We start from the raw sequence: 144,179 nt of genomic DNA, 5'->3' as shown, positions 1-144,179 counted from the left end.
CGAGTTTGGCAACATTGCTAAAGACATGATTTGAGAAGATGGAAGACAAATAGGTGACTATATTGCCTTGTGAATTATGACCAATTACAAATCAGCATTAGCACCGATAAACAAACTATTAGCTAGAAATGGGCCTCCAAATAATTTGAAGATAATGAAGAACAATGTTTTGACTTCATTTGTAGTCGTTGCATGACAGCAAGATCCAAATCAAGTTCAAAATGTCTGGAAGGAACATATGGACCTCTTTGCCATGAAGACTGTGATCATTCATTTTGTTGCATCTTCCATAATTCTTCCACCCCTTGCCCAACAAGCTGAGCTTCCAAACAAACACCCGATGAATTGCCCCAGTTTCACATTTCTCCGAGGTTTGCCTTTATAATGACTTCTCTGTACTCATCTTGTTCAGGAGACCCACTTCCTTTTCTCACAACCTCAATCCTACCAAATTGCTGACCACCAAATATCCCCCACTGACCCTAATGCTAGCTGAGATTGGGAAATGGCACCTTGTAGGGAGGCAATGGTCGAGTGGTATTTTCACACAACTGTTAACCTCAAGACCCAGGTAATGTTCTGGAGTCCTGTGTTCAAATCCCGCCATGGCCAATGGTGGAATTTGAAATTGATAAACATATCAGGAATTAAGAATCTACTGATGACAACAAGTAATGTCAGGGGAAAACCTGTCCGGTTCACTCGTGCTCTTTGGGGGCCTGATCTGGCCTGCATCTCACTCCAAACCTACAGCAAAGTGGTTAACTCTGAACTGCCCTCTGGGTAATTAGGGATGGGCAATAAATGCTGTGTGGCCAGTGACACACTCATTCATTAATGAATAAAGAAAAAATTCTCATCAGATATTGTTCTGCATCCTTTCAAATTTTCAACATCACTAACATATCTATTCCTGAAAATGAACACACCACCTTCAACTCCCCATTACTCTCCAATGTCTCTGGTATGGTCTGTAGCCTCCCCAGTTTGTGTCCACATTTCCTGGCCATGTTTATAAATCTCCAATTTTATTTTTGCCACTCAGTTGAATCAAAGTTGCAGCTGACATTCATTGTACCTGTAATGTGGTAATCTATATTTTTTTGACATGGCCGCTAACTTCACTCCTACCAAATTGCTGACCACCAAATATCCCCCACTGACCCTAATGCTAGCTGAGATTGGGAAATGGCACATTGTAGGGAGGCAATGGTCGAGTGGTATTTTCAGTATTACAGTATTTATTACAGTAAGCCACACTATTGTGTCCAGATGTTTCCTTTGTTGGCCATTTTAATGGGGCTGAGTTTGCCTGACTCAATTTTGCATGTCTCCAGTTATAATTGAAGAATTCTACAATTAATTTTCTTTCTGCCCTAACACCATTAATTGTGCATGGAAAATAATGTCTCACTAACTTAATTCAGTCTTTTGAAGAAGTAATGAAAAGGGTCGATGAAAGTAGACTAGTGGATGTGATCTAAATGGGCTTCAGTTAGGCATTTGTCAAAGTCCTACATAGTAGACTGGTTAGCAAAATTAAATCACACGCACTACAAGGAGAACTAGCCATTTGGATACAACACTAGCTTCACGGTAAGAGACAGATGGTGATTGTGGAGGTTTGCTTTTCAAACTGGAGGCCAGTGACCAGCATTGTGCCACAAGGATTGGTGCTGGGGTCGATTGCTTTTCGTTATTTTTATAAATGATTTGGATGTAAACTTGGGAGGCATGGTTAGTAAATTTGCAGATGGCACCAAAACTGGAGGGGAAATGGATAGCGAAGAAAACTACCTCAGAGTACAACAGGATCTTGATCAGATGGGCCAATGGGCTGAGGAGTGGCAGATGGAATTTAATTTAGATAAATGTGAGGTGCTGTATTTTGGAAAGAAATTTCAGGGCAGGACTTATACTCTCAATGGTAAGGTCCTAGGGAGTATTACTGAACAAAGAGACTTTGGAATGCAGTTGCATAGTTTCTTGAGTGTAGAGAGTGAGGACAGTGAAGAAGTCATTTGGTATGTTTGCCTTTATTGGTCAGTGCATTGAGTTCAGAGTATTGCATTCATCTCCCTGCTATAGAAAAGATGTTGTGAAACTTGAAAAGTTCAGAAAAGATTTACAAGAATGTTGCCAGGGTTGGAGAGTTTGAGCTATAGTGAGAGCTAAATAGCTTGGGCCTATTTTCTCTGGAGCATCAGAAGCTGAGGCGTGACCTTATAGAGTTTATAAAATCATGAGGGGCAATAATAGGGTAAATAGCCAGGGTTATTTTTCCCAGGGTTGGGAAGTCCAAAACTAGAAGGCATAGGTTTAAGGTGCGGGGAAGAGTTTTACAAAGGACCTAAGGGGCAACTTCTTCACACAGAGGGTGATACATGCATGGAGCAAGCTGCCATAAGAAATGGTGGAGACTGGTACATTTACAGCATTTAAAAAGCATCTGGATGGCTACATGACTAGGAAAGGTTTAGAGGAATATGGGCCAAAAGCTAACAAAAAGGACTAGATTAATTTACCATGTCTGGTCGGCATGAATGAATTAAACCAAAGGGTCTGTTTCCAATCTCTACATCTTTATGATTCTATGGCCTCTGAAATCCACAATGGCCTAGCCTTGGCCCCTGTTTATTTCCTATCGATATATTGCCCATTTTCAGAGCCAGTGCCATGTTCCACCAGGGTGCTAACAACCCTTAGTTCCTCAATACCAACAGAACCTCTCCCAACTCATGGTTGTTTGACCAACACAAGTGCCAATATAACACAGTGTGGAGCTAGAGGAACGCAGCAGTCCAGGCAACATCAGAGGAGCAGGAAAGCTGATGTTTCAAGTCAGGGCCCTTCTTCAGAAAGAAATAAATAACCTTATTTCAAACAATAGTCCTAAAAATCCTTATGTTGCAAACTGGGTTGATGCATTTGGATGCTGTTCACTAATGTGCTTCAGCCTGCTGTTGCCTGAGCAGTTGAAGGTGTAAGGTTTTCAAGGGATTGACTTGTGCCTGCATCAGTATAGGCACATCTCAGGTCCTTGTCAGTGCAGCTCCCAACAGAAGCTTTGGTGTTAGGCTACAATAGGCCTGTAGTTCCTGATAAAGCCTCCTGACCATCACACTTCACTGAATATTCTGCAAGCTTAGTATCTAGCAAATCTGGCCTGAAAAGTTGCTTTGTATCCATCTCCATCCCTATGACTGTGTTAGTTAACCTCTACTTTACGGAATCCTTGAATTAGAACAATTCCAGAACTTAATTTATATTGCGTGACCTCAGTGTCTCCATTGCATCAACTTTTGTGTAAATTCATTGGTGTAAGCATTGCTGGAGAGGCCAGCAATTATTTCCCAACACTAATTCTCTAGAGGACATAAAGAGCCAAATGAGTTGCTGTGAGACTGGAGTCACATATAGGCCAGCTCAGGTAAGGATGGTAGATTTCCTTCACTAAAACACATTTTTGAACCAAATTTTTAGAACAGCAATTAACAATGGTTGTATATTTGCCATTGGGTTAACTTTTCTTTTTTATTCTAGCTTTTTATTGAATTTACTTTCTGCCATAGTGGGATTCAAATTCATGTCTCTAGAACATTAGTCAAAGGTTGTAGATTACGCATTAATATAGTAACATTACCGTTATGCTACAATTGCCATCTCAGTTTGAGGTGGAAATTTTGCTCACTTAACTAACTGGTTGTGTGCTGTCTGGTTCTAGCAGACAATGTAAGAGTGCAAAAACTTTCTGAGCGAAAAACAATGAAGAGAAATATATGTAATCATTAAAATGACTTGCCAGTGTGTTTTTCACACTGCAGGCAGATGTACAGGTTACATTCATTACATGAAACAGTTACTAATTAAATTTATACTTCCTAGCATGCTGTTGCATTTGGAGACAAATCTATATTGTTGTTATTCATCATTGTTTTATATACAATATCATATAATCCTGGTCTTCTGATACAATACAAGCCTTGATAAGTCCAGATCGCACCGGGAATATTGTGTACACATTGCTCTCCTTATTTGAAGAAAGATGGTGTGGCCTCTCAATGTCTGCAATAGAAAGGTTTACGAGGCTGATTCCTGGGATGACAGGGCTGATGTATGAATGAAAGATCGGATCAGTTAAGACTATACACACTGGAGTTAGAAGAACAAGGGTTGGGGGAGAATCTCATAGATACTTGTAAAGTTTTAACAGGTCTAAACATGGTGAACACACAGAAGAATGTCCCTCGTGAAATGGGAGTTCAGAAGCATGGGTCACAGTTTAAGAAGGTTCAAGAAGACAGCTCACCACCACCTTCTCAAGGGCAACTGTGTACAGGCAATAAAAAGTATTTGCCAGCCAGAAATGCCCTTGTCCCACACATGAATAAAAGAAAATAATACAGATAGGCCGTTTAGGACTAAGATGAGGAGAAATTTCTTCATCCAAAGAGTGCTGAGCCAGTAAAATTCTCTGCCAGAAAAAAAACAACTGACACCAAAACATTGAATGTTTTCAAGATGGAGTTAGATATTGTTCTTTTGGACAAAAGTGATCAAAGAAGGTGGGAAGAAAACAGGAACAGTGTACTGAGTTGAAAGATCAACCATGATCATATTGAATGATAGAGTAGGCTCAAAGGCCCTACTCCTGCTTCTATTTTTTTATGTTTCTATGATCCAGTTTAACAATAAATTAGAGTTTAACACATTATTTTATCAGGTTAAGAACTTCGTTTGAAAAGCCAATGGGATGTAACTTCTGCATATACAGTCAAAAACACTGATGCAAAAACAGATAAATAACTATAATTTAGTATTATTGTATCATTTTATGATTTTTAAAATTACTGTAAAATGTGCCACTTAGCCATTCCCACTAACTACAAATTTTCAAAACTCTACTTTGATAAATTCCAGAAATACAGTTTATAGAAACTCATATTTCCATTTTTTTCCCAATAATTGGATGTTTGGTTATATTTAATCCCACTAAAGCATAGCAATAAAGATTTATGCATTTTTTTCACTATGTTGCAATAATATTAAATCTGATCAAAGTTCTTTGGCTGGGTGTATAGACAATTTCCTTCCTTTGACACTGTAATGTAATTGTGGGAATATTAACTCCCATAAACTCCACCCTGAGCTATAGCAAGAGGAACCAGAACAATTGTATCCACTCCTGTTAAATAAATAACACTTTTCAGAAATGCCTGGCAAACTGTGAAAATGTCATGTAATTTAACTGTGAAACACCACAAATGGCTTTATTGTGAAATCACATTGCACATAAATTCTGTAAAATTTACTAAATTGATTCAGTACTAAGGCTTTGTTGTTCTCTTTTGAGCAGGGAAATTTAAGAGAGGATTTAATGGGTGCTAGAAATCATTAAAGGTTTGCTCTTGTAAAGAAGACAAAGTTATTTCCAGTGGTCATGAGATGGGTTGTCAGAGGCCAAAGATTTAAAGATATTGGCATTTCTTGATTAGAGGTAAGAAGTTGAAGTTCTAATTTTAGTTTGTGACAAAGGTACCACCAGTGGTGAGAGCAAACAGCTTTCAAAATGAAATTAGACAAACATTTGTAGAGCAATGTGGAACAGATAACAGAATGGGACTAATCAGTTAGTTCTTTCAAAGATTGGGAATAAAAGATAAGCCAAATGGTCATCTTTTGTGTGAAATGCTCATTGATCCTATGGTTTAACGTTATTCTCACTCCAATCTCTGTGAGATGACACATTCAGCACAACACCATTGGGGGACGAATGGACAATAACTGGTAACAAGTGTCATCACTTTATCAAAAACTGACTGTACCAGCTACAAATTTGAAACACAAACAGAAAAAGCTGGACACAGTCAAGGTCAGGTAGTATCTGTGGAGAGAGAAACAGAGTTAATAAATTATATCAATGACTTGTATCAGAACTGGAAGGAACTAAGCAATGGTTGAGGACTTTGGGTTTGCAATCATTGAGTTTAAAAGGATGGGGGTGATGGGATCGTATTGTAACCTGCAGAATACTGAGAGGCATGGGCAGAATGGACACGGAGAAGTTGCTTCCACTAATAGGAGAAAATAGGATTCAAGGGCACAGCCTCATAGTCAAAGGACTAACCCTTTATAACTGAGATAGGGAGGAATTTCTTCAGCCAAAGGTTTTTTTCAATCCAATTTGATTTGTTATTGTCACTTGTACCAAGATACAGTGAAAAGTATTGTCTTGTGTGCTATCCAGGCAAATCAGACCATACACAATTTCATTAAGGTAATGCAGAATAAAGTGTTACAGCTACAGAGAAACTGTGGAGAAAGATCAACTCTAATATATGAGAGGCCCATGCACAAGTCTGACAACAGCGGGAACAAGCTGCTCTTGAATCTGTTGGTATATGTTTTCAAACTTTTGCATCTTCTGCTCAATGGAAGTGGGTGGAAGAGATAATTACCAGGTTGTCAAGGGTCTTTAATTATGTTGGCTGCTTTCCCAAGACTCTATAGATAGAGTCAATAGAAGGAAGACTAGTTTGCATGATGGACTGTGCTGCATTCACAACAATGTAATTTCTTGCAGTCTTTGTCAGAGTAGTTGCCATACTGAGCTGAAATGCATCCAAATAGGAAAATTTGGAAAGACTCATAGTGGTGAATCTGTGGAACTCACTGCTACAGAAGGCTGTAGAGGCCAAGTCATTGAGTGTCTTTAAGACAGAGATAGGGATGTTTTTGATTCCTTAAGGGGTCAAGAGTTATAGGGAGAAGACAGGAGACTGGGATTGAGAATCATATCAGCCATGGTTGAATGGCAGAGCAGACTTAATGAGCCTAATGGTCTAATTCTATCTTATATCCTATGGTCTTATGGTAACAATTATAAGAAAGTACAAATCTAGCCAGGGAAAAGTGTGTTGAGGCATAAGAAAAAGGAAATGATTTGTAGTAGGGTAGAGACAGAAAAGAATAAATAACTAACAGAAACAGTAATGGAGGGAATCCAATAGAACAATTGATAAAAGTGAGATACAATATATTACATAACAATAAAAGATTTCATAAGTCACAGAAAAATCCTGAACCTTGTTGAAATGGTAGTTATGTTGGGTTAAATACACTACTGCTGTTGCAAACAAGGGAAATGTTTATGATCCATTACAAGTTGTGGTTCTTTTTCCTGCAATGTAGGCCTTGGTGGCTCATTGCCCATCAGAAAGTGGTGGTGAGTTGCCTGCTTAGTAGATATCATGTAGCTCATGAGTTTGAAATCTTCAAAAATAAATGTTCTGAGAATGTGAGACCTCTAAGTGCAATAAAGATAGATTGAGATGAGAACACAATGAAATAAAGTGCTCAATGGTGAGTTCTGAAGTTGCCATCCAAGGCTTGAGGGGAAGTTGGAAACTTGTCTTTTGTTGTTGAGATCCTGATTTTTATCATTATGATTGTACTTTTCCACCTTCCTCGCCAGGTCAGGGAGGAGAACATTCAACCCTGTCACATCAAATAGTGACATGTCCTCAAATTATTTTCACCGGTAGCCGGGGTAAAAAAAATGCTTTGTTGATCTCTTAGCATATCTTTGCAAAACCTTCCAGAATTAAATTCCCATTGGAGGCCAAACACTAGTTGAACCTAAATAAAATCTACGTGGTGAAGACGGAAGTAGCCAAATTAGAAATAAAGAAACAAGCTTTCTCAGAGTTTATGGCCTTAAGATTTTTCCCTACACCAACTCCTTTTGCACACCAGTCAAAGTACTAAGACCTCAGTTTAGTGGGAAGAAAGTGCCATGTATTTAAAACAAGAAATGCTGTGAAGAATAAGGTAAGAAGAAAAACTCCACATCATGCCTGATGCAAGTATTTGTTCATTTGAAGTAAGTTAAAGCAAGGAGTTCCTTCTCCAAGATTAGTTTGCCTTGAAGTATCCAGCACCAGCCCTGAATAAGCAGAAGGAAACCAAAGGTAGGGACTGCCTGCTAGGCTGTACATGAATAGACAGACTGCAGTAACAGAATTGCTTCTTTGGACCCCACATTAAAAGAAGCAGTCATGGCTGTTCACCTTTCTTACATCACTGCCACTTCCTCACCTGACCATCATTGCTGCTTCTGGCCCTTTATCTTCCCATCCAGAGTCTCAGTCATTAGGAACCCCATTCCCAAAGCTGACCATGTGACTTTTCACAACTATTCTTTAGTTAGTTGTTTTGCCTCAGCAATTCCATTATAATAAGGCCCAAGGCCCAAAACCTTAGGGAGTTTGTAATTTAGGCTTTGGGAAATGAATTATTTCCTCATGTACCTTGAGCCACCTTGCTATCAAATGCCTGCACTCCCTCTGGTCATTAACCCATGCCCAGAAACTCACCTCCCCACAATAAGGCACTTACCTGACACCTTGCTTCTTCTAATCATAGTTGTCCTTGATTCTAAACTACACTATTGGAAGAGAATATGCATAGACAGCTGATGAAAATGGAAGATTCCAGCCTACCTGTTTGCTTACATATGAAAAGTTGAACAGCAATTCCATTGGTTTATTGCAGTAAATTCTGAACACTACATTTTACAAAAGTACCCAGGCCTTGGTGGAGATCAGAAAGTTCAATAATGTGCAGAGACTAGAGAAACCGAGATCGTCCTTGATAGCAGTGAAAAGGGGAGATTGAACAGAGGTGTTCAAAGTTACAATCAATTTGATAGAGTAAATGGGGATGAATTTGTTTTCACTTGCAGAATGGTCAGTAATGAAAGGATTCAAGTTACACACAACTGGCCAAACATCCATGGGAGAAATGAGGAGAATCTTTTTTACGCAATGATTTGGAATGTGTTGCCTAACAAATGGTAGAAACAGATTTAAGAGAAATATCCAAAATACAGTTAGATAAATGCATGAACAGGAGAAATTTACAGGCCCATGGGGGAAGATCAGGAGAGTGGACTAATTGGACAGCTCTTTCAAAGTTTTGGCACAGCCACAACAAGGCCAATGGTTTCCTTCTGCACTGAATGATTCTATGAGCTTCTGAAGAACCGGGTTAAGGTTACTTTGGATTAGAATGACCTTATGAGGATGTCTGAAATTGAAGATTCTTTTCACAAACATGATGACATGGGAAGAACCCTTTCCTTTGGCAGAATAAATGGAAACATAAAACAGCTGCTGTGTATAACTCAGAAAAGAAAACTGGGCCAGTGTCCAGGATCCTGCAGACTATTCATTGTCACATAAATCTCACATGGTATAGAATCCTTTTCATAATCTTAGCATCAAAGAGCCCCTGGTCTTTTCAATTTGCTGTTGCAGATAGCACTCGTGCTAATTTGAATCTCAATCCCCTCACCAGCCATGAGCCATTAAATTGTTGTGGAAAATAGCCAACCCCTCAACACAGTTGCCCTCGTACTTACTTAATTGTCGCTATTTCCCTTCCAGCTACAGAGAAAGTTGTCTCTCTCCAACTCGGAAAGCTGGGTTTGACAACGTTTACTGAAGCCAAACAGAACAGCCAGCATTGCTGCTGGCTGCTCCCAGTTAAATTCTGCATTTGTAACTTAGAAATAAGAAAGCAAATCTTACTGAGAACCTAAAGGCTTTCTGCAAATGCATTACCAGTAACAGGATTGTCAGAGGAGGATTGTAGCAGATTAGGGATCAAAGTAGAGACCACATTGGAGGCTTCTCTGAAACATTAAATGAAGATTTTGCCAAGGAAAATGACTTAATTGCCAAAGTTAGCACGAACAAGGAGGTTGCTGAGATATTGGATATGATTAAAAATAGATAAAGTGGAGGTATGGGAGTCAGTGCAGAACTGAAAAGTGGATAGGCCACTCCATCCAGATGGAATCTATCTGAAATTGCCAAGAGGCATTTGAATAGTAATACGGGGAGGTGCTGTCTGCCGTCTTTCCAGTGTCCTTAAGATGGACGAGTGGTATCAGATGCCTGAAGGTATGCAATGGGCTCAGCCCTAGTTTAAGGGAAGAGAGGAGAAAATTACAAGTACTGGCCAGAGAGTTTAATGGCTCTGAGAAAGTCTTCAGAATGAATAATCCAGGAATGAATCAAAAATCACTTAAATAAACAAAGATTAATAACAAAGCTTCAGCATGGATTATTTCATGGCCGATCATGTTTGGCTAATTTTGACAAGAGCTATTTTAATGAGGTAACCCCTCCAAGAGGCTAAATAAGGACAGTGGATATTTGCACATATCTGCAGTTGATAAATTACCAGATATTTTTCAATAATCCTGATGCATCTGAAAGTATTTCATTAAAGACGGGTTATGCTGCTGCAGTGAACTCTATCTTCTTTTAATTCATTCACAGGATGTGGGTGTCACTGATTGAACATAAGAACTTAAGAACTAGGAGCAGAAATAGGCCATCCGGCCCCTCAAGCCTGTCCCGCCATTTAATAAGATCATGGCTGAGACTCAGCTCCACTTACCCACCCGCTCACCATAACCATGGCCAGTATGTTTTCGTTCATCCCTAATTGCCCACCAGGCAGTTAAGAGTTTACCACACTCTTGTGGATCTGGAGCCGCATGTAGATTAGGCCAGGTAAGGATGGCAGTTTCTTTCCTTGGGTTTTCCAACATTTGTTGCATGATCATCATTAGACTCTGAATTCTACATTTTTATTACATTCAAATTTCACCATCTGTTGTGGTGGGATTTGAACACAGGTCACCAGAACGTTCCCTGGGGCTCTGGAGTAGCAGTGCATCCTGAAAATGCCACTAGACTATCGCCTTTCCCTCAACCCCATGCTCTTTGATACATTCATAGATCATCCCACAAATTCAATGCCTTTTACACCGTCCATCCCTGTAAACCTGCATGCCCCAGTAGTCAGATAACAATCAATCATTACCTCAAACACACTCCTCAACTGAGCCTCCACTGACCTCTGCAGTACAGAATTCCAAATGTTTACAAAGCTCTGAGTAAAATATTTCCTCCTCATCTCAGACTTAAGTGACATTTCCCTCAACATTATAGACTCCTCAACCAGTGATGAATTGATTTATTATTTATTGCTCATTTCCATCTTATGGTGAATAATACTGCAAAATACAGTGGAAAGCTTCAACAGTTGCCAAAATCTGGTGCCATTTTGAATAGTTTAAGAATAAAAAGGTTAAGAAATGTAACTGAAAGGGAGCCCTGAGCCGGGCTCACCAATGACACCTGTGCTGCCACATGTCTCCCACCGCCTTGCCGCTCCCTGCATTGGACCAAGTAGGAGTCGCCAGTCTTTAGGCACCATTTCTTCGCCAATGGGCCCACCTCGCTGATGCCAGGTCCTGTGCTGAACTCATGCTCACCCAGCACTCAGGAGTCCCAGCTCTGGTGCTACCTTTCCAAAGTCAGGAATTCCTGCTTTGGACCTAATGCAACCATGAGCCTCGGCCTCTGCTTTCAGACTAGATCGTTGTCGTCATCCTGCAAACAGTTCTGCCACGGCCACTCCCCAACACCGCTCCCCCCCGACCCGAGATGACGCCATGCCTGTACCTCCATCTTAAAAATCCAGCTGTCACTGCCGTCTCTGTTCACTGGAAGAGTTTTGTTGCTGCTGCCACCATTGCCTCCGCCAGCTCTGAACGCTGGGAGGACATCCCATACTGCTGCTGCCACCATTGCCTCCAGTCACCGTGAGGACACCACCTTTGATGGTGGGGAGGAGCCACCATTCTGCGCACGGCCTGTTCTAGATGCCATGCCAATTCCACTGACTAGCCCACCGCAAAAGGCTCAAATGAAAACAAAAACTAAAGATTAAAAGAAAGCAAAAAAAAAAGGCATAAGTAAAAAGAAAGGAATAAAAGAAGGGAGTGGATAAGGGCCCACACACAGCCCTGGTAATCCACTAACATCTTCTCAGGAACAGGGAAAATATCTTTCCTGCCTCTTCGCTTATATCCTTTGAAGTATTTTATCAGTATTATTAAACAGGAATGCTGGAAGCCCTGTCATGAATATGGAAAGTAAAATGGACAAAGATAGGGTAGGATTATGATATTGAAGCAGGTCTCACTCTTCCCCCCTTCCCAACCACCACACCGCCCCTTAATTGAGGCTATTTTCTCTTATCCATTTTTACCCTATTCTGTTCTCATGTCTTTCAGGGGAAATGTTAAACCCAGGCCCCATCTGCCTTTATGTGTGGATGAAAATGATGACAGTAGCTTGAAACAGGGCATGGGAGTTATCTCTGGCTGGAAGGAGGCTGTAGGTGCAGAATTTGAGATGATGGAGGAGGGTAAGGTTCTTTTGCAGTGTGATGCTGGTAGTGAGAAAAGTATCGGAGTTTTTGGCGCTATTAAAAGTGGACAAACACCCTAGTGCAAATGAGTTTTCTCCCTGGCTATTGTAGGAGATGCAGGAGGAAATCTCAGGAGCCTTGTCCCATATTCTTAATTCTTTTCTGGCCACAGGGAAGGTGGCAGAGGACTGGAGGACATCTAATGTGGTCCCACATTTTAAGAAAGGTGGAACAGATGGAAGTACTTTTGAGTTTCACATCAGCAGTAGGGAAACCTCTGGAGAGAATTCTGAGTGAATTAATTTTGATTTAGAAAGGCAAGGTTTAATCTGGGGTTGTCTACATGGCTTTGTCAGATGGAGGTCATGCTTAACAATTTTTATTAAATTTTTTGAAGAGGTGATCAAGGGTATAGATGAGGGTAGTGCAGTTGATATAGTTTATGTGGATTTCAATACGCCCTTCAACGGCATCCCACATAGGACACTGCTGAAGAAGGTACAAGCACTTGGGATCCAATGGGACGTGGCAAGTTGGATCCAAAATTGGCTTAGTGGTAGGAGATAGGGTGAAGTGGTGCAAGGCTGTTTGTGACACTGTGAGACTGGAGCCCAATGTGGCATAACACAGGGCTCAGTGCTGGGTCCCTTATGGTTTGTGATATTCATAAATGACATAGATGAGAACGTGATGGGGGGGATGATATGTAAGACTGTGGATCCCACAAAGATTACTGGGTGGTTGAAAGTGAGGAGGAAGGTGTTAGGTTACAGGGGGACATAAATGGATTGGTAAGATAGTCAAATCAGTGGCAGATGGAATTTAAACCTGATAAGTGTGAAGTTATGTTCTTTGGAAAAGTAATAAGACAAGGGAGTACTTAATGAATGCCAGGAACAGAGAGATCTCGCGATTCTCGTCCACTGATCCCTGAATGTGGCAGGACAGGTTAATAGAATGGTTGAGAAGGCATGCAGGAAACTTGCTTTTACCAGTCAAGGTATAGATTATAAGAGCAGGGAAGTTACATTGGAGCTGTACAGGACTTTGACTAAGCCAAAGATGGAGTGCTGAGTGCAGTCTAGTCACTGTAGCCTAGGATGGAACATCTTAGCTGTGAAGAAAAGGTGGATATGTTCAGGTTGTTTTCTTTGGAGCAAAGAAGGCAGAGGAGAGAGCTGATAGAGATGCTTAAGATTATGAGGGGCATAGACAAGGGAGATAGAAAGCGCCAGAAATAATGGGAACTGCAGATGCTGGAGAATCCAAGATAACAAAGTGTGAAGCTGGATGAACACAGCAGGCCAAGCAACATCTCAGGAGTACAAAAGCTGACGTTTCGGGCCTAGACCCTTCATCAGAGAGCGCTCTGATGAAGGGTCTACGCCCGAAACGTCTGCTTTTGTGCTCCTGAGATGCTGCTTGGCCTGCTGTGTTCATCCAGCTTCACACCTTGTTATCTTAGATAGACAGCACCAGTTCGCTTCAGTTGAAGGGTCAATAAACAAGGGGCCGCACTTTTAAGGTGAAAGGCTGGGGACTTAGAGGGAACTTGAGGAAAAATATTTTCACCCAAAGGGTGTTAGGGCTCTGGGATGTGCTGTCTGGGAGGGTAGTTGAGGGGGGAGCCTTGAAAAAGATCCCTGGATAAGCACTCGAAATGTGATAACATTCAAGGCTATGGGTCTAGTGCTGGAACATGGGTCTAGAGCAGATTTAACGGGCTGAAAGCTCTTTTTGGTGCTGTACTATTCCATGAATATTTATCCCACATCACAGTAAAGCAACTTTTCTGGTCATCAACATATAGGTGCTTTTGAAAGTTTGCTGGGTGGAAAATGGCTGCAGTGTTGGCTTAAGAGCACTTTGAGATAGTGGTGCGTCATCAGCTTGTATGTGCAGTCCCATAGTAGTGTGCTAGAGTCCAGGTGCAAACATAGTTACCTATAACTGAAAGCCTGAGCTGTTAAATAAGACCATATGAGATCTTCAAGTCAACTAAATACATGCAACTTAATCTGTATTACGTATCGATAAGACCAGCAATATGAAAACTCTCTCACCAATTTTAACTTCCACTCATGTCTCATAATTCCTAATGGTTTGAGTGAGTCAAGGCTAGGGGTGTGACTGGGAGTTAAAATCTGGATCTTGCAATACAATGTTCATGGGGAGTTAAAGCGTTTTACACTGGCTTCAGTATAACTTATGTTATTAGTTAAAACCAACCCATATTTGACTGAAAACCTTCCCTTCCTGATTGCACTTGGCCTGACGTAAGCAATGATGCCCAATAGCAGGCAAACCTTAACTGCACATCACTTCCTGAACATGGACATTAATTTTCCACATGGCTGCATCCACAACTAGATGCCAGGAACCAATGTGGATCCAAACAGGCACACCCTGACCATGATGAACCTGTAGGACATCGGTTCCATCTTTCTATACAGTACCGCTACAGAATGTTATAGGTGTTGAGAACACAAATGATTTTCATTTCCTCTTCTGTAGCTTTGTTTTTAAAAAGCTCTTCTCAAAGGACACAGTACACTCATATCAGCCAAACAGTGCTGCACCCAACTGCAGCTGGTTCAGGGCTGAAGCCAGCTTTTAGGGAGGTACTGTCCGAAAACAAAGAGGAGAAATCCTGAAGCGATTAGCAGTTAATTAGCTCATACAAGTTTGGCATTTGCTAAAGATGATAATTTTGAAATGCAGATGGAGGCCATTCATCCCATAATGAGTGTGTTAGCTCTTGGCAGTCACTACTTAACCTGTCTCCTGCTCCTTCCCCATCTGTCTTTCATATGTGTCAAACTGATAAAGGAAAGTAACTTATTGTTGGAATATCAGAGATTGCAAGAACTGCAGATGCTGGAGACAGAGATAACACAGTGTGGAGCTGAAGGAATACAGCAGGCCAGGCAGCATCAGAGAAGCAGGAAAGTTGATGTTTCAGGTTGGGACTCTTCTTCAGAAATGGAGTCTGAAGAAGGGTCCCAACCTAAAACGTTAACTTCCCCGCTTCTCCAATTGTTGGAATATGCCTGTTTTACTTTAATATTGGAATTTTGAACAGATTGACAATATTTATCGTCAATTCCCAGAGAATCTTTAGAAGGTAATCCTGAAATGTGTTACTGGAGATACACATAGGCCAAAGTAGGAGTGGCAGATTCCTTTATTTAAAGGACTTTAGTGAACCAGCTGGGATTTTAGGTGATCTCCAGATAGGCTATTGCACTCAATTTCAAAATTAGGTATGATGAATTGTGAATTCACAGATTGGCTTATAATGACTAGGCTACCGTAACCTGGCTAACACGAACGCAGAGCGTATCATTGTCCTGATGTTGCTTACAACCTATAGATGGAAATCTGTAGGAATGCTCCTGGAGCGTGCACGCTCTCGAAAATCACCCAGTTACATCTCACAAATGAGTGCATTCTTTGACATTCTGGTGTTGTTTTACCAAAGCTTAAGAAAGAGACATGGCATTGGGTTTTCACTTGTTGGATGATTAGTTGCATTAGCATTGGGTTTTCACTCCTGTTGGATGATTAGTTGCGTTAGCATTGGGTTTTCACTCCTGTTGGATGATTAGTTGCGTTAGCATTGGGTTTTCACTCCTGTTGGATGATTAGTTGCGTTAGCATTGGGTTTTCACTCCTGTTGGATGATTAGTTGCGTTAGCATTGGCACATACACCATATACTTCCTTGTTTGCCTATGATTCCGTAAATATTTACTTTCACCCCTAAAACTATGCAATTTTAAGTAATTTGAAGTTGATACAGTTTTTAATTCCTAATGAAGTGCTTTTACTTCAAAGGGATAAAATACAAACCCCCTGACACACTGAAGAGTTCTTTTCCAGATTCCTTAGGTTATCTTACTTTTAAGATCTCTCGGCTGATTTTTGCATTTTCACAATGATTTTGTTTCTTCTATTCCCAATTTAATTGATGCATCGATATTGTTTCACAGAAGGGGGCCTTTCAGCCCATTCTGCAGGAGTTCCTGGCTCAATTGAAACTATGCACATGAATCCTGTTTTCTCTGTTTGCCAAATTATTCATTTGTATATGCTTGTCTAACTCACTTTTAAATGATGCTGTCGAGTGGAATTTCCAGTACCCACTGGTACTGAGGTTGTATGTGGAGGAGCATATAATTAGATGGGATGGTGTCCTGAAAGCTGTGTCTTCCCATTGCTGCCAGAGATGGCTCTGGGAAGGCCCAGAATTAACCTAGTTATCCACTACCAAATGAGACCTTTGAGTAGCGAATTAATGGTCATTTAAACACCTCATTCCAGCGGTATTAGCCCTGTAGTGCTTGAGTCTGTAACCCATAGAGTACATGATAGCTTTACCCATCCAAACAACTTAGCACCTCCTGAGGTGTGGAGGTTGCCCTTGGTGCCTGAGAGCCACACCCTTGCCATCCTGCCAAGAACAGTGCATCTTCCTGTAACTCTGTCCCCCAGCACTTCCTCACCCGGAGCCTGATTAGGTCCACAATCTTAAGCTTCTGTTAGGTGTTTATCCTGTGGCAGCCACAATATCCCCTGTGGCACTACTGAGTACAAGAACTGCCAGCCTCTGATTGGTCAGCAGCTCTCAGTAGACAAGGCTCCCGATCCTTTGGTATTGAACCCAGAGGAATCTCTGTAGGTGGTCTCAATTGCACCGGATTGGTTTATTATTTGATTGGCCTTCCTAGCTGGAGACAGCACAGGTCTTTCCTTTGATACCCCAACAAGATTTTACTCCAAATCTCTGTTTCAATTTCCTACCAGATTTCTAAGTATCCAGATTTTAGTGAGCCAGTCTGTTTGAAGGATCTAACTTAGATCAACCACTTGTAGTGAAGAACTCCACTCACATTGTCTCGAGTCTTTTTTACTGCTTTTCTTTCAGCTACTTTAAGATATTGCTTTCCACTGATGAGAGCAGTATGACTGACTTTGCGGTCCAGGCTAAACTTAGGTTGGAATGCATAGTTGTTGAGCCAAATGCGCTGTGAGCTAACTGCCTGCAATTTAGTTGAGGTCAGCTTATTTAGATAATTGTTCATAGCTGCCTGTTTATGTTTTGCCTTGTGCAGGGGACAATGAGGAATCGCAAATGCACACTTTAGCAACTTATTGGGAACGACCATGTAGCAGAGTGTCACTTGTTGACACAATCAGACCTTGGTGTAGGTTAACACATCACCATCATTGTCCTTGTGAAGAAAATCTTAAACCATAGAATCCCTACAGAGTGGAAACAGGCCCTTCAACCCAACAAGTCCACACTGACCCTCAGAGCATCCCAACCAGACCCATCCCCCTATAACCCAACCAACCTACACACCCCTGAACACTATGGGCAATTTAGCATGGCCAATCCACTTACCCTGCGCATCTTTGGATTGTGGAAGGAAACCAGAGCATCCAGAGGAAACCCACGCAGACACGGGGAGAATGTACAAACTCCACACAGACGGTCGCCTGAGTCTGGAATCAAACCCCGGTCCCTGGCGCTGTGAGGCAGCAGTGCTAACCACTGAGCCACTGTGCTGCCCCCATGATCTTCACAATCTCAGGGTGTCCCAAAAACTTCCCAAATAATTAAATACTTTTGAAATGTAATTACTGTCGTGGATTAAAAAATCGAACAGGCAATTTGCAAGCTCCTAGAACGGGCAATATGATATTAACCAGTTCATCCATTTTAGTGATTTGGTTGAGGAATACATCATGACAAGGAGCCCTTCTCTTACACAATAACACTATTGGATTTTTTTACTTCTACTTGAGAGGGAAGAGAGTCTTAATTTCATGTTTTATCCTAAAAGAAATTGTTCCAGTAATGCAGTACCAAGGGAGTGTATGCATATTATTCCACAAGTTACATCTGCAGAATTGTGTTCCTGTTCATTTAGCAAGGTGCTCCATAATTAAAGAGCATAGTCTGTAGAAAGCTCACTTGTGAAGCTAGTGAGGCAAAAGCAAGTCACAGCAGCATGCCAGGGTAATGCTGCTGGAGTCTGTGCTCTCATGATTCGCTAACCATTCCGCAGTTCAGTTCAACCTTAGACTGAGGTGGACCTCCTTCAAATCACTCCTCCACAATACCTCTCCAACCTTGATCATCTTAAAGATCAATGCCAATTTTAACAAGGTCTGCTAATTGGGACTTTCGGATCCCTTTTCACTCACAAATAATTAATACCATTTTATGGTGGGATCTTTGGGAAGGTCAGTATATGTTGCCGAACCAAACTGCCCTTGAACTGAATGGCTTGTGTTTTATTCGGGGATAGTCTCCAGAACAGATACGCCTCTACATTTAACATAACTGTGTGACATAAGGCGTATGACTTTTCAGTATAAAGGTACCCAACTCACTTGCAGCCACTCTGTCTGTGTAAAAGAGTCAATGCAGTTAGTCAAAACAACTCTGGTCACCCTGGCACAGTAAGGATGTTATTAAACTGGAAAGGGTGCCAAAAAGATTTACCAAGGATGTTACCAAGGTTGGACGGCTTGAATTATAAGGAGTGGCTGGATACTCTGGAGTCTCGGAAGTTGAGGGATAACCTTACATAAAATCATGAAAGGCATATATAAGGTGAATTTCTGAGGTCTTTTCCCTAGGGTAGGGGTGTCCAAAACAAAGGGGCATAGGTTTAAGGAGAGAGAGGACAACCTTTTCACACAGAGGTTGGTGCATATATAGAATGAGCGACCAGGGGAAATGGTGGAGGTGGGTACACTCACAAATGTAAAAGACGTTTGGACATTTACATGAATAGGAAAGGCTCAAAGGGATATGGGCCAAAAACAGGCAATGGAATTAGTTTAGTTTGGGAAACATGGTCGGCATGGACAAGTTGGACTGAAGGACCTGCTTCCATACTGTAAGATTCTGTTACTCTGACTCCAAAAGAAGGGTCACTGGATGCGAAACGTTAACTCTGCTTTCTCTCCAATGGCGTTATCAAACTAGCTGAGTTTGTACAGCAAATCCTGTTTTTGTTTGTTTTAGATCTCCAACATCTACAGCTCCTTCTTTTATTAAGAAAAGTATTTGTCCTAACAGGTCATCGATCTGTCCGATTTCAGAGCTAAAGTTACAATTACAACTAAGAAAGATGTATTCCAACCAACTAAAGGCTACACTGAAGGCAGTGAGAACTCTACCACATTCCCGCTTAACAAAAATAAAAATGAGCTACTGCAGCCTAATTATAATGACTGAAAGGATCCTGGCAAGCTTTTCCTTATATTCAGATCAACTTAAAGTTCAAAGCAAGAAGCTACACTGCAAGTCATAACTATACTAGCTAGATTTGGTCATGTAACGGCTCTTCCAATTTGTCTGAGTATACATAGGCAATTACATGTATGTACAGTGTTGAGTTCATGTTATTACAGACAGGCCATTCAACTAATTCATAGGCAGATGTTGATGTAAAAGTGCAGAATATGATTCTGCTGAAGCCAATATAGCTGAAAGACCGATGGAACTTGTTATCACCTCCTCAACAATAAACATTTAGACAAACCAACAGACGCACGACTTAAAGAAGCATGAAAGTTCCAAGCAACAAGCAGGCCAGCAGCATCCATGTCCTTGGATAGTTTTTGTAGCTGTCAACAACTTTGAGTGGAACATCCAGGTCTTCTGTGTGGTAAGGTTAATCTCTTTTATCAAGACAGTGCAAAGCATTTCATGGCATATTCTAATTATGTCAACCAGAAGACATTGGGCCAAAATGTGAATGAAATGCATTCAGCCAGAAAAACCTAAAGTACAATCTACAATGTTATGTGAAGAAGAGCAGAAAAGGAACAGGCCAACATAGTATCTAAAGTTACATGGCATCTAAGAAGGTCAAAAATGTCTGAGAGCTAACTGTAATGTTACAGTTTATAGACTTCAATCAGATAGTACATACAGTAAACTTGGCATTCGACGTGGACACCAGAAGATAAGTTGAAAACTTTATGTCCATGCAAGTAATGGACAACACTTTGGTGGCACAAACACCATCACTTTAACCATATTACAAAAGATGTACTCAGGAAACTGGTGCTAATGTTACACAAAGCAAGCCAATTCCTCTCTGATGAAGGGTCTAGGCCCAAAATGTCAGCTTTTGTGCTCCTGAGATGCTGCTTGGCTTGCTGTGTTCATCCAGCTTCACACTTTGTTATCTTGCGTACAACAAGCACCTGGTTCCATACATTGACATTATCCACCTTAAATGCCATTACGAATCCTCAGGATGGACACCTGAAGTGTTTTTCTTCTTTAAAGGAAAGCAAGTTGTAATTTGGTAAACCTTACGCGAAGACATTCGAGAACGTATCTACATAGGTCACATGGGAGCAAAAAAAAGTTAAGACCTTCCTGCATGAACTATATGTTTTCCCAGCGTTCACAAAGACATGGATCAGCAAATTAAATTGTGAAAACATGTCAATTCTATCAATTTGCACAATCGAGAAAACGTCTCCTTCCACAAGAGATTTCTTCTGAGGCATGGTGCCAGACTGTGACTGATATTTTCCATATCCAAAAACACAGTTACAGTCTGGTGACTGACTATTTCACCAAATTCCCTTTCATATGACAAAATAAAGACTCCACAAATCCAAAATATTTACAACACAATGATGCATTGACTGTCATATTTTTGGTGTGTTCAGTAGTCCTTAACAAACTGTGTCCAACGATGGACCAAAGTACCTTAGTGTAGGAAATAGGGTATTCCACAAGCTGCCTTTTGTCCTTACCAATCTCCATTGAGCAGTCTCACACAATGCATAGCTTGTACTGGAAAACCCATGGTCATGAAACTGAAAGTTACTTGCCAAGATTTTTGGATAGCTATGCTAAATTGAAGCAACGGCTCACCCTCACCAACAGTTCTCATGACCGGAAGACAGACCCAAACAGCTTTTTCCCTCCGTATTCATCACCTAAACACATATGTGTGACACATTGTTGGAAAGAAGGGAGAAAATAGTAGAAGAACATGATCAGTAAGCATGCTTACTGTTTTCCCACTTGACAGTCCATTTGAGTTTGAGATTTTCACACAAGCACATGGATTAATGGAAAGGTGTTATGTTATTGTCTCTTACCTAGGTCATATGATGTTGTGATGATCAATGGCCCAGTGAAGAAATAGGTGACTTATCTGAACTTCATATCAGCAACCAGCCATCGTAGAGGATGAAGACTTGAAGTCTGATGATATCAGGCCAAAAAACAACCACATAGCAACAACAAACGTTACACATCCATCATGATGACAGATGGCACACCACAGTGTGAAACTATACTGCCAGTCATAACTATACTAGCCAGAGATAGTAGGAACTGCAGATGCTGGAGAATCTGAGATAACAAGGTGTGGAGCTGGATGAACACAGCAGGCCAAGCAGCATCAGAGGAGCAGGAAGTCTGATGTTTCGGGCCTAGACCCTTCTTCAGAAATATTTCTGCAGAATCATTTCTGAAGAAGGGTCTAGGCCAGAAACGTCGGCTTTGCTGCTCCTCTGGTGCTGTTTGGCCAGCTGTGTTGATCCAGCTCCACACCTTGTTATCTCACTATACTAGCTAGATTTGGTTATGTCGTATCTCCTCCCATCTGTCTAATGTACATAGACAATTACATGGATAGCCTCGTAAATGGTATCAGACAAGGAAAAGGTGGTTGTTATATTATGGTATAGAATACAGACCGGATAAGAGCTGTACCTTTAAGATGGTTACATGGCAACACAACATATAACATTTTAGCACAAAAGTACCTGGATCTCCTGAAGCCAAACAGTCTGTGTATGGTGCCAGGGTAGTCATTCAGTCATGTGTGCACAATGTACATTAATATCAGTAACCATTAAACTCACGCTATGTGTATGTCAGTGATATTGTTGTGTCATAAACACACCTCAAGATTTCTGACACAACAGAGCCTAAAGATCAGTGGTATGTATTCCTTGGCCTAGGTAAAGTTGTCAAAGTCCTACAAGACCATAGGGCTGCTCTTTCATTACAGGGAGAGAGAGCGCTGGTGGTGCTTTAGCATGAGGATCACCATGCCTCGGGTGAGGAGAGAGGTTAAGAAGAAGAATCCTCCACAGTAACCTGAGCCAACGTGGGAGTTGAACCTAAACTGTCAGTGTCACTCTGCATCACAAGCCAGCTTTCAAGTGGTGCAGAGAAATCTACAAATAGAGATCTACAAATCTACAAATGAGAAATCAAGCACATTATGTGGATTTGGCGTTATATATAAGTTCCTGGCCTGTTAGCAAACCAGATGTTTTAAAATAAAAATTGGTGATAGCTTCTGTTGTGACTGTAACGAGGTCGGCCAGGTGGATCCATAGAATATGAATTCCTTGTTTGGTGCTGTTAAGCTGGTCCAATCAGTGAGCCCTGGCTGGCAGATAGAAGCAGGAGTGTCAGAGATTCTGTTCACTCTGAGTGCTGGCTCTGCAGGGAGCTGGATCAATGTCAAGGACTCTCTGTGTGTAAGTAAAGGTGATTTGGTGACGGGAAGCTGTCTTCAGTGGAGTTATTTCAGTTTCATGGGCACCATTATGATGATTAGCTCTCAGTTCCATTTTATATTCATTTGAATTCCACCACAATAGAATTTGAACCTTTGACCACATAATATTTACTATTATTCCAGGATCAGTAGGTGCATTACTAAAATAAGTGAAAAAGCATCGCAAAGAGGAATTTACGTTTAAAGAACACACGTATTAAATGCCTTACCAAGAGACTATAAAACATGTTTTTGGTGTTTCAAAAATATATTTGGTATTTGGAAAGGCGACCAAAAGCTTGAACAAAGGGATAGGCTTTAAAGAGCTTCTTAAAAAGAGGCAGATGTTCAAGGAAAGAATTCACTACAATCAAATGAAAGAACTGTGATTAACATTCAATCATCAATTGCACTCACATAAGTAATGAGAGATGATGGGAACTGCAGATGCTGGAGAATTCCAAGATAATAAAATGTGAGGCTGGATGAACACAGCAGGCCAAGCATCTAAGCTTTTGTGCTCCTGAGATGCTGCTTGGCCTGCTGTGTTCATCCAGCCTCACATTTTATTAACATCACATAAGTAATGAGTCACCTTTCCACAAAAGTATTAGGTTTCTCTGGTGAACTGGGAACTCTTGAAGTCAAGTATTCAAAGTATTCTCTGACATTCCTGAGCCTCAGTCTTGTTATTAAGTGTTTGCATGATAGTTTATCAAATGCTTTCTTCACTTCCATATAGACAGCATTCAATCCAATGATTTCTGAAAAAGGGTCTCGACCCAAAACATCAGCTTTCCTGCTCCTCTTATGCTGCTTGGCCTGCTGTGTTCATCCAGCTCCACACTGTGTTATGTCAAATTCTCCTGCATTGCTGGGTTCTGAATGAAACATACATTTCTGTTCAGACCCCCAATTCAATTCAGAGACATGCAGATTGCAGAGCACTAAAAAAGCCACAATCACAGAAGGATCTTATGAACAAACGTATACATACAAAATGAACACTAGTGCAGATAAATTTGAAGTGTGTTATTTTAAACTCTCACAACTACAGTGTTATTATAAATTAGTCAATGGCAACTTCACAAATGTAGGTAATCCAAAACATGAAACGAAAAGATAGACAGAGTGAAATAATTAGCTGATCTTGTACAAAAAAAATCACAGCAAGTTTTACATTTCAGAAATTTGCAGTGCTTGACAAAAAAAGTCAAACTGGTTTTGGAATTAATAGGCTCTTGTGACATTTTTGAAGAATAAGATCAATAAAATAATCATAGGGTCTTTGAATAGCAAACCTGGACCTTGCTTACAATGGGGCAGACAATGGTGGAGTGGCACTATCAGTGGACTAGAATACAGAAGCTCAGACTGATGCTCTGGTAAACATGAGTTCAAATCCCACCATAACAGATGGATAAAAAGGATAAGGAGCTGAAAGCTTGTCAATAGTTGCACAAGCTATCCAGTTTGCTCCAAGAAAGGAAAATCTGCCATCCTTCCCTGGTCTGGCTTATAGCTGTCTCTGGGCCTATAGAAATGTGGTTGACTCCTAACTCTGCTCTCCAGAAGAGCCAAGCTTTTCATGGGCAACAAGTCTTATGAAAGGAAACAAAAGATTGGTGTTGCCTAATTTCTTTTAGAATCTTCTGGCACAGTGATGGGGTCACTACTTCTGCACCAGAACTTTCATGTTCATCATTATTTAAGACAATTTGCTGTGACACCCCTTCAGGGTAGATGAGACTTGAATCCAGATCTCTAGTCCAGATGTAGGGATACTACCATTGTGCTACATGACTCTCTTGGGGGAACAATGTCATAACATGTTTGAACAGGTTGATTAAAATAACCATGAGGACAGAGAAGGAAGCATCAGCTAGTTTATTACATATTTTCCTTTCAGCTAATGCAATGCTACAATTCAACACAATCCTCTACCCCCAACCCTCTATCAACCGTGCATCCTAGTCACTTGATCTCCTATGGCTTATGGTTTATCTGTATAACTGCCTGGATGATGTGGTGCTCTTGCATTATGTGGAGACATTGTTTTCTTGTGACAGACTTTTGTTACACTTCAGTGCACTCTGATGACATTGTTTTTGCAACTAATTGAATTCTTTGCTGACGTCATTGATTTGTAATCCAACATTTCACTGCGTAGGAGAGAATTATTTATTCATTTTTGTAATCACGATTTACTGTATCTCCTCTCCATTACTTTTGACACATTGTGCACCATTCTATTTCCCTCCCAGTCCATTTTATGGCACACATTTTGATTCCATTCAAAGTTATGCTAGCAATGTCATTACTTGTCTGCAAGCAAGTTATTTTTCTGTACCCTCACAGATATTTATCCAGTGCCTTAAATTACAATTTTTAGGTGTTTATTATCCATTACTTGTGTATTTCTTCTTTGTGATATTATCTGCAAGCATGTGGCTAGTACATATGTTGAGCGGCCTCAGCCATACCTGACTGCTTCTACCATCAACGGCAAGTCTATTGCTATTCTAATAAGGATGGATTTTTCTCAGTTTCTCTTAGAATCAACAATGATATCAGGACTAGGACAGTGTGAGGAAACTGAAGGATTCCTGGCATGCTATTTGACATGTTTGTATTCATGTGCTCAGCGATATGAAGCACTATATCGGAACATGATTGCTCTCATCACTGAAACTGATTGGTTCGACCTACTCCTGCTGAAGACTTTTGCACATACAGTTAAATCAAGTCTACACTTCACCATGTGGTAGGCTTGGTATAATTCTATCTATGATTCTATGATTCTATATGGTAGGTTTGGTGTTACCATCCTCTTTAAACATATAGGGCCTAATGGTTTAACTGCAGAGACTCTTGTATCAAGCAAAATGTAGCTTATAGCACATTAGCAACTATTTATGGGTTACATTGATGTGATAGGCATCGTGATAGTTACTGTGAGTCACATCTAGATGGTCAGTCTTGCTCCTTCAAATCATAAAAAATTCTGTCACCCAGAGGTTTATAAAATTGTGAGAGTCATGGAGAGGGTGAATAGCCAAAGGTTTTCTCCCTGGGTAGGGGAATCCAAAGATAGAGGGCATAGGTTTAAGGTGAGAGGGAAATGATTTAAAAAGGACCTGAGGGGTAACTTTAGCACGCAGAATCTGGTGTGCATATGGAATGAGTTTCCGGAGGAAGTGGGAGAAGTGGAAGTAATTACAACATTTAAAAGGCATCTGGGTGGGTATATGAATAGGAAGGGTTTAGAGGGAAACAGGCCAAATGCTTGTAAATGGGACTAGATCAGATTGGGACATCTGGTTGGCATGAATGAGGTGGACCGAAGGGTCTGTTTCCATGCTGAATAACTCTATGGCTCTAAGTCCATTCAACACTATTGTAGTGGGTAGTCCTTTAGATACATCTCCGCATTAAACCTTTCAGATCTTTAAGCTCTTATACAATATTTTTCCCTGATGTTTTTGTTGCTCTGTTATTAATGCAATGAGTTGATAATTAATATAATTACATTTACCACTGCCCCATGTTATCTTGAGTGCCTGACTTCACAAGTTCAGATGATCTGAAAGTTTCACTATTCTCCCAAATGCATTCTCTTCAAACTTAGTGGATTGGAAGATCTCATAGTGGAAGACAATTGACTTGGCTTGTTTTGCTGACAATGTGATGGCTGGAAGTTCCATTCATTGCAATATTTCTTAAAAGGATTGTTCCAATCATGCAATGGTGGATGACGGCTGACGGCGTGATGTAGTTCCTTTAGATAACTCCTCCTGTAGCATGAACAATTCACGCAACTACTCAATAAAAACTGAAAGAACTGCAGATGCTATAAATCAGGAACAAAAATAAAGTTGCTGGAAAAGCTCAGCAGGTCCGGTAGCATCTGTAAAGGAGGAAACAGACTTAACATTTCGGGTCCGGTGACCCTTCCACAGTTCTCCGGCAACTTATTCCACATGCACACCAGCTTCTGCGTGCTAAAGTTACCCCTCAGGTCTTTTTTAAATCATTTCCCTCTGACTTTAACCTATGCTCTCTTGCTTTGGATTCCCCTACCCTGGGAGAAAGACTTTGGTGATTCACCCTATCCATCTCCTTCACAGGTGTTGCCAGACCTACTGAGCTTCTCCAGCAACTTCTTGTTCATGTTCATGCAACTACTCGACGGCTTTGCCTTTTCTGTTGAGATATCTCAGCCATCTTGCATGGTTATGACCATTGAAATGTGTAGCTTGCTGCATATAGTATAACTGCTCCTTTATACATCTTTGTAATTCCATGGGTGTAAATATGAAGTTAACTTCTTCAATAGGATATATCAGATCCTCAACAAGTTGTCTCAAGGGTCCTGTAGTAGTCACTAAGTGAGCCAGAAGTTTTACCACTAGTCTACCATCCCTAAAAATCTTTTTAAGATCATGGAGTGCATCCTTAATGACCTTGGTCTTCTGTGGATCCACCATTATACCATCACTGACTATTGTTTTCAAAGAAATAGTTAGATTCTTTGGAGAAGTCATATCTGTTATTTAGAGTGAGCCCTTCCGTTTGTGTAAGTGCTTTAGGACTCTATGCACTCTATGATTGTGCTCCTTGACTGTTTTCTTGTGCTTCAATATGTCAACCATGTGGTGTATGATTCCTGGAAGATCCTGTGCAACATTGAACACGCACATGCCTTTGGCAACATCCTGTGTTAAATCAAAAGTAATTCTGCGAGTTCAGAGCCTTGTTGATTTGATTGAATGCTTTTGATCACATACCAAGTCTTCATGACTTTCATGATTCATTTCTCAGCCTACCCCTGCCTTTACCCTTCACACATATCAGCAAATACAACATGTTGACACTCAGTGATCCAATGTCTCAAATGGCTATCACTCCCTTGAATCACAAAAAAAAATGGTTTATAGGTGCAGCAGGTGATTAAGAAGGCAAATGGAATATTGTCCTTCATTGCTAGAGGGATGGAATTTAAAAATATGGAGGTTATGCTACAGCTGTGTAGGGTTCTGGTAAGGCCACCCCAGGAGTACTGCAGTTTTGGTCTCCTTACTTAAGAAGGAATGTAATGGCACCGGAGGGATGCAGAGTAGGTTCACAAGGTTGATTCTACACTAGGAATTGAGAGGGTTGGCTTATGAGGAAAATTTGATTGGACTGAGCCTATACGTATTGGAATTTAGAAGAATATTATAGAAACATATAATATTACATAGGGAATAGAAGCAGGGAGGTTGTTTCCACCGGTGGAAGAAATTAGAACTAGGGGGCATAGCCTCAAAATAAGGGGAGGCAGATTTATGAGTGAGCTGAGGAGGAACATCTTCACCCAAAAGGTTATGAGTCTGTGGAATTCCCTGCCCAATAAAGCAGGTGAGTCTTCCTTGGTGAATGTTTTAAGACAAAGATCGATAGATTTTTAAACAGTAAAAGAATTAAGGGTTATGGTGAGTAGGCGGAAGTGAAACTGAGTCCACGAACAGGTCAGCCGTGGTCTTATTGAATGGCCCATGTATGTTATCCAATTGTCTACCAAGTCTTCATCTTCAGGTTCCTGCAATGCCTCATACAATTCAACTTCAATAGTCCTGTTCCAACCAAGTATCCCACATGGGCCTATTATGTCTGGATTAATGCTCACTACTAATCTCATCTATTTCATTTATGGTAAATTTTTCAGTTCTTCCCATATCTATTTAATCTTCTTAGGCTTTTTAAAAATGTAATATCCTCTTAGACCATTATGGATTCTAAGCATTAATGGTTAGGGATATGGTTGAGAAAGTAGAAAGTTTCTTAATTGAAATATTACTTACTTGGAAATTCCTGTCTGCCTAAAGGTCTTGATTTATGGGCAGAAGGATGGCTATTGCTATTGATAGCTCATTGAAAGATAACAAATAGGTCTGGAACAATGTCATAAACAGAGTCACCTTCCTTTGCATTTCAACGGTTTGTGTTTATTAAGCATCTTGAATAGAGGAAAAAAAGGTACTCAAACAAAAATAGGCACTAAACCACATTAGGAGACATAAAGTTAAGGACTTGGGGAGGACATTTAGGATCAAAGGGCTAGGTTTTAAAACAAGGAACTGTGAATGCTGGAGATCTAAGGATTAGATTCCCTACAGTATGGAAGCAGGCCCTTCGGCCCAACAAGTCCACACCACCCCTTGAAGCATCCAACCCAGACCCAGACCTACCCTCTTATAACCCACACACCCCTGAACAGTACAGGCAATTTAGCATGGCCAATCCACCTAGCCTGTACATCTTTGGACTGTGGGAGGAAACCGGAGCACATGGTGGAAACCCACGTAGACACGGGGAGAATGTGCAAACTCCACACAGACAGTTGCCTGAGGCTGGAATTGAACCTGGGTCCTTGGTGCTGTGAGGCTGCAGTGCTCACCACTGAGCCACCGTGCTGCCCTAAAACATGCAATCACAAAGACTGCTGGAAGAACTGAACAGGTCTGGCAGCATTTGTGGAGAAAAAACAAAGCTAACGTTTTGAGCCCACTGACCGACAGCAAAGAAAAGGTGATATTTATGCTGATGACAGTAAGTGGGGCGGAAAAGGAGTGAGTGGTTAAGCGCAGAGCCCATAGAGAGTAAAGAAAACAAAATATTAGGCAGGTAAAGAGATTGAGATAGCAAGAAAGAAAAGAAGCTTGATAACAGACAGTGGGTGCTGTGAGTCGGAGAAAATGTATTGGCTATACAGAAAACAGCCCATGTCATTACAGGCCACCAACTGTGAGATGATGGGGAGAATTCACAAACTGGGGAGGGGATCAAGAATATTTTGGAAGGATGAAAAGTTGGAAGAGAATAGACATAAAGAGCGGCAAGTTCATGAAGATACTTAGGCACAAATATGAGAAATAAGGGAATTTTTCTGTTCTTAAGTAAATATTGCAGTTTGCCAGTATTTTAATATTCTTCTAGAGCAGCCAACAAGGTTATTTGGCACATTGCCCCTTTATCTAGGCAACACTGACAATCTGTCACAAGCTGTGTATCCAACTGTTAAACATTAATGCATCAATACACATTGGAGGAACTCACATAAATGGATGCTACTTCGAATTGGAGGCATTCAGACACTTATTACTGCAGACTTTGCATATTGCATTTGCTGAAGGTAGCATCCTCTATTGATTAATGTTGTACAGGGCAGATTTTACTTGCTTTGCATTTGAGGCACACTCATTCATTTGAAATATCATTCATTATTTTGTATTCTGCTCACTTTGTATCAATAACAAAAACATTAAGGTGAAGAATGAGTTGAGCAAAAGTGTAGAAATTAGTTCAGAAATTACCTTTGCTTTGTCAACATTGCAATTCATTCAGGATGCAAAGGAGTAAATGTCACCATTTAAAACTTCTAGGATGGTTCTTTACAGAACAAGAGCATGTATTGAAAGTTTAGCTGTGGAAGCAAGTGTACCTGGATCAAGGTCTGTGCAATCTGGAGGATTAGGTGGACAAGCCTGATGTGTGACCTTAATATATAATGTTACAAACTGGGAAGTCACAAAATTTAACTCAATTAACTGCAGCAGTTGAATTATAGACAAAACCATCGAGGGGCCAGGTTTTGTGTTGTGACAAAATCTACAATTAATCCATCCCATACCTCCAAGCAGAAGCCTTGCATGCAGCAATTTATTTGATTGCAGCCCTTGGACATAGTGCAAACATCAGTGAATATTCTCCTTTCTCATCTTTTGGTCATTCATGAATCAACTGAAGATGTCTGAACCTCAGAACTTATCTAGAGAAATCCCTTCAGTGTTCTCCCAGGCACGAGATAATTAACCTCAAAAGAACACAACCAAATTGACAATTTTCATTCAGAACGTGATTAGTGATAAAAAATGAAACCATTTTCACTGGGGCACTTGAAAGTGTACATTGTAAGCAGATGATTGGAAGGTTTCCTGAATTTGTATGTGTTCAATGGTTGTCCCTCAACCAATATCACTAAGTGACCTGGTCATTATCATATTGTTGTTTGTGGAATCATGCAGTCCACCAATTAGTTGTGCATACTTATATCACAACAGTGACGACTTCATCAGCCGTAGTGAGGTCCTGACTGGCACCATGCAAATGCAAGTCTGTCTCTTTTTAAAATGTGTGACGCTGACAACAAATACTAAAATCCGAAATTCCCCCATTTCCAAATCACAGCATGTACATTTCCCACAGACTTAGAAATGCAAAGGTCAGAAATGACAATAAAACCTCTGAAAATAAGTAGCATGACTATCAGTCTTTGAAAGAGATTTATGCTTAGGATGAATGAACTTGATCAGAACCCTGACTGAGAGAGGCCAGACCAATTTTGACAGTATTTCTAGGGAACAAATCATATCCACAGTGGTGAATTTGGACTTTTTCTTGAAGTGCTGCCAGCACTGGCTTTGAAAGAGTCATTGGTACGGCTGATGATGGATGGTACCAAAGGCAGAACACGCACCAGTGCTAGAAAATTCAAAACAAATAGACCTCAATAAGTGGTTAAGGTGCTCCTTCCAATGATTTTTAACCATCAAATAACTCTTTCTCTGGGAAGAAATGGGAGGATAGCTGTTTGAAAACTCACACCCTTGTTCAGAGTGCCTTCTGAGCAGTAAGGTGGAGATGGGCAGGTGTCAACGGAAGTAAAGTTCAAAAGTACTGGTGTAGTTCATCACATAATGGAGAGAATGCAGAGTATTTTTCTACTTCTGTATTTTTCTACTTCTTTTCTCCTCAGACGACATATTCACGCTTGACAGAATCAGCATTTGACTGACCCCCAGATGCCGTCAGTATTTGATCTCTGGAGGAGGTAAATAAAAGTTAGATTCTTCTGATTTCCTGCCTCCATCAAATAATATGACTGAACTTGGAAAGTTATACCAGGACACATGCAGAACCTGATCACTTTATTCTTTCGGTCAAGTTATTTTATGTGTCCTTTCAAAATTTTCAGAGAAATTAACATTTCTATTTAAGAGAGATGCTTTGACTCAATAAACAATGTAATTCCTGTATTCTGATTAACAGACTTATTTTATGGCTCACTGTTTCTATATTGTTTCTTGCTGAAGTTTAATAATTACCCCACAGTTTGAGGTCAGTCATCAAATGGCGTCAATGACAAACTGCAAGATGAGAACAATGGATAAGTAAGCATTAGCAAACAGTGTGAGATGAGGCAATAGGGAGTTGCTGTTAACAAAATTCATAAGATGAATAATAAGCTGCAATGGGACATTCAATTGAAAACATGAGATAGGAGCAAGAGTGTTAAAGACAAACTGGAAAACAATTACCAGCATATAGATTCCCAGCATAGTACAAAATTGTATCTTTTAACTTGAGGTAAATTTTGTCATGTAGCCATGACCTAAAAGTGCTTGAAATTATCAGCAGCTTTTGTTTTGCTTTGAGATACTGCTAGGGAAGAAGTCAGAGACCATAATGAGATAATCAGAGAAAAATGCAGAAGAAAATTATCCCTATGAAATGTGAGAAGGAGAGCACAAGACAGACATAATACTGGTTGCAAAACCTGCGATAAGAATGTATGTAGTAACAACATACTGGCATTCAAAAATTACAAACATGAGCTAGACATCGAAAACAAGGATTACTGAAGTTACAAAGAACAGCTCAGAAGTGCCCAATTTGCTGTTTCTATTTCTCTCTCTGAAGGAAACTCTCTAACTTCCATGCCATCCTCAAATATCCAATTTTCCTAATGGAAAAATCCTTTTACAGAGGATTATTATATCATGGTAGATTTTACAATTTGGTGACTCAAGCTAGCTGTATAATCGTTTGAATGGGGATAATGAATGAAGTTATGGGAAAAGAATGGGGAAATGGGGTTAGATTAAATATCTCCATTTACATAGTCCTGGCATAATAGACTAAATGACATCTGTATGTGCTGTAATTTATATATTTTGTGATTCTAAGCAAGGATTCCAGACCACAGCAGAATCTTACCCCAATGGATAAAGCAAGTAATTGTGGTTAGAATGGGAATGGAAGGAGTGTGCTAAGAATTTCAATTCTTGCTTTCCAAACACAGGCTGTGTATGAGCACCATTTTAAGACAAATTCTGCTCCATCATTTGATCATAGAATCCCTTCAATGTGGAAGCAGGTTGTTCAGCCCATCAGGTCCACACAATCTCTCCGAAAAGCATCCCACCAAGATCCACCCCCTAGCCTATCCCTGCATTTCCATGGCTAACCAAGCTAGCCTGAACATCCCTGGATACTATGGGCAATTTAGCATGGCCAGTCCACTTAACTTGCACATTGTTGAACTGTGGGAAGATACCAGAGCATCGGGACGAAACCATCACAGGGAGAATGTGCAAATTCCACACAGACAGTCGCCCGAGTGTGGAATCGAACCCAACTTCCTGTAACTGAGAGGCAGCAGTGCTAAACACTGAGCCCTGAAAGTTATCAAAGTGGTATTCTGAATCCAGTTACCATGGCTGAAATTCAAGCATGAAACTGAAAAGAACAGTTTCCATTCTTAATAGCATGTTTCCTGACAGTATTAGATAGATGTGGATCATTCCTGGCACATTCACTTTTAATAGCAAAGCATAAGATTATCTGTGCTCTCTGCAAGAATGTAATCATAAACAAGATGCTGTGGAAATGCCATTCAACTCCTCCCTTATCCGGTTGTCATTATAAAACTGCCTTTTGGCTTTGAAGATAACACTACTGGACTGTGCACTCTCCCAATGCAGAAAAGCAGAGAATCCGGGAAAAGATATTTTTCAACTTTATTTAACTTTTATCATATATGAAAATAATTGTGCGGAAATATTTAATATTTCTTATTTTGTGGCAAGGAACTAAATGAACAGTCTTCATCTACATAGAGGGTTAAATAATTCCTCATTGTATTAAAATATACTCAACAATGAAATAATCTCATTAATTTGTGCATGTTCAGTTTGTATATTTCAAAGAGAGGAAAAAGAGTAAAACTAAGCATTTTTTAAAGTTATAGCTGTCAGCTGTCTTGAGCATTTTTGCGTCAAATATGTCTTTATACCAAATGCAAGACAAACGTTTCACCCTGCTGTCTCAAAGTGTACTTCAGCTGTATTGCAATGCAATGCAAATAAATGTAAAACACCATATTTAACAAAGAGAGGAATTATGCCTTGAATAGAAATATTAAAAGAGCAAAAGAAAATAAATTTTGATGTTTTGACTTTAGCTTGTTTACTCTTTATTTTCAGTGCAATTTGCTCATAATTGGCCAAATGAAAACAAAAGGATTGAAGAACTTCAAATGCAAGTTGGGTCAGTTGCCAGTGTCTTGAAATAGTTTAATGACGTTCCACCAGAAACTATGCACCCCCACCTCATACACCCTACCCCCAGCAAAATTGGCCATCCAAGCAGAGATATCACCCTTTCAAATTTATGCTTGGCTTTCAAGGAGGTCCAGAATTCAAATCGATTTTAAGGTGCAAGTGCTCCAATGGACCTAATTTAAAAATTCATAATGTTAATCAGAAACAAAATACTATGGATCAATATCTGCAGTAAATTGCTTTGTATAACCATTATGGAGTTATTTCCAGGTATTTGAAACTAGGTTTCTCACAGACTGGAACTCTTAACAAAAGTTATTATTTATTGGAAAACCTCATCTTCGACTGTATAAATAAAACTGCATCATGTAATGACTGAAATCTATCAAGGAATATTTTTAGGACAAGAATATGTCTTTGTAAAATGATGCTCCAAAGCCTTATCAAATGATATTAGCTCGTGGTGGATTTCGTCTTCAACAATACACAGATGATTATGAGAGGACACCTACGTAAAAAGGAAATACGTCTGAAAACTCAGCTATTTGAGTGCAAATTGTGCCTCTATTGTCAATTGCGGCTATAGCAGAAACTGTTGGCTTAATAGTGACTTAAAGGTGACAAAGTAAGCAGAAATAATGCATTAAAAAGGCAATTGAGTTTCCAGTTTTATATTAGTAATAATGTGTGGCCAGTCTGAAATCAGCCATTTTACGCCACTGCTGAAAGTTAAAATGACCCCCAAGGAAATGTTCTGAACATTTTACAAGCGCATTTTAAATGTTTACAATCAAACTACATCTTGTAGCTCTGTTACTTTTATTTACGGGTAACAGGCTTTTGACAGTGCTTATAAGAGTCACTCAGCTGGATGCATTTCTGTTCTTGTATTCCAGGCTACTATTCACATCAGGCTCCAGATGATAATGCAGTATTTCTAGTTAATGTTTATATCACTACTATGAAAGAATTATGGCACTTACTGTTACCATGCTGCTCAGTTCCCTAATTGTGCAAGCAATGTTACTCATGATGTTTCCAGGCACCAGTAAAATCACAAAACAGCTTCATTAATGTTACAAGTTTTCCCTTCACCATTCTAGTATTACCAAGTGTTCTTTATTAAAATTTAATGCAGTGGCAGTAAGCTTATTAAAACCAAAGATTGAATTGGAGTAGGTACAATATTCTGAGACACTGCATTGTCTGGCTCTGCTTCACAAAAGTATAGGAATTCCTGTGAGAAATTTATCACTGTGTAATCAGCTTTAGCCATCTTGGAAACCTTTATAAAATACATTCCATAAGGAGTATGGCAAAAGGGTGGGTGGCGTACAGGGAGAAATGTTCACATTTCTCCACATCTGTTCTTAACCTTGTTCATAGTATGAAAAGGAGCTGCCAAATGGAAGCCTGTGAATTCCTCAGAGAGAGCAAAGGAAAAGGAACTGGGGGAGGGGTCAATCAGCAAGGCTTCTTTTACATACCCTATAATGTTCAGATGATGAGCAGAGTGGAGTTTTCATGGCTGTCTGTCATTCTACCTAATGAATGGGGCATAACAAAGAGACAGTCGGAAAAAAAAGGAGTGAATGCAATACAGTAAATCACATTGAATCAGGATGCTTCTAACTACGTCTTCAAATTCATTTCTAATTTTAAATGAGTTTTGCAAGCATTTTATCTTAATTCAGCCACTAATAGTAAAGATCGCTTGAAGATTATAAAGTTGACTTGTAAATCTGTTCCTCTTCAACAGTTAAACCGCGTACTGAGGCATGGCAAATCCACAGAAACTCTCTTAATGTCCGCTGTAACAAACTAACGGAATCCATCCCAATCTCTGGAGTAAATGTATAGATTTAATGCCAGCTCAAATTGCATTAGTCATATGCTCTGTCATACCTTGGTGCAAAGATGCCAGCCCATCTCACGGAATAACAGACTGAATTTCACCTTATTTTGTCTATATATGAGGGCCTAAGTAACCACATTACCATTCAAACTACAGCCAGGAAATTGAAATGTAAATAATAGGAGACCAAGGAATATTTATATACTAGGAAAAATAATAAATTGGTACATACAGTCCTTGAGAAAGATTGACAGGGAAAAGGCTGAAATGGCAAATACAAACCATAATGTCCTAAGTGTGTTTAAAGGAGCTATATATGGGATATCTGAATACCAATTATACATATCTTCATTCTTGGCACAGAGCCCAAAGAAGAGGGACAAACACTGAGAAATTGTCAACACATGGGGCTAGTTTATTTCAAGTCAGCAGAGCCAGGTTTGGAACTGAGCTTGATTACAATTTCTCACTACTGGTTAATGACATTCCAGTCTGTCGTTATATTCCCACCTTTGGCCTATTTTCAAGGAGTAGTTTTGGAGAATGATGTCTGCCCACCACCAGCTGTGGGTCACCTATTTGCTTGGTTCAGAGGTCAATTGAAATCCCTTGTTACACTTTATCTGAAGTTTTTCTCATACGGCAGCAGCTCATGGCTGGATGACTGGCCATCCCAGTGGCACGCTAGGCAGGGGGTATTAGTCATCATGAATACATGCTCCAAAACAGCCAAAATGAAGCTTCAGAACTGATGGTGCCACAGCCATAGGCTTCCCCTCTGAAATGTTGGCCTAGCAGCTCCGACATCTCAGTTTATTTTGTTGAATGTTCACCTGTTCAGACGGTTCCTCCACAATGAGGTGCCCCTGTGACATCAAACCTGCCTCAATGAGGTTGCCTCAGCCTCAGAGCTACTAGCCTCTGATTGGACCTGCAACATTGAGAGCCCACCCACCAGCTTTAATAGCTGACTGCTGAAAACTCACTGAGACTGCCTCACTAACACTTGATGTAAATATCAAGACCCTGAAGGCTATTGGAAAATATAGCCAGGGCTTTCAAACATTAAACAGGATCCACACCTGCAATTTGGCAAAACATGTTCTTGGTAAGCTGGGTCTTCATATGATGAGGTTCATCCTCAGACACTTTCTGGTGATCCTTACCAGAAAAAGTTTGGAAATTATCATTAATTCCAATTAGAATGAGCTCAATGGTTGAAGCCTTGTTAACTATTCCATGGGAAGTAATTTTAGCAACATAGCTAATCCTTAGCCTTGAAAATCTAATGTTAAGAAGTGTACAAGTCATTAAATGGAACAGGCAGTGACAAATTTAAACTCTCGTTGTTCTGAAAAAAATATAAAAATTTAAAACCTTGGAAGTCAAATAGCAGAGCCGTCTGTAAACCACTAAGTGCCAGATCAAGAAGGAACCCTATAAGCTGGCAGGGAGGCTGCCCAATATTACTAACATTAAGTGTTCATATTATGACCTCAAGAGCCATAAGGATGGGTAAGACACCCACCCTCTACACTGACATTGATAGAACACTGCCAGATGGGGTTAGGCGAGAGGTCTGATATGCCCTGCCACAAAAACTCCGGGCAAAACTTTATGCACCCTTCTGTCCCCATCCCCCATTTCTCAGACCACTCCCTGAGGTTGTGGAGGGGTGATTTAAAATTCAAACTTCCATTGCTTTTTGAGGGACTTTGCAGTGCTGAGATTGGTTGCTGCGTTTCCTAGTTTGTTACAGAAATTAAACCTCAAAAGGAAATGTGTTGAGGGACGTCTTGTAGTTTTAAGAGGTATAATATGGATGCACATTGTTCCATGTATAATACCTGTATTATGATAACATCTTGTTTTTTATAAACTCTGACAGTTCACACACTGAGCGCATTATTCATTAAACTGAGAATTAATGCTCATCTAGAGTTTTCAAACACCCATTAACCAAGGGTCAGCTATTGGTTTCATTTAAAAAATACGCATTTGTTAATATGCTTCTGAATACTGGTTTTGCTTGCTAAAAGGAAATACCTGCTATGGAATCAGATTGCCCACTTTTTATTCTGTTGCCTTGCCTAGAAATTGACCTTTCTAAAGTTGCCCGCTCCATTATTAGTTTCTTTAAATATCACAGCCATGAGTAGCTATAAACATATGCTTCCACAATTGTAACAGATCCTGAGAAGGAATGTCTCTTCCTTCTTTGAAGCTGTTTCTTCTCATAGATGAATCTTCAAAACGGCAAAGATAAGTTCCTTTAAAAGAAATTTTTCTCTTCAGATAAATTTTCGAGACTCTCTTCCTTCAAAAAACCAGTAATTTTACAAAACCCAAGCCAGTTACAATTCACTACAGACCTAACCTCAAAACAGCTGAGTTGAGTCAAACCTCTCCTGTAAGATTAAAGAGAACAAGACTGACCCCACTCAACTAATGTGACAATTCTTTCACAATTACGTAAATCAACTCTTTCATAATCATTATACAAGTATCTTGAAGAGGAAAGTGACACGTCATACTTAATTTTCTAGATAATTGCACAGAGACTTTCTTCCTACATTTTATGATAACAAGCTGACTGTTCAAGTCAACTTAGCAGAAATGTTTTACATGGAATTGCAAATTGGGAATACTCTGCAAGGCTATTAGTCCTAATTCATCAAGGGGCTGAAAAGTAACAATTTCTGACGATGTAGCAATTATGGTGAAACACCCTTCTGTTTAACATTGCGAGGTTTTTTAAAAAATGTTGTAAAGCAATAACTAAGTAAGAGTCATCTGTAGACAATTAGCCTGTTAAAGAGATAGCACTCACATCGCTGCCAAGCAGTGGCTGTCTCATTGATATGGAGAAGTCCTGCAGAGCATGGAGAAATTGTTGCCACTTGCTGACTTGTGTAGGACAGGCGTAGGACTATGTGTGATTAGACACCTATTTAACACCTAATGCTGAATTCATATGGATTTATGAACTGAAAAATTCATTGCACATACTTACGGTTTTGGAATCTCAAATATTTTGTGGACTTTTCTTCCTGTTTTGGACATTCCTATTTGATTTCCACGGTAAAATAACCTACTATTTTTGTCATTGAAATTCTGAAGCTGGTGGCACTTTTACATCTCACTAACTTGCCAATTTGCCAAATGACTCATACTGACATATGCTTTCAATGCACTTTGTGAAACAGTTGTGTCTTGTTCTTTTCATATCTGAAGACATTCCGACACCAGTGAAGTGGCAAAGAGTGCTCACAGATGTTGCTGTTTCTCATTATTGGGATTACACAGCTTCATCTTTTCAGTTCTCTCCTTAGCAACTCAAAAAGTTGTCTCTTTGTTGGTACCAGACAAGCGTTGGAAGCTGAAGCAACATAACAATGGAAGCAGGTCCTGCAAGACCATACTACTCTATAAACTTGACTTCTCGGAGTTTTTTTAATTCATTCATGGGATGTCAGTATCGCCAGGTAGGTCAGTATTTGTTGCCCATCTTTAAATGCCCAGAAGAATTTGCCACATTGCTGTGGGTCTGGTGTCACACATAGGTCAGACAGGGTAAGGATGGCAGATTTCCATCCATAAAGAACAATAGTGAACCTGGTGAGTTTTACCCAACAACAGACAATGAGTTCATGGGTATCATTAGACTCTAAATTCTAAACATTTTCACTGACCTTTTTATATTCAGTTTAAATTCCACCAGCTGCCATGGATTCAAATCTGAGTCCACAGAACATTACCTGGGTCTCTAAATTAATAGTTTAGCAATTATACCACAAGGCCATTACCTCCACAAAGAGTGTGGTTGCTTGGTAAGGGCTCAGTTGATCTCATGGCTTGTAAGAGAACAGGAAGCATGGTGCAAATTCAGTGTTGGAAGACCTGAGCCAGGGAATTATTGATGGTATCAAGCAAGAAACAACATTTTGTCTTGGAATTGACACCTGACATGTGAATGCCACAAAAGAACATGACACAATTGGGCTTGACTAAAAAATAATAATAATGGAATATAAGAAACAGACAAGCAGCAGGTATATTTTTTTGAAGATTGGTGCAGCTGCATAACCTTTTTGATGGCTGTCTTTTCACTTGGTGGTTTGAAGCCATCCTTCCTCTAATAGGAAGTAATATTGCACACTTAAATAATGGTCATTTGTCAATATTGCAGAGGCTTGTTTAACTGCATGATGTTCGTGGATGCTGCAGCAATGCTTCATTTTCTGGAAACAATCTTTGATAATTTGTTGATTAATTTCTCATGCTTCTGCCGAACAATTCACCTGTGCCAATCCCGCTTTCTTCTGGGCTCCTTGTGATGCTGAAAAATTGATGGATCAAGCCTTTTCCTTCACCATCTCCTACATTTGGAAGTTTTAATCCCTGCCTCAATATAAAGTTATTGAACATATAGTATGTTATTGAAACTGTAACTGAGCTCTATAGCAAGATCTTTTACAATTTATCCAGAGAACAAAAGTTGCCTTGCAGACTATTCATAGTCTGAAGTTGCAGGCTTCTTACAAATCTACACTGTACTTGTTGTTGGCATCTGCTGAAGATGGAGTGATGCCATGGTTAGATTAAGTAACCCTATTCCTTTGCTCCAAACAATTATCACATCATGTCTCAAAAATGCAAACATTTTTGATTATTACAGGACAGACGAATTTCCAGGATATCATCCAGCATGTTGACTCAGTGATTGGCATTGCTGCCTCACAGCAGTGGGGACTCTTGCATTGTACATTTTCCCTGTGTCTGTGTGGTTTTCTTCAGGTGCTGCGGATTCCCCCGACAGTCCAAAGACGTGCAGACCAAGTGGATTGGCCAGGGGAAATGCAGCGTTACAGGGATAGGATGGGGAGGTGGGGTGGGTCTGGGAGTGTTGGTGTGGGCTAGATGGGCTGAATGGCCTGCTTCCATACTGTAGGGATTCTATGATGCTATGCATTCGTACCCATGTGAATATAAGGAGGAGGAGTGAGTCATTGAGCCTCCAAGCTTGGCCTGCCTTCCAATAAGATCATGGTCAATTTGATTGTAACTTCAAATCCACATTCCTGCTACCCCCAATATCCTTTCATATCACCGGTTGACAAGAATTTATCTACATTGCTTTAAAAATATTTAAGAACTCTGTTTTCCAAAATACTTAATCTCTTTTTAAAATGTTTTATATACAGTGACCCCTAGTTCTAGGTTCTCCTGACGGGAAACATCCTCTTCACATTTACCCTATCATTACCCAGTCAAGATTTTAGATGTTTCAAACGAGTGACCTCTTACTCTTCCAAATTCCTGCAGATATGTGCCTAGTCTGTCCAATATTTCCTCATAAGGCTGCCTGGCCAGTTCACATATGTGCCCAGAAAATCTTATAAGACATTATAACTAGGAAATGAGATATTCACCAGAGATATTCATTTGCCTGGCTCATCTTGTATACGTCAAAATGGAGTTATGGTACAAATAATATGTTGTATTTCCACTATGACTGTTTTTACTGCTTTATCCCTCTGGGTTGCAATGTGATATGTGTGTCAACAATCAAATCTATACTTACATAAAAGGTAAATCCTTTTGTTTGACTAAATTTAGGGTGTATTCAGATTAATTCAAATTTAGTGACAGATAGGTGCCATTAATGAGACTCCAAATTTGACATTTGACGAAATTTGAATGTTCTCCAACTCTGCTGAATGAATCCATACAGAAGTGTGTAAAATCTAATGCTTGCTTGAACACAGCCTCCAACATTTGTTTAGTGTGGTCTACTATTGATAGACTCATGGAATTTCAGTGCCCTGGAAGTGCATGACAGCATTACAATTCACAACTGCTGCTACCTCTGCAGCCAGCAAACCTGTGTGTCTGGTAGAAAAAAAACCTGCAGGTTATGTGCCAACTCACATGCTCCATTTAGAGGAAACCCCAGTCTTTTTCCACACTGCATGTGGGAAAGGTCTATGGGTAACTATGCACTTGGTGTTCATGGACTGACTATTACCTGAAGACAGAGTCTTTTGAATTCTACCTTACTTCAAGCTTGTTTTGTTGATCAAACTGGGGGCACAAAAGACTTTCAAGGGATATTACTATTGTCCTATGTTTCATGGTGTAGCCCTGCCTTATCTAACCTATTACTTCCATCATCTTGATGTTTTCCCTTAGATCCTATCTATACCTGTTAGAGAGGCCCCAATCTGATAGATTTTTATTCTAATAACTTTCTGAGTAATTGTTTGGTTCTGTTTTCCTTTCTTGGAATTTCCACTGACTTTGGTTTATATTTTATTCCTACTTAATTTGCTTCCTTCAACATTTCAGCTTTTCTTTTGACTGATCAATTGCTTATTGAATCCAGGAAGGGTGGATCTATTTAGATTCACAGCATTGGAATGACTTCACTTTTTAACTTCTACCCTTTTAGCTTCTAAGTCACTCCTATGATTTTCAAATGCATAAGTTCAGGTACTGTATCTGTATCATTCAATTTCCTGAATGCACGTTCATTGTGGTTATTCCCCAACTTACTATACTGCTCTATCATGTGCTAACACAGCCCAACAAACACAGTTTAGAGATTCAGTTTCCTTCAAATTGCTTTCCATTGGATATCCTAAAATCTAAAATCCTAAGACTGGAGCTCAATGAAAATTCCATTCTATAATTGGAGAATTAGAATGTTATACTGTATAGTTAAGACTAGTAATTAGTCCTGATCTGTATCCCCAGCCTATCCTCCTCTGACCTCTCATTGACTATTCTTTCATCCATACATTAAACATTTGTCCTTTAAAATTTCCCTCTTCTCAAGGCTACCAGACTGCTGCCTTGCTAATCTCAAGTGGGGCCAGGCTGACCTCCAAAAGTATTGGCAACAGAACATTCCATTTGGGTTTAAACAATGACAGCTTCTAATGGACCTTTACAACACAGTGGTTTTTTTGTTGGTGGATGATGTTGGATTGTGTGTGGTAATTAGGAGTGAATATGGGTTGCATCCAGTGCTGAAAGGCTTCAATTTGCCAGCTTCTCATCCAGAAGCTGTCTGCTTTTTACAGTCTGCTTTTCATTTTGGGGTCTATTTACTTGAAATTTGTTCTTTAAGAGTTAATTTTTTGAGAACAGGCTGGGAGTGGGAAACTTAACTCATGCATCATAAAATTGTGAGTAGTGATTTCTCTACTCCTAGCACATACTTGTAAAATAACCTCAGCATTTATTCTCATCTCTGAGCCAGAACATTGTGGATACAAGTCCCATTCCAGAGATTTGAACACAAGATCTAGGTGCTGCACTGTCAAAGACATTGTACTTTGGATGAGATGCTAAACAGAAGCCCACATCTATATTCCAGTGGATACAAGCAAATCCCACAGAACTGTTTCACAGAAGAACTGAGAGATTCTCTCTAGCGTCATGTTCAATATTTATCATTCAACTGGTACGAGTAAAAAGAAAATCACATTTTCTAGGCATTGTCATATTTTAATTATTCGGCTCTGGCTGTCCATGTATTGGCTGCAAATTCTGCCACAATAGTGACTACACTTGGGAAGTACATCATTGGTTATAGAGTGTTTTGGGATGGCATGAGATTGGGAAAGGCATTGAGAATCTTGTCTTTTAAACAACTGTTATTTTTTGAACTTTTCTTGCATGTTGGGCCAACAAATGCCCACTGTAACCAGTGGATCATGACTGATATTAAATACACAATGTTGCTTCTTACATCCACAGGAAATCATACAGCTGCCTCCCAATACTAGGTGCTCAGTACCAAGGACGTGGGTTCGATTCCAAACGCGGGCAACTCCTTGTGTGGAGTTTGCATGCTACCCCCGTGTCTACAAGGGTTGCCTCCAAGTGTTTCCACCCACACCTCAAAAACGCGCAGGTTGGGTCGATTAATCATGCTAAGTTGCCCACAGTGTCCAGGGGTGCACAGGATACATGCATTAGGGTAGCGATAGGGTAAGAGGGTGGGTCTGGGTGGGATGTTGTTCAGAGGGACGGTGTGACTCAATGGGCTGAATGCCCTGCTTTCATGCTGTAGGGATTCTGTCCTATGAAACATAAGCTAAAGGCAAGAGAAATATAACAATCCTTCTGGCAACTGTCCTTCTGTTCAATTCTGTTTTATTCTTGATGATGGAAGCACTCCTTTTAATAAAATCACTTAGGGGCAAAATATTTGAAAAGAAGTCTGCTTCATAAGGAAATTATACTTTACTTTTCTGATTATGCTTTCCTTCAGATCAGTTTTCTGCTTAGTTTAATTCATTTTCTTTGTGCAATATCCTACTCCATCTCCATGAGATATAAACATTTTTTTTACATAAGTTGCTTTGACACTTTTAATGTTACTGAAACCAACACAGTTGTACATCATTGATTTGCGTGACTGACTACTAGCTCCTGATTAAGCTGTGCACTGGCAGAGGGGTATCAATGCAACCTCCAGTCCATGAAGAAATCAGCACTGACAGGCTAACCTGTTTGGGGCTGTATCTTTGAGTGTCCTAGTGCTAGTGACATGTCTTGATATTCACAAAGAACCGTTGTGATTCTTAAGTCAGTATAATGGAACATAGAATCATAGAGTTATACAGCATGGAAACAGATCTTTTGGTCCAACCAGTCCATGCCAACCATAATTGCAAACTAAACTAGTCTCACCCGCCTGCACTTGGCCCATGTCCCTCGGAACATTTCTTATTCATGCACTTATCCAAATGTATTTTAAACATTGTAACTATACCCGCATCCATCATTTCCTCTGGAAATTCATTCTATAAACAAACCCCTCTCTGTGTGAAAGAAAATGTCCTCATGTCTTTTTTAAATCTTTCTCCTCTCACCTTACAAATATTTCCCCAATCTTGAAATCCCCACCCTCGGAAAAAGACATCTACTGTTCACCCTATCTATACCCCTCATGATTTTATAAACCTCTGTAAGGTCATCTGTCAACCTCCTACTCTATGAGAAAAATCTCAGCTTATCCAATCCCTTCTTATAACTCAAACCTTCCTGGCAACAAGGAAAAACATGCACAAAGAGATCAAACTATTCATTCAGATTGCAATGTTTCAGAAATGAAGAAGGGTCTAGGTCCGAAATGTCAGCCTTCCTGCTCCTCTGATGCTGCTTGGCCTGCTGTGTCCATCCAGCTCTACACCTTGTTATCTGAGATTCTGCAGCATCTGCAGTTCCTACTATCTCCTTTTAATTAGAAATCCTGCTTTTGCCCTTTTGGCTATATCATTTCACTCACCGTCCCTAACAGGCATGATTCAAATGCCATAGCTCAGTTAAAGAATCATGTCTAACGCTGCCCATTAGGAAATCAGGGTTATGCTGTTCAGGGACAATGTTCAGAAGATTCTGCCCATTGTTTAATTAATACAATGGCCAAACAGCATAGTTTCCATTGTCTGTATGCTGCCTTTGAATGCATGGGTTGTGCAATAGAGTCATCAGGCATGTCATCAAAGAGTAGGCCAGTCACGCAGTAAGATGCCTCTGCTGTTTCTTGCAGCTCAAATGCAGTTGGCATAGTGGACCACCACACCATGACTGCTGCCATCCTCATGTGTTTCAAATAGTCACAAAGTAACTGCGTGCTAAGGGAGCAGGATTCATCTTTGTTGCTGCACACTTCAAGGTTGACATATGTAATGGTGAAACTTACAGTACTCATGAAGTTTGCTTTGCCTATTGCTCTCTGGCAAGACAGAAAAAAATGTCTTCGACTTATTGACAACACAAAACCTCAGTGGCTGCTGTCATGGAACAGTGAAAGCAAAACCACTGCAAATAACAGATTCAGCAGAAAGCAAAACGCTTAAAGTAAATTAGTTGCAACAGCAGAGAACTGCAATAGAAAAAAAAGGTTTTCTCCACTGGCACATGAGTAACATGAAGAAAAAGAACACGTCAATCATTTTAATACCAAATTTCATCTAAAACTGGTACATTTGGTAACTTTTAGAAATTACTTTCCTTACACTTTATCATAAGAGCCTCCCTTCAGCCTAGAAAGAGCCAGGCACAAATGTTCAGGACCACCACCACCTTTACAGGCAGATGGCAGTGCTTTCCTTACCCTCTTCCAAGGTGAAAGATATGGTTGTAGGCATATGACAGAGTCAGTAAAAGACATGAACGGTGACGCAGAAACTAGTTCCCACTGTATGATTGAATTCCTCCTTGCACATTGCAGATGGACACAATTTCCTCCAAGAGGCCTTCTTTCCTTTTCTAGTATCTTGTCCTGCTGTATGCTTCCTCTGTTTAATTTCCTATTATTCTTCCTCTAGTGCTTTCATCCAAGGGGTCTTATACAATGGCCCCATGCCTGGCAGCAAGTGGTTTGTGCAGAATCCTTGAAGTCAGAACAAAGTCCATCAAATGAGGCATTGCATTCCCTATAGATTTTGACAACTTTGAAAATAACTTTTAAAAAAAACCACTTCTACAACGGCAGCCACAGACAGGCAAAATCAATCAGCAGCTACCTCATGAGTGATGCCCTTATATTGTGTTGAAGCGGTTTCATTCCTAGTGCTGAGCTATCCAATTTTAAGAGAGGACAATATCTGGATCGAGTTCCACTGTCTTCACCGTGGACACACCCTGGTAAAACAGCACTCTAAAATGAATGCCTTGGAATAGAAATTCATGGACTTTGCATTTAAATCGCACCTTCCACATCTTGATGACACCATAATGTGTCATCTTTCGCACTTAATTCTTTACCTTTGGAATGGCTGCAAACTGGGGAACATGGAAACCAAATTATGCAGTGTATCCCACTCCTATCAAGTGACCAATTTCCATACTATCTGCCTTTGCAATGTTGGTCGAGGGATAAATATTGGCCAGGAGACAGACACTTTAGACCATTCTCTTCTGATATTGCAGGTATTCATTATGTATTCCGGGTAGGACAGATGTGGTCTTGACTTGGACACACGTTTAGACCTAACAACAAAATGATACATCCTCAACATTCACGACAATGCAAGTCGTTAAGTTAAATTCAGTTTCTATTGCAAAATGAGGGATGAATTTCCACGCTCCCCGCTCCTCCACAGCATATTTGGTGAAATTGTCAAGTATACCCATGGAACTTCAGCACGAGTATCTTGGAAGCTTATTTTGGGGATGTGTGTGTGTGTGTGTGTGTGTGTGTGTGTGTGTGTGTGTGTGTGTGTGTGTGTGTGTGTGTGTGTGTGTGTGTGTGTGTGTGTGTGTGTGTGTGTGTGTGTGTGGTGCCTACTGTTTCTCCATCAGAATTCAAACAAATATAGAAGCCAGCCCCATCCCACCCCGCAAATATCTCTTGAGGGGTTTTTCAATGCTGTTATTAAGAATATTTTCTGCAATATTCTACACCGTTCACATGAAAATGAGAAAGCCAATGTCTTCTCCTTATGCTGTTAATTTCTTATGAACCACTGATAAAACTCTGTTTCTTTTTCACACTGTGCTGTGGGAACCATAATCCAGTCACATTTCTGCGGCAAACAGTTGCCTTTTCAATGACATTATTATTTTAAGTGTTATTTCCCATGCTATTTCCCATATTTAAGTACAGAATGCAGTCAGCGATTGCCTTGGGCCATGTGCATTAGAGAGTAAAGGGCACGGTTTTCATGCTTTTCCCATCAGTGGGAGCCAACTTCACCTTCTCCCAAAATAATATATGGGATATTTTCTTAATTTGGTGCTGCGAGTAAAGAGCTGAATAGTTCTCGTACCATTGCACAGATCAGAAATGGAAAAGAGGGGCACCACCATTTGGATAGATATCATAATTGGTCAATTTATTGGGAAACAACCATGTAAAAGGTTTACAGATTTATTACATCTGATATTGCACAGCTTTGGCAATACTCCACCATTGCAGATTTCTGCTAACTAATATTTGGTGATCTGTAAGAATGGTATGCGACCTGATCCTGCACCTTTTGCACTGGATGAGTTTCTAAATTGCCTCAGAGTGCCAGGGACACCAGTTTGATTCCAGCCTCAGGTGATTGTCTGTGTGGAGTTTGCACATTCTCCCCATGTCTGTGTGTCCTTCCTCCTTGTGCTCTTGTTTCCTCCCACAGTCCAAAGATGAGCATGTTAGGTGGGTTGGCATTGCTAAATGGTCCATAGTGTCTAGGAATGCGCAGGCTAGGTGGGTTAGCCATGGGAAATGCAGGGTTGCTGGGGAAGGTAGAGGGGTTGATCTGGGAGGAATGCTCTTCAGAGGGACGATGTGGACTTGATGGGCTGTATGGCCTGCTTTCAGGATTTTACAAATTTCCTGATCTGCATTTGCACAGAGGTAAAGTTTCTGAATTTGCTTTGCCTGAATGGACCTTTGCCAAATGAGAGGAGGCGGTTACAGGTGTCGGAAGTCAGAACACTGTGATTCACTGCCTGCAAGACCTGCCATCTATTAAAGTCAAAACTGGAAGCTTGTATACTGCAATCTGCATTTGAAGTGATAGGTGAGGCAAGAAGTGGGAGTGCTGATTCATACAGTTCATCAGAGCACACTTACATCATTGTTCGGAATTCACGTATGATTTCTGATGCCCAGATTGCAATGGAATCTGAGCAGGATGAAATTAAATGTATCAAAAAGATTGTGGAATTTTAAGCACAAGTGAGTTGTACTGAGAAACATTTTGTACTCCCATATCTCTGATCTTTTAAGTTGTTCAGAGAGCCCACTCGCAAAAATGCATAGGAGGCCAGGGCAGAATGATGGGTACCTGCCAAATGCACCACTTCTGAAATGGTCAACACAGCACAGAGAAATTCAGGCTGCCTTGTTCACATTAATTCATGAGCATTACTTTCAAATATGTCCTTGGTATTTAATACTTATAACCAGTAGTGAATGAAAACCAATTACGGCCAAAGAACATTAAATCAGTCAACTTAGGAATAGATCATTACAGTTTGCAAAACTGTGTTTGATAAGTATATTCAGGACTAGAGAATAACCAGGAAAAGCGTAGTGTCCATTACGGACCAAGGTGGCAATCTGTGTGAAACCTGAAGACAGAGCTGAAGTTTCAATTGAGAACTTTGCATCTGTATTCAATGTAGAGAAGGATGCTATAGATCTAAAAATCAGGGAGATGGAATGTGATAAAACTGAGAAAATTAGCATTGAGAGGGAAGATGTATTGATGATTTTAGCAAACTTCAAATTAGATTAAAGCCAAAGTCCTTCCCCAGGATAGGGGAGTCCAAAACTAGACAGCATAGATTTAGGGTGAGAGATTAAATAATTAGAAGAGACTTAAGGTGCATCTTTGGACAGCTACATGGATAGGAAAGATTTAGAGGGCTAAAACGCAGAGAAATGGGACTGGTTCAGTTTAAGAAACCTGGTCAGCATGGACCAGTAAGGCCGAAGGGCCTGTTTCCACGCTGTGTGGGTCTATGATGCTATAAATCCCCAGGACCAAATAAGATGCATCATTGGCTTCTATGGGAAGCAAAGAAGGAGGTTGCAGGGGCTCTGTTACTAATTTTCAAATCATCTCTGGCTGCAGGAGGACAACTAGTGTAACACCATTATTCAAGAAGGGCGATAGGGATAAACCAGGAAACTGCACCCCAGTCAGTGTTACACCTGCGATGGGGAAACTATTGGAAAAAAGTCTGAGGGACAGAAGTAATCTCCATTTGGAGAGGCAATTATTAATCAAGAATAGTCAGCAAGACTTTGTAAGGGGTGTAGGGATTTTGGTTTGCGATCAGTAATCTGCTGATCTTTAGGTGGTTCGAATCACCTCCAGATCCCTGGTTCTGACACAGGACTTAATTTAGGAATGCGCAGGGAAGAAGACAGTAGACAGGTGTTTCAAGGCAAAGAATCTCTGCGTTTATTAAATGCAAAGGTGAGCACATATCACAAGAAAAAAAAGTCAAATGTAATGTATAGATAGATTACACAAAGGGGAATAAATTACAAGAGATAAAAAGGAAAATTCAAAACAGTGAAACTGACACTACTATTAGAAACTATGGAATAGCTTCAAACACAGTCTCATTAATTAGACCTCCCCTGACCTGGGGTGCTCTGCACTGTTACCAACTTACCTTCTCCTCCCTGCCAGCTAGGTTCGATCCTTTGGGTCTCCAGTAAATAGGCTCACCACTGGGGATAAGTATGATTTTGAAATACAGTTGGCCATTCCCATTTGCCGTAGCCGGTGCTTTGCTGAAGACTTTGGACAGTGTAGGCCCTCAATCCGGTTTGAGAACTTGGGTTTTCTTACTTTGTGGTGGTTTTATGAGCCAGCTTTCAGCTCAGGAGGCCTTGTCCGTCATGCCGGTGGTTTTCAGAGGTTGTCGGTCGTCAGATCTGCTGGTCGTGGTCAGCTGTCATTGGATCCCTTAGTAGGGAATGGACTTGGGTCGGTAGGTTTTAGGGAGATAGCTGTGCAGTTAGTTCTTGGGGACAGTAGCTGTCTGGGATCTCTCTTCTGGAGATAGCTGTGGGGATGGCTCTCTCTCTCTCTCTCTTAGATCAGGCTTAGCATTTTTACAAACTGTGTGCTCTGTTATCACCTCACAAATCTGTGTTACCTATTGTGTTTCTCCGTTCCTCTTTGAGGTGAATTGGCTTCCCGATTGTGTACAGCAGATCAAGTGGAATGTCCAGCATTTCTGCGGATGAATATTAATTGAAGTTGAATATCTTGGTATCTGTAAACGTTCCATAATGTCTGGGTCAAAACTTGTTTTCTTAGGTCTGGTTAATTGTTCTTTTAGAGTAGCTATGTGAATTGGATTTTCAGGCTGAACAATGCTTCCAAGAGGTTGCCTCTGTCTGTGTAGGTTTCACAGAGCACAGCCCAGCTGCCTTTTTTTAAAACTGTTAAAAATTATTTCCAAAGGCCAGGATTTTAATTCAGTATTTCAGATATTTGCTCAATCCTACAGTGGATCACCATATCTAACAAAGTTCATGTACACACAATAGTAGTCTATTGACTGCTGCATATGGTAAGGGAATTTGGCTGTCATGCCTGTACAGTAAGATTCCACAAACAAGTGACTAAGTTATTCTACATTTTGGTGACTTCAATTGACAAAAAAAGTGATGTTAGCTCTTCACAGGTACTTTAATAAATGGAAATGTTCAGTAGCCAGGCTCTCCATCTCTCCTGGTCAGCAATCAATTTGGACAATGTATACCTTTAAGCAGAGATAATGGGAACTGCAGATGCTGGAGAATCCGAGATAACAAAGTGCAGAGCTGGATGAACACAGCAGGCCAAGCAGCCTCTTAGGAGCACAAAATTTGATGTTTCGGGCCTTTCAGCTTTCCTATATGCTTACTTATGCAGACAATCCGGCCAGAGGGGACGCTGATATGAATTGATTCCTCAGTAACTGGCTTCAAACATCTAATTCTGAAAACAGAATTAAAGATCTTGAAAGTATAATTTGACTTCAGAAAATCTATCAGACTGAGCCATTAAATATGATTTTAAAAAGTCAAATCTGCCTTTCTTCTTTCCAGCAGTGATAAATCTCTTGTGCAACTTTCACTTTTTTTTGTTATTTTGTTTTGGACACATACAAATCGTGAGCCAATGATCATTTAGATAGTGACACCGAGAGAATGCTGGGATTGCATAGGGAAACGACTGCACAAGTCAATACTTGTGGACCTGCTAGGAAGCTCTCAAACCTGGCTAATCACTTCACATCTGAGTCACAAGGAATGTTCCTGACCTTTATCTGGAAATCTACAGCATCATAGTCCCAAATATGCTGGGAAAATAGCTGTTTATATCTGTAGCTTGAATTCACTTTAAACCTACAGGCATTATCACTTAACAGGAAGACTTTAAGAGTATTTTTCAATCTTCAACATTTAATATTCTTGGAATGAATTATTTGTTAAAAGATTAGCAGATCCAGGGGGCACAGTTAAATTTGCCGGCGTTTTCATGTTATTTGTTAGCAGAAATACAAACTCTCAAATGAATGTGGAATGGAAAATTAGTCTCATTAACATGAGCATGAAACTATCCTTGATTGTCATAGAAACCCATAAGGTTCACATTAGGGCAGGGAATCTACCATCCTTACCTGGTCAGGTCAACATATAAATGCAGACTTAGAACAGTATTTTAGAATATCTACAGCGTGGAAGCAGGCCATTTGGCATATCGAATCCACAATGTCCCTCTGTATAGTATCTTATCCAGACCCACCCCTCTAAACTACCCCTGTAACCATGCTTTTCCCATGGCTAAGTAACTTAGCCTGCGCATCCCTGGACACTATAGGCAATTTAGTATGGCCTATTCACCTAACCTGCACATCTTTAGATTATATTTGGATATCTTTGAATACAGTTTAGTAGTAATGACTCTTTGAAATGATCTAGCAAACCATTTAGTCATACCAAGCAGCGATAGAAGTTTCAAAAGGAATAAAACGAGACAGACCACCTCACACAATTTAAACACCACAAACAATATCACAACAATCTACACAGACCTCACTGCAAAATCCTCTTTACTAACATCCAGGGACTTGGGCTAAATGTAGGAAAGCTGTCCCAGAAGCTAGTCAAACAACATAATAATAAAAAGCAAAAAAAACTGTAGATGCCAGAGATATGAAACAAACCAAAACAGAAAATGTTGGAGAAACACAGCAGGTCTGGCAAAGAGAAAACAATTTACTTTTCATGTTCAGTGATGCTTCTTTGGAACTTCAGTTCTCAAAACTGTTCTGAAGAACTGCTCCTGGACTCAAAAACTTAATACTGTTTTTCTCTTCTCAGATGTTGCCAGAACTGCTGAGTTTCTCCAGCAATTTCTACATTTGTTTATTTCTAGTTAACAACAGCCTGATATAATCACTCAGAGGTTCATGACTTACAGATAATGTACCACTATCAGAACAGACCTGGAAGAGATCATTGCACGGGGGAATTCAGTCAGCATGGTGTTGCCCTGGATTTTTCAACAATGACTCTGACCCCACTTGAAATTTCAAACTATCAGGTCAAATATGGGCAAAGAAACTGCCTACAGATTACCACGAAGCACTCTCAGTTGATGAATTAATTTCCCGCAATGTTGAAAACGACTTGGAGGAAGCACAGTGTGGCAAAGGGTACAGACCGTACTCTGGGTGAAGGAGTTAATATCTGTGCAATGTGGATCAGTAATAGCACTAGGGCTGAGCTAGCAGAGTCCTGAAGGATTCCGTTAGCCTGCACCAGATGACGTTAGAAGCAACAAGATGGAAAAATCTTGTTCCCACCAATCTTATCACAGAATCCCTACAGTGTGGAAGCAGACCCTTTAGCCCAATAAGTCCACACTGGCCCTCAGAACATCCCAACCAGACCCAGAGCCCTATAACCCACCTAATCTACACATCCCTGAACACTTCAGGCAATTTAGCATGGCCAATCCCCTCTGCCTGCACATTTTTGGACTGTGGGAGGAAACCGGAGTACCCGGAGGAAACCCATGCAGACACGGCGAGAATATGCAAACTCCACACAGGCTATTGCCCAAGGGTGAAATTGAACTCGAGTCCCTGGCACTGTGAGGCAGCAGCGCTAACCACTAAGCCACTGTTTCGGCCAATCCCGATCTTTACCTTTTATAGTTGCACCTGTCCATAACAGTATAGATGAGTGACCACTGCACACTTGATATAAAAATGGATCCTGATTTCGTACTGAGCACAACCTTCGCTGTGCTGTGTGGCACCATCACAGTGCTCAATAGAATAGATTCAAAAGAGGACTAAAAGCTTCAATCTGATTATCCATGAGGTGCTGTTGGCTATCAGCAGCAGCAGAATTGCAGGCAATTACAATCTGTAACTGCATGGCTAACAGGCCAAGTCTCAGAATCAAGCGAAGGGATCAAACTTAGCTCCATGAAGAGTATAGGATGGCATGCCGGAAGCAGCAGCAGGTACACTGAAAAATGAAGTCTGGACATTAGGAAATTATGACACGTATGCTAAATGGTAGAAGCAACATGTGATTGATAGGGTTAAGCAATTCCACAACCAACAAATCAGTAATCCACTCGGTCACCTTGCAATACCCTGTTGTAAATGGTGGTGGACAAATTAATAATGAGCAAGTGGAGGAAAGTCCACCAGCATCCTCATTCTCAACGAAGCTATCCATGTCCAAATGCAGAATCCCCTGGACATCACAGTGATTCAGTACACTGTGCATTCAGTGGAACACAGAAAACAAGGAACCTGGAACGACACATTATTTTCTTTGTCAGTTGGGTACAATGCATTATTATTCCCAATCTCTAAAAGGCTGGCTGGGTGCTCCACCTGGTGGATGAACACTTACAGCAACAAGCAAATTAAATTGTGAGATATATTTGGGGAGGAGCAAGTAATAGCAGTTTGGAAGATAGCGAGAAAAATCTCCTCCCTTTTATTTACTAAATCAATTCAAGTGAAAGTCCAAAACTAACAGTAATCCAATCTTGTTGCAATGGTCAGTCAGATTACATTTAATGGCGCTTTTTGTCCCATTGGTTAAGGCTTCAACCTTGTTTCAAGCGTTCCTCCATCAATTTTTAAAAAATTCTCTAGATATAACAATACATTGCTCTCATCCTTATTTTTCTGAATTCTGAGCTTGATTTTCCCAATAATCTTCCCTACCAGCTTCTTGAGTTAGGGTCTTAAGAAAACACTCAGACGTCTGCTGTTGTATCCAAACATGGATTAAATCCTACATTTCAGTGAATTTTGACCCAACCTAATGCTTTTTTGAAAAGTTGGCAATTCAATTTTCATTCAGGCACTTCCTCACCACTCTTCCTCTTCAAATATTTCCAGATCTATCACCTAATCCTCTCATTTGGCCTATTGTCTTTTAGCCATTACATCAACTTGATTGCAAGTCTTCTCTCTGACTGTGTAACCATTTTTAAAATGATGATTCTTGACCCACTTATGTCTCTCTTTTTAGAAACCTGTTTTCTCAACTTTAACACCTACATTCGGTTCACACTAAACAACTGCACCTCCCAGTCGCGAACCATTTCAACGCCCCCTCCCATTCCTTAGACGACATGTCCTTCCTGGGCCTCCTGCAGTGCCACAACGATGCCACCCGAAGGGTGCAAGAACAGCAACTCATATTCCGCTTGGGAACCCTGCAGCCCAATGGTATCAATGTGGATTTCACAAGCTTCAAAATCTCCCCTCCCCCTACTGCACCCCAAAACCAGCCCAGCTCATCCCTGCCTCCCTAACCTGTTCTTCCTCTCACCTATCCCCTCCTCCCACCTCAAGCCTCACCCCCATCTCCTACCTACTAACCTCATCCTGACCCCTTGACCTGTCCGTCCTCCCCGGACTGACCTATCCCCTCCCTACCTGTCCACCTACACTCACCTCTTTAACTTGTCTGTCTCCTCTCCACCTACCTTCTCCTCTATCCATCTTCGATCCGTCTCCCCCTTTCTCACTATTTTTTTCAGATCTCTCTCCCCCTCCCCCTTTTCTGATGAAGGGTCTAGGCCCGAACGTCAGCATTTGTGCTCCTAAGATGCTGCTTGGCCTGCTGTATTCATCCAGTTCCACACTTTGTTATCACCTGTAACCTTGCTCTCCATATTCAAAAGCCTCACTGCCTATTGAGCTGTACCTTTGCTCACCTTCCATAACTTTTTGTCTACATCCTACTAAACTATCCTTAAGTAAAGCACCTGAAAATAGATCATGAACGTACTATTTAAGTGGTATGAGTTGATCCTATTATTGCAAAGTTTAAGGTGACCTTAAATACATTTTTTTCTGTTCATGGAATGTGGGTGTCACTGACAAGACTAGTATTTATTTTCATTCCTTAATTTCCCTCAAGAAAGTGGTGGTACTATTAAACATCCTTGTTGACTTGAAGTATTCATTTCACCCAATTCCGGTCTATTGTAATCTACGATTAGACTAGTAAAATTAAAATAAAGCTATTGTTTGTGTCCTACCTTGAAAAGCTTGATGCAACTACAGATAACAGGTTTAGAGTTCAATTATACAGTTGTGAAACACAAAATTGTTTCAATTTGGTTTTAAACACGACAAGGGAAGTTTACTGTTAAAATGACTGGGACGTGCTTTTTAAGGTGAGAGGAGAAGGATTTAAAAGGAAACTGAGGGGCAGCTTTTTTCATGCAGAATGTAGCTGGCATGTAGATTGAACTGCCAGCGGAAGTAATAGACAAAGGTACAGTTAAAACATTTAAAAGACATTTGGATAGGTATATGAATGGGATAGGTTTAGAGGGATAGGGGCCAAACACAGGAAAGTGGGATAACAAAGCGTGGAGCTGGATGAACACAGCAGGCCAAGCAGCCGAAGTGTCAGCTTTTATGCTCCTAAGATGCTGCTTTGCCTGCTGTGTTCATACAGCTCCACGCTTTGTTATCTCAGATTCTCTAGCAGGTCCCACTATCACAGGAAAGTGGGGCTAGTTTTTTTGGAAAACTTGGTCAGTGTGAATGAACTGGACAGAAGAGTCTGTTTCCATGCTGTACAAATCTACAACTATGGCTCTAATATAGAATTATGTTATAGAAAAGAAATGGCTTTTGAAAAATTGGAGATTAACTGCCTCAAGACATTCCAACAAATCTTTCAGGGTCATCAAAATAGGACCTAACCTTGGGACTATAAAGCTTAGTTAATAATTCAAACTTTTTTTTTGAAATATTTTATCTTGACAGGTGAACAACGCTGATGAGTTCTGATTGCCCAGGGAAAGTGGTGAAAGGTCTTTTTAAGCAAATAACCAACTGAATGGCTTAGATTTACCTCAGGGGGCATTAAGGGTCCAGTATATAGTAGTAACTAGCTACATGCTGTTTAAGTCAGGTATGTGGCTGGTTCCCTTCCCTGCTGCAAGCTTCTTTAAAACCTCAAAAGTTTGTGACCATTACTACTTTATCACTTTCCACCAATTCTGTCGGAATGAAGGACAGTCAAATGCAGTGAGCTTTCCAAAGCAAAAAGAACATAGAAAATAGGAACATGAGTAGAATAGGAACATGTGGCCCTTTGAGCCTGCTTTGCCATTGAATATGATCATGGCCGATCATCCAACTCTGTTCCCTGGTGCTGCTTTAGCCCTAAGGAATTACATCCATTCCCTTCTTGAAAACATTCAATATTGTGGCCTCAACTGCTTTCTGTGGCAGAAAAATTCAAAACTCACCAAGAATAATACCAAACTGCATGCAATATTCCGAGTGTGGTCTCACCAAGGCCATGTACATTTGCAGCAAGACGTCCCAGATCCTGTACTCATAACCTCTTGGAATATAGGCCAACATATAATTTGCCTTCTTTACCATCTGTTGCAGCTGCAGGGCTTACTTTCAGTGACTGGTCTCGTTGCACCTCCCCCCCATCTCAATATATTGCCATTCAGATAATAATTGCCTTCTTTTTTTGTTGTTAAGGTAATAGTCTCACAATTATCCGCATTATACTTCATCTGCCATGCATGTTCACTCCTTAATTTGGTCCAAATCACACTGAAGCATCTTTTCATCATCCCAGCAGCATTCCTTCTAATTCTCTTGCCAGCTGTGCAGACCTCCAAAGCTTTCAGAATCAGAAGTCATTGCTACAATTGGTGCAAAGCATTGAAGGAGCTGCAAAGTTTAGAGGGAACATTGTCTTCCCACCCAGCTTTGTGTTGTCTGCAAGATTGGAGATATTGCATTTAGTTCCCTCCTCTAAATAATTAATATACCTTGTAAATAACTGGCATTCAAGTATTTGTCCCTGCATTACCCCAGTAGACACTGGCTGCCACTTGGAAAACTACCATTGCAAATCCATGCTGATTCTGCCCAACCTTTCCACCATTTTCCAAAAGCCCTGCTGTTAAATCTTGTATGATGGATATTAGCATTTGCCCCACTATCAATGTCGCAAAAACTCATCAGTAATTCCTTGTTTTCCTTCTACCTCCTTTTTGAGACAGTAGAGTTACATTAGCTACCTTCCAAAGTACAAGAACTGATCCAGGATGTACAGAATTCTGAAAGATGACTATTTTCCAATTCTAGGGCCACTTTCTTAAGCATTTTGGGATGTAGTTTATCGGGCCCTATGGATTTTTTGACCATTAATCCCAACAAACACCATTTCCCTACTGTAATACTGATTTCCTTCAGTTCCTCTCTCTCACTGGGCCTCTTTTCTCCAACTTTTTTTTGTATCATTATTTATGCCCTCATTTGAGAAGACAGAACCAAAATATGAAACATAAACAGAAATTGCTGAAAAATTTCAGCAGGTTTGAATGTATCTGCAGAGAGAAATCAGAGTTAATGTTTCAGCCAGCAATCCTTCTGCAGAACTGTTAGTAACTAGGGGAAAAAAGGAACAAAAGTAAAGTTGATGGAAAAGATCAGCTGGTCTGACAGCATCTGTGAAGTAAAAAAAATCAGAGATGACAAAGTGTGGAGCTGGATGAACACAGCAGGCCAAGCAGCATCTCAGGAGCACAAAAGCTGACGTTTCGGGCCTAGACCCTTCATCTCTGATTCTCTTGGATATCTTGGATTCTCCAGCATCTGCAGTTCCCATTATCACTAAAAAAAAGTCAGAGTTAACATTTCGGGTCCGGTGACACTTCTTAGAACATAACTAGGACAAAGTTCGTTTTTATGCAGAAAATAGGGTTGGGGCAGGGGTAAGAAGTAAACAATAGGTGGAGATAGACCCCAGTGAAAGACAGCAGTTGGACAAAGGAGTGAATAACAATCAGTCTAGGAAGATGAATAGCTACTAATATAGACTATTAGTGGCTAACAATGGGTTGCATGTAATAGCAGACCGTGTGATAACAAGGCCTGGTGTGTGCAGGTTGGGGTAACTTAATGGACTTTATATTGTGTCCAGAAGGCTGTAGTGTTTCCGAGTGGAAAACGAGATGTTGTTCTTCCAGCTTGCACTGAGCTTTGCTGGAAAACTGCAACAAGCCTGAGACAGATGTTTTGAAACGTCAGCTTTTGTGCTCCTGAGATGCTGCTTGGCCTGCTGTGTTCATCCAGCTCCACACTTTGTTGTCTGAGACAGATGTTTGCTAGGACACAAGGTGGTGTGCTGATGTGGCAGGCAAATGGGCTTTTTAGGGCTTGAGGCACCTCAACTCATTGTTAGCCACTAATCTGGAATTACTAATGTAACGATGACAATTGTTGAGAGTCAGAAAGCCGTCTGGTTCACTAATATCCTTTAGGGAAGGAAACTCCATCCTTACCTGGCCCACTGCAATGTGGGTGACTCATAACTGCCCTCTGGGCAATTAGGTACGGGCAATAAATGCTGGCCTAGCCAGTGATGCCCTTTCCCATGAATGAATAAAAAAAAACTCTAATGAATTAAATGACTAGTCATCATGGTAAACAAATAGATTAGATTAGATTACCTACAGCGTGGAAATAGGCCCTTTGTCCCAACAAGTCCACACCACCCTTGAAGCATCCCACCCAGACCCATCCCCCTGTAACCCCCACACCCCTGAACACTATGGGCAATTTAGCATGGCTGATCCACCTAACCTACATATCTTTGGACTGTGGGAGGAAACCAGAGCACCCGGAGGAAACCCACACAGACAAGGAGAGAATGTGCAAACTCCACGCAGACAGTTGCCTGAGGCTGGAATCGAACCCGGGCCCCTGGCGCTGTGAGGCTGCAGTGCTAACCAGTGAGCCACCGTGCCACCTCAAATAGCAAAGATAAAATTTACAGTCTATCTGACCAGGTCTCACTTTGGGATCTAATTTGTGCAATATTACCATCAGCTAAGATCATTTCTGTGCCTTTTTGTAAATGTTAATTTATGTGCAGGCAGCTCTTGTCTCGTAGATAATGGGAACTGCAGATGCTGGAGAATTCCAAGATAATAAGATGTGAGGCTGGATGAACACAGCAGGCCAAGCAGCATCTCAGGAGCACAGAAGCTGACGTTTCGGGCCTGGACCCTTCATCGGAGAGGGGGATGGGGAGAGGGAACTGGAATAAATAGGGAGAGAGGGGGAGGCGGATCGAAGATGGAGAGTAAAGAAGATAGGTGGAGAGAGTATAGGTGGGGAGGTAGGGAGGGGATAGGTCAGTCCAGGGAAGACGGACAGGTCAAGGAGGTGGGATGAGGTTAGTAGGTAGATGGGGGTGCAGCTTGGGTGGGAGGAAGGGATGGGTGAGAGAAAGAACCGGTTAGGGAGGCAGAGACTGGTTGGACTGGTTTTGGGATGCAGTGGGTGGGGGGCAAGAGCTGGGCTGGTTGTGTGGTGCAGTGGGGGCAGGGGACGAACCAGCCCAGTTCGTCCCCTGCCCCCACTGCACCACACAACCAGCCCAGCTCTTGCCCCCCACCCACTGCATCCCAAAACCAGTCCAACCTGTCTCTGCGTCCCTAACCGGTTCTTCCTCTCACCCATCCCTTCCTCCCACCCCAAGCCGCACCCCCATCTACCTACTAACCTCATCCCACCTCCTTGACCTGTCCGTCTTCCCTGGACTGACCTATCCCCTCCCTACCTCCGCACCTATACTCTCTCCACCTATCTTCTTTACTCTCCATCTTCGATCCGCCTCCCCCTCTCTCCCTATTTATTCCAGTTCCCTCTCCCCATCCCCCTCTCTGATGAAGGGTCCAGGCCCGAAGCGTCAGCTTCTGTGCTCCTGAGATGCTGCTTGGCCTGCTGTGTTCATCCAGCCTCACATCTTATTAACCTAGCTCTTGTCTCATGTTGGTTTCATCAATTGGTCATGAAATCATCACAGTCTGTGGTCATATGATTGCTACAGCCATTTTAGGTCATCAGTAGAATAAATAGAAGTGAGGGGAGGCAGACAATAGATAGTAAGAAATTTGGTGTCATTTTATGTAGTAACAACATTTATACTTGTGAGATAAGGCCATTATTTCTTATTAGAAAAGACAGGGAACTGTTATGTTCTATTGTTTGGGGTTTAAATAATGTAACAAAAGCCCTACCTTTACTATAGGCATGAAAAACTTTACATGTGGTAGTGGTCTTCTTGCCCTGTGTAAAGATTTGTCAATCCCACTATTGTACACTAACCAAACATGGAGCAATATTCAATTAGTTCACAGGTAGCTCATCTAGATCATCCTATAAACTGACTTTCTAGTCTTGAGTTAATATTGTTGTTCCAAATAAACAATCTTTAAAGTTATATCTTTAACTACTCACACTGAAACTCATATCATTACAGTCTGTACAATCATCCTGTGATGGTGTCAAAGCACAGAATTATTTCGTAAAGACTTTTGAACAATTCCCATTGTAGCCAAAATGGACGAGTATTAATAATGCCAATCCCCCCATCCAAGCTATAAACCTGAAATATAGTGAATTAAAATCAACTGATCTATTTTAATGCACTAATTAAATTTTTACAATGATCTGCAGTCAGACAAACAGGCAGAGAGCTAGCCGCCAGGATACATGAACATCAACTAGCCACAAAACGACATGACCCACTATCACTCGTATCCTTACATACAGATGAGGAAAGACACCACTTTGATTGGGACAACACATCCATCCGAGGACAAGCCAAACTGAGACACACACGAGAATTCCTAGAAGCATGGCATTCCAACCGGAACTCCATCAACAAACACATTGGCTCCAAATCAATCTACCATCCCGTGAGAAAAAGAACAGAAAATGACATCGCCAACGCAGGAAATGACATCACCAACCCAAGGAAACCTAAACATATAAATAGAAAGCGGGACATAACACCAGCGCTTCGTCGGAGGCTCGCTGATGATGTTACCTAGAATGGTGATAAAACGTCTGAAAACTAACCTTCCAGCTCAGTGAGCAAACTCACATCCAGAACCTGAACCTGAGCTACAAATCTTCTCAAAACTTGCTAGTCAGTTTTAATGCTAATGTACACAATTAAATTATGCAATCCTGGTCAGAGAGTATGTTTAATTAGTTACCATTAAAGTGAAGAGGTTTGCAAGACTGCCTTCACTGTAGCAAACAATAGTACAACTGAAGTGCTGGACTTGTTAATCAGATATATTGCAAAGTTAAAGTGATTAGTGTCACTGAATGAAGATTGGTCCTGGTTGAAACATACCAGTGGTGGCAGATTAAGTTCCTCGAATACCAGTACTCAGGAATTTACAATTATCATGAAACATGCCTCAGTGTTGATTGATCTGGAGTGGAAACAGACTGGCTTTATTCTCCTGTTGTCCATTTCCAAAGAGTTATACTGTTGGATTAGCTTTGATGATGCTCACTTTGAAGATTCCAAACCAAGTTTGGGGAAAGGAATGCCTGACATGACCAAGAACAAGTATGTTAGACTCCACTTCCAATCTTGGTGAGTTATGGATAAGAAAGCTTTCACATGGAGGGAGATCACAGGCAGTGGTTTTGATGGTATGTGGCCTTTGTGCTGTCATGAAAATTAACTGTTTCTTCACTTTTATTTTATGAGTAAACCTTAATATGTAATTTTTCCCCATAATTTTTCATTAGCTTTTGTCAGCATTATTTTTATTACCACAATTAACTTTGACTGGTTCAAATGTAAATGTGCAAATCAGAACCCAAGAATCAGGGAGCATGATTTAAAATGATACCGCACAGGTGGAGTCCACACAGTGTGGTGCTAGAGGGACACAGTGGGTCAGGCAGCATCAGAAGAGTAGGAAAGTTGACATTTCAGGTTTGTACCCTTCATCAGGACTGCACAGGAGGCGGTCACTAAATTAACCCAACTATCTTGCCCTTTCCCCATAGACATGCAAATACTTTTCAAGTATTTGTTGAATTTGCTTCCAACAGATTTAGTCAGTATCTTCCAGATCATAACCTAATGCATAATTCTTTTTGCTTCATTCACCAATGTGAGGAGAGGCAATTACCTTAATTCCACATCTTCTAGTTACCAACCATTCTGTTACTGGGAACAGTTTCTCCTTAATTGACAGTGAAGTAAGCATCACTACTTCTAACATCTAAAGGCATTTGATCTGTGTGAGATACCAAGGAGCCCTTGTAAAACTGAGGGATCTGTGGGAAGTTTAGGCAGACAAGTGGAAATTAACAATTTTGTCTCAAAAGTGCCAGGCAATAACCATGTGACCACAACACAGTGTCTAACCAAATCCCCTTAATACTCAAAGGCAACACTATAACTAAAATCTCCCATCTATCTCCTGAAGGGCTCTTCATTAACAAAACGCTCAAATGGATCAAATACAAAAATGACATGGCTACTAGAGATGGCCAGTGGCAATAAAAGCAGTTATAAGTGGATCATTTTCTGACTTCCCAAAGCTTCTCTACTCCCTGTATGAGACAAGTGTGTGATAGAACATTTTCCATTGGCTCAAATGGGTGTGGCCACAGCAACAGGCAAAGCCCAACACCATCCTGGACAAAGGAGCTTGCTTGATTGGCATCCAATAAATATTCACACACTTCACCATCAACTCAAGATGACTATACGGTCTTCTATCAATGGGATGCACTGCAGAAAGTTACCAAGGTTTTGAGATTATCTTGAATCCCTTTACCTTTGCCTCCTGCAAGGATAAGGCAGTAGATATGTCAGGACATCATCTGTGTGTTTCAAGTCACAGGCCATGTCAATTTAGACCATTAGCCCCTGTGCTTCATATTCACTGAGTCAAGATCTGGAACTTCTCTCTGACAACATTGTGGGAGTACCTTCAACACAAGGACTTCAACAATCCAAAGCAACAGCTCACCATCTTGATCAATGGCAATTAGGGGTGGACAGTAAGTGTCGGCCTTGCCAGTAACGCACAAATCTGCAGGATAGTTAAAAATTGAATTGGTTATATAAATTTCTGATTTAAACATTTAATAGGTTCCAAATAGGCTCATCGCAATGAAAAGTCAATACTACCTAGAATTCTCATTACGTGTTTCAAATAGTGAAAAAGGTAACTGGCTCAATCCAAAGGCAACATTTAGACTTTAAATCATGAAAACTGTTCCATAAACATACACAATTTTAATGGTAAAAGTTAGTGATAAATGTCTACTACATCACAACCAACCTAAGTTTTAATACTGCACTAGTCACAGCAAACACTCATGCTCTTAAAAAGTCATACCAGACTTGAAAGAGAAACCATAAAAATCCATGATATCTGATTTTCAAAATTTACACCAGCCTTTTTGTGCTCACTCAGATAAATTGGCAATTTTGAGATGTGTTTGTTGAAATAGAATGATTTCCCTCACTCTGTCTCCTCTCTAGGCAGAAAGAACAAGTAAAGCATGCCCAATTAAAAGATAGTCAAAAAGGTACTAATTTAGTTGCTTCTTCATTTAATTTATGAAGCAAAGACAGAGTTATTGTAGAAGAGTTTATAACAAAGTAAAACATTCTCATAATAAAACATTGTGATCTGGATTAATGTCTAATCAACTTGAATAGCAGAAAGATGATTGTTTTTGGTGACATAATCTGTAATTTAGCTTCAAGTGATGAACAATGGTGTTGACAATTTTGCATCTGTATAGCTTGAGGCACTAAACCTTCTCCATGAATTTATGACGGAGGGATCAATTTGCTCAATATAATCTACCAAGCTATAGCTATTTTTCTGATTAAAAATCCATATTAGAGAGACATTCTATAGTCAAGTGACCAGACAGGGTTCTAAACATTAGAAAGAGGAGTAAGCTATACATCCCCTACAGTCAACATCTTTGACTTCAATTCTACATTTTCACCGATCCCCATATCCCTGATTTCTCAAAAGCTGAAACAGATACTATCTCAGCCTTGAAAATACTCAATGACTATGTATTCACTGCTGTTTGAGGTACAGGACTGCAAAGATTTAAGATCCTTAGAGAAGAAATGTCTCGTCAACGCTGTCTTAAACGATCAGAAAAAATAAGGGTGAATTTGGCAATTCCAATGCTGCATCATGCTCAAAGGAGCAAGATGTGGGTCAAAATATCATAATAGCTTGCTTTAGTCTAAACCATTAGGCTTCTCATTCAAAGCTTGGTTGAATTTAGCAGTTAACCTTCGGCATTTAGAATAAGCATGCCTGAAGAATTTTCAAATTTACTTTCTTTGCGCATTTAACCAATGGAGATATAATAAAAGATTTCATCAGATGAATGCAGAATTATAATAAATACAAGAAAAATACAATTAGATATTTTTATTACACATGCCAAACTGTAATAAACTATTTTGGTGCTATTCTCCACAATCAGGAAGTAGGCTAATCATTTTCAATATTTTTGCATATAATACTAACAAATATAATGAATGACAAAGTAATAACTTAAATATCATACTCAGATTGAATGTTCTGAATGGTATCCACAAAACATACTGAAGACAACAGCAATATGGACTTGAAGTAAACTGAACGGTTTTGATAATACTGCCAACATACTCATATCTACCAAATACCAAAAGAAATTCATGTAAACAAATGATAGTTATTCACACCTTGTTAGAATTGCAAATTTATATTCATTCTCAGAAGATGGACATCCTGGCAGGGATGACATTTATTGTCTATCTCTAAAAACCCTTAAAAGGATCTTCTTGGACCACTTTAGTATAGTTTCTGGTTCTATTCCCATTTTTTGTAGTAGTTAGATTCAATTGTTACATTTGCCAGGCCACTTCAGAAGCATTTACATAGGGGCCTGATAAGGGAAGAATGGCAGATTTCCATCCCTCAAAGACATTGGTGAATCAATTGGATCTTTAATATCAATCCAAGAGGTTTAATTGTCACTTTTACTGATTATTGGTCTGATTTTTGTGTAAACGGCATTTTAAATACTCAAACTGCCACTGTCAGATTTTAACGGTAACTCACTGGATTATTTATCCAATTATGTATCAAATCGATTGTATTCAATTTTTATTTTACTTTTATTCAGTAGACATGATATGGACATTTCATAAAATAAATGAAATTTCAACAAAAAGGGCACCTTGGAGCTTGTGTCCCTGCAATACAATTCAATTGACAGTAAAATACACACAGTCTTCCATTGTTTTCCATTGGTGATTTGAAGCACGTTATAATTGCACTGCTATCCATTGGCTTGTTCTTCAATCTTCATGGACTGAAGTCTGATTTATATCTCTGTCCCAAAATACTAAGTACTTGCTGGTTATAGTTCAGCAGGCATGAATGGCCTTCGAGTTCTTCATCCAAGTGCTCAATGAACTTGAATCATTCTTTACAAGCCTTGCGATGAACATGCAAAAACAAGACAATGTAACATGGGTTGCTAAATGGTGTGTGTCTGAGTGTGCCCACTATAACTACCTCTATCAAGAAGGGTTAGCTTAGCATAAATGAAGTAACAAAACCAAAGACTATCCTGATCTGTATAGATCAGTAGTTCAACAGATAAACTTCACCAAAACATAGGTGCTGGAAACACAGGAGGTATGAATACTTATATTTAGGATTTTAAGCCTTCACCAATTTAACTATAATAATACAACAGGATAAAGAAAATTGTTATTTTCTATTTTTAACCATTTGAGAAGTTTCTTAAAACACAAAAATGTCTACAATTTCATAAAACCAAAACAAATTGATATTGTAAACTCCAAAATGTAAAATGTTGTGGTGCTATTTATGCTACAGACTACAGTAATATTCTCTCACACTTCAAGGTATTATTTCTTCAAGATTTCTACAGAACCAACTACTGAGTATTCCCTATTCAAACCACATAACGGTCACTTGTTTTTCCAATGAATTTGGATTGAGGCTGTTGGAATCAGATTTCAAATAATTCAATTTCAATAGCTATTAATATACAATTAAAATCTTAAGAGGCAAGGCTTTTTGAAATTGCTTTACCTTCTTCAATAATCAAATGTGGCACACAACTATATAAAAAGTTTAGATAATGTTATGTCTTATTTATCAGTAAAGTCTTCTGGGAAATCTTAAAATGTTTTGTTACTTTCAGGCTTCCTACAAGAACCATAACTCTTTACTGAATACTTATTATTTTATTATCTGTCTCTGTCTTTTCTAAATCAATTATTTGAACCTTATTAGGTCAAAAAAATCTTTACAATTTCCCTGAACAAGAATAGGGTAAAACTAGGGTAAAACTAATTTTAGCAAGTACAATTTATCTTGATAATAAATGATGTGCTAAGGTCATTTGAAAAATGAATTACATAATAGATAAGGCTCAGATTTTGCTCTTTTGACATACAAACCAGGGTTTTGTCAGGCACAGGGGCATGTCTCCAATGTTTCCAAGGCCCAATGGAATCAATTAACCTTTTGGGGTTAATTGGCTGCTATCAGTCCTTCCCTATAATGCAGATATAAGTGGTGCAAATCTCAGCTGCCAAGGACCACACCTCCTGCATACCTGAACGAACATAGTTGGCCTCTCACAGCTTAAATGACAAATTATGGTCAGCATCTTTAATTTTGCCTTGTAAATTTTACTTAAAATAATCCTTGGCACAATAGCAAAACTATCTTCCTGTGTACAAAAACATATACAGTTCTACCTTTTAAAATAAATTAGCCTTATTAAGGCATCGGTGCAAAGCAGCAAATAAAAGTTCAATATATTTCACGAGTGCCAAACCTAGGACATGCTCACCAACTACAGCAAATCTACACAGAATGTTCCAAACAAAATAAACTTCCACTCCAAATAGTTTTTAAATGTTTTCTAATTGCATCTCCCTTCCAAAGTCAATAAACAAGAGTTAATTGGCAGAAACAGGTACATTCTTTCCTGGAGCAGTTGCCTTGCCCTGATCCTCCACCTTTTTGATTGCTGCCTGGATGTCCTCCTGATTGCCTAAAAATCGATGTGGTCTAACTGGGTGAAGGTTTTCATCCAATTCCAGAAGAACTGGCACCCCAGTTGGCAAGGTCACATTAACTATTTCATCATCTGGGATACCTGGGGAGGGAAAAATCAAGAGAGAGTTAATTCAAAGTACAAACTGGAAGGCAGAGAGGATCCTGAAGATTATTTGATGAGGCAAGTTTACAAATATTACAATAAGGAAACCATTAGGATATCTATAGCAATGGTATATACTCTTGGTAACCACAGTACCACAAAAGGCAAATGATCCAAATGGTCATGTTTTCAGTGGTACCTCAAGGAACTTGGCACTAAAAAATCTCCATGGGGTTTTACATGATTCATGTCTGCAATTAAAGAAAATGCTCCAACAATGATCTTATATTTCAGAATTTAGGGACTAGGCAATTGAAAGCATGGCTATGAAAAGGTGTGGAGTTTAAATTAGGGGATGCTTGAAAAGCTTGAATTGGAGAAGCACTGCAAATCTCAGAGTTGTCTACCTAGAAGAAGTTATTTAAAAAGGGCTGGGGAAGGCTTTGAATGGGTCAGAAAGCAGCTTTGAGAATTTTAAAATTAAGTTATTACTGTACCAGGAGCCAACATAGATTGATGAGCACAGAGCTAAACGGTGAAAAGAACTTGGTTACAAGTTAGGAGAGGGTAAGTAGATTTTTAGATGAGCTCAACAACAGAGGACGGAAAATGGGTTGTCAACTGGGAAAACATTGGAACATTCAAGTCTGGACGTAATAAAATGCATAGAGGAGGGGAGACGTAAGTAAGGATAAAACTGGTTGATATAAATAACAGACATAAGTGATCTTCAAAGACACTGAAATACACAGTTGGAAGGTCATGTGGAAGTCAAATATGGAAAAGCTGCATGAGGGTGCATCAGCCTCAGACGATTGCCAGAGGCAGGTCATGTGATGAAGTCAGTGGCTAGTGAATAGATTTTCTCATGGAATCCATACATGATACTCCTAGTCTTTTCAGTAAAATGATAACCATGTACACTCTAATTGAGAAAAATAATTTTTAAAGGTTAACTTATACTAATCTAGTCAAGACTGGAAACACTATCTTAAAACTTGTGTACCCAAATATTTTGTTTCCATTAGCTCTGTAGTTACACATAACTGCAGCCACCAAGGCAGCATAATCAAACAAACAGAGGTACATGCTGAGTGTGGGGTTAAGGGTTTATTCATTATGATCTTTATAAATAAGCACATAGTTCAAAGAGGACAAATACACAACAAATAAGAACTACAGATGTTACTGACTGAATTACCCTTCCAGAAGTTGGACAACAGCAGAATCTCACTGAGTTAAGATATGTCCATTTCAAGGCTTTTTTTTTGGAAAAAAGGATGACAAGTCTTTAATGACACCAGATACCTCTCTAGCACTGAAAATTAACTTTACAGATGTGAAATATCAATTCTCCATAAGACCATAAAACACAGGAGTTTAATTAAGCCATTTGGCCCATTGAGTCTGCTCTACCATTGGACCATGGCTGATATGTTCCTCAACCCCATTTTGCTACCAATTCAGATATTAAGTATTGCACTCTTGGCTGAATTTTACTTTCTTTTTGGATAAGTGAGAGTCATGTTGAGTTTATTGGAGGGATGAGTGAAGTATTTCGCTGTATCTTACCACACTTGCTGCATTAAGTAACATGCATGCCACAGGCTTTACTTGGCATTCACATCTCCAACAAGTGAGAATCTAATCATTTTGAAAGAAGGTACAATATATCAGTGACTTAATTAGGATAAGAATTTAATCAGCTAATTTCTATTTATGAAGCTGATGAAGGCAATTTTTTTTAAATTAAGAAAAATAAAGTTCCCTATTATTCAATACCTTTATGCAATTTTTGGAATTGCAACAAACATATTTTTTGTATTCAAAGATACAGAAAATGGACACCTGAAAGGTTTAAAAATTGTGTAATGTGAATTTCATAGATATGCATATCAATCAAACATACATGCCTTAAATGCCATATTTTATTAAACTGTCCATCAGTGTTAAGCCTGCCAGAACAAACCAACTGTTGCAAAACCATATAAAGGTATTTAAAAATAGCCCGTAAACTTAATTTCAAGCTTTTGCTTGTTCTTGATTAAATATAAAACACTAATGTTGAAAGAATGGCTTAAATTTCATCATCTGATACTACTCTATAAAACACACTAGACATTATTAGAACACACTAAATATCACAACTTTTCTCTGCAGAATGATTAAAAATTTTCAGTGACAGGACAATTTAAAATTAAAGCTACAACAAAGCGTCAGTGCTTAAAATACAGGCTGTGTGATAATACCAAATAACCAATGTAATATACCAATGCAACTCTCCTGTTTATAAATATAAAACAGGAAGTACATATAATTCAGAAAAAAGAAAATGTCAAGTATACTATACTGAAAAGCTCCAAGAGTTTAATAGCAATAACTGTCTATCTCACAGAATAGTATAGAAAGGTGACAGAGGAGTAGAAACTGAGAACAATAATGGCAAGTGATATATGTTTATAAATCTAGAAGTTACATTTTCAAGCACAAAATTAAAATGCTCTATTTAAAGACACATCTGACTGATTATCGAACTAATTTGGAGGTGGAGAGAGTCTTCAGTGACTGAAAAAGGAGTGTTTCTTACTAGCAGAGTCAGGCTAAGGAGTTAACACACTATGCATTGACCATATTCCCTCTAGTAGTAGGAAGTGAAGGTTGCGCTTCTTTGGCAATCTCTAATTCTCCTGACACACACAGGTCTACTGCAGGTCAGGCTGATGACATTTTCACCCCTAACTTTGTACTTAATTAAAATAGTGAATGGGCACAACAACATCTCACAAACAAAACAATGAAAAAATAAAATTCAGGATAATGTAGCAACTTTTCAAATAGTTGGTACATCTATATTTCCTTTCTACTGACTAGAAAAAGACAAACGGAACGAGGAATATTCTAATGTTTGACCAACTATTTGAATCCCATACTCTATAACATAAACTAAGGTTAAATACTGCAAATCAGCAGTGGATTTGTTTATATTAATTTAATGAACATCTCTTGCTTCAGGACTAGCAGTTGAAGTTGACGGGATTAAAAGTGGCAGTAGTGCTATGGATGTAACATTTTCTATGAAGCAGAAAGCAGTGGCTCACAACTTTTTGATCAGTCAGGAATGAATTATACAGTGGTGTCCCATAGGGGTCATTATTAGAACTCCTGCCCTCTTAGATTCATGGACTTGGCTCTCGAGGGCATAACTTCAAATACTGGGGATGACAAATAACATGGATATTTAATAAACAGTGTATAGGATAGTAGCAGACGTCAAGAGGGCAGATGTGATAGATGAAATTTAATGCAGAGAAACAATAATTGATACAAAATTAACAGTCTGTTGGATAGTGTAAATTAATTAAGGAAAGAAAAGCACATTAACTCAAGATTTTTTTGAAGAAATAACAGACAGGGTCAATTTTTTAAACATTTATTCACAGGATATGGGTGTCACTGGCTAGGCAGCATTTATTGCCCAGAGGGCAGTGAAGAGTCAACCACATTGCTTTGGGTCTGAAGTCACATGTAGGCTAGACCAGGTACAGATGGCAGTTTCCTTCCCTAAAGGATGCTAATGAACCAAAATTTATTTTCCAACAATCGACAATGGATTCATGATAATTGTTAGATTTTTAGTTCTGGATTTTTTTTAAAATTCAAATTTCTCTATCTGCAGTGGCAGGATTCGAATCTTGATCCCCAGAACATTACCTAGGTCTCTTGACTAACAGTCCAGCAATAATACTACTCAGCCATTGCCTCCCCTGCAGTCATAATGTTCTTGTAGTGTATGTGAACTTTCAAAAAAAATTTAATATAGTGTTACATAATAGGCTTGTCAGTAATTTGAAACACATTGAATAAAAGGCAACAGCAAGGATATCAAGTAAAAATGTAAAAAAGGTGTAAAAAGGTAACAGAGGGAGATATATTGTAGGGCTTCTTAAAGGGCTTTTCTAGGGTTGGTAACGGGACCACTACGTATGTGATCTGGACGAATGACCAAGAATTTGGAGTAGAGGGTGCAGTTCCATAAATGAGAGAGACAACAACCTCGTGTATTATCAAAGGACTGTTAATCCAGAGACCCCATCATATTCTGGGGACCCAGGTTCAAATCGTGCCATGGCAGATGGTGGAGTTTGAATTTATTAAAAATCTGGAATTAAGAGTCTAATGATTACCACAAAACCATTGTCTTTTGTTAGGAAAACCCCATCTAGTTCAGAAATGCCCTCTAGGGGAGGAAACTGCCATCCTCACCTGGTCTGGCCACGTGACTCCAGACTCTCAGCAATGTAGTTGACTCTTGACTGCTCACAGGGAAATTAGGGAGAGGTAGTAAGTGCTGGCTTAGCCAGTGATGCCCTCATCCCATGAATGAATGAATAAACAAAAAGAAATTGCAGGTGACAATGTTCCAACAGCTCAGTTGGCTGGATAGCTAGTTTAGGAAGCAGAGGAACACCAACAGCGCAGTTTCAATTCCTGAACTAGCTGAGGCTGCCATGAAGGTATTGTTTTCTTAACCTTGGCCTTTGACCCTTGGGTTCAAACTTCTAATGAGAGAGCAGCCCTACCTTACAAGACTATGGGTCAAGTGCTGGAAAATGGCATTACAATAGGTGGCTGTTTTTGACTGGTGCAGATTTGATGGGCTGAAGGGCCTCTTTCTATGCTGTAGAGTTCTATGACTCAATGGCACAAAATGTAGAAGTTCTATTAAGCTCGAAGAGAAGTCAACAAGCTGGTGGAATGTCAGATGAGTGACAGATGAAATTTAATGCAGTGAAGCAAGAAGTTATTTACTTTGTTTGGAAGACTGAGACAATGTAAAACAAAGGGTATAATTCTAAAGTGATTCTCAGTGCAAAGTGACATGGGGACACACGCGCAATAATCACTGAAGGTGGCCAGGGAGGTTACGAAAGTGGCTGGCAAGGTTTACAAGATCACAGATTTTATAAATGGGGAAACAAGGTATAAAAATGAGCAGGTATGAAGAACCTGTATAAAATCACTAGTCCAGCCCCAACTTGAATATTGAGTCCAATTGTAGGCATCACTATTATAGAAGATGTGAAGGCATTAGTTGATGTTACAGCAAAGATTTAAGAGAATGGTTCAGGGAAGTGTAACTTAACCAATGTGAACAGACTGGAGAAGCTGGGACTTTTCAACTGGAAGAAACGAATATGAGGAGAGGATCACTTGATCATTTAAAATCATTAGATGTCAGGACAGGGTAGGTAGGGGAAAATTATTTCCATTAACAGAAGGCTCAACAATCAGAAGACACCAATTTAAGAGGTTGAGCAAAAGAAGCAAAATAAGAAGCAATGGTAACATGAGAATTTCTTTCTCAAACAGCAAAGTGTTGGGATTTGGAATGCTCCGCTTGACAGTGTATATGTTTGAGATTCAATTAAAACCTTCAAAAGAGAATTGGATAATTATCTGAAATTACAAAAATTACAGGGAACCAGCAAGCAAGCTGTTCTTGCAGAAAGCTGACATTTACACAATGGGTGGGATGGACTCTTTCTAGACTGCAATAATTCCATGAATGTTATAAAATATAAATTTCATAAATGATGTATTTTGGAAGCAAGGCTAAAGATAAATAATAACAATGGTATCGTTTTGAACGGAAGGACTAGCATTTACATATCATCTTGTTTGAGCACCAGAAGGCTCAAACCACTTTACATGCAATGTCTTCTCTGTAATGCAATTACTGCTTTAATGTTAGGAAACAAGGCAACCAATTTCGGTAGGAACCCCACAAAATAATGTTGGGATAATTCCCCTTTCATCTCTGACAAAGTCGAATTGGTAAGATATCACTACCACAACATTACATCCTAAATACTTTACTGGAATGTCAGTTTAGATTTCTAAGCTTCTAAATCTTGACACGGGACTCAAATCCGCAACCTCTTGACTCAGAGTCAAGAGTGCTACAAATGAGCATCAGTTGACACCGACACACTTTAAAGAAGCACAGTGCGGCCTGAGGAAAATCAGGAAAGTCTTGTACATTATAATACAAGCTGATAAAATCCTAGTCTACTAGATACTTGGCACAGCATCTTTCACTGCATGCTATGTCTTGATTTGCATGAAGAGAGTTTCTTGGAGGATACCTTGCAGCCCAAGGATGGAAGGCCTGCAGATCTTCCTTTAATCAAGCAGGTGAATGGGTTTGGCAGGAATCTCTGCTAGAATTAGGATCTGGCAGCAGGAATGTCTGCCCACACAGAGTTACCAGCCAGAGGTACATAGCTCCAGAGGTCTGCAGTGTCAAGCCAGAATACCATTTCACTGAAGCCTAGGACAGAGGATCATTGCAATAAAAGTAGGTAATGTTTGGGGTGAGGAAGATTTTTGGGATTGGAGGCTGTGCAGAAAGGAGTACAAGAAGGTTGGAAGCAAACGAAAAGGGGGATTGTCTCTTCGCACTCTGCCCCATGCATGGGTCCAGTTCCATAGTCTTACATAAATTATGCAGACTGAGGAAACAACTTCTTTCCCCTTCCCTCACCATCCTATCTCCAAACTGACAGTCTGTCCACACTGGTTTACCAGTTGAGCAGGTTGACTTCCTTATCCACCAGGGGCTGTAGTACATGCAGCACATCGCAGGCGGGATGAGGCTTTTAAATGCCTCAGTTGATTGTAGTATGAGACAGGATAGGATGGTTAAGCTTTAGCCTTCTCACTCAGTTTCCTGTGGTGGCAGGAAAGCAGTGGGTAACTCCTGAATCCCAATTATAGTCCCTTCCTACCACTTTCCTCACCACTCTTCAGGAGGCGCAGATTCTGTACAATGTGTCAAATTCTAAGTAACACGTGGATGAATGTAAAGGACTTGGAAAGGGTGCAGAGTGAGGAATAATAGCGAGGAAATGCAGCTATTAAGCAGACAGCTAATGAGGTCCTCAAGACTTTGAAGGGTTTTAATAGAGTAAATTTTAATAGAATAAGTTAAAAACCATTTGGCTTGAAGAGGGTCACAGTAATCAGGGACATGGATTGAAGATAACTGTCAAAAAAAAAAGGAGATGCAAAGAAATAAAAGCAAAATACCGTTGATGCGAGAAATCCGAATTAAAAAAACAAAATTCTGGAGAAACTGAATAGGTTTGGTAGTATCTGTGAAGAGGAACAACGTTAACCTTTCAGGTGTGATACGACTTCTTCAGGAGAAATGGTTTGAGTTAATAGAATGTGTAGCTGAGTTAACAGAATGATAAAGTTGCCTATCTTTGAAGTGAGTCCATGTCAGCTTAAGTTTGTCCACACTTAATTTTCCTGTCTCTCACACAATGAATGAACACAATCAAATCAATCTCAACAACGGCATTACATCTATTTGCTGAAGACATTTCAATAATTTAAAGACATGTTCCAAATTGTTTCCTTTTCTCCTCTCAAGTATGAGACAGAATGTGCAAGAACCCTCCAGAAAACAGAAGTATTTCAAGAACCACATTATCAATGAGTTTTGAACAACTTTGTTCATAAGGCTGTATGACGTTGTGACTCTAGCAGAAGTGCTGTTAATCTAGCCCCATTACTCACAAACCATACCAAGCACGCAAATGTTTTATTTTATCAACAAAATGGTCAGTTTATTTTGCTTCAATACTGTTGTCTAGAAGAAGAGATTTTGCCAGGTTTCTTCAACAAACTCAATAATAATTTTTCATTGAGAACAAATTTATTCTTTAAACAGAGATAACAAGAACTGCAGATGCTGCAGAATCCGAGATATCAAAGTGTACAGCTGGATGAACACAGCAGGGCAAGCAGCTTCTTAGGACTAGAAAAGCTGATGTTTCGGGCCCAGACCCTTCATCAGAAATGGGGGAGGGGGAAGACGGTTCTGAAATGAATAGGGTGAGAGGGGGAGGCAGATCAAAGATGGATAGAGGAGAAGATAGGTAGAGAGGAGACAGACAAGTTAAAGAGGCGGCCTCATCCTGCCCCCTTGACCTGTCCATCCTCCCCGGACTGACCTATCCCCTCCCTACCTCTCCACCTACACATCTTTACTGGCTCCATCCCCGCCTCTAACTTTTTTTGTCTTCTCTCCACCTATCTTCTCCTCGATCCATCTTCGATCCGCCTCCCCCCTTTCCCCATTTATTTCAGAACCCTCTCCCCCACCCCCCATTTCTAATGAAAAGTCCAGGCCCGAAATATCAGGTTTTCTGCTCGGCTTGGCCTGTTGTGTTCACCCAGCTTTACACTTTGTTATCTCTTATTCTTAAAACAAGTGACTAAAGATACAATGCAGACAGAAAATATATTCCCTTAATACCACACGTACAAATTTGTACACAGACAAGATGAGAACTCTGCAGCAGTATTATGGAGTTGAAAGAAAAAGACAAAAGAAGGAACCCTGTAGGCCAAAGGCTTGAATTCAGAAGTTAGAATGGGTTGACTTCTTCTAGTTCCTTTTATTTCCTGTTGATGACATTCGATTGTTGATAGTTACAGGATGACATCAGGTCTTGAAACCAGATTTTGGATTTGGATAGGAAACCAGAATTCTAATGTTTGAAATTTTTTCAGGAGTAAAGAACATTTTGACCCATTTTGCTTTAAGATTATTCCTTTATGGCTGAGGGAGATAGCATGTTGGTTCTCCTTTTAACTTGTCATTTCCAAGAAATCACAGGATAAATTCCCTTTCAACCTAGATAATATTGAAACTGTTCCCTATTCTAAATTCTCAAAATCCATAGATGTGTGTTCCTAACACTGCATAATTTCCAATCATCTAAGTCACAAAGTGCTTCAAATTTATTGCTGCATGTTGCACAACCTCCAAAATGTATAACTTACAAAAGGTGACGCAATCCCTTATTTCTGTATCTATTGAAGGGACTTATCTCCGCCCTTGGTGAGATATTTCCTCTTTCTCCTTCATCTGTTATTGCTCACTTGTGCTCAATGTTTCATCCAGTCTGCTAATTCTGTGAACTCTTTAGGGTGGATAGCTACATGCTGATGTTTTCTTTAGTGAAATGCACTGCTAAGTGCATTGATGAGATACTTTCTGCCTACTGGAGAGTGCTTGTTGCAGATTCTGCCCTATTCATGGATAAAATAATAGGTTCTGCCACTATCATTTGACCTTGATACTGATGCTTCTAAATGGGGTTATCTGAAGGTGCAACATTTTATACTGCTGTCTCCACAGTTAGGGACATAGCAACCTTTCTTAGGTTATCTTAATTTTGTTTCTGAAGCTTCATGTGTCAATGCTACGTTCAATACACCAGTGCCTTTTCACTTCCTCCAACGCCTGTTAAAAATGTTCTAGTCTTTCATGGGATGTGGAAATTGCCAACTGGGCCGATGCTTGTTACTCACCCCCAAATTCCCTTCAGAACAGCTATAGTCCATTCAAAATTATCATCAGGAAGGGGTTTTCAGAATTTGGATCTAGCTGCAGTGAAGGAACGGTAATATATTTCCAATCAGGGTGGTTTAGAGCTTGGAGTAGAATTTGCTGGTGGTGGCATTCCCATATATCTGCTGTTCTTAAATAGGTAGTAAAGGTCATGGGTTTAGAAGGTATGTTTGAAGAATTCTAGTTGAGTTGCTGCGGTGCATCTTGCATATGGTACACATTGCTGGGGGAAGGGTGTGAACAGGGTGTTTATGATGGTGAATAGGGCACTAATCAATGATGCTGGCCAGACCAGTGTTGGTATGCAAAAGATTGAAGATCCAGAAATCTACTGCAAATTTTTCAGTACTAAAAAAGGCATCATACTGTACATTTTAGTATAATGATATCTTGCCAGTTTAACAAGTACACATTAAAACAAACTGTATGAATGGCTGATATGAAAAATAGATATTCCATTCTTATTTTGCTGTAATTCCTGCAATGTTTCATCTAGGTATCGTATATGTTTAGTAAGCTGTATGGAGTTAACAATTATTCTGATGCTCATTGAGGAAGATTTAAAATAAAAATTTATAGTGCTTCATAACCTTCTCAGGATGGTCCAAACTAATATTTTTACCAAACAAGAATTTGAAGTTATTTAAACAAACACTGCAACCAATATTTGCAAATCAGATCAGAAATTAATCAGCAGATATGCCCTACTATATTTTCAAGTGAGAGTGGAATAAATTAAGCTACATTCAGAAAAGTCCAGTGTTTTTCCAAAATTGCTATGCAATTTGTTTCTCAAGATTCATCGAAGCAGGAAATCCAGACTTTAGTTTAATGACTAATACTGTAGTTCTGTCCAGAATGTCAGATAAGGTCACATTCATTTTGAGACATTTGTTAGAACTTTAAGACAAAAGAGGGGATAGTGCTGCTGAAGTGGCACTAGGGATAATCAGCTTAGTGTTTTTGATAAATTATACATGTTAAAGAATTCTGTTTTTAAAAGATATTTAATAATAAGCACTGCAGTTTATCCTGATAGAACAGAGGATTAGATTTATGGGCTTATCTCATATCGACAGGTTAACTGCAGTCTGCCTACACTCCTGCAAACTGCTATTAATAAAGCAAGGAGTTGCAAGTATGGCCTTGGATGTTCTTCCATTTCTAAATGTCACAAAGTTCATTTCAATCTATCTGTAACACATGCTCTATGGCATATCCTTTGTACAATGTATTTTTTAACAGATCAGAGCTTAGAAAAACACATTTTAAGATAAGGATTCCAGCAAACCAGTCAACCTTTATAAACCAGAAAATAAATTATGCAATACAAAGTTGGGCATGACAAAAGTTGGCCTTATGTACTGCAATGGTACTGCAATTGCTTTATGTCTCCAAACCAGAGAGCGAAAAGAAAATCAAATAGATCCAGTGACACTAGTGGAATGTACATGTTCAGCACTGCAGGTCTAGGCTAAGCCTTTTACCTGATGACTGACGAACTTGCAATAAGCTGTGGGGCTTATACATTAAGCAAAGACTTCATGGGTGATGCTGGCAACTGTGGGATTGTGTTCTGGTGTTGAACAAGAAAGAAATTAGGAGAGGAGTACAACTGTGTTTTGATTTTCATTACTGTGACCCAGTAATATTCCTACTTGATTTGTTTTGTTCAGCTTTATCCCAAGCCTCATTAACTAACCCCGTCCGCATAATATTCTACTTTTTTTCTCTCATACATCTAGCTATCACTTAGATGCATCTTACACAAATCTCAACCACTCCTAACCAGAGTCCAATATTTTTAAACACAGAATAGTTAGGATAAAGTTTCTTCTGATTTCCTTGCTTGGGTTTATTAGTAACTACTTGACAATTATGGCCCTGGAGTTGGTATTAAAAGTGGAAACCTCTTCTATGTTATCAAGCCCATTCAAATTCTTGAGGAGATCTACAGGACATCCCTCAACCTTCTCTTTCTAGAGAACAGCCCTAGCAACTATGATAGTTACAACCTTTCAAATGTTGTATCATTCTTGTAAATCTTATTGGCACATCTGCCAGAATCTCTTGTTAGATTTTTATAATGTGAAGATTAGAACTGTAGACAAGTATGGTATACAACTTACAGAACATATCCAGGTTTTAATTATTTTCCTCTAGAAATGAGTCTTTTTCTTTCAATAGCCTTAACTGACCATTGCTATTTTGAACAACTTGTGTATTTGAATCCTAGATCTTCTTGTTCCTCTGCCCCATTTAGGCTTTTAGGGGTAGAATAACATCTCAGGTAATGGTGCAAAAAAAGGATTTAAATCAGGCAGATCACCGAAAATCAAACAAACAGTGATTTTAAGTGGTAGGCAATCCAATATATTTTGTACCGCTGTTAGGACATAAACTAATCCCTGTTTTCCAAGAAGAATTCTCTTCCCATTAAAATGTACCACCTCACATTTACCTTATTGGAATTATGCATCTATTCTGTAATTTTACAAGTGTCTTATATTTTATTACAGCCACCCTCGGTAACAGTTGTATCTGTAATTTGGTGTCAGATTTGAAAATCTGCATCTGAATTTAAATTACTTTTGTAAATGGTGAACAACAATGGGCAATGCTTGTGGACCGTTTAAGTAGCAACCCTTACCTTGTGGCCACTTGCCATCCAATATGCAACACAATCCCTGATTCCACATTCTCTGCATTGCGACAAGTTAACCAAGTGGTACTTCATTGAAGGTCTTTTGAAAATGCAAGTGTATTACATCCATCGCATTACCAAGTGTCTACTCTTACTACTTCAAAGATTTCAATGAAGTCGATCAAGTATTCTCTTTTGAAGTCCAGGCTAATTACTCCTTATTATAGTTTTAATTCCTGCATATTTTTCTGTTATATCTTTGAGTTAATATTCCTTGGTCTTTCCTACCCAATAATATTTGAAAAACTTCAGGCAATATGACATTTCACATTTGATAAGCAAGATTCATGTCACTTGATGCTCATAACAGGATCAAGTCGCATGTTTTTAAATTCAGCAAATTATAAATCAAACAAGCAAGCGTTGCTTGAATAAAATGGGAGGAATTGTATCAGGTAGACTTTCAAAGAAAGCAAACAAATCTCAATGTTGAGTCCAGCGAATCTGCCAATAAATAATTTGGGGAAGGGAAAGTTGTGCCAAACAAATGCCTAAGGCAATTTTTGAAAGAATTTTCAGCCACCATTTTGTTCCCCTTCAACTACTTGTGCACTTTTCTCTCCCCTGATGATGGCCCTTACTAAATTATAGAAGCCAAACAGTTGTGGACAAAGGGAGACCTCTTCCAACAACAGTATTCTCAAAGCCCATTTAGGGAATTGTACCCGCACAGGGTGTCTGCACAAATGTGATGAAAATCACCGCATTAAAAACTTTAAAAGAATTCCTACTCAATCTATTTTATAGCTTTTCTGGCTTTATCATGGGCATGGGATTTCCCAAATTGCTCAGCAAAATCAGTGACTTATCTAATTCATTTCTTTCTTTCCCATATGCTCCTCTGGGTCCTATACAGCTGCTGTGAAAGAACACACCTGTCTACTCTATCACACAAAAAAGACCCAGTTGAAATGGAGGTCAAGAATTTAACTGTCCATTTCAACATTTCATGGCAAAACACAACACTTTACAACAACATTAAAACTGTGATGCAAGGAAATAAAAAAAACATTCCATAGATATGTTGTTTTACCTTCCAGATGTTTAAGAAGAGCCCTGGCACTGTTTCCATGTGCTGATATTAGAATGCATTTCCCTTTCTTTATTTCCGGCACAATTACATCATACCAATATGGCAGTAGTCTATCAAGAACCTCCTTCAAACTCTCAGCTTTGGGTAGCTTGTCTTTTGCAACATCACAATAATTGTATCTTCGATCATTGTAAATTTCATCGAAATATGAATGTGATTCATCAATAGGAGGTGGAGTGATATCATAACTTCTTCTCCAAAGCTTAACTTTCTCTTCTCCATGAATTGAAGCCAACTCTGCTCGGTTAAGACCAATTAGTGCTCCATAATGGCGCTCATTAAGTCGCCAAGAGCTCTCAGTTTGCACCCATTCTTGCCCCATCTCCTGCAGAACTAGCCATGAGGTTTCAATGGAGCGGCTCAAAATAGAGGTAAACACAAGATCAAATTCAAGTCCGGCTTCTTTCAGTACCTTTCCACACGTTTGGGCTTCTTTTATACCATTGGGAGTCAACCTTTGATCAACCCAACTGCAAAATCGATTTTCTTTGTTCCATGCACCTTCACCATGTCTTAGCAACACCAGCTTGAATGTCATATTGATCGAATGTGGCTAACTTATAAGCACAGCATCAAAGAATTCTGCAAAACAAAATAAATCATTTGTTGAGAGTTACGCAGTTGCGTATTCACTACAGAATGGATACATCACCATCTAACATAGTAAAAGCATTTCAAAAGAACAGTAATTATCAAATTTCATAAAGATAGGAGCATGATCCACATAGTTATTCTAACATATGATCAATACTACTGCTGACTTAATAAATTTAACCATTCCAGATCAAATCAAAATGGTTAAAACACTTGCTGCTACTTGTTCATCTAAAGTTATACTTGTTAGCAGGTAACAAGCAAATAATCCATATTAACAGAATGCACTATAGCAAAATCTAAAAATCAAACTTTCAAATCAGACCTCTCTTGTCTAATGCAGGGTATTTCCTTTTTCCAATCAGGTCTTAACCCAACTTATCAGAAACAGCAGTGTCAAACAGGGATGTGTACTGCCAACTTCTATTCAAATACATGATCAAATGATGTCGCACAACCAATAAAAGAAAGTATCTGAAGTCTAACTCGATATAAAACATTTCAAATTTCATGGTTACCTGAAAGCCTTGACAGAGGAACAAAATTAGTTTCTAACAAAGATAATATTTTCTTCAATCATGTTCATGACAGCAAATTATTTTGAAATAAAGCTCATCAATTACTCAAATCCAAGAAATCTTGATCACAATTTTTAGGGATATTTGAAAAGAGATGCAGCAATTTGAACCTTTTGGTTTACTATGCATTCTCAAGCAAACAATTCAAGCCAGATTCAGGCACTGTAATCACAGTGATTAATTTCTGAATAGTCAAATGAAAAGGTATATAAACAATATGTACAAACATGTTGATGCTCTGCAGAGAAATCCAGTCAATTGAGTCCTGAAGAAGGGTAATACTCAAAGCGTTGACTTCTCCTTTCCTCCAGATGCTGCATGACTTGCTACGTTCTTCCAGCCTCCTGTTCACCTACCTTGGATTCCAGCATCTGCAGTCTTTTTGTTTCTAAACCAATTTCATTTCTATGTCATATTCCCACTACTCCCTAAGTTTGTTTCCTTCAAGAATCCATCCAATTTTGCTCCAAATCCCCAATTAACTCTGCTCTAACCCCTGGCAGGGCGGCAAGTTTCCTCAGGGTTAATACTGCTCACTCACATATTCACTTGTTTATCTGTTAAATTTATTACATTAAATAATAAGACAACATTAATCAATTATTGATGGTAAAGACAACGTTGACTGACAGAGATAATGACATTATATAATTGTAATTTTAATTTTAAAGGGAGAAGTGTGAGTCCATGACGAGTGTTTTAAGCATAAATGACAGAATCAAGACAGAGCTGGATAAAGTGAACAAGGAAGATAGGTTAAACAGTGGTGCAGTTGAGTTGCAATAGCACACTTTTAAGGAGACTGGTGAGTGGAGGTCTGGTGTAACCCCTCAGTGATGACAGTAAAAGAAAAGAGTACTAGCAAGCATGCAAGGCTAATCATTTTTCCCTTGTAGAGAAGCCAAGTCTCAAACTTGAGTCATTTCACCCATGTTCAAAGTTTAAAAGAAATGCAAAGATTTAAATGTGTCACAGGCAATGAAGCCACCATTGACTTGGACCTCATGATGTATGTTTGGCTAACGACCAAACTCTGGGAAGCCATGGCATAGGGTGTAACATATTTGCAAACTGTCACAGGTACAGCGCCAAGTGATGAGTGGGTCTTCAACTATTTATGAAGGGAATGAATGTGTGGTAGCAAAGTTTTCCAAAAACACAAAGATAGGTGGTAAAATATGTTATGAAGAGGAGGTAAGGTCTACAAAAGGACATAGGCCTGTTAAGTAAATCAGTAAATATCCAGCAAATAGAACGTAACATGGATAAATGTGAATATTTGGATCCACATGGCTTCATCGTGGGAGATCATGCCTGACAAATCTATTGGAATTCTTTGAGGTGGTAATGAGTATGTTAGTCAAAGGAGAGCTAGTGGATGCGATCCACTGTATTTGGATTTCCAGAAGGCCTCTGACAAGATGCTACACAGGAGGCTGCTAAATAAGACCTTATGGTGTTAGGGGTAAGCTACTGGCATGGATAGAGAATTAGTGGACTGGCATTTGGCAGAGAGTGGGGATAAAGAAGTCCTTTTTCAGAAATCACATCCAGTCACTAGTAGAGTTCCAAAGGGATCATTGTTGGGACCACAACAATTCAAATCATACATTTACAGATGACACAAAGACAGATGGAGGGAGAGATACTGCTAAGGAGGTGGGGGGACTACAGAATAAAGGCCACAACAATGGACAAAAAAGTGGCAGATGGAATATGATGTGGGAAAGTGAAGTTATGCATTTTGGTAGGAAGAATGGAGGTCTGGACAATTTTCTAAATAGAAAAAGCCTTCAGAAATCTGAGGTACAAATGGGCTTAGTTCAGAATTTCCTAAAGCTAACATGCAGGTTCAGTTGGTTGTTAGGAAGGTAAATGCAATATTAGCATTCAACTTGAGATGGCTAGAATACAAGTGCATGGGTGTACTACTGAGGCTGTAAATGACTCTCGACAGACCACATTTGGAAGATCGAGAGCAGTTTTGGGATCCATATCTAAAGAGTATTATGGTGGCTTCGGAGGGGTGCAGAGAAGGTTTACAAGAATAATCCCCGGGACAAAGGGCACATCATGAGGTGCAACGAGGACTCTGGGCCAGTACTCAGAATTAGAACGAGGGGTGGAGTAATCTCATTGAAATTTACAGAATACTGAGGTAGAGTAGATGTGGAGATGTTTCCACTAGAAGTGAGTAGAGCAGTCTCAGAGTGAAGAGGTGATTCTTTAGAACTGAAAAGAGCAGGAATATCTTCTGGCAAAGGATGGTGAACCTATGGAATTTATTGCTGAAGAAGGCGGTGGAGGCTAAGTCATTGAGTATATTTAAGACAGTGATAGATAGTTACTTGATTAGCAAAGGGATCAAAAGTTATGGGGAGAAGGCAGGAGATTGAGGTTCAGAAACTTAAAAACCACTATCTAACAGCGGAGCCAACATTATATTCCAAATTACCTAATCCTGCTCCAATGTTTTATGATCTTAAAGGTTTTTATGTCCGTTTTGGCAGGAACATTAGAAAAGCCATACATGATTTAAGCGTATGGAACCTGGAGGTACAGAGGGATCCGGTGTCCAGGTACATGAATAAAAAAAAAAGTTAGACTGCACGTTCAGAAAGTGATTAAGAAGGCAAATGGAATATTGCTGTTTATTGCAAGGGGAATGGAATCTAAAAGTAGCAAAGTTTGACTTTTGCAGGCGAGGCCATATTTGAAGTATGCACATTTTTAGTCTCCTTATTTAGAAAAGCAATTTGCTTTATAAGAATTACACGGAAGGCTCACACAGCTCATTCCTGGGATAAAAAGGGTTGAATTATGAAGTTATGTTTAAAAGTTTAGGTCTATACCCATTGACATTGAGAAGAATAAGGGATGATCTTAATGACAGGTACAACATCTTGAGAGGACTGGATGAGGTGAATAAAAAGAGGATGTTTCCTCTTGTGGGCAAGACTGAAAACAGGGGACACATTTTTAAGATAAAAAAATGGCAAATAGAACTTGTTGTCTCTGAGTTAGAGTCAAAGAGTCACACACACGGAAACACATCCTTCAGTCTAATTCGTCCATGTTGATCAGGCATCCCAATCTGACCTACTCCCATTTGCTAGTATTTGGCCCATATCCCTCTTAAACACCTACTATTTATATACTCATCCAGATGCCTTTTAATTGCACCTGCCTCTATCACTTCCTCTTACAGCTCATTCCACACGTGGGCCACTCTCTGGTTGAAAATGTTAGCCCTCAAGTCTTTGTAAACTTTTCCCCTCTCACTTTAAAACTATGCCCTCTAGTTTTGGACACTCCACACCACCGTAACACCATCCCACCACCACCCGCCACCCCGCCACCCTAGGAAAAAAAACTCGGCTATTCATGATTTTATAAACCTATACAAGGTCGCCCCTCAGCCTCTGATGTTCCGGGGAAAATAAAACCTAGCCTATTCAGCCTCTTCCCGCAACTTAAACCCTCCAGTCTTGGTAACATCTTCGTAAATCTTTTCTGCACTCTTTCAAGTTTAACATCTTTCCCACAAAAAGGGAAAAGAATTTTATGCAGTATTCCAAAAGTGGCTTCACCAATGTCCTGTACTGCCATATCATGACTTCCCAACTTCTATACTCAATGCACTGACCAATAAAGGCAAACGTACCAAATGTCTTCTTCACTATCCTGTCTACCGGCAGCTCCACTTTCAAGGAACTACGCACATGCACCCGTCTCCTTGTTCAGCAACAGTCCCCAGAGTCCTACTATTAACTGTATGAGTCCTGTCCTGGTTTTGCATACCAAAATGCCTAACATTTATTTAAAGTAAACTCTATCTGCCACTCCTTGCCCACTGTCCCAACTGATCTAGGTCCTGTTGTGCTCTCAGATAGCCTGCTGCACTGTCCATACACCACCAACTTTGGTCAGTAAACCCAGCACCAATCTTTGTCGTACACTGTTGGTCAAAGGCCTCCAGTCCGAAAAGCAACTGTCTACTATCACCCTATGCTCCTACCTTCAAACCAATTTTGTATCCAATTGGCTAGCTCTCCCTGGATCCCATGTGATCTAACCTTACTAACCAGTCTGCCATGCGGAATCTTGTTGAATGCCTTGCTGAAGTCCACTTGCACGACGTCTACCGCCCTGCCTTCACCAATCTTCTTTGTCACCTCTTCAAAAAACTCAATCAATAGTGAGACACCATTTCCCATGCACAAAGCCATGTCGACTATCCCTAATCAGTCTTTGCTTTACCAAATGTATTTCCCTCAGAATCGCCTCCAACAACTTAGTCACCACTGACATAAGACTTACTGGTCTATAGTTGTCTGACTTTTCCTTACAGTCTTTTTAAAATAATGGCACTATATTAGCCACTTTCCAGTCTTCCAGCAGCTCACCCATGGCTGTCAATGATACAAATATCTCAGCAAGGGGGCTAGCAATCGCTTCCCTGGCTTCGCACTAAGTTCTGGAAAACTCTCGATCAGGGACATTGTCAGGATGCAGAGCTGGGCAAAGTAGTGGCAGATGGAATTCAACCCAGAAAAGTGTGAAGTGATTCATTGTGGAAATTCAAATTGTGATGCAGAATACAGGGTTAATGGCAGGATTCTTGGCAGTATGGAGGAACAGAGGGATGTTGGGGTCCATGTCCATAGATCCCCCAAAGTTGCTACCCGAGTTGATAGGGTTGTTAAGAAGGCATATCGTGTGTTGGCTTTCATTAGCAGGGGAATTGAGTTTAAGAGCCGTGAGGTTTTGCTGCAGCTCTATAGAACCTTGCATTCAGTTCTGGTCGCCTCATTATAGGAAAGATGTGGAAGCTTTAGATAGGGTGCAGAGGAGATTTACCAGGATGCTGTCTGGACTGGAGGGCAGGTCTCATGAGGAAAGGTTGAGGGAGCTAGAGTTTTTTTTCACTGGAGCCAAGAAGGATGACAGGTGACTTGATTGAGGTTTACAAGATGATGAGATGCATAGAGTGGATAGTTACAGACTTTTTCCCAGAGCGGAAATTACTATTTTGAGGGGGCACAGTTTTAAGGTGATTGCAGAAAGGTATGGGGAGACGTCAGAGGTAGGTTCTTCACACAGAGTGGTGGGTGTGTGGAATGTGTCACTGCTGACAGTGGTAGTGGAGTCAGATACATTAGGGACATTTAAGTTACTCTTGGGTAGGCACATGGATGATGGTAAAATGTAGAGTGTTGCAGGGTAGATCAGACAGAGTAGGGTGCTAGGTCGGCACAACACTGTGGGCCAAAAGACCTGTACTGTTCTAGGTTCTAGGTCTAGGTCCCCAGGGATTTATCTACCTTTATGTATTTCAAGACTTCCAGCAGCACCACCTCTTCTGTTAATATGAACTCTTTTCAGGACATAACTATTTGTTTCCCCAAGTTCCCAAGCTTCCATGTCCTTCCAATATTGACGGAAAATATTTGTTTAGTACCTTACCGATCTCCTGTGGTTCCACACATTTTGGATTTAGATTTTATTTATTTATCACATGTACTAAGTGTAGATTTTAAGTACAGCAAAAAGCGCACAGTTGCCATTCACGTGCACCCACTTGGTTACAAAAACCAGAATTAAAAGATTTAACGGAACCAAAAGGTAAGCAAGAGAAAAAGAAAAGTCCAGATCTCAAGGGTCCCAAGTCCCATCTCTGCAATGATACAGGGGCTCCTCCAATCGCTAGGGCACCCAGGAGGCTATTACCATGAGGCTACTACCACTTTCATCACTGCTGCTGCCTCACCGGCTCGATCTCCTATTGATCTTTCGGGGCCTACTTTCTCCCTAGTTACTCTTTTGCCCTTAATGTACTTATAGGTTCTCTTTAGATTCTCTTCAACTCTATTTGCCAAAGTCATCTCATGTCCCCTTTTTGCTGTCCTAATTTCCCTTTTAGTTATTTTCCTACTGCCCTTATACTCCGAAAGATTCACTCGATCTCAGCTATCTATACCGGATATATTTCTCCTCGTTCTTGAGCCAGAGCCTTATTTTCTCTAGTTATTCAGATATGAGAACTTCTTACATATTTGTTTCTCAATTTCCTGGTGGTTATTGGGGGGTGGGGGGGTGCTATAATATGATCCTGAGGTGATCATTCTTTTCTAATTTTTCAGTTCCACCCCTATAACTTCATGGGACAATCTCCCAGGAATATCCTCACTAAATAGTCATAATGTTATCCCTAACCAAAAACACCAACCTCCACTTCTCTCTTATCTGCCTTTCTTTCCTTCCTAAAGCATCGATACCCTAGAACATTAAAGTGCCAGTCCTGTCCATCCCTGAAACATGTTTCTGTAACAGCTATGATATCCCAGGCCCAGGTTCCCAACCATGCCCCAAGATCATCTGCCTTACCTGTCAGTCCTGTTGCATTGATGGAAATGCAGTTTAAGTTCTGCCAAGCTCTGGTCGGCCTTAACAATTTCATTTGCTCCCCTTATCTACTGTAGAGTCCTAGAGTGTCGAATTTCCTTCTCAACAAAGTAGTACTGGCTGAGTTTTTCAGTTTAGTTAAGGTTAAATGAATTTTTGTTAGATAAAAGAGTCAAGGCATGGGGTGCTGACGGGAAAGTGGAACTGAGGCTACAATTAACCTGTCATGATTTTAATTAAAAGATGAAACAGACTCAAAGGGCCAACATAACCCATTCCTGTTCCTCTGTTCCTAAGACTCTGGGCCATTCCACTGGCTCAATAAACAGGAGTTGGTCTGTTCTCTTGACCCAGCTGGCACCAAGTTTTTCTGTCCTCGCTAACTAACCCAGTTCCCAGTACCTCAAATTTAAATCTCTTTATGCTTTTGCTCCTCACCATCTCTAATCTTCTCTAGCCTAATAACCACTGTATTCCCATGCCACTAGCTCATTCTTCCAATGCTGAGCACTCTCACACACATTTTCTCTCTCTCTCTCTCTCTCGTTTTCCACTCACCTACCAGACACCTCTGTATCTCCCTGTCCTTAAGATATTCCTCAAGACAAAGGCATGTAAATGGATATATGAATAGGAAGGATTTAGAGGGATTTTAGCCAAATGCTAGTAAACGGGAGTAGATTAATTAAGGATATCTGATCAGCATGAAAGATTTAGATCCATGGGTCTGTTTCCATACTGTACAGCTCTATGACTTCAAAGGTCAGAAAATTTACAGTGAGGTTTGAAAATATCACAAGGAAAAATCAGTATTCTTCTGATATTTGTAGGTCCATACTGCCATAATATAAAACTGCAAATAGTACCCCACTCTTTCAGATTAGCGTCCCTTATCAATATCACATCTCACTTTCATCATGAATAGCCAGTTACCAGTCCATGTTTGGACAGTTACACCAGATTGCATCTGGCTGTGTAACACACTTGACTCCAGCTGCCACGAATTAAAATACAAATCACAGAAATTTGAAGACACAATATCAACGATGTTAGAATTTTTTTGGAACAGGCTAATCTCTTAAATGGATTAATGAAAAGAACCATTTAAAAGAGACAAGCAGTATAGGAGATATACTGAATATCTCCAACTCAACTCAGAAGTTAAATGAAACAACTAGACAGACAAGTCCCTTAGAAAACCAAACTATGTTAACTTTATGCACAGTGATATGCAATTGGAATAATTATGTATTTAAGTTGGCTGTACTTACCTGGAAGATTGCATTCTATACAGTTTGTGCTAGACAACTGAATAAAGTCTGAGCACTGGCCTTTAACCAAGCATATCAATCACACAGGAAAGGTCATTGCAGAGTCATGACTCAAATTCCTACATGCACTGGAGCTGTAATTTCATCTGTAGCAAAAAATTCATATTTTTTCTTTTTAAAACCGGTGCTACATGGTTCAAGCCTTCTAATTTTCTGCTTTATAGTTCAGCTCTGCAAACTCTGGAAATATTATGCTTCGTTCTTCAACATTCAATGTATTTAGGGTAGATTGTCTGAAATATTCTAAATCCAGTCTCAAATTTATCAATTCAGGGGTAATGTTGTGACTTAACTGGGAACAGTGCACCAATAATAATGCTCCACTGTTCCAAAAGCCTCCCAAGTTGTATAAAATCACAATGAACTTATAAAAACCAGGGATGTACAAGAGGCTATAATAGGAGGAGTCCACATAACTCGCATTAATGTAGGGCTAGAGGAACTTACAAAGATAAGGACCAGTAAGACGATGGAGGAATTTCAAAATACACATTAGAATGTTAACATCAAAAAGCTGGTTGCTTAACTGGGACCAAAAGTAGTCACTGAGCACAAGGGAGGACAAAAATATTAAAGCTTTGAGTAGTGGGACAGTAGTTTTGAAGGTCAGAGGTACAGTACCTAACGAGTGAACACCAACAGCTAACATGGGAGCTACAAGGAAGTTGAGCAGACAACAATTTAACAGGAAACAAAGACAGAATGCCAGAGAAACTTGAAACATTAACTCTGTTTCTCGTTCCACAAATGCAGCCAGACTTGCTGAGTTTCTCTAGCATTCTCTACGTTTGTTTCAGATTTCAAGCATCAGCAGTTTAGTGAGAAAAGGCTCAAGGAGGCTGGAGGCAAGTTTCTTGGACAGCAGCCTGACAGGAGCAAAATGCAAGAAAAGAGAGAAGCTACAGAAGAGTGAGAGTTCAGAGATATGGCTGGGTACAACACCACTGGATGGATGGACAGGTTGGCTAGGAGAAGACAGATTGCAGGAATTGCTGATCCAATGGTCTCAAGTTTAATGGCTAAGAAGTTGATGTTTGTTCTTTTCCATTGAAGTGTGAGCAGAAAAATCAGTGTTAAAGGCAGTTTGCCGTAGACAAAAGAGGCCAAGGATTTATCTTTATCTTGCTGGAGGATCCTAGAAGTGAGAGCAGTTTTAGAAGACAACAACAAGACTTAATAGAGCTTTATGTGGTTCAGACAGATTCAGGAATGAATGGCTAAGTGGTCAGCATTATCCATTCAAGTCTGAGGTCATTCCAGGATGAATAGCCACAGTGAGAAAGGAATGATTTTAGTGGAGTTTAGAACAAAGGAAATGTGATTGTGGTTGGTCAACTTACCAGCCGTAAAAATATTTCATCACTTAGATAGCATGAGAAGAGAGTGCTGATCATTGGGCCTTCAAGAAGGCATTTAGCATGTTGGCTTTCATCAGTCAAGACACTGAGTATACAACTTGGGACTTTATGTTACAGTTCTAATTGTCATTGATGAGGCCTCACTTAGAGTATTGTATACAGTCTTGATCACCATGTTTTAGGACAGACATAATTAAACTGGAAAGTGTGCAAAGAAGATTTATGAGGATATTGCCAGGACTAGTAGGCCTGAGTTATAGGGAAAAGATGGTCAGGATAGGACGTTATTCCTTGCAACGCAAGGACCTTATTGAGGTGTATAAAATCATGAGGGGCACAGATAGCATAGAACATAGAACATACAACATAACAGCACTGTACAAGCCCTTCGGCCCTCAATGTTGCACCGACCTGTGAAACCAATCTGAAGCCCGTCTAACCTACAGTATTCCATTATCATCCATGTGTTTATCCAATGGCCATTTAAATGCCCTTAAACTTGGCAAGTCTACTACTGTTGCAGGCAGGACATTCCATGCCATTACCACTCTCTGAGTAAAGAACCTACCTCTGACATCTGTCCTATATCTGTCACCCTTCAATTTAAAGCTATGCCCCCTTGTGCTAACCATCACCATCCATAAGACCATTAGACATAGGAGTGGAAGTAAGGCCATTTGGCCCATTGAGTCCACTCTGCCATTTAAATCATGGCTGACGGGCATTTCAACTCCACTTCCCTGCACTCTCCCCGGAACCCTTGATTCCTTGTGAGATCAAGAATTTGTCAATCTCTGCCTTGAAGGCATCTAACGTTCCGGCCTCCACTGCACTCCGTGGCAATGAATTCCACAAGCCCACCACTCTCTGGCTGAAGAAATGTCTCCTTATTTCCGTTTTAAATTTACCCCCTTAGAGGAAAAATGCTCTCACTATCCACCCTATCTAATCCTCTGATCATCCTATAAAAGCATCAATGCATTTAGTCTTTTTCCCAGGAATGGGATTTAAGAAGGACCTGAGAGGCAACTTCGTCGCTGAGAGTGGTGAGTATATGGAGTGGGCTGCCGGAGAAAATGGTTGAGGCAGGTACAGTGGCAACATTTAAAAAACATTTGGACAGGTACATGGATGTGAAGGGACTAGAGGCATATGGACCAAATGTGGGCAATTGGAACTAGCTGAGTGGGCACCATGTTCAGCATAGACCAGTTTGGGCTGAAGGGCCTGTTTCCATGCTGCATTACTCTAGGAGCATGGAGATGCAACAGAAACAGTTACCTGCAAATCTTAAATTCTCAAATCAGGCAGGTAGATTTTTGATTAGTCAGGGTGTTTAGGGTCAGGTTAATCCGAAAGAAACAAAAGTGGAAATGATAAAGATAGACTGCTAGAACTGTCCTACTGTGTCAAGAACTTTGCAAAACACACTACTTCTGCGATAAATATTATGACTCTAGTGGAATTTCTTAGGTACATGTTGCTAAGGTTAATCTTATAGTGTATCAATACACATCAATGCATTCAGACAGACAATAGATTCATGTGGGTATTTTTCTTTTAAGTATCCCTCAAGCACTTTGAGATGTATTTCCTAAGTTAAAGGTGCTATATAAATACAAAGTTCTTTCATCATTAAACTCAATAACTGTAATATGAGCTATACAAATGTTTATGGATATATGTTTATGTGAATTTCATTCAAAATGGAATGAGATTCCCTGTAATTGCAAGAGAATAATCCTCCCAACATGTTCAACTAACATGAATCTCAAATAGGAAAACAATTTTTAAATTGTACCGGTTCACACTGAAATTTTTGGTTCAATTTATCTTTCATATTTATGAATGCTACAAATAACAATGAGTAGTAAAATTATTGCAAACCAGATTTTATAATATTGGGATGAAAGGTATTTGCATATCGTTCGCTTTAGATGAAGTCTTGTCTACTTTTTGATCAAAGTGGCCCTATCAACATAAATGTGGAAAATCAAAACTGGATCAAATCATTTTATTAAAAACAACTGCTGAGCAGTAGAAGGTCGCAATTTTCTGCCCCATTATCTCCAAAACTACTTACATTATCAACGGTAAACCATCATTTTTCATGGTAGCCCAAGAATAGTGCTGACTTTGGGAAAATGCACTCTGGCACACCACTATCAGTTTTCTTGATCAGCTCATAAATATCTTCACTATATCTTTAGTGTTACAATTTTGTTACTAGTTTCAGCTTACCCTGCTTCAGAGCACCTTCACAAATGTTAAAATATGTCAAATCTTCAAAGTTACAGAAATTTAGGGAATTTAAGGAAAATGCTAGTTCTCCTCCTACTCTTCTCACAACACTCAGTTTTCCTCAATAAGACACAATCTGCATTTTACGAACAAAACCTGACCTTTATCAATTTGCAAATTGGCTAGCAACCTTTGGCAAGAAAAAGTTACCCAGAGAATTTAAAACTGTCACAAACTGCTGGCAAGAAGGGCAGCTCACATCTGATCTTTGTGACTTTCACTGAGTTGTTCTATTTTCACACTAACCAAACTCACCACTGAAGTTTTCTTCTAAATATAATGCAAATACTCTTAACATGTTAATTTCATGACTACTAATCAACCCCTTTACATAACACAAACTATACAATTACAGCAAATCTTTTTTAATTGGTAATCTCACTAAACCAGCAAAAATGATACGCTTGAAACAGAAGTTTACTGTCTTGCTGCAATCTCCGTGATGTCTGAGTAGTCAGTTGAGAGTGCACGTGAAATGGTTCTCTGTCGATAAGTTTTATTTAAGATAATGTTTTCTTATTATGCTGTTAATAAAGTACAATAGTGACAAGCGTACCCCTGCATTTCATTTCTATTTCATAGTGTGAGATCAATTGGAACATGTGATCATTCAGTACACTCCTGGTCAATAAAAAGTTAATGTACACGTGTGGAGGCTTGTGCTTTCAGTTCATTAATTATTTGTAATTCTAGAAGTTGTAACATTTGAAATTAACAAGTTTTCTAACTTTTCTTTTGTGTTATCTCATTTGAGGCAGCCTTAAATCTGGAAAAATGTGGATAAAGATACAATAAACTATTAATATGAATTCAAACCAGTAAACATTGCCCAAATTTCCTTATTTTGTATATGCAGAAACCAAAATGTCACAAAAGGGGGTAATATTCCATTAGTTTAGCTAATCATAAAATTGTCACAGTTAGGCTTCTGCTATTTGGCACAACCATAAGATGCAGAAGCAGACTATTCAGCCCATCAAGTCTGTTTTGCCATTCAAAAGAGATTATAGTTGATCGATAATTCTTGTCACCACTTTCCTGCCTTTTCTCCACAATTCTTCAATTACCTTAATGATTAGAAATCTGTCTATTTTAGATTTGAACAAATATACTCAATGGCCAAGACTCAACAGACCTCTGGAATAAAGACTTAAACAGACCATAGAATCCTATAATATGGAAAGAGACTATACAGCCCATTAAATCCATGTCAGCACTCCGAAGAGCATCCCACCAAGACTCAGCCCTTACCCTATCATCAAATCAAAATATTTCCCATAGCCAATCCACTTAAACGGCACACCTTGGGACTGGGGAAGGAAACCAAAGCACCAAGCTGAAGCTCAAGCAGACACTATGCAAACTCCACACAGACCGTCACCCTAGTCTGGAATCAATCCTAGGTGCTGGCAAGTTTTGAGAAGATTTGTAGCTCAGGTTGAGGTTCTGGATGTGAGTTTGCTCGCTGAGCTGGCAGGTTCATTTTCAGATGTCTCATCACCTTTTTTTTTTATTTGAAAAAATATACTTTATTCATAGAATGTACAAAAAATAAAACATTTATACACCTACCCAGTCATGCAAGCCACTCCGGGTTACCCGGGGGTACGTACACCAACTAAAGGGAAAAAAAAAACAAAACAGAGAAAAAAGAAAACAAAGCAAAGAAACCGCCCCGGCAGTCGTCACCTCGCACAGTCCCAGTTGGCCCCCTGACCAGTTGGGGAAGGCGCCAGCTGGGCCCAGTTACCAGATAGGATTCTTTTCCCTTTTCTGGACGAGGGGGCTCATACGGTGGTCTTTCCCCACCGCGCCTTGGCGGCGGCTGCCCCAAGCTTTAGCGCGTCCCTCAGCACGTAGCCCTGGACCTTGGAGTGCGCCAGTCTGCAACACTCGGTCGGGGTCAGTTCTTTCAGCTGGCAGACCAGCAAGTTGCGGGCAGACCAAAGAGCGTCTTTCACCGCATTGATGGTCCTCCAGGCGCAGTTGATGTTGGTCTCGGTGTGCGTCCCCGGAAACAGCCCGTAGAGCACGGAGTCCCGCGTCACGGAGCTGCTCGGGACGAACCTCGACAAATACCACTGCATCCCCCTCCAGACCTCCTGCGCATAGGCACACTCCAGTAGGAGGTGATCGACAGTCTCGTCCCCCCCGCAGCCACCTCGAGGGCAGCGTGCGGTGGTGCAGAGATTCCGGGCATGCATAAAGGATCTCACTGGCAGAGCCCCTCTCACCGCCAGCCAAGCAATGTCCTTGTGCTTGTTTGAAAGTTCTGGCGATGAGGCATTCTGCCAAACGACTTTGGCAGTCTGCATGGGGAACCACACGACGGGATCCACCCTCTCCTTTTCCCGAAGGGTCCTGAGGATACTACGTGCTGACCACTGCCTGACGGCCTTGTGGTCAAAGGTGTTTCCTTTCAAAAATTTCTCCACGAAGGACAGGTGGTACGGAACGGTCCAACTACTCGGAGCGTTCCGCGGCAACGAGGCCAGGCCCATCCTTCGCAACACCGGGGACAGGTAGAACCTCAGTAAGTAGTGACACTTGGTGTTTGCGTACTGAGGATCTACGCACAGCTTGATGCAGCCACACACAAAGGTAGCCGTCAGGGTGAGGGTGGCGTTCGGTACGCCCTTTCCCCCATTTCCCAGGTCTTTGTACATGGTATCTCTGCGGACCCGGTCCATCCTCGACCCCCAAATGAAGTGGAAGATGGCCCGCGTGACCGCAGCGGCGCAGGTCCAGGTAATAGGCCAGGCCTGCGCCACATACAACAGTACCGAAAGCCCCTCGCACCTGACAACCAGGTTCTTACCCGCGATGGAGAGGGACCGGAGCGTCCACCTGCCCAGCTTCTGCTTAAATTTGGAGATACGCTCCTCCCAAGTCTTAGTGCATGCCCCAGCTCCACCAAACCAAACACCCAGCACCTTCAGGTAGTCTGTCCTGACGGTGAAGGGGATGAAGGAGCGGTCGTCCCAGTTCCCGAAGAACATGACCTCGCTCTTACCCCTATTGACTTTGGCACCCGAGGCCAGTTCAAACTGGCCGCAGATGTCCAACAGCCTACTCACCGACCGACGATCGGTGCAGAAGACGGCGACATCATCCATGTACAGGGAGGTCTTGACCTGAAGGCCTCCGCTGCCTGGGATAGTCACGCCCTTCAGGCTCACGTTCTTCCTGATGGAGGCGGCGAAGGGCTCCACACAGCACACGAACAAGGCAGGAGAGAGTGGGCAGCCCTGCCTGACTCCAGATCTAACAGGAAAACTGTCTGATTCCCACCCGTTGATCGAGACTGCGCTAACGATGTTGGCGTAGAGCAGCCGGATCCAATTGCGGATGCCCTCCCCGAACCCCAATTTGGAGAGGACGTCCCTCATGTAAGCATGAGAGACCCTGTCGAAGGCCTTCTCCTGGTCCAGGCTGACGAGGCAGGTGTCCACCCGCCTGTCCTGCACGTAGGCGATCGTATCCCTGATGAGCGCGAGGCTCTCAGCGATCTTCCTGCCTGGCACAGCACAGGTTTGGTCAGGGTGAATCACCGACTCCAGGACAGACCTGACCCGGTTGGCAATGACCTTGGCCAGGATTTTGTAGTCCACGTTCAAAAGTGAAATGGGACGCCAATTCTGAATTTCTTCCCTCTCCCCCTTCCTCTTATAAATGAGGGTGATGATGCCCTTCCTCATGGACTTGCACATTTCCCCTGCCCGAAGCGCACTATCGTACACCTCCAGCAGGTCCTGGCCGACCAGGCCCCACAGAGCAGAATACAGCTCGACCGGTAAGCCATCACTTCCGGGAGTCCTATTCCTCTGCAAGGACATGAGGGCTCTGGCCAGCTCGTCCAGGGATATCGGCCGGTCCAGCCACTCCCTCGTGCCGTCGTCTAAGACCTCCATGATAGACGACAGGAACGACTCGGAGGCCGTGCTGTCCGTGGGCTTCGTGTCGTACAGTCCGGCATAGAAGGATCTGCTGATCCTCAAAACGTTGGGCCGAGACGACGTCACCGAGCCGTCGTCCTCCTTCAGCCGGCTAAGCACAGAGCTCTCTTTGTGCACCTTCTGAAAGAAGAAACGCGAGCACGTCTCGTCCTGCTCCACAGAGCGGACCCTGGACCGGAAGATTATCCTGGAGGCCTCCGCGGTGAAGAGCGAGGCTTGCTGGCCCCTCACCTCGCGGAGGTCCTCCGTGACATCGACCCCCAACAACTGCAGAAGGAGCAGGTTCTGCACCCTTTTCTGGAGTCGCGACAGCTTACCCCGCCTCTCTCTTGCCTTCTGAACACCCTTGAGGACAAAGAACCTCTTGATGTTCTCCTTCACCGTCTCCCACCAGTCGCCTGGAGACTCAAAGAGGGGTTTCACGGTTCTCCAACCGGTGTACTCCCTCTTAAGCTCCTCGACGTTCTCTGGGGTCAACAGAGTCGTGTTGAGCTTCCACGTCCCCTTGCCGGCCGGCTGGTCGTCCTGTAAGTGACAGTCGGCCAACAGGAGGCAGTGGTCAGAGAAGAACACCGGCTCGACACCAGTGGATCTGACCGAGAACGTCCGTGACACAAACAGGAAGTCTATCCTTGAGCGGATAGACCCGTCTGGCCGAGACCAGGTGTACCTCTGCTGCGCTCCGTCTGCAGGGGTGCTGAAGACGTCGAGCAGCTTGGCGTCCTTCACCGTGCCCATCAGGAATCTGGACGTGACGTCCAATTGACCCCCCCCACCCGCTGTCCCCACGCCGGATCTTCCATCTGCATCAATGATGCAGTTGAAGTCTCCGCCTAGGATGACCGGCCTGGACGTAGCCAGCAGGGGTGGAAGCCGCTGCAGGACGTCCAACCGCTCACTCCGTACCACTGGGGCGTACACGTTGATCAGCCTCAGGGGAGCATTCCTGTAGGTGATGTCAGCCACTAGGAGGCGCCCCCCCACCACCTCCTGAACTTGAGAGATGGTGAAGTTGTGCCCCCGCAGCAGAATAGCCAGGCCCGAGGAGCGACAGTCGTTACCCCCCGACCAGATCAAAGGCCCACAGGTCCAGGCGCCGGACCATTTCCCGTACCTGCCGAGGTGCGGTATCCCGCACTCCTGCAGAAACAGGAGGTCCGCCTTGATGGTGGTCAGGTAGGCCAACGTGGACACACATCTCGCGGTTGACTTGACGCTGCGCACATTAATGCTAGCAATTCGTACCCCCATTGTGGGCAGTGACCGCAGTACCCTCCCCAAGTCCAAGGTCCAGCCCCTCCATCTCTCCCTTCATGCCCATTGCCCGGGCTAACTGCTGGACGCTCTCTGGGCTCAGGAAACCGTCTGTGCTGCCTTCCGGGTGGCATCCCCCCGCCAGGGGTGCGGAGGCAGGAGGGTCCGGCTCCGGATCAGGCTGGGGACGTGCTGTTTCCTCCTTCCCGCCTGGAAGTTCCGGGGGACCCTCCAGTGCTCCAGCGGCACTTGACTGGGTGTCGGAGTGAGCCTCAGGACGCCTCCCGTCACCTGGAAGCGGGGTGCTGCTTTCCTTCCCCCTCGAGACCTTTAACTTCTGCTTCGGGTGGGCCCTCTCCGAATCCTCCTCGTCAGAGGAGCTCTTGTAGCCCCCCTGTAGCTGCCTCTTCCCTCCTGATTGTTGCGGTTCCTGGGCCCGTCGACGCACCTTCCTCCTCGCTTTCCGGACTGTAGTCCACTCCCCTGGGTCGCCTGTCGCCGCCTCCATTGGCTCCGGGTTGTCGGGGGGGATCGGAGCCTGCAGGGGTGCTTTGCTGGCCTCGGGCCCATCCTGCAGGGCTGGGCCCTCCTGCACGGCCTGGCCCTCCTGCACATTAGTGGGGTCCTTGCTGGGCCCTGGTGCCTTCCTCTCCTCCGGGGGGGCTGGCCCCGCATTTCCCCTGCCGGCGACCTGGGCGTAGGTGGTACCCCGCCGCGGGCATGCCCTATAGAAGTGGCCCGCTTCCCCGCAAAGGTTGCAGCTTCTCTCTCGTGGGCAATCCTTTGCAAGGTGTCCCTCCTCCCTGCAGATGGTGACTTTGCAGTCGGCCGCCATGTGACCTGATCTACCACAGGCATGGCAGACTTTAGGTTGCCCTGCATAGGTCAGGTAGCCCCTGCTCCCGCCGATCGCGAAGCTGGACGGTGGGTGTGCGACATTCCCGTCTGCGCCCATCCTCAGCGTCACCTTGACCTGCCTCTTACTCGTCCAGATGCCAAAGGGGTCCACGATGTCAGTTAGGTCCCCTTCCACCTTCACATACCTTCCGAGGAAGGTCAGGACATCAACTGCTGGCACATGCGGGTTGTACATGTGTACAGTCACCATACGGCTCCTCTGTGCTGGCATCACAAACAGTGGGACAGCAGTCAATACAGAGAGGGGGCCCTCACCTCCTTTCTCCTTGAAAACCTCCAGGAAGCGCTCGCAAAGCTTGGCACTCCGGAAGGTCACATCGTAAAAACCCCCTCCGGGGAAATCCTGCAGGCAGTAAATGTCCGCAGCAGCAAACTCACAACAGTCCAACAGGACCCTCTTCACGAAGAAGGTGCGGTCCACAGGTGCACCTTCATCCACCTTCTTTACAGAAACACGGATGGTGTTCCGGACCCCCTGACCTGGGGCACGAGCACTTGCCGCAGCCATCGTTGCAGGTTGGCTGCTCCCCTGAACCAGCGTTAGGCCGAAGCCAGCATTATGATCCACTGGTCGCAAGGGTGCACAGCCAACCCGACGTCCTCCTTTCACCTCCAAGACAGCACTCTCGTCCTCTCAGTCCACAAGAGAGTGGGTCTTTATTGTGTTTGAGATGTAAGCTGGTTCACTGAGCTGTAAGGTTTGTCCCCAGATGTCTCATCACCATTCTAGGTAACATCATCAGTGAGCCTCCAACAAAGCACCGGTGTTATGTCCCACTTTCTATTTATCTGGTTAGGTTTCCTTGGGTTGGTGATGTCATTTCCTGTGTTGGTGATGTCATTTCCTGTTCTTTTTCTCAGGGGATGGTAGATTGGCTCCAAATCAATGTGTTTGTTGATGGAGTTCCGGTTAGAATGCCACGCTTCTAGGAATTCTCGTGCGTGTCTCTGTTTGGCTTGTCCTCGGATGGATGTGTTGTCCCAATCAAAGTGGTGTCCTTCTTTATCTGTATGTAAGGATACGAGTGATAGTGGGTCATGTCGTTTTGCGGCTAGTTGATGTTCATGTATCCTGGTGGTTAGCTTTCTGCCAGTTTGTCCGATGTAGTGTTTGTCACAGTTCTTGCAAGGTATTTTGTAGATGACGTTTGTTTTATTTGTTGTCTGTATAGGGTCTTTTAAGTTCATTTAAGTTCAAATGAACTTAAAAGGCCCTATACAGACAACAAATAAAACAAACGTCATCTACAAAATACCTTGCAAGAACTGTGACAAACACTACATCGGACAAACTGGCAGAAAGCTAGCCACCAGGATACATGAACATCAACTAGCCACAAAACGACATGACCCACTATCACTCGTATCCTTACATACAGATAAAGAAGGACACCACTTTGATTGGGACAACACATCCATCCGAGGACAAGCCAAACAGAGACACGCACGAGAATTCCTAGAAGCGTGGCATTCCAACCGGAACTCCATCAACAAACACATTGATTTGGAGCCAATCTACCATCCCCTGAGAAAAAGAACAGGAAATGACATCACCAACCCAAGGAAACCTAACCAGATAAATAGAAAGCGGGACATAACACCAGTGCTTTGTTGGAGGCTCACTGATGATGCTACCTAGAATGGTGACAAAACGTCTGAAAACGAACCTTCCAGCTCAGCAAGCAAACTCACATCCATCAATCCTAGGTCTCTGGTGCTATGAGGCAGCAGTGCTAACCACTGTACCACCCTCCTTCCGAGAGGGGATTAAAAAATTCCTTGCTTCAAGTTGCTCCACAAAATTTTCAAGCAACCTCTCTAGTCTCCATGCACCTCCTCTTTAGGGGTTCTTGTGGGGCAATGGTAATGTCACTACCTCTGAGCCAGAAAAGCCAGGTTCAAGTCCCACTTATTAAATAATAAAAAAAACTGAATGAACTGCAGATGTTGGAAATTAACAACAGAACAGAAACTGCTGGAAAATCTCCCCAGGTTTGGTAGCATATGGGGTGAGAAATCAGAGTTAACATTTTAGGTCAGAAGGATTCTGAACGGTCACTGGACCCGAAACATTAACTCTAATTTCTCACCACAGACACCGCCAGACCTGCTGAAATTTTCCAGCAATTTCTGTTTTTATTTATGTATAATAACATAAGATCTTCTCCCCGGGATAGGGCAGTCCAAATCTTAAAGCTGTGACCTCTAGTTAAGAGTGGAAAGATTTAAAAGGGACCTAAGGGGCAACTTTTTCCACACAGAGGGTGGTGCGTATATGGAATGAACAGCTGGAGGAAATGGTGGAGCCGAGCACAATCACAACAGTTAAATCGCATCTGGATGGGTACGTGAATAAGAAGGGTTTAGAGGGGCACGGACTAAATGCGGGTAAATAAGAACTAGATTAATTTAAGATAAAAGCTGGAGAAGTGTGGAGGGGACAGCACTCATGGAATAGTTGGGGAGGGGTAAGTGGGGGTGGTGGGGTGTAGGGTGCTGGTGGAGAAAAGATGTTGATTGTTCAGAGTGTGAGACTGACACTTGAAGAAGGAGTGAGACTCCAAAAGCTTGTGTCTTCCAATAAACCTGTTGCACTCAGTGTCGTGTGATTTTTGGTCTCCCTTTCCTTGACTTGTGTTTCCATTTTGAGAAATAAACTGTCACTGACTGCCAAAGCTACTTTCATTACAGCTCGTCACACCCGTTCTGCAAGTATTCCATCCCATTCTCCACTGTCTTCGCGTACATTGCATCTGTTTGCATGATGTTACTTTCCAAAACAGCACTGTTGTCATGGCTTCCTTCTTTTAGGACTATGGTTTCCCACCCACTGTGGTTGACAGGCCCTCAACTGTATCCAACCTATCACACATGCTTCTGCCCTTCTCCCTTCCCGTCACTCACAACAGCATGATCAGGCTCCTTTGTCCTCACTTTTTATCGCATCAGTTCCTGCATTCAAAAGATCATATCTGACAACTCCAGCAGAACATCACCACCAAGCACATCTTCCCATCACTTCCACTGTCTGCATTTTGCAGGCATCGTTCCTTCCAGTACACCCTAGACCATTCGACGACCACCAGCACCACTCCCCCTCCCCACAGCACTTTCCCATGTAACTGCAGAAGGTGCAACACCTACCCCTTCATCCACTCCTTGCTCACCATCCAAAGGCCTAAACAGTCTTTCCAGGTGGAGCAGCATTTCAACTGTACCTCCTCCAATCTTGTGTATTGTATTCACTGGACCCAATAGGGCCTACTGTAAATTGGAGAAACCAAACACAGACTGGGTGACTGTTTTGTGGATTACCTGCCATCTGTGCACAAGCAAGACTCTGACCATAGCCGTTCGTTTTAACACAGCGTCATGCTTGTATGCCCACGTGTCTGTCTTCGGCATGCCTCAGTGTTCCAGTGAATCACAATGCAAACTGAAGTAACAACATCTCGTCTTCAGGCTAGGCACTTTACAGCCTTCTGGACTTAATATTGAATTTAACACCTTCAAATTGTGAGCCAAGTCCCATTCCTTCCCTTGCTTTTAGCCTTATTTGTTACATTCTCTATTATCATGTCCTCTACCTCTACCCCTCCCCCAACACCCATGGGTCTATCTGGTCTTTCAAGTCTGGTAGTCTGCCTCCATGCCTTCTTCTTCGATAAAGAAGTTCTGTACCCACAAGTGGAGCTCTTCTTCCGCTGCCGCCGCCTCCATGCCTTCTTCATTGAGAAAGCCTCTCAACCACTCTCCAGAGACCTCTTCTCCTGCCTCCAACCTTCCTCCTCCTCTTGGAGGCCCCCTGGCAGCCTCTTACCCACCATAGACCACTTCATTTCTAACTGCCAACACAACGTTGACAGCCTTGATTTCTCCACCCCTTCACCCACTACAACCTCTCCTGCTTCAAACATGCAGCGCTCCACTCTCTTCGCACCAATCCACATTTCACTATCAAACCCACTGACAAAGGCAGGGCAGTGGTGGTCTGGGGGATGGCCACCAACATCACATCCTATTTCCGCCTTGACCACAAACCCACCGTGGCCCAAGCCACCATCTCCCATACTGCTCAATACTTCAACACTTCCGGTGATCACCCCTCCACTGCCTCCAGCCTTACAGTACCCCACTGCCCGGTTCTAGCTGCTCCCCAAGGTCCCTTATTCCAAATGCCTGCCAGACTGTTGTGTTCTTCCAGCCTCCTGTTCGTCTCCCTTGGATTCTAGCATCTGCAGCATTTTTAACTCTTAAATAATACACACCATTATTCTGCCATTCTCAGATTCCGATCACTTAACCTGAACTGTCAACATTCTTTCTCCCCCAGCACTCTAACCCACTCCCACCTACTGCATAAATAAATGCTCTCCCCCCCCCCCCCCCATTTCACTTTAGTGCTGATGAAGGATCATCTAATCTGGAAGCGTTAGTTTGCTCTCTCTCCATGAATACTGCCTGTACACCATCTCCGTGATCTCCTGCATTTGTTCATTTTAGCAGCGATTGCCAGCATCTGCATTAATTTGACCCTAACATGGTCAGCATTGGACTGAAGGGCCTGTTTCCAACTGTGCGTTTCTATAACGTCCCTGAACAGGCTGATTCGGAAATGCCTCAGGGTTATGGAGTGATATTTGACAGTTCGGAATACACAGGGGGAAAAAAGGCTGCTCTTTTGTTAAAGTGGGATTTGATTCTGACAGCTCAGTCCCTTCAGAACCAGCCCGAAGTTGCAATCACCCTCGAAATGCCCGCACCCGGCAATGTCTGAGCATCTCCCACACCACACCCCACCCCATCCCATCCCCGGTCCGGGGAAATCGGAGCGGGATGGTGGGGTGTGAGGAAGGAACCGTTACAACCCGCGCCCCGCCCCCAAATTCACTCACTCACCCCCCCCCGGTGCAGCTCCCACTGCCCAGCCCAGGCCCTTCACTCCGCTCCGTGTCGAGGCCCCACCATCTCTCGGCAACCGCCCCCGGACCAATCAGCGACCGCCTCTCTCCCACAGTGGGTGGAGGTCGGACCAATCGCTGCGCAGCTAACAAACGGGTGATTGGCGGCTGGTGACTTTTAGGCGGGGGGATGGAGAGAAATTTCTGGAAATGCCAAAGGCGACAGGATCTGAACGAAAGGGAAAGGCGGTCAGTGAGATTATAAATAAACTGCTGATAGAGATGGAGGTTAGTGCTGAGCGGGTTACTGCTTCATAATACTGTTGATCGATGACCCCCTTCTGCCACTTTACTGCTGACCCAGAGCGGACTGAAGCAGCTGGAATTGAGCACGAAGAGAAAACAAAACAACTGTGGCTTCTGTAAATCAGGAACATAAGCTAAAATTGCTGGGAAAACTCATTTCAGAAAACAGCATCTCCGGAGAGAAAGCACTGTTAACTCTTAGGTCCAGTGACCCACCTTCAGAACTGGGGTAAAACCCAAAAGAACTGCGGGTGCTGTAAATCAGGAACAGAAACAAAGTTGTGATCAGAGATAATGGGAACTGCAGATGCTGGAGAATCCGACATAACAAAGTGGAGCTGGATGAACACAGCAGGCCAAGCAGCATCTTAGGAGCACAAAAGCTGACGTTTTGGGCCTAGACCCTTCATCAGAGAGGGGGGATGGGGAGAAGGTTCTGAAATAAATAGGGAGAGAGGGGGAGGTGGATCGAGGATGGATAGAGAAGAAGATAGGTGCAGAGGAGAGTATAGGTAGGGAAGGGATAGGTCAGTCCGGGGAGGTGGGGTGTGGGGAAGGAACTGTTACAACTCGTGCCTCTCCCCAAGATCCACTCACTCATCCCCGCCCCGGAGCAGCTCCCACTGCCCGGCCCAGGCCCTTCACTCTGCTCCGTGTCTAGGCCCCACCATCACCTGGCAACCGCCCCCAGACCTCCCCTCCTCCCTGGACTGACCTATCCCCCTCCCTATCTCCCGATCTATACTCTGCTGTCCACCTATCTCTTCCTCTATCCATCCTTGGTCCACCTCCCCCTCTCTCCCTATTTATTTCAGAACCCTCTCCCCATCCCCCTCTCTGATGAAGGGTCCAGGCCCGAAATGTCAGCTTTTGTGCTCCTAAGATGCTGCTTGGCTTGCTGTGTTCATCCAGCTTCACACTTTGTTATTCAGAAACAAAGCTGCTGGAAAAGCTCAGCAGGTCTGGCAGCATCTGTTGAGGAGAAAACAGACTAAACGTTTCTGAGGAAGGATCACTGGAGCTGAAACATTAACTCTTTTCTCTTCCACAGATGCTGCCAGACCTGCTGAGCTTTTCCAGCAATTTTGTTTTTGCTCAGAAGTGGATGGCTAAGTGGTTGGCACTGCTGGCTCACAGCACTAGGGTCCCAGGTTCGATCACAGCTTAGGGTGACTGCCTGTATGGACATTCCCCCCCAGCTCTCTGTGTGCGATGGCTTCCTCGTGCAGTCCCAAAGATGTACAGGTTGAGTGGATTGGCTGCGCTAAATGCCCATAGTGGCTAGGTGGATTCGCGATGGGACATGCACAGTTACAGGGATAGGGTATTGGGTCTGGATGCTCTTCAGAGGATGAGTGAGGAGCCGATGGGGCGTTTGGCCTGCTCCCACACTGTTCAGTTTTTGTTTGTGAACTTCATTAATCAAACTAGTTGGATTTGTCCTGCTTTTTGTGTACAAGACATTTCTTGGCAATATTCCACATTGATCCTGGATGTTGCAACAATACAGGAACAACTTGCCTGGGGTGTCTCAAATTCTAGACTGCACATCTTCAACACTATTAACAAATTTGTCAGGGCTTTTTCAATATCCTGTGTCGCTATTTATTCATATCACCCTGGGTGAATTGATGGGGCTGAAGACGATATCTGCGATCTCTAGATGAGGTCAAGTTGAGTCATCCAGTCAGTACTTCTGACTGAAGACTGTTGCCAATTTTTTGCCTCATATATTGGAGTCTACTATCTTTAAGGTGGATATTTGTGGATTCTGCTTCCCCAGTTCTTTAATTGGCAGAACTGCAGAGCTTGAATTTGATTTGTTCATTGTGGTTTCACTTGTCTATCACATGCTGGTGATGCCGTTTGCCATGTAACTGGTCTTCTTTTGTAACTGCTCCTGGGCCTGCCCTGCTGCATTCTTCATTGAACGAGGGTTGATTATCTTGGCTTGACGGTAATGAAAGAATGGGGATATGCCGGGCCGTATGCAGACTGTCAAAGTACATTTTGGCTGATGCTTATGGTACACCGTGTCTTGTGGGTGCCCAGTCTTGAGTTGTTAGATGTACTCAAACTCTATTCCCTTGAGCACAGTGATGGTGCCACACAAAATGATGCAGCATACTCTCAGTGTGAAGGTGGGATTTTGTGTCCACAAAGACAATGGGGTCATCGCTTCTACTGATACTGTCATTGATGCATCTACAGAGGGCAGATTGTTTCATGTTAGATTCCCTATAGTGTGGAAACAGGCCCTTTTGGCCCAACAAGTCCGCACCGCCCCTTGGAGCATCCCACCCAGACCCGTCCCCCATAATACACACACCCGTGAACACTACGGGCAATTTAGCATGGCTGATCCACCTACCCTGCACATCTTTGGACTGTGGGGGGAAACTGGAGCACCCGGAGGAAACCCATGCAGACACGGGGACAATATGCAAACTCCACACAGTCACCTGAGGCTGGAATCGAACCTGGGTTCCTGGCGCTGTGAGGCTGCAGTGCTAACCACTGATCCACCGTGCCGCCCCAAGATGGTTCAGATGGCATCAAGTATATTTTTCCATCTGGCTCCCTCACCACCTGCTGTGGACTCAGTTATGTCCTTTAGGACAGCTTGATCAGTAGTGGTGCAGCTAAACTACTTATGCTTTTGAACACTGTAGTCCCTAATCCAGGGCATCTCCTGCTCACAGCCAACCTCAATTGTTCATCTAAGTCGTGTTCAAATAGATGGGTGCTGATTTATCAGCAGTGTGTGATAATCAACATGAGGTTGCCTTGCCCGCATTTGACCTGATGTCATGAAACCTTGTTACTGCAAGTTGTTAACCTCATTAACTATTTACAATTTCTGCTCAATTCAGCCCCTACTCCCCAGGTTTCTCTTGCCTGAGATGTCAATCTCCAGCAGTTTTCTTGGATTTCTTGGAGCACAAGTAGGATATATGTGATTTCTTAATATTTCCTTAGAAGACACATTGGTGAGTGAGATGGTAGCTTCTCATGACACTTGCGATGACATGAATGTAATGGCAGTGAAAACCAACGAAGAAAAAAACTGATTCAAAAGGTAAATCTCCAACCCCTGGAAGGCAAAGATGATGACCGTACAATCTGTATTCTTTGCTATGTGTACGTTGCACATGGGGCAATATTAACAGTTGAATAAATGAAACACCTTCAGCTCATAAAGAAAAACCACAGTTGTGCCCTCTGCAGCGGCTGTGACAACAAAGGAATCGTTTAATGCTTTTCCACTGACAAATATAGTAGACAATAAAAGAACAAAGACAATTCTAGAGATGAGGAAACAAGAACTTCCCTAATTAACCTAGAATAGGAATTTCTCTTTCTGTAGGTAGTGGTATCATTTTTACCTTTGATTCAGGTTGATGTTGCTTCGCTGCAAATAATGACAGTTCAGGATCTCCATCTGAAAGTAGGACTGTACCATCAATGACAGAATTAATTTGAAGGTTCAAGGAAATGAGACCCTTCTGGACACCTGGATCAGGATTAGGATATCTAGGAAGCTCCTGAGCCCTACTCCAATGTATTTTCCTGAAAGCTCAACATCAGCATTGCCTATCACAGAATCCCTACAGTGTGAAAGTAGCAATTTGGCCCATTGTGTCCACGTTGACCTTCCGAACAGTATCCCATCCAGACCCATCCATCCCTGCAACTCTGCATTTTCCATGGCTAGTGTACCTAGCCAGCACATCCCTGGACACCATGGACAATTTAGCATGGTCCATCCACCTAACCTATATATCTTTGGTCGGTGTGGAAGAAACTGGAGCACCTGGAGGATGCCCACATAGAAATGGGAAGAATGTGCAAACTCCACACAAACAGTTGCCCAAGGCTGGAATCAAATCTGGGTCCCTGGCGCTAACCAATGTGCCACCATACCACCCAAATATAGGGTCATGGAATTGTACAGCATGGAAACAGACCCTTTGGTCCAATTTATCTATGCTGACCAGATATTCTAAATTAATTTCCACAAGAACCTCACCGTCAATAGGAAGGGCAGTCAGCCTTGGGGCTTCCTCAGATTGTTGCTGTGCAGCCACCACATTTGTCTGATAGTCTTGTTATATCTTTAAGTGTAGTATAGCATTTTTACACTCTCTTTACTGCAACATGTTCACATTCTTGTGTGGGTCATTTTGTAATGTGTGAATCACTTCCTATGGTATGAAGGCGGTGTGTGATTACTAATCGTTAGAATTTAGGTTTAGCAGTCTCTTTTAGATAGTTAGATGTCTCCAACTGTTGCTTAATTTTAATAAGTTCAAGAGCCATTTGATGGGTGGCTTTAAACTTTTCTAAGATGATTTTCAGCTCATGAAGCTCTGTAAGTTTTACTGAAAGAACTTTAGTTGCCATTTGTACAGGTTAATGACTTCCAATCTTTCAATGTATGCTTGATTTAATTTGGCCTCAAGCATATCCTTTTCCTTGGATAACTTCTCAGTAGTTTCCACTAGGAACGGTGAGGGTACCATCTGCCCAGTCTGAAGCTTCAGTGCTCGTTAACCTGTTTCAAAGCTCTGAGCTTTCCATGGTCAAAAATTCCATTCTAACTCTGTAATTTGAGACTCCTTTAAATATTGTGGCCATCCTCTTGCCTATAGAAAATTTTGAAGCTTCAGTCGCGTTCATAAATGACAACTCCTCTTCAACTGCAGTCTATTTAATTGTTAGAATGTCTAGCCTTTGTGGTTGTTCAGTGCAACAATGGCAACTCTTTCAGTTTGGCTGAGTGTCCTGCAGCATTGCCATAGCTCCATCCATCTTTAAAGGGCAGTGAGGTGTAACTGACAGCAGCTGAGATTTCAGGATATTGGGGTCTTTCTCGTTCCCTGCAGTGTTCTGATCTTCATCGCAGGAAAACATTTCTGCATCTAATTATGCTGCTGTTGTCTGTTGGCAGCACCCTCTTGAGTACCACATACACATCTCCTGCCCCACTGAAGGGCCATGCATCCCCAACCACTGCTACACATCCATAAAAGACACCTCTTGCTCTATCCTGTGCCCACACTTTGGAAAATCGGATCACAGCACTGTGTTCCACCTCCCAGCTTAGGAGCAGAAGCTGAAACGAGAGGGTCCTTCACAAAAAGAAGTACAATGCAGGCAGTGCAATCCAAGGCAGTGGAAGACCGTCTCCAGGACTGCTTGGGATTGGTTGACTGAACCATATTCAAGCTCTCAGTGGAAAACCTAGACGAGTACACCATGACCATCATATGCAGCTTTATAGAACTTTAGTCAGGCCACACTTGGAATAGTGTATACGGTTCTGGTCACCACACAATCAATAGGGCGTAGCTGCTTTGGAGAGGGTACAGGAAGGGTTTACCAGGATATTGGTTTCGATAAAATGAACTGGAGGAGCACAGCAGGTCAGACAACATCTGAGGAGCAGAAAAGTCGACATTTCAGGTCAGGGCCCTTCTTCAGGACTGGGGAGGGGGATGGGAGCTCAAACAAGTGTAGGGAGAGGGGTGGGGCTGGGAAAAGGTAGGTGGAATGGTGATAGGTGGATGGAGGTGGAGGGGTGTAGATATTGGTTAATGGGAAGGGTGGAGCGGACAGGTAAGAAGGAAAATGGACAAGCTGTATCTGTCAAGGAGGCCCACATGAGAGGAAGGACTGGACATAGGGTGAGGCCGGGGTGGGGAGATTTTTGAAGCCAGTGAATTCTATGTTGAAGCCATTGGGCTGTAGCTCCTGAGGTGTAATATAAGGTGTAGTTCCTTCAGTTTGTACGTGGCCACATGGTGACAGTGAAGGAGGCATGTCACCAAGGGAATGGGAGGGGGAGTTGAAATGGCTGGCAACAGGAAGAAGGTGTTGATTGGAGCATACAGAGTGTGGATTCTCCACGAATTGGTCACTGAGTCTGGACTTAATCTCTCCGATGTAGAGGAGTCCACATTTCAATTAATGGATACCATAGACCAGTTGGAAGACATACAGGTGAATTCCTGTTGGATTTGGAATGATTGGGGCCTTGGACGGAGGTGAGAGGGGAGATGCAGTGGCAGATGCACCATTTCCTGTGGTTGCAGGGAAAGGTGCTGGGTATGATGGAAGTGTTGATGTGGAGTGGACGAGGGAGTCCACTCGAGTGGGCATTCATACGGAAAACAGATAGGGATGGGAAGGAAGTATCTCCTTGGTTGTCGGGTCTGGTTGCATTCTGCAAAAATCACAAAGGATGATGCGTTGGATTTGGAGATTGGTAGTCTCCTGTATATCGCAGACTCGGTAACCAATTGGCAGAACATCTGCCCTCTGAACGCTTCAGTCAGTGCCACCTTCCAATTGCCAGCCATGTCAACTCCTCCTCCTACTCCCTTGATCATGAAGTGCTTCGGGACATTGGTCATGGCCCACATCAACTGTAGTCTCCCAGCTTGCCTCTGAATTTAGCATGTCCACAGCGGATGCCGTTTCCCTAGCCCTACACCCTGAACATCTGGACACCAAGGACACCTACATCAGACACCTGCACGTTGACTGCAGCTCCGCCTTCAATACCATTATCCCCTCTGGACTGTTCTCAAAACCGTGAGATCTAGGTCTCGACTCTACTCTTGGAGCTGGATCCTCAGCTTTCTGACCCACAGACTGCAATCAGTGAACATAGACAACTGCACCTGCTCCCCAATAACACTCAGCCCTGGAACACACCCCAAGGATGCGTTTTCAGCCCCCTGTTGTATACCCATGATTATGTTGCCAAATTCCAAACTAGCACCGTCTACAGTTTGGAGGAAGCGTCACTGGACGTGAAATGTTTACTCTAATTTTTTCTTCACAGATAATGCCAGACTCGCTGAGCTTTTCCAGCAGCTTCTGTTTTTGAGTGCCATCTACAAGTTTGCTTATAACATCATGTAGTAAGATGAATATCAAACAATGACAAGTCAGGATACAGAAAGGAGATAGAGGGCTTGTTGATGTGGTGCAATGATAACAAACTCTGTCTCAGTATTGGCAAAACTAAAGAACTGATTATTGATTTCAGAAATAAGGGAGGAGAACACCCCCCTATCTACATTAACGGAGCTGAGGTTGAGAGGGTGGAGAGCATCAAGTTCCAAGGTGTAACAGTAATGATAACTTGCCTTGGACTTTTCACATAGATGCAACAGTAAAAAGACACAACAGTGCCTTTTCTTTTTCGAGTGGTTCAGGAAATTTGGCGTGTCCATAAGGTCCCTTGCCAACTTTTACAGATGCACTGTTGAAAGCATATTGTCTAGGTGCATAATGGCAACTGCTCTGCCCAAGCTTATAAAAAACTGCAGAAGGTTGTGTGCACAGCCCAGAACATCACAGAAGCCAGCCTTCCATCTATGGACTCCACTTACATGGCCCATTGCCACAGAAAGGCTACTAACATTTTCAAAGACCCATCACACACTGGCAATGCTTTCCTACAACCTCTTCCGTCAGGTAGAAGGTATAGAAGCTTGAACACTTGCAGCAGGAGGCTAAGGAGAGCCAAAATCCCATTGTAGGTCTCTTATATCCCCCAAGAAGAATTCTTCCAGCTTTTCAGCATCCTCAAATCCTTGGACATTTACAGTCCAACTTCTAGCCATCCCTCTCCCAAAGCTGTGTCTCCTATATACTTGCAAGACTTACCTGTCTCTCCAGTCATTAACAAAAATTGAAATGTCTTTCATTGGCAAGCTGGAGATGTCTGCTCAGGATTCTTAATTAGCGTGCTGGTCTCAAATAAATCAGAATTGAAACCCTGTATCAGGTGAAACTTGTGTCTACCTTTCCCATGGGGATATATCCGTAAACTGCAGCAATCCGTTGACTAGTTTGGTCATGAGTTTATTTGCCATTTTTTGTTGCTAGACTGGAGTCAAGGTGATTTCATAGCTTTCCTGATTTCCCTCCTCTTCATACTACTAGTTCCCATGACAAAAAAAAGTTTTTGCCTACTTGATAACCTCTATTTGTTCACTTTTGTCCTTGTAACAATTAATCTCTTTGCATTCACACTTACATCAATAACTCAGTTTCACGCATAATTTTGTGGACTTGCAAACCACAAAATGTGCAATGAGTCAGTTCATTGTAACCCTGTGGCATTCATTTAATAAAGTTCTTTTTTTAAATTACAATGATCATATCTATTATATTTACACTTTTATTAAAACTGCGCAATTTTATATTTTTAAAATAAATATTTCATTTACCAGTTGCCATTATTGAGATCTTGACAATCTAACAATAACATTTAGCTTTTATAGCTGACTTCTGAATCATTATACTAAAATATCACCAATATATAGATTGTTAATCAAATTCAAACTGTGGGCATTTGAATATTTTATAAACATTTGAACTTCTTCTAAAAGACCAAAGCAGTTGTTAATCCATATTAATTATGTCATTTTGCAGTTTGTGAAGCACAAATTTCAAAATATTTCCAGGAATTTTTTTTAAACTACGTTGTCTCTGCATACTTTTCTAACATTACTTTAGTACATTCCTCAATGTAAAGCTACATGAGTTCATTTCTATGAAAGGAAAATATATACTTATTTGGGATTTGGTTATTTGCATTGAGAGAGTTAATACCATCTGTTTTCCATCTTCATCACTGTTTCTTAAATTCATACACTGAAGACTCATCCAGTGGCTTATTATTCTTATTGAACATACCATTCAGCCTTGAAGTGAGGCTCCACATCTCAGTTGGAATACTGTCTTTCAGATATACTTTCCTTTTACGGAGCATGTAACATCCACTTTCTAAAATGATATTTAATTTTGAAAATGTTGCCTTTCTGAGATTTATTATGATAAATTGCGAATGACAACTGACTGCTTTCCAAGTTCTCATCAGTGGATCTGGTGGAATAAATATGAAGAAACTATTAATGTTTGCCAGCTAAGACTGGCGCCACTTCAGGTTTAAGAAACAACCAGTTGCTTTTTACACAGCTGTGATCCATATTTAGAAACAGCCGCTGTGAATACATAAAGATATTTTTAGGTTAATGTAGGACCCTGATGAAAAGGCATTGACACATTTGCAAAGCGTTTGCTCGTACTTTGCAGTTCATTTCACCCGTTTTTCTGCAAGTGACAATTTTTGGTAGCATTTAGCTGTTTGTAGAATATAACATTTTAGCTAATGCTTTTGAATAGGTGTGTGAGCTGAATTAAGATCAATTGACTATATCTTAGCAATCTTACTACAGTGAAATTCAAAGCAGACTTTCAATGTGCTTCCTTAGATTGCTCCCATGTGGTGAAGCCTGCAATGTACCCATTATTTGTTTTTTAAAGAAATTGAGGACATTTAGTAGCTCCTTTATGACCTCACTGTTTCCAGATCCTAATTGAAAAAATATACATTTATGGAAGATAGTGATTACAAACTGAATAAATTTCACCATATAGTATATAATTTTTTCTCAAATTAACTAAAAATAGGCATATAATGATGTACAAATATAACTATTCAAACAAAACAATGATTCTGTATCTGCAAGTGTATCAGTGGAAAAAAATCAGAAAAGTTATGTTATTTCTAATGTAAAATAAAACACACAGAATTAGACAGATTAAATTTAGTCTTATAGTTAAGATGTAGTAGTGCCTGGGAAAGAAAAAGTGTGAAAAGAGCCATGTTCTGCCAGTAGAGATGTGATATTAAGGTAACATCTAAGAAATGAACAGAATTGTGCCTCACCAGCACATTCTCTTTTGTGTTGTGCCTTGTACATTTCAATTTGTTACATGGGAGGGAACATTGTTATACAATGAGATTTACATTAAATCTAATTGATTCAAAATTAAAATAAGTATGCAACAAGCCCAGTACAAAACTCCTAGGCTTTAACATTGATTGCCTGGGCCAAAACACAAGCAAACTTCTTGATCCCCTGCTAAATGCAATCAAATTGGTCCATCCCAAGGAGACTGTGGCACAATCTACCTTTCCAACCAAGTTATTGTCAGCATAAGTACTGCAATAAATGCTTCAGCCCAAGAAAAAAAGTGTACTCATCAAGACTGAATCATGAGATCTGCTTCACAATCAAATTCCTCCTTGTGACCTATTGCTACTATCAGCCTAACACATTAGCGTAGATACTATATGTGAAAGCACCCAGCCAAAAAAATCATGAGTTGCATTACTGTAACGTGTATATTTAGTTAGTGGTACTGCAGGAAAGCAGCAAAACCCATTGCAATCACCATTCAACACAGACAACCACCTTGAGCCTTTGTTCACTTTTCAATGTACCAGTCATTTCAAATGTACCAGCTGTTGTGGTAATTCAACATATATATGGAAAAATACAAAATAAAATTTTAAAATGCATTGTGGTTTTACATTGTTATTTTACAGGTACCCATCAAGTTCACTAATGTCCTTCAGGGAAGGAAACTGCCATCCTTATCTGGTCTGGCCTATATGTGACTCCAGTACCACAGCAATATGGTTGGCCCTTAATTGCCCAGAGGGTAATTAGAGATGGGCAATAAGTGCTGGCCTAACCAGTGACAGCTTTATCTAATAATTTCAGAAAATAGGTCTGAGGAAGGTATTTGGATTAAAAATTTATCCTTTATTGAGCAGTGTTGTATGAAAGAGCAGGAGATGGAGACTTATTGAATAGTTCTTTCAAAATGGAATAGCCTTATGTTTTGTATTATCCTGCATGTAAAGAGTTCAAAAGTGAACATAAGACTTTGCACAAAATTCCATGGTGGTGTAGAAACAGTGACCATGTTACTGGATTAATAATCTGGAGACAAGTTCAGATCTAATTCTTTTAGAGAGTTTCCCCAAAGGAAGATCCAGTTTGTTTCCCTAGACATAGTAATCTCCCAAGTTATAGTGAATTGTGCTGATCCTGGCAACTAAATAATTTTCACCTGAGTGAATCGGAAATAAAAATGTAGTAATTGATGACCTTGGAACTGTCGGGATGTCATAAAAGCAAACAATTTTGGTTCACTAGTGTACTTTAGGAAAAGAATTCTGCTGTCCTTACCTAGTCGGGCTTATATATGACCCACAGCAATGTCATTGGCTGTTAATTGCATTCATTTTTTTGTGTATGGGTCATAAATGCCAGCCTGATCAGTGATGTCCACATCAAGTAAGTTTTAAATCATATCTGACATTAGGTAATATTACAGGATATGCTTCTAAATTGAAGGAATTGCAACTTGCATGAAGCTGGGGAAAAGGTTTAGGAGGCCTGCTTTTTCCTCACATTGTCCTTTCCATCATGTTCAGATATGTGCCTTTCTTTCTCATGTTTCTTCGTGGTACAACCTGGTGACTAGGATTGAAAGAGGTAACTGTCAGAGATTAAGGTGGCAGGGTCTAGGCCTGAAATGTCAGCTTTTGTGCTCCTGAGATGCTGCTTGGTGTGCTGTGTTCATCCAGCTTCTCACTTTGTTATCACCTTTTTTGATAGTTTAGTTTTGGGAAGAAATGACCATTCTCAGCTATAAATAATTAAAACAGAAAATGCTGGAGAGACTCAGCAGGTGGCAGCGTCTGTGGAAAGAGAATCAAAGTTAATGTTTAGGGTTCAGTTGTTCTTTGGAACTCAGCTTTTGTATAAATCCATGAAATGTTTGTCTGGGCAGCCGAATGTAACTTTGCCTTGCTTTTTGTACAATATGCTGAGAGGCGGGGGAGACCCCGTGTTTCTGTCCTGAGTAACAGCAGTTTTTATGCCTCGTAATCATTCTACTACATGCACTGTATCTGTGTATTTACTGATCAGCAGCCAACCCAATGTAACTGCAAGTATCAGATCCTGAAAGCCCTTCGATGCAGGAACATGCAAGCTAGATCACAATGTTTTAAAGCCAGTGTGAAAAGATGTTTTTTTCAGCTTCCTCTTACGATAGCAGTCTCTGGTTCCATGGTCATCTGATCACTGACTGCTGCTCAGATTGCTGACTTGCAGATTCCAGTGCATAATGACTGTAACTACAATTCAAGAATACTTCATTCATTGTACATTTCTTAGCCACGCTCTGAGATATGTGAAAGGTACTAAACAAATGCAAAGTTGTCATCTCTGCCTTCACTCGGCTCATTCTTGACCTTGCCTGCAAAAAACCATCACATATCCAAACTTCCTTTCTCTTCAAACTTCTTGAATATGGTGTGAGCTCTTGTGTTCATGTCAATCTCTCATGTAATTCCATGATTGATTTCCTCAATCAAGTTTCTGCTCCCCATTCCCCTCTCCAGCATTCTGAAATAACCCTTACTCAATGTGATGTTGACTACTCTAATCCAGCCTTCCTCACTGTCAAATTATCTGCAGCATTCAACTCAATTATATCATCTTGTTTCAACATGTATCCTCCAATAAGTATTGCCCTTGATTTTGTTACCACTTCTCCAGTTTCTTTGACTGCACTACATGAAAGGCAGCTCTAAGTTAAGAATAGGTGAACATGAACACTTTTGGATTAAGGAGATGGAATAGAATATGCAAGCTCATGGCTGTTCAGCCATGTCATTCATGTGCCTTATGACAGCATGCTGGACATTTCAACCTGCCCTACCAATCTGGGGACGGCATGGTGGCTCAGTGGTTAGCACTGCAGCCTCACAGTGCCAGAGACCCGGGTTCAATTCCAGCCTTGGTGACTGTCTGTGTGGAGTTTGCACATTCTCCCCGTGACTGTGTGATTTCCTCCAGGTGCTCCGGTTTCCTCGCACAGTCCAAAAGATGTGCAGGCTAGGTGGATTGGCCATGCTAAATTGCCCGTAGTCAGGAGTATGTGGGCTATAGGGGGATGGGTTTGGGTGGGATGGTTCAAGGGGTGGTGTGGACCTCTTGGGCCGAAGGACCTGTTTCCACACTAGGGAATCTAATCTCACCTATGTATCTATATGCCTTGATCTGTTACTTGCAGAACTGGAGTTCCCCAAGGTCGGGATTTGATACCCGTAAATATTAACTTGCTTTTTCCCTCCCAAATAACTGCTGTGTATTTTCAATGGTTTCTGCTTTGGGTGCATACTGGAGGAAAGTATTTTTATTGTATCTAAGTTGAGAAGAATTTTTTTAGCTGCTTCTTGCATGTTTACCTGTTACTGAGGAGGAGCAGCGGTATCAAATATCTTTTTTCTTCCTTCCATCCCAGACATTGCTTCCACATTCTTACGCCAGTCATGGACTTCAACTGATTTGTGTTCCTTTGAAGAGAATAGAATATATCTTAAATATATCCTTTGACAGCATCTTCCTTCCTTAGCCAGCACCTTCTGAACCTGTAACCTCTACCACCTGGAAGGACAAAAGCAGCAGATACATGAGAACACCACTGCCTGCATGTTTCTCTCCAACTGATACACTATCCTGACATGGAACTATATTGCCATTCTTTCATTGTCACGGGTCAAAATCATGGAACTCCCTACCCAATACCACTGTGGATAAACTTACACCAAACAGAATGCACTGGTTTATGGAATAAATGCTGGTCTAGCCAGCAATGCCCACAACTCATGAAAAATAATATAAAGCAAATTTCAAATAAAATGATGCATGGAGATATCATAATGTTTCTTGAGGTTTATGTACCAGTCACTAAGCGTGCACATTTATTTCTTCGGAACATCATAAAGTAAACTAAGATTGCTAAATATATCCCTCGCTACAAATTTGAAATGTTTGAATTGAAATTTGGGACTTTCTTACACACGTTTTTCTTGTGCTACAGTGTTCCGTTTTGAAAGTGAAGATAATGAAGTGTACACAAAAAGTGATTAAATAATTAAGAAACTTGTAATTTCCTAGATACAAGGTGCATGGAAATAGAATTCCATGAAATGACACTAGTGAAATATTTTCACTTAGGGGGTGTTGGAATATGAAGGGTGTTTGAATTAGAAACTCTCATATTATTTAACAGTATTTAGATATTCATTTGCATTGCCATGGCCCCTAGGTCGGTAGTCAAAAAATAGAAAAGGGGATTAGTGTTATTAGATATTTGTTGACTAGTGCAGTTATCATGGGCTAAATGTCCTCCTGTGCTGCAAATGTCTATGAGTCAATGAGAATTGAAAGACCGAAAATGATAGACAAATTGGGTGATGATAAAGATAGAGATCAGTAGCGCTGAACAAGAGATTTGGAAAAAGAGAAAACTAGATGTAGAGAGGATGCAGAAATATTATAAAGGAAATATTGAAGACAAGACAGAGAATCGATCAGCTCTAGAAGCTTATATGCCTCTTTCCTGCCTTTCAGTGTAGGTATTTGCTATGTAACACTTTTTCCATGATATTGACCTGTTAACAAAATATGTAAAATAGAAGATATAATTCAGAATGTTTTTCCAAAACTGTGCAGTATAAACTGAACGGTACCTTTTTAAAAAGTGCAGTCATAATTGCAAATAACAAGTGACTGTTAGTATGAAACAAAACTGAATGTCCAAAAAATCAGAAGTGAAATATTTGTCCTTAAATATGTTAACAAAGCTATTCGCCATTAATAGCAATACAAAAATTGACTGCTCCAAACCTTTTCTTCTTCCTTTCTCACTGATTTTAGATTTGATCTCAAATCCATGGAGGTTTTGCAAGTGTTTTCTGCTAGAGCACCGAGCATTTCGTCAGCAGATACTCTGACCCGACGTAGGGTGGGACGTTTGAATTTGCCTTTGAGATCTAAGATCTTCTGGTTTAAGCTTTCAATCTAATGTAAGAAAATATATTATTATTCATTCTCTTCAATTTGATCCTCAAGTTTACAGCTCCAGTTTTCTTTAATAAAAATAGATGTAAATGATTCACCTCTTTGGCATTCTTGGACACTTTAACTTCAACGTCATAGCGCTCTGCATCAACACTATCAATCTTCTGATGGAATTCTTTACAGATATTCTGGAACATTCAAAAATAACATGATCAGTGTGACCAAAGAACTTTAAATCATTTATTTTCTTCTTCCCTTCTGTCCATTCACTTTGCAGGACCCATTGTCAATTTCACTGTCAGATAGGATAAAATCAAATGGATTATGCACTGAATGGGTGATCTGCTCTAGTGTATAACTATATCAAATATTGAAGACGAAAATCATCTCCACTCTGCCTTTTCTCAGCATATGTATCCTTAAGATTCCAAAAGGCCAGAGCCATATAAACACTCTAGGTTGGCTATCCTATTCATTTTGCTTGTCCTCTTTATTGATGGTAAAGGATTCCATTCTCACTCTTTTCTGCTCTCCCTCACTACTCCAATCTTACATCAACCAACTGGAGATCAAGAAAGCACCGTGCAAAGAACTGTATATATCAATGTGAATTAAATCACTCTACAATGCAGAGCAAAAATACTTCAGTACAACTTGCCTTACTCCACCCTTCAATCTTCCATTGACAATCCTCAATATATGTCATACAATCATTCTGTTCAGAAACAGAGTCTTCGGTCCAACTCATCCATGCTGAGCAGACATCCCGATCTGACCTGGTCCCATTTGCCAGCATTTGGCCCATATTCCTCTAAACCATTTCTATTCATATACCTATCTAGATGCCTTTTAAATGTTGTAATTGTACCTATCTCCAAGACTTCCTTTCGCAGCTCATTCCATACACGCACCACCCTCTACATGAAAAAGTTACTCTCAGGTAAACCTATGGCCGCTAGATTTGGACTCCCTCAATCTGGGGAGAAAACCTTAGTTATTCATCCTTTCTATGCCCCTCATGATTTTATAAATCTCTATAAGGTCACTCCTCAGCCTCTGACTCTGGAGGGAAATAAGCCCCAGCCTATTCAGCCTCGGCCTATAACTCAAACCCTCCAGTACCAGTGACATCCTTAAATCTTCTTTGCATCCTCTCAAGTTTAACATCTTTTCCATAGAAAAGTGACCAGAATTGTGCTCAGTATTCTAAAAGTAGCCTCACCAGTGTCCTGTACACCAGCAACATAATGTCCTAACTGCTATACTCAGTGCACTGACCAATGAAGGCAAACATACCAAATGTCTTCTTCACCACCCTGTCTACCTGCAGATCCACTTTCAAGGAATTCTGAACTTACACTCCAAGTTCTCTTTATTTGAAAACACTCTCCAGGACCTTACCATAAAGTGTATATCCTGCCCTGATTTGCCTTACCAAAATACAAAACCTCACATTTATCTAAGTTAAACTCCATCTGCCACTCCCTGCTTGACAATTTCTTTTTTCTGTTCTTATTCCTGTGAAATTTTGATATCACCTTCCATTGTTCTAATGTACTTCTTAAAATAATGGGATCTCGAAAAACTTTAATGCACTAGCTGTATGATAATTTGTGACTTGTACAAATTAAAATTCCTTGCTTCATCTTCAGTGGATTACTCATAAAAATCAAAATACCATTTACGTAAGTATTTGTTTATTGTTCTTTTTCCCAGTTGCATTTCTTCAACATTTTTGTAATGAATTGTGTATGTCTCCTTTATAACTCGTCAGTGTTCTCCAAATTTCCCGTATATTTCCTCATAGATTTCCATAACTCTTAATTTGGTATTGTTATAAATTTTCAGTTTAGTTTCTCATGGGGCCAGGTCCAAATTATTTCACCATGCATCCCTCCTGTACTTCATGACCTATATTCTCCACAAATATCAATGACCTGCAGCTGAGGGGCATTGTTGTATGAAGTTGTAGGCATATTCACTGAGCTGGTGGGTATAGTTGCAAACATTTCATGACCCTGCTAACTAACATCATCAGTGTGCCTCCAGTGAAGCATCTGTGTTCTGTCCAGCTTTTTATTTACATGCCTCGATTTGCTGCTGTGGTTGATATTACTTCCGGTTGTGTTTCTTAGTGGTTTGTACACAGGGTCTAATTCAGCGTTTTTGTTGTTGAAGTTCCGGTTGGAATACCAGGCCTCCGGGAACTCCCTGGCACTTCTTTGCTGACTTGTACAATTATGGATGTGTTGTCCCAGTCGTGCCCCTCATTGTCCGTGTGTAGTGAGACAAGTGCGAATTGGTTGTGTCTCTTGGTGGCTAGTTGGTTGTGTATCCGTATTTTCAGTTTTCTTTCAGCCTGGTCTATGTAAACATCGACCTAGCCAGAACAGGAGCAACTATACGGAGTCTTCAAAAGGAATGGATACCTGAAAAGCACAATTGCGATTATCTCCGAGACAGACCACAACAGGAAGACACAACATGACCAAACTCACTGATCACCCTACTGTACATCAGGGACATTTCATAGATGACCACAAGTCTATTCAGACCACTAGATATCAGAGTTGCTCACAAACCAACAACCATCCTATGACAGCTACTGACAAATGTAAAGGATCCCATAACCAAAACTGGTGTAATATACAAAATACCATGCAAGGACTGTAAGAAACACTACTTAGGCCAGACCTGGAAGAAAACTGACAATATGGATATACAAACACCAACTAGCCACCAAGAGACATGACCAATTCTCACTTGTCTCAGTACACACGGACAGCGAGGGACACAAATTTGACTAGGACAACACATCCGTAATTGCACAAGCCAGAGAAGTGCCAGGGAATTCGCGGAGACCAGCTATTCCAACTGGAACTTCATCAGCAAACACATTGACTTAGACCCTGTGTACAAACCACTGAGAAACAGAACCAGAACTAATCCCAAACACCCTAGTGAACTGAGCCATTTAATTGCAAGCGGGACAGAACACTGATGTTGGTGACCGGAGGCACATTGACGATGTTACCTAGCAGGGTGATGAACCATTTGCAAACAAACCCACTAGCTCCGCGAGCATGTCTATAACCTCCACGACCCAATCTACACACTTTCTCGAAAGCTTTAGGCATTGTTATATAATTGCAGTTTCTACTATAAACCCAACATAGTTCCAGCAGAAGTGTTTCATATTCATTTTAATGTTTTACAAAAATAGAGTTTCTTGCACAGAATGTCTTGCTGGAAATTCTGAGATCATTCTGATACTTTGCTAAGTGAACCTTATTCCAAGGCAATCCAGTAATCACTAGAAGGAATCACTTACAATGCACTATACTGGATATAGAGAGTTTGCTTCGAGCAAATAAGTTCTGGGATATGCATTGTCTATTGAATCATCAATAAAAAAAATTAAAAACAAAACATGAAATCTGAAACAAACACAGAAAATGCTGGAGAAAATCAGTAGGTCCAGCAGCATCTGTGGAGAGAGAAAAAGAATTAACATTTCGAGCTCAATATGACTCTTTTGCAGAAAAATAAAAATTATTTGATATTCTGGATTTTTAATAGTTGTAACTGTGTTGGTATGGTCTGCAGGAAGCATGACTTTAAATGGAAGTGCTTCTCTCTAAGTTAGCCAGGAGAGGGAGGGAGGAAGGAACTCTGCAAAATCATTCTACAACGGAGAAACGGGACAGCAGCAGTGACATGGAGTAGCCAGGATATCCAGTGTCATCTTGATGACCGCATGTAAAGCTGTTAAAAGCTAATGGCACTATCTGTTCTGGCAAAATAAGAGGAGACATTTGCACCTTCCATGAACTCATGTTAATGTGTTTGGCTCCCACAATGCTAAGTCCTCTCAACAATTTAACATCCATGCCCACAAATTTAGATGAGCACTATGTAGCCCCTGCTTTTACTTGCAAGTGCTCTTCACTCAATCACTTCAGTGTCCCTCCCCTCCACCAAAAAATATAGCACGTATCATACCGATTACAACTTGCGTACTGGCACCGGGGATTTATTACAGCTCATGGGAATTAGAGGTCGTCTTCAAATTCTTTTTGATTGAGAAATAAGATTAAAGCTATATAGTGCATGAATATGTTATCATTTAGGATTCGGATTTTAAAATAGAGTCAGATAGAGGTTTCTGTGAAGTTTATTTTTAGAAGTTCATTGAATAATTTTGAACAGTGATAAATACATCATTTTCAAGAAGGCATGTGAGTTCAGCCGTATGCCTGACGGGACACTTGCAAGGATAATGGATGAAATTATTAATATGCTGAGTTTTTCAAACAGACTAGTGGGCTATTAAGTTAACTATTTTTCTTTAGATCAGAAGAATGGTGACTTCAGTTCAGGAGAAAGATCAGCTGTGTCCTCGCAGGAGAATCAGATCTTAGATCGAGGGAGTCAGTCACAGTAACCAAAGTGGAATGTCCACACTTGGGAGAGCTTGAACAAAGTTTTCAAATTGCTTGAGGTCATGATGTTTAGGCCATCAGAGTTGTGAAAGGTTCATGACAGCAGGCTCTGAAAGGTATTGCAAAACTGTCACAGCATTCTATAAGAAGAGTCAGTTTAATAGTTAAAGAGATTAGAGTGATAGTTCTCTGGAATTGAATATCTGTAAAAGTATAGTGTTGGGAGAGCAGCCTGTAGCTTGGTAGGACTATGGTGACTTTAACTTTTTCATGTTGGGAAACAGGTTAAAACTTTGTTTTTCTACTTGTGTTAGGATCTTTCTAACTGTCTTGTATCTAGATATAACATTGTTTTTTCTCTTTTATAGAATAAACTAATGTTCTGTTGTTAAACAACATTAGCAGCCTTATGTACATATATTTCAGTGACTATCCAACACAGTAACAAATTGGAACATTAATCATATGATCAATCAAACTAGGTTGAGTTCTGCGATCTGACTGGTTCAGTACTACCGTCAGCTGGGATCATTCCTTAAAAGCAGAGATAAGTGGCTGGTAACTGCCCTGAGTTTTATCGTTTAATCCCATATGAGAGGAAACATTGGTAATTTTGGGCTGGGAAGCCATATAGAGAATTGAGGAAAGGAAAATAAAAGGTTAAAGACAACTGCAATTTCCTCATGATGTTTTGTTTGATTTCTGCTTTGATTGTATAGAGTGGCATATAGATATTTGCAATCTAGTTCTATTGAAAATAACACGTGAGTCCTTCTCCTTAGTAACCACTTGTAGGCTCTCCCATCTGCTTCTTCCAGATGTACCTGTGGAAGCAAAAGCTGAGGAGGCTGCCCACATTTCATCACAATTTCCCTCTAAAGGTACAACCCAAAAACAATGGCCAGAAGACAAATGAAACAAATAAATGGCAAGTGTGAGTGGAACATGAGGAGGAAATCACTGCTGTTCAGAAGTTAGAAGATGTCATTCTTCAGCTGATGAGCTTGAAGATCTTATTGATCCTATCTTTGAAAGAAAGATGCTCGCAAAAAAATCAGGTGTGTAGGTGCTGGAAGCTAATTTTCAATCTCTGCAACAGAGGTCCTCTGATGGATACAATCTTAATACCAAATTCCACCATGGAACATGTGGTATGACCAAGTAGCTATGGTGGTCCTAAAGGCAGTTTGTGCTTCCTCTTTGAATATACTGACACTGTACAAATTGGTGGCAGATTGAAGAGGGCTATCTCCTTCCACATCCCAATAAATGTAGTTGAGATACAGATAAATATTTCACAGGATTTTACTGATGCTGTTGTTATCATTAAGCCAATCTTCCTGCATATCAGTGGCTAAAAAGATGCTACACACAATGAGGGGGTGGGGAAGGTTGGAGAGTAGTAGGAATTGAGTTGATGATACTGTCTCTCAGGATAGGGAATATGCATGGATTGTGACTACACTTCTTAGGAGATAAATTAAAGAAACCAGGGTGGGCTGCACAAGATTTGTAGCATTCAACAGCTTGATCAAAGGACATTTAAATACTGCAGTGTAGGATAAGTGATTTATATATGAATATAATTTATTTGTGAGCATCAATTTTTGAATTTAAATTGGAGGATATAGGCTTTCTATGTTCCTGAGCGGTTTAATTATTAACTTATACAGAGTTCTGTAGCCATGGTGACTCCTTTTAAAGTAGTTTAAGAGAGATAGCCTCCAAGAACTAATGGAGCTTTGTTTATATTGGAAGAGTTTATGAGAGAGTATTGTGGCACATTATGTTTTCTGATGGTAGGTTCTAGACTTTTTTTAGGATTAGAGCACAACACCCATAGCTTGCAGAGAAAGCATTCAAATTTAGTTTCAGGTTGGGCAGTTCTGCAGGGTTCTTAGCTGAGGATGCATTCTTAAAGCAGTTGCTCCTGAGAAAGGAAGAAGATAGATTTGTTTAAAAAAATTACTTCACAATGAAGAGTTCAATAACAGCACCAGATAAGAAGGGTTTTTTTTAAAAACTGAAAATGATGTAGATTCTCCAGACTGGGAGTTGAAAGTCACAGTTAAATTAAGCCTATAGAGTGACAGACAGAGATTTTCTCTGAGGTGAGTACTCTGCAGGTGTTTTGCAGATTTTTGAAGAAGTGCTTTGGAACCTGTAAAGTAGTGTTTTTGGGATCTGCACAAGAGTTTCAGGATTAATTGGATTCTATTCTTGCCATGTATTTTGAAAGATTTAATGTGCTTTTTACATTAATATTTTTTATTTATTATATCTTATTGCCATTTATCTTCTAAAATAACCTGCTGAAAACCAAATCTGCACTATTGTGCCCATGTTTCAATGAGATACCACCTCATGAAAACCAATATTAAAAATGATCAGTCAAGCCAAATTTCACCCCAGGATCAAACTTGTTCCATAATAATAGCTGGGATCATAATAATGCATTGATCTAGCTTAAAGTTGATACTTGTAATATCTGATGGCCATAGCTACAGAAGATTAGGCCAGTGTTAAATTAACTATATTGGTGAAAAAAAGTTTAAGGTTTCTGTATTCAGTATTTGCTGAGCGGCATGCTATATTCAAGTTGTTTAATCTTACAACATTGCAGAGGAACTGACAGTGACTCCTGAAGATTTCAAAATTATTCGACATTTTTACATTGTTATTAATTCCAAACAATCCAGTTTACCTGAAGTTCCTGAATTGAAAGACTTGACATGTTAAATTGTGGCACACACTCGTTAAGCATTTGACTTTTCTGAGTATCTCGCTCACTCTTCTCTTTTTCCAGTTGCTTGCATGCAATTTCAAGCATCAATCTCTACACATAAAATACAATTGAATATGTTGAGAAAACTTCAGCAATCCCAAAATTTTACATACTCATTTTAGGTATCAATTTCAAACAATAGGGTTTTGTCTTCTTTTGGTAACTTGATCCCTTAAAATTATTTGCCTGATTTATCACTAGCTAGTAATTGCATGTTAGCCATTAAAACTACTTTTAGAAGCATTAATATTTGTATGCAAAATCTCTAATAAATGGAAATCACCAACTCAGCCAATTTTGAGGCAGATCCAATTACTTTCAATTATGAATTTTAACATAATTGGCATGAACAGTGAAATGCATTGTATCCTGAAAATGACCATCTCTGGTGTAAATGCGAAGTGCTGTCTCCAATTTCTAGAGATAGTAACTTAGTCATGATCAGTGGGGCTATGTTACTGTTATCATTAGGATTCTGTAGGTGTGGATGGAGGGGCATGGATACCAGGAGAAGGGGGTATGACAGGAGGAGCATTGGTGAAGTACACTAAAAAGAGGCATTAGAGAGTGTAGTGTGGGAAAAGGTAACTGAAAAAATTATGACAAATTGAGTGAGACAGAATGCATCTGAATGGAAGAAGGGGCAAGAATGCAAAACAAGGGACAAATGGATGAGACTTGAAAGAGGGAATTGAGACAAAAGAGTGGGGATGGGTGGCAGTAAAAAGGAATTTGATTAAAATAATGGAGCAATGGTTAATAATGAAGGACAGAGATTGGATAGTAGTAATAGGAAATATTCTGGGGAAAATGAAGGGGAAAAGCAGGAGCAATAAAATACAAAGAAGTGGGAGTTAAAGAGATGCCAATGGGGGCAAAGAGGAAATGGGTAATATCACCGGGAAGAAAGAATGAAACAGAAGTTAGTATCTTTGAGGAGGGAGAAGGAAGAACTTGAGTGAAGATTGTAACTCTCAGTGGAAATCAGGGAAAAGCCAGGGATCAACCTCAGAAGCCAGATCTAATATAACTGGTTTCAGTACCAATTCTGACCAACTGCCTACAGTCTCAAAAAAGGATATATAAAGAGGCAATTGCAAGGCTGCTGTTAGAAATATGGAAATGTGAGCAAAATTCAGGATGAGTAGTGCATAATGCTTGCCTTGGCCCTACAAAGATATATTTCATACTAATCTCTTGAAGTTTTCACTTATAGTCCAACAGATTTTACTGGTCAATCCGTCTGTAGCAGATTCTCCAGTCAGTGTGGACTATTAAAATTGTCTTGGCCTCATGCTGGATCAATAAGCCTGCCAATATGCATATTTTCATAAGGTGTCCATGAGTTAGGTGAACAAGTCAAGCTTCTTGACACTAAACGTCCATAGCCAGGCAATGTCAGAATGGCAATAAATTCCACAGGGTTTAATTTTAAATCCACTTGGACAGTGAGTGTAAATTGAGAGCAGAAGAAGAGTAGCAGCGTTAATTCAGTGGGAGTTGGAAGGGAGATTGCCTTTCCACCGTAACTGATACAGGACAGTGATAACCAGCATAACACTTGTGCCAAGGATTGTACCAGACTAACAAGGGAAATGGAAGGAGACAACTGAATTTAAACAGATTGGATGGGAAGGAGAACTGGGAAAGTTAAGTTTAGTGTTTCTGATGAAAGTACAGAAATTTCAATGGGACACAGTGTATTGATGAAAGAGGATGGAGTACCTGTGTGAATTGTTATGTATCGGTGTAACATTTTGAGATGTTTGGGTTTTTAACAGTGGTCTTTTGAACAATCTGAATATCTCAATGTTTGCTCATTACTTATGGTTTTATGGTCTTACTTTAAATTCAATGATCTGCTTTCTCTAATGTTACATTATGGGTGGCACTGCTACCTCACAGCACCAGGGACCTGGTTCAATTTCAGCCTCAGGCAACTGGCTCTGTGGAGTTTGCATGTTCTCCCTGTGCCTGTGTGGGTTTCCTCCCACAGTTCAAAGATATGCAGGTTCGATGTGTTGGCCATACTAAACTGTCTGAGCTGTGGTGAGCTGCCTTCTTCACCAACTGTGGTCAATGTACCATAAGTATGAGCACAATGATTTTAGGGAAGGAGTTCCAAGATTTTGACCAAGTGACCATGAAGGAATAGCAATATATTTCCAACTCTGGATGGGGTGTGGCTCAGATAACATGAAAATTATGGTGTTCTCACATATTTGCTGCTCTTGTCCTTCTAGATGGCAGTAATGGTTTGGATGGTGCTAATAGGCTTTGGTGAATTACTACAGTGCTTAATGTAGATAGTACACACTGCTGCTACTGCGCATCGGTGATGGAGGGAGTGAATGTTTATAAATGTGGTGCCAATCAAGTAGGCTACTTTGACCTGGACAGTGCCAAGCTTCTTCAGCTTCTTGTTGGAGGCCAAACTCATCCAGGCAAGTGGGAATATTCCATCATACCCCTTGTACTTTGTAAACAGTGGACAGGCTTTGGGAAGTCAGGAAGTGAGTTACTTGTTCCTAGTCTCTGACTTGCTCCAAAAGCAATAACATTCATATGGCCAGTTCTGTACGAATTAAGAAAGATCGATTTTTTTCAATTGGCCTCATCACTGAATCCCTTGTAAGATATTTCACCAAGTGGTCTTCCTTCTACCTGAGGATACCTGCTTTGGGTTTTCATATATTCATGGTTCTTTTCTCTCCAGTGCTAATGAATGAATGTTGAGAAATCTACAGCTGGAAATTCAAAAGCACAAACTTCAATCTTTTAGACTTTGTTTATTCAAATCTATGAGTGCTATTTTAGTTTCAAAGTGGCATCCATGGCGCTCATTTATACTTCTCAAGTAACTTGAGCCAAACAGCATTTTGGTGATCACATGTATGCATTTGCAGAGACCATCCGCCAGAAGTATGTAGGATAGGCCAATTGTGACGACTGTATCTAATGCTCATTTTATGCCAGCATTGCTGTTGTGAAGCTCCAAACTCCACCTAACATCCTCCATAACTTTATAAAGTTGAACACACTTACGACAGCAATTCAGAGGGATCATCGACCAGTTTCAGGTTAGTTGCTGATTATTTTCTGCTGGTGGTTTCTGCAATTCTTAAAGTGTTGCAGAATTTCTTTGTAGTTTATGAAGTCCGCAAGGAGCAGTGTGAAAGATATCAAAGAACTTTTCCTTGATTTCAAGGACTTCATACAAGGAAATGGGGAAACAGAGAGGTTCTAAGGAGGAGATCATACTCAGCAAGAGAAAAAACAATCTCAATGTGAACTTGACCAGCCATGTTTGGTCAGCTGCCTGCACTCAATAAGAAAACACTTGCTGAAATCTGGCGCCTTAGAACGGGGCAAGGATAGCATATCCAGACATTGTGAAGGTGACTGGTGATGTACTGTTGATTGTGTTGGCTTCAAGGCCGGAGCTGACAAGATTTGCAACATCCCACAGTTTGCCATCCGCTGTTTGTGTCGGGACTAAGGCTGTTTTTTTTTTAAATTCAATGCATTTAACTCTTTTTTGTCTTGGATCAGTAACCAAAACCCAACTTCGTGAAAATTTTATGACTCCTGTGGTGCAGGATGCTGTGTTTCACATTCTGGGTACCTTATGTCAATCCTGAGATGTATAGCAGACTAAAATGATTCTACTCCCTCCCAATCCAGATGGTGTGTGATTCAAATCTAGCACCGTTTCCATACTTTCCAGTTTTATCACCAATAGAAGTGAACTTAGTGTTCGGTCTGCTTTATTTTTTTAACATAGCTAATTTGTGTGGTGAAATGTTTATTGATTAGTATATTTGTACTCTGAGATCTCTTAGTTTCTCTACCCCCATCTAGAATAGTACCTTCCGAGTAACATATAATAAATTACACGATTTTGCAAAGGTCTTCAACGCCAGTTTTAAAAATGTCTGTGAACGTGCATGACCATGGTCGCCTTCAAAGTTACTGACAGTGATGTCCTCGAGTCTGCTTTGATGTTGCAGTTGTGGAAGCATCAAGTGGCAAAATCCTATGAGGATACCATCTGTCCCACTGGTCTTTACAAAGGTTCAGTTAAGAGAGTCAGTTGCTGAACTCTCTGGGCAAATATGGCCTCCTGCTGAAATGTTTTCTCCCTTTCTTTACCTCCCTCTTCCAATAATTGTTCCTGTTCTGTATGACTGTTGTTCTCTCTCATCTCCAGGTTTGATGTATTCCGAGTTAGTGGCTACTACTATGCCTAGTTCTGGGAGCAATTTTTTTCCAGAAGCTATTATCTCTGCAAAACGTTCTTCAACATATACCACTCCACCCGCATAGACATTTCAGCATTAAACAGCTCCAGTAAACATCAAACAGTGCAACATTGAAACAGCAGCTCCCAAAAAAAAACGCCAAGAAATTTACAAGGTGTCACTGATCTCTTCACGTAGCACTGGTAGGGGAAATCCATCCTCTGCTGAATGCACATTCAACTGCATGGGTTTAAGAGAGGGCGTTAGCTCAAGCATTGATCTCGGAAATGGCAATATGTCATTGTAACAGCATTGCAAGCTGATTGATGTCTTGAACTGCTGCTGCGCACGGTTCTGAAAATTATTCATTGTAGACCTCACCACTCTTATGAATGTTGCATGAGTCACCAAGCAGGTGTGCAAGGAAGACGCTTTTGCCCCAAATGGCACCCATAGCACCCAAAAAACTGTTATCATCCCAATTTTGTATTTGTTGTTATGTTATAGCAACCTTGTTAAAGATGTTGATCTGCTTTCTCTAATTTTCAGAATTGCTATGTTGGACTCCATAAGCTCCTGGAGTACAGCAAGGTATTCATAGGAATGGGTTCATTGTGTGCAAACAAACTGTCTAAGCTCTATTACTGTGCTTTTCATCTGTTAGTGGAACAATAGTCTAACCTGGCTTTCATCCATTGCTTGCAAATGACTGGTTTACAGTTAGATTAACTGATATAGTGATAATTCATGTACACCAACATTGAAGTTACCTCATGTGGTAACACTGAAAGTAAAAGCTTCTGGAATTTTTATCGTCAACATTAAGTATTGCTACAATTTAAATACCAACTGACCGGTTCAATGCCTGTCATTGCCAGGAATGTTAGGATGTATTATTCTTGGTGGAGGTATCTATTTCTTTGTTAAATAGAATGTCTTTAAATTGTGGAATTGCATCAAATGCATCAAATTCTTACCTTCAGTTGGATTCTGCGTGCAATCGGAACTTTGGCTTTTCTTGGCTTTTATGATACAAAATGAATAATTATTTAAGTACACTGAAACAAGATAGCTTCAATATATAAATCAAAACTAAAACTGATGGCAAGCTGCCTAGTCTGTAACCAGCAGTATAAATTACAGGGCCACAGTGCAATTACATTCAGAATGTACAAGTTTTTGGAGAAAACATGCTGTCATACTGATTGATAGAAAGGTCATTGATGGATTGATTATCCCACCTTCAAATATATTCATTAGCACTAAATCAAAATTACTATAGTTTAATATCTACATGAAGTTTTTATCGCAAAACATTCTATTGTGAGTACTTGAATGAAAAATCTTGCACCTGCAAGCAATAATTTTCCATAACATAGACAGTAAACACCAACTGAGTACAAGATAACAAAGTGTGGAACTGGATGAACACAGCAGGCCAAGCAGCATCTTAGGAGCACAAAAGCTGACGTTTCGGGCCGAGACACTTCATCAGAAAAAAGGTTTCTGATGAAGGGTCTGGGCCCAAAACGTCAGCTTTTGTGTTCCTAAGATGCTGCTTGGCCTGCTGTGTTCATCCAGCTCCACACTTTGTTATCTCAAATTCTCCAGCATATGCTGTTCCCATTATCTCTGACCAACTGAGTACATGTGATTTTTCTAATATGCACTAGTTATATATACCTCATGTGGCAATAAATTTCTCAATAAACATTTGGTGGGATTTGGTGACACTTTATGCAACTTTTTGTGAAATAACTGCGCAGTAAGAACTCAGTTTCTGATGATACAAACCACGGAGAATGTAGTAAAAATGTTTTCAAATGCATGCGTTCTCCAACTGGTATCATCTCAGGTTTAGTGGTGACATTCTTTCTTGCCTTTGAATCCGGATGTTGTGTGTTCGTGCTTCACGCTAAAACTTGAGCCTGGGAAGTTCAGGCTGGTGCTGCAGTGCAGTAATGAGGGCCTGCAACATTGTCAGAGGTGACGTCTTTTACAATGGGCACAAAATATCTGTCCTTTTGCCTGTATATAAAAGATTCCACAGTCTTTTTTTAGAAAGGATAGTAGGTTTCCCTCTGATATTCTGATCAATATTTATCTCTGAACAAACTTCACGAAAACAGATGATCTGGTCAATATCAGTTTTATGTTGGTGAGAACTTGATATATTGAAATTGGCCACCGTATTGTTTACACTACAGTAATGACAATATTTTAAGCAGCTAATTAATTGTCTGTAAAGTGTTTCAGGATATTCTGATGTTCTGAAAAGTCCTGCCAAAATGAATTAGGAATATGTTGATAATCTCAATCATAATAGCCAACAAAATGGCTGCTCTTGGAGAATATAAGTTTGTACTGGTTCCTAATTGAGGAACATGAGACATAGAGGTCATTTGATGAATAAATCTATTTATTTCACAGGCAGTATATTCTGTCATTAGCTCTGAAGGAGCTTACAAAAACCACGCTTGAAATTCATTAGAAGTTCTGCGTAACATTCAAGATAAATCTCTAGAATATCAATTAAGTAACCCCACATTTAGTAGATAATTCTGACCAGTGTCATGGGCCCTGGGTTTAACAGCCATCACCTGGTAGAATCTGGTGAAAGGGCAGTTAACTTTGAATGTCCGTGACCCCACCGATGCAGTTTTGTTCCTGCCAGGTCCCTATATTTAATCCACTGTGTTGAGTGGATGAACAGGAAGTGAGTAGGAGTCCTGATTTAAATACAGTGATAAGGTCTGACAATATCATCCAATCCATAGTACTAATCAGGCCCGATTCGTTGATTGGGAGAAGAAGCATCAACATGTTATGTCCCAGCAAGCTTGGCTCAGACAAGCCCCAGAGAAGAGTTCAAAATTAATTTGCAAGCTTTCTCATTGCTCGGGGATTGGGTCAGGAAGCAAGAAATCTTATGTGTCCCTTGAACTGGGCACTGCCCTCTCACTGAGCATTGGATAGCCACCCCGATCGTGGCTATGTTCATAGCCCACCCTACATCCCCATGTCATATTGTAACTCAGTTATTCTCACGGTGTTTAATATATCAATGTTCTTGGGACAAGTCAGGACAAAAAATATTGCAAGCACAATTCCACCCCTCCAATAGTCATCAATGATTAATACAAGGTCTGAATACTTGTTCTGACTTTTAGTTACATTTCTTTGAGACTTATCCATTTTCTTGGTGTCCTTTGCTATTATTTTCATGTTGGCTGGGTAATTTCATTTCCCGTCTGTCGCCTCTCACCAAACCCATTTTCTCTTCTGTTTTTTCTAATCACAGCCAATTTAATACTTTGTTATCTGCCAGCTAACCAGAATGAAAATGTTGGTGCAAGTATGGCATTGGTTTTACTCCTCAGCCAGCCAATGTTGAATGGTCCCTATTCAAATGGCCATTATGTTACATTTATTCATATTAAAATCTGCTATTCTCAGCACTTCTTAATTTTCTTGACACCAGTCAATAGAGATATTTTTTCTGTGTTTTAACTGTAAATTGAAAGAAATCTAAGCCTCGCATGTTGTGGTGAGGAGATTTTATTATTTCACTGCCATTTGCCATATTGTCTATGTTTAAAATGGAGTGAAGATCCAGAACAAACTCTTTTTAATATTGTGCTCTCTTGCAAAACTTTTCCAAATGATTGTCATCTCCTGCTTTCCATTTTGAAGCCCATTTTCAATCCAGCTGCATAATTTGGCAAAACGAAGATATCTACAGTACCCTGGCCATCACTTATTCTTCAGGCAACATCTAAAACAATTTATTTAGTTATACGTTGTATGGCTGTAAGTGGTAATGGGAACTGCAGATGCTGGAGAATCCAAGATAACAAAGTGTAGAGTTGGATGAACACAGCAGGCCAAGCAGCATCTCAGGAGCACAAAAGCTGACGTTTCGGACCTAGACCCTTCATCAGAGAGCTCTCTGATGAAGGATCTAGGCCCGAGACGTCAGGTTTTGTGCTCCTGAGATGTTGCTTGGTCTGCTGTGTTCATCCAGCTCTACACTTTGTTATCTTGGCTGTAAGTGGGTTTTGTTGTATACAAAATGGTTGCTGCAATATTTATGTTACAATGATATCAGTTCTTACTATTATTCTTCACTTCTTTCAAGATTCACGGTGAGAATTTTGTAAAATGTCATTGTATTTGAACACTGGATAGATGTCATCTATATGCTTAGTTACTTATTCAAAAGATTTGAGCCATTTTGTGATGTCCGGCCTGTCTCTTCTAAATCGCCTGATTATCTCTCTGCTCTTTAGTTTAAGATAGATACACTATATACGATTTGTCTAAACATTTCCCCATCACCCATATTAGACAGACTGGCTTCTCACTTCCACATAATTTTATCCACTACTTTGAAAATAAACTTATGGCAACATTTGATTGAGAAACAGACAGAAAAAACAGTTTCGTTAAAATGTTTGTGGAATTTGTAACTGTTTTAAGAGTTTTTGGAAAGGACATTTAAAAATTTGTATCAGTTGTAATGTGCTCAATTGTCGTTTTCCTGAATAATAAGTTTTATTTGACCATGAGACATCAGAATGTCTGAGCTGGAAGCAATGCCAACAGCAAAAGCAGTTAACATATCAAAGTTGTGTGGCTGATAATCAGCATACAGATGCAGAAGCACTATGTGACTGTGCTAAAAAGTCAAAAACCTGGAAGGCTGAATAGCCTAGAGATACCAAAGAGCCAAGTATTTTTGCCAGAAGTAGCAAAGCCATGAACCAAATATTATTGGGGAGGCGATGGCCTATTTGTATTGCCAATCCAAAAGCTCAGCTAATGTTCTGGGGAACCAGATTCAAATGCCACCGTGGCAGATAATGGAATTTGAATTTAATTTTTAAAAGATCTAATATTAAGAATGTACCAATGACCATTGCTGATTATTAGAAAAATGGTGGATTTTGATTTCAATAAAAATCTGGAATTAAGAGTCTCATGATGACTGTGAATCCATTATTGATTGCCCAGAAAACCCATCTGGCTCACTAATGTCATTTAGGAAAGGAAACTGCCATCTTTACATAGTCTGGTTTATATGTCACTCCAAACACTCAACAATGTAGTTGACTGTCAACTGCCCTCTGGGTAATTAGTGATGAACAATAAATCCTGACCTAGCTAGCAATGCCGTCATGAATGAATTTTAAAAAGAAAATCCGGCTCAGTAATGTGCTTCAGGAAAGGGAATTCTGCCATCCTCACCTGGTCTGGCCTAGATGTGACTCCAGACCCATAGCTGACGATCAACTGCAGTCTGAAATGGCCTAAAATGCTAAAAATCTCATCAAACAAATGAAACTGGATGGGCCATCTAGTATCATTGCAGATACAGAAAAGGCAACAGCAGAATCTGACCTGTTGACCTCGCAAAGATCTCCTTATTAACATTTGTGGGCAAGTGCCAAAACTGGGACAGCTGTCTCATAGACTAGTCAAGTAATAGCCTGACAAAGTCATGCTTATGTATTAATACCTTGCACAAAATGTCCCAGACACCACCATCCCCATCCTGGATAAGTCCTGTCCTCCTGGCCGGACAGACCCATGAGAGCAGTCAGCACACTTGGATACAGTCATGAGGGTGTTACACTGGGAGTCCTCAACATTGACTCTGGACCCCATGAAGTTTCATGGCTTCAGGTTTTACATGAGCAAGAGGACTTCCTGCAGATTATCACATACTGTCAGCTGATGAATCAGTACTGTGCATGTTGAACAACACTTGGAGGAAGCACTGAGCATGACAAGGGCGCAAAATGTACTCTGGTGGGTGATCTCAATGTCCACCACCAAGATTGGCTTAGCAGCAGTATTTCTGATCAACCTGACTGGGTCCTAAAGGACATAGCTGCTAGACTGGGTCTGCAACAGGTGGAGAGGGAGCCAACAAGAGGGAAACACATACTTGACCTCATTTTTACCAATCTGCCAGCTACAGATGCATCTGTCCGTGACTGTATCGGTAAGAGTGACTACCGTACCGTCGTTTTGGAGACCGAGTCCTGTCTTCACATTGAGAATACTCTCCATTATGTTGTCTGGCAGTATCACTACAAAATGGGACAGCCTTCAAACAGATCTAGCAACTGAAGACAGGACATCTATGAGGTGCAGTCGGTCATCAACAGCAGCAGAATTGCACTCCAGCATAATCTGCAACTTCAAGGTCTGGCATATCCCTACTCAATCAGTACCATCAATCCAGGAGATTAACCCTGGTTCAATGGTAAGTGCAGAAAGGCATACCGGGAGTGCTTAAAATTGTGGAGTGAACCTGGTGAAGCTGCCAAACAGGACTACTTGTGTGCCAAACAGCATAAGCAGTAAGCCATAGGCAAAGCTAAGTTATCCCACAACCAGTGGATCAAATCTAAGCTCTACAATCCTGTCACATCCAGTCATGAATGGTGATGGAAAATTAAACAGCTCGCCGGAGGAGGAGGCTCCAGAAATATTCCTATCCTCAGCAATGGAAGAGCCCAGCACATCAATGCAAAAGATATGGCTGAAGCATTTGCAGCCATCTTCAACCAGAAGTGCCGAATGAATGATCTGCCTCAGCCTCCTCTGGCGGTTCCCAGCATCATAGATACCAGTCTTCAGCCAATTTGATTCACTCAACGTGACCTCGAGAAACAGTTGACAGTTCTGGATGGTGGAAAGACAATGTATTTGCAATAGTACTGAATAATTGTGGTCTAGAACTTGCCACTCTCATAACCAACTCTTCCAACACAGTTATATCACTGGCATCTGCCTGACAATGAGGAACATTGCCTGAATATGCCCTGTACACAAAAAGCAGGACAAATCCGCCTCATCAGTCTCCTGTTGATCATCAGTAAAATAACTAAAGATGTCATCATCAGTGTAATCAAGCAGCACCTATTCAGAAATAACCTCCTCACTGACACCTAGTTTGAGTTCTGCTGGGGCAACTCAGTTCCTGACCTCATTACAACCTTGGTTCAAATATGGACAAAAGAGCTGAATTGCAGAGATGAGATGAGAGTGACACCCCTTGATATCAAGAGACAACACAGTGTGGACCTGGAGCAACACAGCAGGGTCCCGGCCTGAAACGCCATGTTTCCTGCTCCCCTCCAGCTCCATATTGTGTTGTCTCTGACTCTACCATCCACAGTTTCCTGCTGTGTTCCTCCAGCTCCATATTGTGTTGTCTCTGATTCTACCATCTGCACTTCTTGTTATCTCCCTTGATATTAAGACTGCATTCGACTGAGTGTGGCATCAGGGAACTCTTGGAATCATGGAAAACAGGCGGCAAACTCTCCATTGATTGAAGTCATACCTAGCACATAAGAAGATGGCCATGGTTGTTGGAGGTCAGTCAGCTCGGCTCCAGGATATCTCTAAGGGAATTCCTCAGTGTCCAGGTCCAACCATCTTCAACTGCTTCAACAATGATCTTTTCTCCATCATAAAGTCAGAAGTGATGATGTTAGCATATGATTGCACAATGTTCAACATGTGACTCCTCAGATTCTGTAGCAACCCATCTTCAAATGCACCAAGATCCTGACCATATCTAAGTTTGGAGGAGTGGCCCTTGACATTCAATGGTGTTACCATCATTGAATCCCCCACTATCAACATTCTTGGGGTTATTATTGACCAGAGGCACAACCAGATTCACCACACAAACACAGTGGATACAAGAGCAGATTGGAAGGTAAGAATATTCTGGCAAGTAATTCACCTCCTGACTCTCCAAAGCCTGCACAACATCTATAAGACACAAGTCAGGAGTGTTATGGAATACTCCCCACTTGTCTGGATGAGAGCAACACCAAGAACAGTCAAGAAGAGTGACACCATCACAACCCAGCCTGCTTGATTGGCATTACATCCACAGGCATCCACTTCCTCCACCATTGTCACTCAGTAGCAGCAGTGTGTATTACATGCAAGATGCACGACAGAAATCCACCAAAGATCTTCAGACAGTACCTTCCAGTTCCAATACTACTTCTATCTAGGAGGACAAGGACAGCAGATATATGGGTACACCACCACTTGCTAGTCTCCCTTCAAGCCACTCATCATCCTAACTTGAAAATGTATCCTTTTCCTTCACTGTCGCTTGGTCATAATCCTGGAATTCCCTCCCTAATAGCATTGGAGGTCAACCCACTATAGGTGGGCTGCAGCGATTCAAGAAGGAAGTTCACCACCACCTTCTCAAGGGCAACTACAGACGGCAACCAGTAATGCCCATGTCACAAGAATGAATATATATTTTTAAAAATTGGTTGGTCAGTTGAAAAGGAATTCTATAAACCTATACCATTAGAACTGAAATGACCCCAGGAAGAGAACGTTTGTAATTATGAGCTTTGCTAGTACCCATGAATTACAAAAATGCAAGTTATGACCAGATAGCATTTTTGAAATAAACTGCGTGTGAATGAACACATGAACTGTGTAGCTATGTAATACCATGCACACTGAAGAGGAATTCTTGTAGTTGGAGGACACATTATTTTAGCAGTAACTACAAAATGCAAAACTCACCTTTTCATTTGAAGTGTCATTTCCCGGCCAATAATTTATATTAATTCCAATTAAAGTAAAATTTACCAGAAGTAGAATTTTTTTGTGATTTTTTTTTCACTGACATCTGGTATATGTTGATAATTTAGTTTATGGTTCCTTGCAGATTTCATAGCAATCTGCAGAACTACGAAATTAAATAACCCTTGTTATAATTATTTTCTCATTTACTGAATGTTTATATGATCTATTTCACTTCACCTAGGTGTATGGTGGAAACTTATTTATCCTTTTGATGATACAAATGACATTTGACTGTTATAAATTGATATGTTTCTCTCTCACTGGTTGATTTACCCAAATAATTCCAATTTTGATCATACCAGATGTTTCATTGACATATACTGTATATTAGGAAGAAATTTACTTTCCTGCTAACACTTATCACACCTGACGTGAGAGTGAGTGGTACCAACGCTGGGTATAAGCAATAGTTAAGTACCCAAGACTTATAATCCCATTGAGATTCAAGAATAAAGAATGAGTGAATCAGTTACCTATGCCCAGAAGTTAGAGAGAGATCCAAGAGTTTTCAAATTGGCATTTTCCTTAGGAATGGAGGAGGTGATTCTTCCATCTTACTAGCCCCTGATACCAAACATGGATTAGTGCGATTTCTTCTTTCGTCCAGGAATTTGATTAATCTGTCTTTATAATGGTGTAGCAGAAATCTTGCCAGTAGACAACTGGTGTGACTTCTGCTTTGGTATTTAGAATAGTCCTTCACCCTTCACTAATCGAGAACAACACAGTGCTTATTGTCAGTTGGCAAGAAACAATATTGCTTCTTTTGTCATTTTTAGGTGCCCTTTTCCTTCAGCCTGGCATTGCCGTAGGACATCTCAAGCAGAGAAAGTGTTGTTTGGCACTCCAAAGAAATAATCAAACATTGCTGAACCCACTACTGCATTTTAAGATCGGGTTAAGAGCCTCATTCTTGGATGAATAGGAGACCCTTTCCAAACATACATGCCCCTCAGAATTTCACTCATTTTTTCATTCTTTGCTTTCATTTCAACAAGTATAAAAGACTGTAAATGTTATTATAGAATATATTTAGAATTGTTTGTTAAGTCCATCTACAGGCTTATTTAGGACCACCGTGTGCCTACCTTATTTGTTAAGGCAATATTCATAGAAAGGAAATAGAAGAAAACCAAAACTAACCTGTATATCGCTACATCACAGGGAAAAAAGACAGAAAATACAATGGTAATTCAATTTCTGAAATACATGTATTTCAAATTGTAATCTGCTTAGAAAATTTCAAAAACTTAATGATTTTCAGTACTTACTTCCCTTCTGACATTTTGACCTGTAAGAGAGTTTTATTAAAAAAAATTCAAGAAATTTTTAAACTGTTCTTCCAATATTCACAATTATAGTGTACTGTATTCACATTCTATTTTGTAAGCACAATTGTACAGTTTTACTGTATAGAATTACTTGAACTTGTTTTTGTTTTGTCTTCAGGTACTGTGTGATCAGATAGTTTAATTGGCGTATGTATTAAGAGTTTGTTAAAACATGCTCAATAAAGTGTGTTTTTGGTAGCCTGAAAAAAAAATGAATTGCAGATGCTGGAAGTTAAAAGCAATAACAAAAATTTCTGAAACTCAGCAGGCCTGACAGCACTTGTGGAGAGAAAACAGAGCTAACATTTCAAGCCCAGTCACCCTTCCACAAAACCTTCTTTTGGTCACCTGGCTCATGTTTCAGAAGGGGTCTGATACAGTTCATTTTGGAATCAAGACTAATGCCAAAAATTGTCCACATGATTTACACTTTGAAAGAGCATTAAACTGAAGCCCTCCCTGCTCCTTTGTGTTGATGCAACCTAATTTGAGGAACAGTTCAGTTGTCTCCAGTATTCTGGATTCTGTTTCCACCAATAGAAAAGGAATGTTTGTGGCATAATGCTGTGTGCAGTTGGCTGCTATGATTGACCTACATTACAATAATGTGGAGATGTCAGTAATGGACTGGAGTGAACAAAGTCAGAAATCACACAAAACCAGGTTATAGCCCAACAGATTTATTTGGAATCACACAAACCTTTAGGAGTGCAGCACCTTTGTCAGGTGCAGTGAGGGGGCAGGACACACAGACACAGAGTTTATAGGCAGAGGGATCAAGGGCAGAAAGAACAAAAGATCAACTTGAGCGGATTCATGATCTGCTGTCGTTTTGGGATATTCTCTGCTTTCTTGCATTTCTGCTAAAACTTGATGTTTATGTCGATATACGTGATCTATTTGGAGATCTTTTCCACTTTGAGCCGGCAGTTTGTCATCTCAGTGGTAGCCATGTGGAAGTGCAAGCATTGGACTGGGGTTGACAAAGTCAGATGTCAAAGTGGAGAGCATCTCCAAGAAGACCATGCATATCGACACAGACATCAAGTTTCTGCAGAAATGCAAGAAAACAAACAGGATCTCAAAAGGACTACTGATCACGAACCCAATCAAGTCGGTATTTTGATCTCTTTTCCCTTGATCTCACTGCCTATAAACTCTGTGTCTGTGTGTCCTTCCCCTCTCGCTGCATCTGACCAAGATGCTGTGCTCCAAAAGTTTGTGTCCCTCATTTTGAGGCTGTAAATCTTTCCATATATACAAAATATCAGCCTCTAGGGGTCAGGAAGAGCCAGTTATTTACTTTCATACATACATACATTGTACTTGTGTTTGAGATTGTTTGTAGCTTAATGTATAAAGCTTCTCAAGTGTGTTTCATGCTTATCATTCTATTTCAAACACAGCAGGTAATGTCGCTACAATTCTCAGCCTATTAATCTAAATGTGATTCATGAAATGAAAAACAATTAATTTCTAGTTTCTGGCAGCCTAATAATTAGGCCCACATATTATCTTGAATAGGTTAGGAGGAGTAAATTATTTCTTAATGGGAGGAAGAGATCATTTATTCTATTTGCAAACTATTTAATATAAGAGCGTTTATTCATTGCTACATTCTAAATAAATCTAAACAAAAATCTAAATGTTATAGTAGAACTGTTGAGAAAAATAGCATATTCTACAAACATTCAAACTTTAAAGATGAAACTGTAACCATCTTACATGTAACATTGTAAGTAATTATATTGCCTATTCACAACAGGTTCAAAATTAAAGATATCATTTTACAGGGTTAAAAATTGCTTTGTCTTACTAGTCACAATAAATTCCTGACAAACAATCTTACCTTGCTGTTCTGTTGTGAAGACTAATGAAGAATTGTAATGTAGAGAGAAATAAAGGCAGGTTGTGCATTTATTGTTGCTGCTTTTATTCTTGACTTTCCATGAGTGGTTGGTTAAAATAGCACCACATGATTCACATTGTTTTGTCCTGACATTGCAGAGCGTGATTTTCTCTTGTAGTGGTCCAGTGATTTACAAATACCTGCCGTCATCTCGCAGGCGCATTCCTTTTATAGACAGAATTGTCTACTCCATGGGCATTGTTATTTACCATGGAACAAATCTGAAGCGACTTTAAATTGTCCCAGGAAACAGGATTTATTGAGCAGGGATAATGCAAGTGAGACAATTTGTTTTTTTTTTAATTTTATGAACCAGTAACTGAATTGTTGCCAATTTGTTTGCCTGTAGAAACCAGTCATATTAACATCTGTTTTGGTATCAAATAAATCCACTTACTATACCCAGGTGACCACACCTAATGATAGGTATGCCAGTGTAGAATGAACCCTATTCACTCTGCAGTAGTGATAAGATGATACAGCACAGAAACCAACCAAATAAGTGTTGTGACCTTCTTGTGAACTGGGAAAAATTGTTTTTACGATTTTTTAAAATAAACTGGTTGTGACAATGAAATTAAAATCAAAACCTTGTGGCTTTTGGAAACATTTCCACAATTTTACTTTAGAAAAGACACAAGAATAAAAATATCAGCATAATAATCAGTAAGTATTGCTTCCATTTTTTAGTGAATAAAGTGTAATGGGATGACCTGCACGCAATATGACAAATCTTTCAGCTCAAATAAGCACAAACACAGAAGAATGCACAAAAGAAACACAGTTTCATGAACAAATGTATT

The 144,179-nt window shown here is 40.8% G+C and overlaps 2 protein-coding genes across 5 annotated transcripts; both read right to left on the bottom strand.

The window, feature by feature from the left end:
- Positions 1 to 65,380: 65,380 nt before the first annotated feature.
- On the bottom strand, positions 65,381 to 105,064 carry bpgm (2,3-bisphosphoglycerate mutase). Of its 4 annotated transcripts, XM_048554592.2 has the most exons (5): positions 95,510 to 95,555; positions 90,219 to 90,364; positions 81,311 to 81,952; positions 67,965 to 68,143; positions 65,381 to 66,438 (listed from the first exon to the last, which is right to left on the bottom strand). In XM_048554592.2, exons 3-5 carry the CDS (start codon positions 81,906 to 81,908, stop codon positions 66,424 to 66,426), a joined length of 792 nt encoding a protein of 263 aa, XP_048410549.1. In that variant the 5' UTR covers positions 81,909 to 81,952; positions 90,219 to 90,364; positions 95,510 to 95,555; the 3' UTR covers positions 65,381 to 66,423. The 4 variants fall into 4 exon arrangements, with proteins under 4 accessions (XP_048410549.1, XP_059510651.1, XP_048410546.1 ...); XM_059654668.1 differs by lacking the exon at positions 90,219 to 90,364 and adding an exon at positions 104,965 to 105,021 and having other exon boundaries at positions 65,381 to 68,143; XM_048554589.2 differs by having other exon boundaries at positions 65,381 to 68,143; positions 95,510 to 95,554.
- Positions 105,065 to 113,425: 8,361 nt separating this feature from the next.
- On the bottom strand, positions 113,426 to 143,449 carry LOC125463217 (troponin I, slow skeletal muscle-like). Its single transcript, XM_059654666.1, has 9 exons — positions 143,317 to 143,449; positions 141,408 to 141,427; positions 141,225 to 141,289; positions 132,471 to 132,515; positions 127,172 to 127,303; positions 120,124 to 120,213; positions 119,852 to 120,025; positions 118,408 to 118,515; positions 113,426 to 114,176 (listed from the first exon to the last, which is right to left on the bottom strand). Exons 1-8 carry the CDS (start codon positions 143,382 to 143,384, stop codon positions 118,411 to 118,413), a joined length of 699 nt encoding a protein of 232 aa, XP_059510649.1. The 5' UTR covers positions 143,385 to 143,449; the 3' UTR covers positions 113,426 to 114,176; positions 118,408 to 118,410.
- Between the last annotated feature and the right edge of the window lie 730 nt (positions 143,450 to 144,179).

This window comes from Stegostoma tigrinum, chromosome 25 (genome assembly GCF_030684315.1).
Source record: "Stegostoma tigrinum isolate sSteTig4 chromosome 25, sSteTig4.hap1, whole genome shotgun sequence".
Classification (NCBI taxonomy): domain Eukaryota; kingdom Metazoa; phylum Chordata; class Chondrichthyes; order Orectolobiformes; family Stegostomatidae; genus Stegostoma; species Stegostoma tigrinum.
Note: the sequence above shows the minus strand (reverse complement) of the source record. Positions and strands in the feature narration are given on the sequence as shown.

Bases quoted from the DNA above. Each gene is read 5' to 3' on its own strand.
- LOC125463217 (XM_059654666.1), bottom strand. From the start codon at position 143,384: ATGCACAACCTGCCTTTATTTCTCTCTACATTACAATTCTTCATTAGT. The intron at 120,214-127,171 runs GTAAACTGGATT...TGAATGTTCCAG, and splicing joins TTTCAATTCAGGAACTTCAG to AATATCTGTAAAGAATTCCA. The intron at 120,026-120,123 runs GTGAATCATTTA...TTCTTACATTAG, and splicing joins TGTCCAAGAATGCCAAAGAG to ATTGAAAGCTTAAACCAGAA.
- bpgm (XM_059654667.1), bottom strand. From the start codon at position 81,908: ATGACATTCAAGCTGGTGTTGCTAAGACATGGTGAAGGTGCATGGAAC. The intron at 68,144-81,310 runs GTAAAACAACAT...TTCCCTCCCCAG, and splicing joins TCTTCTTAAACATCTGGAAG to GTATCCCAGATGATGAAATA.